Source organism: Leptosomus discolor, chromosome 23 (assembly GCF_034619465.1).
Source record: "Leptosomus discolor isolate bLepDis1 chromosome 23, bLepDis1.hap2, whole genome shotgun sequence".
Lineage (NCBI taxonomy): Eukaryota > Metazoa > Chordata > Aves > Leptosomiformes > Leptosomidae > Leptosomus > Leptosomus discolor.
The window spans coordinates 8,368,268-8,490,629 of record NC_141413.1 but is presented as its reverse complement, the minus strand read 5'-3'; the positions used below and the strand labels follow the sequence as shown (position 1 = coordinate 8,490,629).

General features: G+C 56.0%; 10 protein-coding genes across 16 annotated transcripts; 6 read left to right on the top strand and 4 right to left on the bottom strand.

Moving 5' to 3' along the window:
• Positions 1 to 8,675: 8,675 nt before the first annotated feature.
• NSD3 (nuclear receptor binding SET domain protein 3) lies at positions 8,676 to 41,771 on the top strand. Of its 5 annotated transcripts, none has more exons than XM_009952820.2 (23): positions 8,676 to 9,388; positions 12,801 to 12,869; positions 13,316 to 13,475; positions 13,922 to 14,076; positions 14,904 to 15,407; positions 16,223 to 16,349; positions 20,298 to 20,398; positions 22,812 to 22,857; positions 23,454 to 23,584; positions 24,130 to 24,258; positions 24,940 to 25,066; positions 25,459 to 25,656; positions 26,205 to 26,375; positions 30,604 to 30,753; positions 33,036 to 33,192; positions 33,751 to 33,953; positions 34,413 to 34,525; positions 35,308 to 35,577; positions 37,691 to 37,774; positions 38,178 to 38,319; positions 38,844 to 38,950; positions 39,314 to 39,518; positions 40,998 to 41,771. In XM_009952820.2, the coding sequence occupies exons 1-23, from the start codon at positions 8,705 to 8,707 to the stop codon at positions 41,237 to 41,239; spliced, it is 4,275 nt and encodes a 1,424-aa protein (XP_009951122.2). In that variant the 5' UTR covers positions 8,676 to 8,704; the 3' UTR covers positions 41,240 to 41,771. The 5 variants fall into 5 exon arrangements, with proteins under 5 accessions (XP_009951122.2, XP_009951120.2, XP_009951121.2 ...); XM_009952818.2 differs by having other exon boundaries at positions 37,691 to 37,807; XM_009952819.2 differs by having other exon boundaries at positions 33,751 to 33,968; positions 34,428 to 34,525; positions 37,691 to 37,807.
• Positions 41,772 to 46,905: 5,134 nt separating this feature from the next.
• PLPP5 (phospholipid phosphatase 5) lies at positions 46,906 to 52,644 on the top strand. The gene is made up of 7 exons (XM_086477079.1): positions 46,906 to 46,982; positions 47,178 to 47,286; positions 49,882 to 49,972; positions 50,213 to 50,276; positions 50,805 to 50,929; positions 51,313 to 51,483; positions 51,834 to 52,644. Exons 1-7 carry the CDS (start codon positions 46,906 to 46,908, stop codon positions 52,001 to 52,003), a joined length of 807 nt encoding a protein of 268 aa, XP_086333205.1. The 3' UTR covers positions 52,004 to 52,644.
• A 2,814-nt stretch (positions 52,645 to 55,458) lies between these two features.
• DDHD2 (DDHD domain containing 2) lies at positions 55,459 to 64,975 on the bottom strand. The gene is made up of 16 exons (XM_086477125.1): positions 64,789 to 64,975; positions 63,336 to 63,526; positions 62,401 to 62,490; positions 61,935 to 62,055; positions 60,838 to 60,927; positions 59,497 to 59,632; positions 58,603 to 58,811; positions 58,386 to 58,456; positions 58,112 to 58,231; positions 57,797 to 57,892; positions 57,203 to 57,331; positions 56,943 to 57,098; positions 56,760 to 56,862; positions 56,512 to 56,676; positions 55,858 to 56,020; positions 55,459 to 55,561 (listed from the first exon to the last, which is right to left on the bottom strand). The coding sequence occupies exons 1-16, from the start codon at positions 64,973 to 64,975 to the stop codon at positions 55,471 to 55,473; spliced, it is 2,118 nt and encodes a 705-aa protein (XP_086333251.1). The 3' UTR covers positions 55,459 to 55,470.
• Positions 64,976 to 69,272: 4,297 nt separating this feature from the next.
• On the bottom strand, positions 69,273 to 74,753 carry BAG4 (BAG cochaperone 4). The gene is made up of 4 exons (XM_086477131.1): positions 74,679 to 74,753; positions 72,435 to 72,695; positions 71,851 to 72,093; positions 69,273 to 70,765 (listed from the first exon to the last, which is right to left on the bottom strand). The coding sequence occupies exons 1-4, from the start codon at positions 74,751 to 74,753 to the stop codon at positions 70,286 to 70,288; spliced, it is 1,059 nt and encodes a 352-aa protein (XP_086333257.1). The 3' UTR covers positions 69,273 to 70,285.
• Positions 74,754 to 74,984: 231 nt separating this feature from the next.
• On the top strand, positions 74,985 to 78,003 carry LSM1 (LSM1 homolog, mRNA degradation associated). Its single transcript, XM_086477133.1, has 4 exons — positions 74,985 to 75,030; positions 75,450 to 75,518; positions 76,346 to 76,461; positions 77,611 to 78,003. The coding sequence occupies exons 1-4, from the start codon at positions 74,985 to 74,987 to the stop codon at positions 77,779 to 77,781; spliced, it is 402 nt and encodes a 133-aa protein (XP_086333259.1). The 3' UTR covers positions 77,782 to 78,003.
• Positions 78,004 to 79,604: 1,601 nt separating this feature from the next.
• Positions 79,605 to 87,711, top strand: LOC147413912 (G protein-coupled receptor kinase 5-like). Its single transcript, XM_086477150.1, has 16 exons — positions 79,605 to 79,656; positions 83,835 to 83,930; positions 84,059 to 84,171; positions 84,963 to 85,040; positions 85,252 to 85,352; positions 85,427 to 85,519; positions 85,611 to 85,674; positions 85,753 to 85,893; positions 85,967 to 86,157; positions 86,239 to 86,276; positions 86,430 to 86,519; positions 86,601 to 86,809; positions 86,911 to 87,048; positions 87,137 to 87,274; positions 87,371 to 87,502; positions 87,604 to 87,711. The coding sequence occupies exons 1-16, from the start codon at positions 79,605 to 79,607 to the stop codon at positions 87,709 to 87,711; spliced, it is 1,782 nt and encodes a 593-aa protein (XP_086333276.1).
• Positions 87,712 to 91,231: 3,520 nt separating this feature from the next.
• STAR (steroidogenic acute regulatory protein) lies at positions 91,232 to 93,828 on the top strand. Its single transcript, XM_086477167.1, has 7 exons — positions 91,232 to 91,295; positions 91,834 to 91,947; positions 92,222 to 92,349; positions 92,430 to 92,588; positions 93,175 to 93,359; positions 93,539 to 93,632; positions 93,721 to 93,828. Exons 1-7 carry the CDS (start codon positions 91,232 to 91,234, stop codon positions 93,826 to 93,828), a joined length of 852 nt encoding a protein of 283 aa, XP_086333293.1.
• A 1,205-nt stretch (positions 93,829 to 95,033) lies between these two features.
• ASH2L (ASH2 like, histone lysine methyltransferase complex subunit) lies at positions 95,034 to 103,509 on the bottom strand. 2 transcript variants are annotated; one of them, XM_086477264.1, is made up of 16 exons: positions 103,443 to 103,509; positions 102,531 to 102,676; positions 101,729 to 101,817; positions 101,292 to 101,386; positions 101,064 to 101,159; positions 100,758 to 100,853; positions 100,491 to 100,566; positions 99,920 to 99,937; positions 98,489 to 98,582; positions 97,926 to 98,143; positions 97,532 to 97,699; positions 96,993 to 97,186; positions 96,499 to 96,591; positions 96,057 to 96,155; positions 95,681 to 95,740; positions 95,034 to 95,150 (listed from the first exon to the last, which is right to left on the bottom strand). In XM_086477264.1, the coding sequence occupies exons 3-16, from the start codon at positions 101,799 to 101,801 to the stop codon at positions 95,043 to 95,045; spliced, it is 1,488 nt and encodes a 495-aa protein (XP_086333390.1). In that variant the 5' UTR covers positions 101,802 to 101,817; positions 102,531 to 102,676; positions 103,443 to 103,509; the 3' UTR covers positions 95,034 to 95,042. The 2 variants fall into 2 exon arrangements, with proteins under 2 accessions (XP_086333390.1, XP_086333389.1); XM_086477263.1 differs by lacking the exon at positions 99,920 to 99,937.
• Positions 103,510 to 106,227: 2,718 nt separating this feature from the next.
• Positions 106,228 to 107,631, top strand: NODAL (nodal growth differentiation factor). The gene is made up of 3 exons (XM_086477148.1): positions 106,228 to 106,384; positions 106,586 to 107,382; positions 107,479 to 107,631. Exons 1-3 carry the CDS (start codon positions 106,228 to 106,230, stop codon positions 107,629 to 107,631), a joined length of 1,107 nt encoding a protein of 368 aa, XP_086333274.1.
• A 7,576-nt stretch (positions 107,632 to 115,207) lies between these two features.
• Positions 115,208 to 121,163, bottom strand: EIF4EBP1 (eukaryotic translation initiation factor 4E binding protein 1). 2 transcript variants are annotated; one of them, XM_086477152.1, is made up of 3 exons: positions 121,016 to 121,163; positions 116,954 to 117,124; positions 115,208 to 115,620 (listed from the first exon to the last, which is right to left on the bottom strand). In XM_086477152.1, exons 1-3 carry the CDS (start codon positions 121,161 to 121,163, stop codon positions 115,586 to 115,588), a joined length of 354 nt encoding a protein of 117 aa, XP_086333278.1. In that variant the 3' UTR covers positions 115,208 to 115,585. The 2 variants fall into 2 exon arrangements, with proteins under 2 accessions (XP_086333278.1, XP_086333279.1); XM_086477153.1 differs by having other exon boundaries at positions 115,208 to 115,617.
• Positions 121,164 to 122,362: the final 1,199 nt, after the last annotated feature.

Genomic DNA, 122,362 nt, shown 5'->3' with positions numbered 1-122,362 from the left:
GGAGGCCCGCCGCCGCCGCCGCCGCCGCCCCCGCCGCCGGCCTTTGTCTCCGCTAGGCTGGGTGGAAGCGGCGGGGGCAGTTAGAATGGAACAGACTGAAGGTGAGGGCAGCGGGCGGCCGCGGTGGCGGGGGCGGCCGCGGCGGTGCCGGCCCGCCCGGGCTTAAAGGGGCCGCGGCCGCCATGTTTGCTGCCGGCGCTGCGGCGGCGCGGCCCCCGCGGAGGGAGGCGGCGGTGGTGGGCCCCGGGCCGTCCCGAGCCGACCCCGCGGGCAGGGCGGCCCGCCGCCCCCGTGAGGCCCGGAGCCGGGCCGCAGAGGGCCGGGGCGGGCAGGGCTCCGTGACGCGCAGCGGGAGCCGCTCGCTTGTGTGTCCCCCCCCCCGGCTGGGTTTCGGGCGAGCGGCCGGCCCCGGCGCCTTCTTGTTCTCCGCTCCGACCGGCGGGCGGTTCCGCGGCAGGTAACTGGGGCGAGCGCCTGGGTTTCGGAGGGGGCCGAGCGGGGCCCGGCGGGGAGAGCTGGTCCCGGCGAGCCCCAGAGCTTCTGGTGGGGAGAAACTAGGGGCTGGAGCCTGCACCGTTCTCTTGTGAGACGATGCGAAGCCGCCTTTGTGACCGCACCGCGGACTTGTCAACTGCTGCTCAGATAAAAAGGCTTTCGTTGTGCGCGCTTAAGAACGGTGTCTAAGTGAAGGATTTGTTGTTTCTTGGGTTTTTGCGGTGCTGTTGCATTGTACTCTACTTTGTTCCGTGCCTCACTCTGCTTTCTTTTGACTGTCGATATACTCGGCAATTTTAATACAGGTTTAAGATTTTCAATTTGTGGTTAAAAAAAAAAATCTCAATTATAACATAGTTCTATATATACTAGCTAACCCAAAAGGCAATGTAAAGTAGCCTATAATCATAGTTGAAGAAAAAGTCGTAGCCTGTTTTGAGGGCTGTTTAGGTCTTCCACTGGCTTGTTGTAGAGATGCACAGAGAATGGTGTGGCAGTTAGATTTGTTTGTTTGTTTGTTTTGTAAAAATTTCAACGAACTGCTTGAAAATGTTTTGCTCCAAAAAGTGAATATGTGCTTTATGAAGCTGCAGAGTAAGAGTAGAGGATGCTGATCCACGACTGTGTGTTTTGTTTTAATACAACCGTGTTTTGCATTTTTCAGTTCAGCAAGTTTGCCCGAGTTTGGCGTGAGATGCGTTGCAGTTATTGTACTGGTTTCGATACGTGAAAGCATGTCATGACTCTTACAGTATTTCATATTGCCAGAGTTCTGACTTCTGGTTTTATGTGGATATCAATCCATGACTGTCCCTGAAGAACAAAAGACTTTCCTCCATGTTTCCTATTTGAATCCCAAGGCTCTAAAACCAAATGAGTACTCTAAGCTCATTTTCAAGATAACCCCCCCCCCTTCTTTTTTTTTTTTTTCAGTTTTTAATGTATAGCATTGCCTTGGCTGCTGTCCCGAGTTTCTTTCCATATCACCATGGGAAACTTGTTAAAAGGGGCCTTATCAAAACCATGTTACAGACATGACTCTTTCTCCTGGCATTTGAAGAACCGAAACAAGCCACCTTTTAAAAGGTGTACAGGGGAGCAGTCAACCTTGCCCCGTGCTTTAAAGTTTGTCAGGAGGCCTCTGATTCACCGTCCGTGTCTGCCGGAAGAGACTGCTCAGTCCAGCTGAAGTCAGTAGAAATCCACAGGCTGCAGTTTTTCTGCTAATGAATCTACGTGCTGTTGAAAAACTTGGCATTGTCCTAATGTACGTAAATAAAACTTGCCATGCATGATTTCTTAAGGACATCCAGAACAAAGCGGGGCAAAGCAGACTGCAGATACTGAATGCAGGAATCAATAAGAATAATTATTTTATTTCTTTCTGCAGTTCTTGTAATGTGAACACCCCAGGATGCTGTTACAGCTGGTAAAGGTGGCCCTACGGGTGATTTTTGGCATGACTGTAGAAAAACCGTGGGTACGTTCAGCTCCAGTGAGGAGCCCGGTGCAGGCCTGCGTGCTGAGCTGCAGCGAAAGCCGGGCTGTGCCTTTCACGTGGTTCCAGCGGGGCAGCCTGGAGGCTTTGAGAGGAGGAATGGAAACATGACAGAAGTTGATTGCGTCACTTAAAAACCCAACCAACCTAGCCGGCCCCAGCCAGAGCTGTCTGTCTGTAAAGCACGCACCGCCGTGACCCTCTCGTGAGAGCAGTCGCTGTGTGGATTAGAGGTTTGAGATGACCAGTACCGGTGTGGGTTAGGTGGGGTGGGGGTGTACCTGGAGCGGAGCGGTGCAGAAAGTGGCAGTGAGTGTGCGTGTGGTGGCGCAGGTAACGGAGGGGCGGTAGGATGGGAACAGACCTTTGAACCCCTGACTTGGGTCTCTGTGGACAGGAGCTGGGTTGTCATTTGTGCATAAAGGTGGCCTGGAACTTCTGCTTCCATGGCTGTGGATAGAAAGTCCAGCTCAGGGGGATGAGGCAGCGACACCGTTCACTGGATGCGTAAGACTGACTCAAAGTGTTGCTTTTTCAACTGGGTCAGTGGGCCAGGAGGGCAGCTCCTGTTCTCACAGCAGATCCTTGCCACCTCTGGGAAGCGCCTTGCCTCGAACAAGCGCTAGCCCAGCTGCTGTAGGCAGAGCTGCCCACGTCGTTGTCAGCAGAAGGGTAAAATTAATTCAGAAGGGTTTTGTGGAAACCTGGTTTGAAAGGCGTGCGTGGTGCCCCTTCTGTCAGCAGGTGTGTCACCTCGCCGCTGCGGCCATCGCCAGCCCCAGGTTTGCCGGCGGCTGGGCTGGCCCCAGCAGCGCTCGCCGGCCGGTAGGGGTGGGCAGAAGGTGCACAGACCCCCGGGGTCTCGGTCCTTCGGGGGATGCGCTGTCCTTTCTCCCGGGCTTCTGGCTGCCTCTGGCTGGGCCTGGCCAGTGTCTCCGGGTTCTGTGGCCAGCAGGCTCTGGGGGCAGTCCTGCCTCCGCCTGCTGGGGAGCTTTTACCCTGGGCTGCTGCTCGGTGACGAGCAGTGGTGGCTGCTGCTGACGCTTGGGAAGTCTCTCTTACGTATTGCGTAGTTAGTGTCTTCTCTCGCTTTTTGAGTTCTTCCTGGTTGAGCAGTAACGCGGTGGATAGATGCATGTTTGTGTATTTTATAGCAAAGTCCTACAGTGTTGCTGTATTTTCTGCAAACCTACAAAACTCCCTCTTTGGGAGGAAGAAAAGCTTTCATCTAATGGGATCAACATCGTTCAGAATTGTTTGATAATCTGAGAGGTCAGCTCTTACTTGGTCTACTGCAGCATGAGAGCAATATTGGAGAACTTCCTAAGTATCTTGTTTTCTGAGAGTGAAGTTGCAAAATACTCGTCCTAAAAATGGCTTTGGATAAGTGCAATTGCTGATGGAAAATGTGAACCTGGAGGATTCCTAATCTCTTTGAAACTTTCCTGTGACTGGGCACTTGCTGTTGAAGGTGTAACTGGTTTTTCTTGAGTTATGCTCAGTCAAGCTAAGCAGCTTGGGATAGGAAGTGAAACAAACCTAGTGTTGATGTCAGAAAGAGCCGCGTAAGGGCTCTGCTGGGGTGACCTACCTTCTCTTGTACTGCTTATATTTTTTATTTCGTTTACTTTTTCCTCTGATACTTTGAATTGTGACTTTCCCATGGGCAGCATAAAAATACTTGCTCAGACAGTGTCCGTGTATAGTCTCTGTAAACACTCCTGTTTTCCTGCTCGTCCAGAAGACCCTGCGGCTGTGGGAAGGGACACGTACGGAATGCTGGCTACCAAGTTTGTGAGAACAAACTCTTTTTTTCTGTCAGTAGTTTTGAAGGTGTCATTGATTTCAAGTTGTTTCCCAGCTGCTATAAAGTATCTGTTTCCTATAAACCTTGAAATAATGAAATTGCTTCTTTATCTGTTGGTTGAGTTCCAGTATCATGTCAGTGTGGTATCTGTGGTGGGTCGTATTTGGAAGCTAAACTACAGTTTGCAGGAGGCTGATACTGTAATTTAATGGAGTGACTGCTGTTGTAGTGAAAAGAATTTATTCTGAAATACTTCTCTGCAAGATCAACATGTGTCACTGCGAATCACATTCACTTGTGGTTTTAGGTAGGAACGGTTGGTCTGATCTCTGAGCCTGTTGTTGGTATTTCTGCGACAACGGGGTGTTTGCATTAGAGCTTGGGGGTGACTTTTACAAAGTCATCCTTCCTTGGGTTGAAATGTTGAGATTCCTGTACATTCAGGATTCATCTTCTTGCTTTGTTATTAAGGTCGCTCCAGGGGCTCTCCTTTGGCTGTCACACGGCCCCGGTGCCGCTGCCCTGGGTAGCGACTGAGGAATGAACAACCCGATGCAGAGTGGGGGAAAGGAGGAAGGGTGGGAAGGTCTGGGTGTGTTAACCGTGATGACAGCGGGGACTCGGAAGGAGGAAGCTCTCGATGATGTCAGCTCTGTGGGAGGAGAACAACCTCTTGTGTTTCAGGACTGTTGAGAGCAGCAGCCCAGTGGAGCAATAGCCCTCGCTTCTGCAGCCTGCGCAGGGAGGTGATGCAGCAGGCGTGCGAGGGGTCCCGGAGGGACTGGAGGCTGGCACCGAGGTCTGCTTTACGCCGGTGGGCTCCAGAAAGGAATTATTTAAAAAAAAAAATAAAATCAAACCCGATTTTGCTTTTGCTGGTAGCTCCTAAACACAATGTAAGTGGAGTGTTTTGAAGCTGATTAACCCGCAGCTTTCGTTGTGTAACAAAGCGGAGCGCGCTGGTGACCCGCCCTCTGCAATTAGTGCCCGCGGAAGCGAGCGCGTTGGCAGCGTCAGGAGCTCTCGGAGCTGGGGCTGGCGGCTGTGAAGAGCGGTGCAGCGTGGGCAGACTTTGACCTGGAGGAGATAAGAGCGACCAGACGCTGTCGTGCAGCTTTTGAATTCTGTTCATGCTGCGTCTGGGCCTCATTAACCCACTCTGGTGGGATAGTTGTGCCGAGGCATCAGCAGAGAACTTCTGCATCCGAACACCGGCGAAGCTGCCGTGCCTTGTTGCAGCCCTTCTGAGAGAAATGAGCTGTCCTGGCAAGAGCAGCTGTGGCTGCGTGTGGGGAAGGGCTGCTGCTGGCTGCGTTCATCGAGCATTGCGTCTCGCTGTAGACCCAGACGGACCAGACCGTGGCGAGAAGCCTGTAGTGTTGTCGTGGCTTAGTGCTCTCGCCTTGTGACAGGGAGTCCTTCCTCTTGGGAGCAGGGCTGAGGCTCAGAAGCAGTCTGGTCACTCAGCAGTCTGTGGATCATCAACTTTTGAATCATGTTTATAGGTGGAATTGGAATGGGCGAGTGTGAATGGCGTGATCGAGTACACTGTGGTCGCCCAGATGGGTGCTCGTAACATCCCAGAGAATAAGCAAACCTTGATGTCCCAGTGAAATGCTGCACAAAATAGTTGTTCATATCCCAACTTTTTGAAGTGTGGAAGCTCTGTTAAGGAAAGGCTGAAAGCTGCCAGTGTGATAGAGAAAGGTCTGTTCTTACCTCAAAGAGGTGGGATAGGGTAGTGCTTTCTAGGGCAGAAACCTTTTGCCTTGGCTGTTGTACGATTCAATGCTTCTCAAACTGCAGTGTTGGGCTGTGGATGGTGTGAACAGCGTTCTGGGGTTCTGTGTGCAGCCTCACCTGATGCTGTGGCTCAGTTTCAGAGAAGACTTTTAGGGAAGATTTAAGTGAATTCCACATACCAGCCTGGCAGCCGACCAGAATTTCTGTAACGTTGTCCACGGCAATGTGCCATTGCACTGCTGCTGGGGGAATGAACTGGGTGAGCAAATTGTGTAACCCGTAGGTCACAGCAGGAGGAGAGAGGGTTTTTTTTCTCCCTGATGCAACAGTTGAGGCACCAGTGCTCAGTCTGTGTGACTAAGGATGGTTCTACAGAGGCACAGTTTCAAGGCAGCCTCCTGAATGTAAATGCCCATTGCTGAGGTGAAAACGAGGGTTTGTGGGGGCCCTAAATCTGCCGGTGTTGGCTGGGTGAGGAGGAGTTGTTCTGGTAGCCACGGTGAGGTGGTTTTCCTCTTGCAGCATGAGATACTTGCTTGTTAGAGGAGCTGTCCTGTCTGGTGAAATCAGTAGTCTGCCTTGGTAGCTGACGTTGGAAGTACGGCCAAAGAACCTGCAGCTGGGGAAAAAAGGTCTTTTAAATGAGTTACCGCCTTTCTCTTCCCTCTCATGAGAGAAACGAAAAGCATCAGAATTATTTACCGCATCAGATTAGCATCTTCCAGCAGGACTCAGAACTTATACCTTTTCCGCCCTTATTGAGACTTACCAGCAGGAGAAGATAAAGCATAATTGCTCAGATACCACATGATGTTAGAGAAGTTATTCTCAAAGCACAGAATGCTGAATAGTGTTTGTTTTACAGAGTTTCACTTTCTGCAAGTTCGTTTTTGCTTTTTGTAGTTGTAGTCTGGCCACACCAGAGTTTGGGTCCTGGCGTCATATGCTTAACAGGTCCCTTATTTAACACACTGGTGCTTAGTTCTGCTAAGCTAAAGGGATGGTGTTACTTTCAGAGTATTTGGGTAAAAGAAAGGGATTTAATTACTATTAAAAGAGAGCGGCAACAATAAAAAAACTGGGAAGTCGAGATTAATTGTAAAAATTCTTACACTCTTTCTGCTTTGACTCTGTCCATCCAGCAATGGATGTGCCCAGGTGACTGAAGTGCTGTTGCAGCTTCTCAAGAAAAGTTTGGGGTTTTTTAAGTATTCAGAAGGAAAAAAAAAAATAAATTGAACCTGCTTTTAGTAACACATAAAAGCAAACTAGGGTGCGATTTCTTACTAGTGTGAGAAATCTGGTGTTTGCTCTTCAGTTTGGCAGAGGCAAAGTAACAATTAATTGGTAAGTAGTACAAACAGTCCCGCTTCCTCTTCCTGGAATGGGTGGTGGTTTTGTGTTTTTGACCTTCATGCGCAGTCCTGCGGGCTCCACGTGCCGTCCCTCGCAGGCGCTCTCCCCTCGACAGTGGCATTTTTGTCTTGGTTTTGTGGCCGATGTGCAGAGAGCTGCTGGAGAGAAGGGACGGTTTTACAGCCCTGAGATTTAAAAGTTACTGCAATTAGTGAATTTTGCTGCATAGCGTCGTGCTATTAAGTTGTTTCCCTAAGTCACTTAATTGCAGTGACAAATGTGCCCCTACTCGATTGCACAGGGCAGTAGAGATGAAAAGAAACGTCAATATAATCTGAGTATGAAGTCCACAGAACATCCAGCAAAATTCTGGTCAAGTTCTTGCTTGTTAGGGTTACAACTTCGATTTGTTTTCACGGTCTCGGAGGAGGGAAGTGTTCTTAGCGTTTTGAAAACTATTAGATAAGGTGTTGGGATGCGTTGGGTTGGGAGGGTGCGGGGTTCTGTGCAGATTCTCGCGATGAGAAGTGTCTGTGGGGTGTGTTAATGTCATTCCAAACCCTGACCGAAAGGGCACAATAACCCTCCGTTCTGCCTGCGCAGACACAGAATAAATAATCGCGAGCTGTGTTGACTTTGGAAGGGCTAAATTGACCTTGCGTGGAAGCAAAGTTGTATTTCTTACCTGCAGTTTAGGTCACTGTACGTTTCTTCTTGTTGAACGTGGAGATTGCTTGGGTGAATGCAGAAGCCGTCTCTGAGCCAAGCGTTGAGCTTTGGAAATCGAACTGTGATTTAGTCTGATTTTTTTGGTGTTTTACTATGCAGTGGAAAATTGAAAGTGTGTGTGACAGCTTTCTCAGCTGTAATTAGTTCTGTGAATAACCTCAGGTTTTGGAGATCTTTTGCTGCTGAGGTTACTTTCCCTCAGAACCGTGTAGTGTTTAAGCCCTAAGTGTTTCATATTAAAATAAGGCGGGGGGGAGGTGAGGAGAGAGCAGCCCTCCTCCCCTAGCTGCTGAGAGCCAACGGGTGCAAACCCTGCTCTGCTTTTCTGCTGAGGGGAGAGGTTGGGAAGCCCCGTCTGAGGCTGTCGTACAGTATGAACTGGTTTTCCCGGCAGCTGAGGTGGAATGACCTACTGGCTTTAATTGTGCCATTGTTCAGAAAAGCCCATGGCTCAGGTCTCCTGCTGGCCTGAGGGCTGCTCGTCCGCCTGAGTTTTGGCAAGGAGGTGGGGAGGAAGGGAAGAGGTTTTTCTCTTGCTTGAGTGGCCTTTCTGTGGATTTTATGGCTTGTTCAGTTTGCAGTGGCTATGGTGCAGGAGAACTCGGTATCTTCTGTATGCTTGAGGGTCAAAGCCTGCTGTCTGGCTGCTTTGTGTTCGAATAATGCTTCCTAGCGCCAAACTGGGAGGGCTATAGAGAGCGATTGGAGTTTCAGCACCGTTGTTCTGACTGTGAAACGCTTGGGCTCGTACTTTTTAAGCACCTGTAGGTGCTTGTAACATTTCTTTGAGTGTCTTGGAAAAGAAGAAAGTGGTCGTGTGAAAAAGCTGTTCTACAGAGATCTGTAAATAGCCCTTTTTAAAGATTCAGTAATACCAGTCATCTCTAAATCCCTAAGAGGGTTGCTGCTGAATGGAGAGCGGGAAATTGGTCTTTAGGTTGCGCTTTTTTTTTTTATCCTCAGCAATTTAATTTGCTTAATTATTATCTTTTGATTTACACTGACTTCTTATTTCCCTTCCCCTGCCTGTAGGCCCTATGAGAAAAAGGGAAAGCTAAGGATGCTGGAGCAGAACAATGGATTTCTCTTTCTCTTTCATGCAAGGGATCATGGGAAACACAATTCAGCAACCACCTCAACTCATTGACTCAGCCAACATCCGCCAAGAGGATGCCTTTGATGCCAGCAGTGACATTGCTGAAGATGGTGGACAAACGCCATACGAAACTGCGCTGCAGCAAGGCTTCCAGTACCCCACGCCCACGACGGAGGACCTGCCGCCCCTCACGAATGGCTACCCCCCGGCAATCAACATGTACGAACCTCAAGCCAAATACCAGACGTACAGTCAGTATCCCAATGGTTCGGCCAACGGGTTTGGCACAGTCAGAAACTTTAGTTCCCCGGAGTATTACCAAATGGAGAACTCCAACGCAAGGCCTCACGAAGTTCTGGAAAAACCTTCCCCTCCACAGCCGCCACCTCCACCACCACCTTCCGCGTCACAGACGGTGATTCCAAAGAAGACTGGTTCACCAGAGATCAAATTAAAAATAACCAAAACTATCCAGAACGGCAGGGAATTGTTTGAGTCCTCTCTGTGTGGGGACCTTTTAAATGAAGTACAAGCGAGTGAGTATGCTAAGGCGAAACATGAAGGGAGAAAAGAGAAAAGGAAAAAAAGTAGCAAGCATGACTCTTCCCGATCGGAAGAGCGCAAGTCTCACAAAATTCCCAAATTAGAACCAGAGGAGCAAAATGTAAGTGGAATCATAGCTTCAGCCATCTCTATGCCTGATATTGTTGGTGGAGCATGCGTCTTCGGCGGTGTTTTCCCTTACTGTTAGTTGTAGACGTAAAGTCACGAGGCTTTATTTGCTTGTCAGATACTCAATGTCATGTTGGTAGAAATTGTATTTCTGATTTTCAGTTCCTAAAATGGCCTCTCGAAATAATGCTTGGTTATTCAGTGGAAAGTCAGATTACTTGGAGAATTCAGCGCTGCAGCTTTTAATTATTTTTTGAAAGATGTTCTAAATATTGTGATGATCTACGAAACCCAAGAGCTATGTAGAAGCCAGTAGAAAGGAGTCTTGTAAAGCAGCAGGCAAATCAGAAGTACCAGCTGACTCAGCAGACTTTGGGAAAATTCACTGTTGCTGTTTATTACTGTTTCTGTCAAGTTTTGCAGTACGGTTGTACGTATACAGGGCGGGGTATAAGTGGGGTTTTGACTTAGATTCCACGCAGCAGTGGCAGAAATTACTTGCTACTCTCAGCCGTTCTTTTTTTCTCCAGTTTTATCAGCCACTTTGTTGCTTCTGTTTCCTTTTCTCTTGCTTATTCCTGCCAACTCTGTGATGCTGGTTTCTGTGTTGCCCAGTTGGAGGCGAACGGGCAGCAGAGAGGGGTGGAGAGTGTCAGGAATGGGGAAGCTGCTGTGTCAGGCCGGGACAGAAATTGCTCAGCTCGGGCTGAGCTGGGCTGCTCCAGTGTATAGCTGAGGTTCTTGTGCATTCCTGGGAATCCCCTTGCTGCTTTTGGTGGGTTTGGGAGAAGATCCTGTCCTGCAGGGATCAGGGCTCTGATCCAGTATAGCAGGTGCACGTGCTTGATGTTGTTGTTCTCATTGTTCTTATTTTAAGGGAAGACATGCTGATTTCACATACACAGCCCTTACCAGGAATATTTACAAGTTTTAGAACTGTTCTGTCTCCCTTCTGGGAAGCGGACCTCTTCCAGAGATCGGGTTGGTGATGTACCAAGATCTTGAGCTTCGGCTGTATTTGATTACCGTAGTTGATGCTAATGAAGCTCAGTAAGATCTTAATAGACGTTGTAATCCAGACTCGAAGCGGACTATCCAATTAAAGAGATGAGCCATCCGTGACCGCAGTTGGACATCGTTTCCTTGGGCTCGGAAATGCTGTTTGAAGCCCCTTGCAAGGGGCTGTAGCAGCTGACGTGTCCGGCTGGCGCCTGGTGCCAGGAGGCAGCTGTGAGGGGAGGGCCATGCCCTGAGTGGCGTCTCCCTCACGCTTGCCTTGTCCCCACGTGGAGAGGTAGAAAGAGGGGCCTGTTCTCATGGTCGCTCTCTGCTGCTTGGGTGTTGTTTGTCCGCCTGGCCTGTGTTTGCTGCTGTAATCATACATTGATTCCCCAAGTTTCACTTAAACCCCAGTGAGTTTGGTTCTTTCAGAGCTCAGCTGAAGACACGGTCTTTTATCCAGGCTTTCTGGCCTCTTCTCCAGCCTGCCGTCACTCCCGCATCAGGCCTTACCGTTTTGTCCTCCCTCTTACCAGGGACTCCAGTTCTGCTCTTGACGCTTCAGCTGTGCCTGTCCCTCTGTTTGGCTGGTGTTACTTGGCTATCATGAGAACATAATCTTCATAATTTTCTGTCTTTCCAGCGTGCTGTCTTTCCCAGATTGAACTAAAACCTTGCCTCTCAGATTCCAAGTTCGTAGTCATGTGTGTCATCCAGAATTCACCAGAAGACTTTTGTCCTCCTTGTAGCTTGCATTTTCCTTTCAAAAGGTGTTGTTGCAGTAAAACCTTTCATGTTATCCACCCTTGTTTCAGACAGCAGATTGCTCTGACGTGAAAAGGATTCTGTGCTAGGGGTTTTCGGTATGAATTACCCAGTGCAGTCTTGGTTTCATCCTCCCACCGTGTGGCTTTCCACTACACAATTTCATCTTCATGTACGTTTGTTATGTACGCTTTCGGCATCTTTAGTATTAATGGTATGAGACTTGTAACAGGATGATCTTAACAGGAACAAACAAAACTTCTGGTACAGCTCCAGTTGTTTCACACTCCTGCTCAGCGTGGCTGTTTGCAAGTGGGGTGATCTGCAGTTGTTTCCTCATTCGGACACTGTGATCTCTGTGGAAACCCACTGGCTGTGGAAGCATGTTCGTACTTGAAAGGCTGATTTGAAATGAGTGTTATGAAAACGATGTTGAACTTTAAGCTCTGAATACTTGGTTTAAGAACAAGCCTCACTGCTCGTTAGTGGTGTTCTGCGAGGAGCTGGACGCTTGCAGTCTGTGTGAGCAGCTTGGCTCTCCGGGCAGAGGTGAAGTTTCCCCTGACTCGCTGTAGCAAAAGACAGGCAGGAATCTTTGCTGTGCTCTCTGCTGTACCAGGGAGGAATGATTTCTGCCCAGCAAACACTGATGTGGTCGATCTTAAATGACCGTTTTGTACAGGCCGCTCTAAACGAGACACTGACCTTGATTGTCCTCGATGACGTTTACACGTGTGTTTCCCAGTTTCTCAGAGCTGAAGCATGCAGTATTGACTAACGTGGAGTCTTGGTTTTAAATGGACTGGGTATAACTTGGATTAACAGCATTATTAGTTTTCTTGCTGCATGTGTCTGACTCCTCTTTTGCTGCTCTTTGTCTCCTTTGACTGCTGACTTCTCTGCTGTAGTAAAAGCAAATGTCTGGTCTCTGTCCCGTTAGATAGTTCACGGCCCACCTCTTATCTTCTCAGCTGCTGTGTCATCGCATTCCCTATCACGGCCACTGCACCGGCAGCGTTGGCTTCTGTTCGGTGGTGATCCCTCTTCTGCCAAAACCTCTTCCTGTCCCACTCTGCCAGGATGGACTGCGTGCCTGCCTCAGCCTGGCTTAGAAATGCACCGTAGGCTTGATGGTGTTGACTTTTGATGCTCCAAAGATGTTTATCAACTATGTGCAGTTTAATGTCGACTTTAGTTTTCATATTGTGTATTTAATCTGATTTTTGTAATGTAGTTTTTGCAAATACAGTGAGACTCATCATGTGCTATGGATATCCTTCCTATGTTCTTCTCTGTTTCTTTGAAGTTGTACATTAATTCAGGTGGAAAGTCATTTGGGTTTACTGTCCCTGAGTGTATGTTCCTCTGTCACCTGTTACAGGAGAACACTGTTGTATGTAGGTGTGATGGTAATGTAAATAGTGTAGGGAAAAAAGGTATTTTTTTGATTGTGGTGCTCCTATGTTTTCAGTTGGGCATAAGGAGTTGTCATTCTCATATTTTCTGGGTTTGAGGTTGCCTTTCTCTCTGTGAATTACTTTTTCTGCCTGGTTTCAGTATTAGCTTTTTTGTTTTACTGTCCCCTTACCTTGTTTGTGTTTGTTTTTCCTTTTTTCTCTTCGTTGTTACCCATTTCCTAGAGACCAAATGAGAGGCTTAGCATGCTATCAGAAAGACCAAGAGAAGACACAGTGTTGGAGGAAACCCCGGTTAGTACATACACTAATTAACACTTTTTAAACTTCTAGCGTGTTGCTATTTTCGGGCTAATTATTACATGGATTCTTTGATTTGTCAGATAAATCACTTGGCACTTCTTTGAAACTCTTTATTAATCATTACTGCATCAAAACATCTCTCATTGTACTGACTTACTGCTTTGTTTTATCCCAAAGCCAACATTCTTAACTTATGAAAGAGAAGCTTTTGGGGAGGCGGTTGCTGTTGGTGTCTTGGTTTTGTCAGTGACTATCTGTTGTAAATCCCAGCTGTTTGTAACTCCCTTCTGTCATGTTTCTAAGAGACATTTCTCTTGTGTTAGATTATCAAACCTCAGGGATGCCCGAGAGAAAGAGAACTTCCCTGTGGATAGTGTGTGCACCTCTGAGTGCACTAAATTGTCTTCTGTGGCTTGAAGCTTGCATTTTCTTTGTAGGTCCAGCAGTTCTTGCCTTCTCTTCCGACCCAAGTCACCCATGACATCAAGTTTCAGGTTGGCGATCTGGTTTGGTCCAAGGTGGGAACATACCCGTGGTGGCCTTGCATGGTTTCATGTGATCCACAGCTTGATGTTCATACCAAAATTAATACAAGAGGTAAGGGAGGAAGGTCTTTGCCAGAGTGTATCAGGTGTCTGTAGTTGTTCCTTTCTTAAAAATAGCTTGCCTTTGAACTCCATTTGCGGGATGAACTCTGCTTGTGTGGGTGCTGAACAGGCCTATTCCTGAAAGCTGTGGAACTGGTACCTATTAAATTCCCTCCGCAGATGAGCCTGTGCAAACGAGGCCCGTGCACAGATGCTCTCACTCTTCTCAAGTCAATGAGTTTATGAGAAGATGCTGATAGGTGTGAGAATGTTCAGTGTGGGCGAGGTGTGCTCACCTTCCCACCTTAAACTGTTCTCAACCTCGGCCCGTCTTAGTTCTAAACTCTAGCGAGGTGCTCCCGCCTGCAGGAGCTGAGTGATGTGGAGGAGGAAAACGCAAGCTAAACCCGCCAAGCGATGTTGATAAAACTGCTGACTAGAATTTTTCGTTTTCAGGTGCCCGTGAATACCATGTTCAGTTTTTTAGCAACCAGCCAGAGAGGGCGTGGGTGCACGAGAAGCGGGTTCGGGAGTACAAAGGACACAAACAGTACGAGCAGTTACTGGCCGAGGCTGCTAAGCAAGCCAGCAACCACTCTGAGAAACAGAAGGTACGATGAACAGTGATTGTGTGGTGGGTTCTCTCCAGTGCCTGTGTAAGTGAAACTCTGCTGGGGCAGTTCTCGGGCTCGGGAGTACTTTACCCTGTGAAGTGTCGTTTGTGTTTCGCTGGCAGAAGCGTTTTTCGTGAAGATAAAAATATTTCCATGCTCTTACGACTTCTGTGTGAAAAGGCCAATAGCTGAACCTACTCGGTCGGCTCCTCATGGTCACCCCAGGCATTGGAGATAAGTTTACATCTGTGTTGGAGTGTTAAATAAAACCAGTGCCTGTGTGCTCACTATTAACCTGTTCTTTGGAAAAATACGGTTTTTAAAGGACACTCTTCCAGCCCTTCCTACTAGTGGATGTGTTCTTTTCCATTGTTTTACTGGAAAGGAAGTGTTAGCTGCAGGAATTACTTCCTGTGTAGATGGACTGCTTCAGTCAATGTTTGTACTAATCACAGCATTGATGTGGAAGGAAAAGAATGTTTATAGAAAAATGAGGAGGTTTTTAAAAGTAGATAAATCAGGATTAATTCTGTGTCTCGTAACACAGTTTCGGGCTTCAATACTGCCTGTTCTTGTCTTCAGTGAAGTTGTAGCTCAGGGCAGATGCTTTTGGCTGTGATGGTTGCATGATCCAGCTCAAGTGTCTGCTTGTACTCTTAGCAGGGGATTCACTGTCCACCTTTCAAAAAATACCCTGTAAATGGAAAACAAACTTACATAAAAGTCTTCTGCCTGAGAGATTTCAAGAACCTCAGGATTGCCTTTTAAGTGCTACGTGTGGCAAAATCTTCAGTGTAATTAGCTGCTTGTCTTTGTTCCTTAAGATTCGCAAACCAAGGCCACAAAGGGAGCGTGCTCAGTGGGATATCGGTATTGCCCATGCTGAGAAAGCGTTGAAAATGACTCGGGAAGAAAGGATAGAACAATACACCTTCATTTATATAGACAAAGAGCCAGAGGAGGTTTTGTCAAAGGCCAAAAAGACTGCTGCTTCGAAATCGGAGACCAAGAAGAACCGACGACCGAAGCCGGCGTTGAACACCCAGCCCGAACATGCCAACGCGGCAGCAGCGTCGCCCTCAAATGCTGAGGTGCGAAGGCAAAGCCAACGGAAGCAGTCAAGTGTGGAAGAGGAGGAGCCACCTCCTGTGAAAATCGCGTGGAAGACAGCTGCGGCTAGAAAATCCCTACCAGCTTCAATAACCATGCACAACCTGGATCTTCAGAAGTGTAACATGTCTCCAGTTGTTAAAATTGAACAGGTTTTTGCCCTTCAGAACGCTGCTGGGGACGGAAAACTCATCGACCAGTTTGTTTATTCCACTAAGGTACGTACTTTGTGTAGCGACTCCTCTTTGGTCCGTAAATCATCCCAGGTCTGTCTTACTGTGGAGCTTGGACTTGTGTCCACGAAGCTTTCACCGTGCGTGTTCCTTTCGTTGGGGAGGTTAAATCTAACCGAGGACCGAGGTGACAACAGTCTTTCAGTGCCCTGGACTCTTCATTTCGCTGCGCCCAGAAGTCTCTGGCAGTCACCGTTGTGACTGGCGGTGGAGGAGCTCCCTGCAGATGGTCACGTTTTGGCGCGTAACACATTCAGAATAATAAAGCTGTTTAATTCCAGCTTCCTAGTTGAAATAATCCAGAAATCCTCTGTAAATCGTAAAATCCATGGATTTGTGGGAAACAGATCAGATGACAAAACTTAATAACGTACTGAAGTGTAATAACTGCATTTTGTGTAACAGACCTTTAAAATGAGTTCTGCCTCCTAGCTTCCTTCAGGTGCACAGCAGCTTCTCACAGTCAGTGTAAGGAAAAGGTTTAGGAATATTTCTCTGCCTCCTTCTTCTGCCTCTCTACCTGGAGGGTATTTCTTTCATCCTAAGCAGTATAGAGAAGGTACTGTTTAGAAAAGTCACTGGAATGTTTTTGTTTTTTTTTTTTTCCTTGCGTGTAAGGGGAGATTGAGAGGGATGGAGAGTTCTGCAGGGGAGCAGCCCAGCACTAGATATAATCACGTGTATGTGTTGCCCTGAGGAGCGTTGAATGTTTCTGTTCTGAGATGTAGGAGTAGATCAGCATGCCTGTTAGCAGGAACGCGTATACAAACAGGTTAAGACAATCTTTTCTTGTTTTTAAGGGAGTTGGTAACAAAACAGAAATAAGCGTCAAAGGACAAGAGAAACTTAATTCTTCATCAAATCAGAGAAATGAAAAAGCAGCGGTGCAAAATGTGTCCTCTCCGGAAACAACTTCTGGGTCAACAGGTAGGCAAAATTGCGGAATCCTGGTCTGAACTTTGGCAATCTAGCATTTAAATTCAAGTATCAAAACTGACATTTCCTCATTAGTTAAAAATTATTATTAACACCTTTCTGCTTACATGGTAGTTGTAACAAGCGTGGCTGATAGAACACATGATGAGCCCAGATGCTTGAGAAACGCAGGATGTCTTTGCGACGGGGTTAGCTGGTTTGGCCTCTGAAGTGTTAGTGCCTGCAGCTTCCAGTATCTAAGCCAACCCGTTAGAAGGAGGGATGCCTTGTGGAGAGCAGATGGCCAGTTGTTTTAGAAGGCAACGCAGGGATGTGTGTTAGTAGAGTATTGTGGTGGCTTTTGGCACCAAACGTGAAATACAACAGATGGGATCAAAGGAGGGGCATCTGGAAGTGGCCTGTTCAGTAAGGAACGGCTCCGAATCGGGATGGGTGCTTCCCTGGACTTTGTGGTTGAGTTCCTGCATGACCTTTGTAAACAATAGTGATTTTTTTTTTTTCAAACTGGTTCAACTAACTGCATCAGTAAAATGAGGTAATGCTTGCCTTCTGAGGGCGTTTGGGGGGCCCCATCGTAAAACACAAAGTTTTGAAGCGTCGTGGCTGAGGGAGAAGAACCACTGAAGCAAATAATGGAGCTTGAGACTGAAAAGGGAAAGCCTGGAACAAGCGATTTGAAGTTTAATTTGTAGTACAGCAGTGGAGAAAAAAGAGAAGGATCAATGGGCTGAGTGCTTTCTAGACTTGGAACAGAAAAACACCTTTTTTGTGTGTTTTGATTTTTGAGAAATAGCTAATGGGAATTCTTCCAAAGGGACTGAGCGTTTCTCCACCAGCAGAAATTTGTCTGCACTATGTCCTCTTGTCATCCTCGAGAGGAGACACATACCCTTGGTGAAAGGATGGAGGTTCCTGAAGAGAGACAGTTTTGAGTCATCCTAAACCAAGAGCTTTCCAGGTTCCTCCAGTCCTTACAGTGACTTCTGGTTTTCAGCCACGCATTTTGTACAGCCCATGTAAAATCCCCATTAACTGCTGCATGTTTGTGACTGTGCTTGTGGCCATATCCTTGGTGTAGTCTCAAACATGCTTAGTTTTATATTGGCTATGTAAAAGTAAATTTTAGGTTGCACCTTGATTTTTCTCTCACAGTAGAATGTAAAAATGCTCGTGTTGTGGAAGCACTAAAAGATGGAAGACTTATTACAGGCTAAAAAAATCCCAAGCCCTCTTTTCTTGAGGGGGGGGAAAAATATCTCATAACGTTGCCAAGTGTCGCTTCTGCTTTAACTATCTGTCTCTTTGGTTATTTCTCCCTTTCCAAACATAAAATAAATGAGATTCCAAGTGAATGCTCAGTGGGCATCACACGTGAGATCACTGTCCTCTGCAAACACGCTGCGGTTTCTGAACTTGAGCAGTTTTTGGGTCGGCTTCTTTCTGTGTGCACCCTGTTTGGGGACCTCACGATACAGGCTGAGTACTCCGGATACTCTGGCGCGAGTGGGGTTTCCTCTGCTCTGCTCGACAGTGGTTCTTCTTTCCAGTTTTAGTTGCTGTAGCTGCTTCAGTTTTTTCAAACGGTTGCTACTTGAATTGCCTTGCAGCAGGAGAGGTGATGGCTGTTTTGTTTCTCTCACCTGGGAGCTAAAGGCTTCGCCTTCACAGTGGCTCTTCAGACGTAGGGGGGTGAGAATTCTGAGCCTCTCTTTTTTCATTTTCTTAGGTTTTTTGGATACGTAAAACTCCACCTGATAACACCCTATAGAGTGCATGAGCTTTACTTCAGCATACACTCCAAACAGTCACTTTCAAAGCCATTTCCAAAGTCCAGACAGTTATTGGTCCCCTCTCATGGAACATAACTGCGAAGTCCTTTTTTCAAATTTAAGGTCACCGGAACTTCAGAATACCTTTACGGTAAAGTATTTTCCAGAATGACTCTGGGAGTCCTTACTAATAACCTGCAGTTAGATAAAGAGAATTCCATAATGCCGGGAAAGTAATTCTGTGACTCGAAATCTGGTAATAAGAGAACAGCTATGAGAGTTCATAGTGCCTCTGGTCTCCACATACAGCTGAAACAGGATTAACCTGACCTGGCCTGGCCAGTAGTGAGGTAGATTGCTGGTCCGAAACCTGTCCTGAAACTCTGGATCAAAATATGCCTGAAGATGGGATAGGAGCATTGTGGAGGTGATGCACTGGATCCTTGGAGAGTGGGAAGAGGAAAAAGTGCCCGTTGCGTTGATCGATGCTGCTTTCAGGCGCTGTTAGATGCCCTGGTTCTGGGGTCTCCTCCTCTGGTGCGGGGCTCGCGTCTTATTTCCTTTACCGCCGCGGGGCAGCACAGGGAGAAAATACGATATCGATCAAATGAACCGTTTGGTCGCGCTCGCTCAGCGGTGCTTCAAGCTGCCTCAGAGGGTTTTGGCCGAACACAGAGGTGCCAAGAGATGGCCCCTGGCTTTAGTGTCGAGATCACTGTAGTTGTGTCTCTCGAAGGATGCAGCTCCTTGGAACAGAAAGTCAGACGTGTGTTAACATGAAGGATGTTGAGCTGAGCTATTAATTTTTGAATTATTAATTACTCATTGCTATTGCTAATTAGTTAATATGCTGTAAAACTATTTCCCCAGAAGAAAAACCATTAGGTTTTTTCCCCTCAGAAATACAGTTACTGTAAAACAACTTTTTCAACTGGGAAGTTTAGTTAGTGAGATGCTCCAGAGCCATGAAACCCTGGTAAAAATGCTCATCTGGTTAATCAAGATGAATTTTCTTTTTTTTTTTTTTTTCTGGAGTCCTTTTGAAAGGCTTTCTTTCAGGCTCTGGTTAAAGCCTGCCTGTCCCTCTAGGTGTGTTGTCTCCTGACAAGAAGATGCAGGTTCACAACAGTGTATCTGTCTGGCACAGCCCCCTAGTTCCTGGTCCCAAGAGTTTGCATTTTTGCTTGGAAGAAGACAAAATATTTTACATTTGCGTCTTCTTTAGGTGAAGCACCCAAAACTGAAAAACTGAGAATAATGATTCACAACAGATAATTGTAACTCTTCAAATTCCACTTTTCTGTCAGTACAGCTCTCGGTGTGTGCTTTATTCCAGAGTTGCACGTGGTGTTAAGTGTGGTGTGCATGCTCCGCAACGTGCCCTGTTCGGAGGTGCTGTAGCATAGAAAGGTCTTCTGATTTTGCCAGCCTTGGCTGTCAAAAAAACCGGTAGCTCCTCCTTCATCTCTAGAAGTGTCATAATCACCTTCATTAACCTCAGTTTGGTTTAAATTTTCCAAGACTTGTTTTCCACTTCCATTCATTGTAAGAACACATCCTGATCACCGCTTCTGTTTGTGCTCAGTTTTTCTTCACCTCTTGAAATCGTTAGTCGAGCGTGGAGGTTTCGTACCAAGGGCACGTGCTGCAGTGTGGTTCCTGCCTTGCGACTTTGTGTTAGCCACTGCTGATAAAGGCCATCCGTCCCCCTGCAGAGGGGGACAGAGCCGGTGTTTTGAGTGAAAACTTGGAGGCTGTGTTTTGTGTCTGAGGTTTCTAGCTTGTTTTAGTGCAAGAAGTTGATTGTGGATACCTTCCCATAAACACCAAAGATGGACTGCTTGGTTAAGAAATTAACCAAAGTGAAGACTCTGCTTGAGAGGTGTGTTGTGACAGTCATGTTTGCCCTAAACTGGATTCCGGCTTTTTGTTCCGCTCTGTTACTGGTGTCTTTTTTTCTGAAGTTGATCTCTGTCTATGGAATCAGAACGTGTTGTCTGCAACCACAGCACCAGTTGGCAAATAGCTTGGAACTGAATTTAAAAATAAAACATTCAAAAGAGGAAAAAGACTTGGTTTCGTTACTTTATCTGTTGATTCGGTGTTGAACATCTTGCTGTGCCTCAGAAATACAAGGAATCATGTAATGGAAACCTTTTTCCTCCTTCAGGTTCTGTAGAAAAGAAGCAACAGCGAAGATCGATTCGAACCCGCTCAGAGTCTGAGAAATCCACCGAAGTTGTGCCAAAGAAGAAGATCAAAAAGGAGCAGGTTGGCTTCCTCCATGTAGAGAGTTAAAATATATTGTATTCATAAATGTTGTGGCTTATATTGGTGCCTTTTTATTTTTCTCCATTTTTCCCCATCGGGTTTCGTTTTGGACTATCCTTCATGAAATCCCCTTGTCAATACCATTGCTGTGACTCTGCTACTGGCATCTTCACAGTATCAGTCAGGCTATGGAAAATGGGAACTCAATGATGCAAGACTCCTAATGAACCTGCCATGTTTACCTTGAGATTTCTGTTATGAGCAAAATGATTTTGTTTCAGTAATTTCTCTTTGATGGAATTGCCACCAGGTTCCTTCCTTTTGCTCTTGATTTAGCTGCTGGTTTGTATTGAGGTTTTGTTTTTCAAATGAAGTTAGACTGATTAATCTGACCACTTTTGAAAATGGACTTTAAGAATGATTAACTTAAAGAGGAATAGTCACACTTTCATGTTGGCAGACATCAGCAAAACAGATCTTCTGGGACACACGTTTTTTTCCTTAAGTAGATCTGACATGTACAGGGCATTCCTTTAATCTGGATGTCAGACAGACAAATGTTGTTGCTTTAAAAAAAACTATAAAACATTCTGCGTGGAAATGAGTAGGAAAGTTCAGTGGATGGACATTAATATTAAAAACTGAATACACTTTTTTAACAAGTTTGTCAAAGTTGTTGGTTCTTTTCCTTACATGGGCGTTTTCCCTCCTCAAGGGCCTCTGCTCGAAACCTGAGAATTTTAGATAAAGTGTTTCATAGTTTAGCTTTTACCAGTGAGAATTTTTTAAAAGGGATGGTCAGGCTAAAGATTTATACGGGAAGGGGAAAATTGTTTTTATCTCTTTTATTTTAATTTATTCTTTGCCCTCTACACTTTGTTTTGCACTTCATTCACTTCAGAGATTGGAAGTGGACCCAGTTGCGCTTTTTTTTGTATTTTTCTTTCGATGCCATAGCATTTACATCTGTGTTCAGCAGAAGAATGCTGCAACCCTAGAAAGTTTCTTGCTGAAACTTTAAAGCAACTCAAATGTTGAGCGTAAGATACCTGATGTGGTCCCTTAAGCCTCTTGTCATGAGGTGTCGCAGCCTCCCTGTTTTCAAATGAGTTATTTTATGTTTGTAAGTGTTCCTTAATTTAACAAAGGTGTAAGAACCAACAATATGAACTTCATGGATCCCAGTTAGCTTTGCTTGCTTATATTACCTGGCTAACTAAGACTATGAACGTTAAAGTGCTTTTCTCAGGAAAAGTGTACGACTAAAAGTGGAACACAGATGCACTGTAATGCGCATAACTTTGAATGTATTAAGTTATATTAAAAAAAAAATCTTACTAACTTCTTACAATTATGCAACAATATTTGTTACCCAAAGTCAAGTTTTCTTGCAACTGATTCCCCAATTAGTCTGCAACAACTTGGTATAAAATTATAACTGGAACGAGTACAATTAATGGGAAAAACAAAATGTTAATGCTACTGTTACAGTGACTAGTGGAGAAATAAAAGTGATTGTTTAGATTTTATATTTGTATTACGAAATGTATCCTATAAAAATCCTTCTATTGTATGTTTTTACCTATTGTACAACAAAATAAAATATTTTTTAAAAAAATTATAGAATAATCCTTAAATATTTACTAAATGTGTTTCTACCTGCATATGTAACCGCATTGTAAAGAAATAACTTGTAATTCTTAACCTTAAAACCAGGCTTTTAGGCAACAGCTTTCTTCTGTAATTATATAAAGTCGCAAATTCTCCCGTGTGACGTGGACATTGGCAGCCCAGGTTCGAAGCTTGCCTTCTGCCGTAGGGTCGAGCACTGGAAGCTTTTGCAAGGCTGCGCACGTGTCCGCTGCAGGGCGTGCGGCCGTGGAGTCTCCAGCTGTATAGAGCCCTGCAGCGCTGCGGGCGGAGCCCGGCTCGCCGTCGCCGGGCGCTTGCAGCGCTCTATACAGAGAGGAAGGTGCTCCCGGAGCCCCCGGGCGCCCGCTCGGTGGGAGCGCCTTCAGCGGCGGTGCACGGCGTGTCCCACTGACCCGAGTGCCCTGCCTGCTGGGGGGAGCTGGTGCCGACACCGGTGCGGGGTGTTAGAGGCGTCGGGGTGGCCGCCAGGACGAACCCCGCTCCCGCTGCTGGACACGGATAAAGCTTTCCTGTCATCTTCGTGCCCAGAGGGAGCGATTGGAAAGGACCTTGCTAGCGGTCGTGTGGCTGCCTTCTCTCCGGGCCTGCAGCTAGGCAGCTAGGATTAAATCCAGCGGGACAAGAAGGCTCACACTGAGGAGGGGATGACAGACTGCATCTGAGTTCAGAGATGCTAATCGCTTAAACTTGAATGTTTTCTTTGTAATTCTAGGGAGAAAAATTCCTCTGGTTTTAACTGTGGATTTTCCTATTCAAACAGGTTGAAATGGTTCCCCTGACAGCAGTGAAGACAGGATTGCAGAAAGGTGAGTTACGTACAAAGATAAACTTTATTAAATTTGCTGGCTCGTCACGCTTTGGCACCGGGTTCCGTTCTGTGTGAACTGCAGAGGTCTTGGTGCTTTCTGGTGATGAACGTGGTAGATGCTGATCTTAATTTCTTTTGTGAGGGTTTTCTGGGTTTTTTTTGTTGTTTGTGCATTGCTCGTTGGAAGGGTAGTGTTTGGTAATGTGCTAGAAGAGCGTAAGTCCTTCAGGGCATTTCTTAAAAAACAAAAACCCACAAGACAAAACGAGATTAAGTCTCCGCTTAGCCGTATTTTAAAGATGAATGATGAAGAGTTAATCCCCTAAGGGTTTATCCTCTCTTATAGACAGTTTGGTGGTTTCCTCCACTGTGTCAGCATGTTCAGAAGGTTGTTGAAAGGTCTTCCTAGGATGGTTTTCACTTTAATTAGCTTTTCAGGGAGAATCAAACTAGTATCGGAATTGCAAACTGAAAGTGAAGTCTAGCAAATAAAGTACAGTTTCAGGCTCCCTCTCACCTTTCTTTCTCCTTTATTGATTTTAAGCAAGAAGTTGAGAACATATATTAAAACTAATTTCAGTATGTTATATTAAGGTGCCAGCGAGATTTCAGATTCCTGTAAACCTTTAAAGAAAAGGAGTCGTGCCTCAACTGATGTAGAACTGACTAGCTCAGCTTACAGAGACACGTCGGACTCTGATTCGAGAGGACTCAATGATTTACAGGTAAAGGCATATTGTTTCTCCCAGGGACTTGTTCGTTGCATCTGCCAGCACAAGAAGCTTTTCAGTTGCATATTGCTAAATATGTGGACACTGCATTTTCTACAGATTTAGTGTCTTTTATTGACTAAAAAAACAAGGCCTAGTCTTTTTCTTTCTAATCCCCTCCACTGTATTATAAAAAAGGTACGGTCTTTCCTTTACAAATTTTCCTGCTTCTTTGTCTGGCAAAACATCGGTTCTGCTCTTTGGGAGGCTGCTGGATTCTTTGGGACTGGGGGATGCTGCTGTATCTCAGTGTAAAACTGAGGGGTGTGTGGGAAAAGCAGGATAGATATCCTCATGGGGTTTTGCTTGCACAGGTAGAAGATCTGCCAAGAAGGCAGCACTTCTTGTATCAGTCTGAAGTTCAGCAGCTTTCAAGGAGCTTTGTGTCTCTTGACCTACTGAATGAGCTTTTAATCAGTGGTGACATAAATATTTTTTCACGATGGGGTTGTCCTTTGGAAGTGTTTTGTTTGAGTGCCTTGGATTTCTCCTCTTTGTAGGGTAGTTTTGGAAAGCGTTCAGACAGCCCGTCAGCTGCCGCCGATGCTGATGCTTCTGATGTGCAGTCGGTAGACTCTAGCTTATCCAGGAGAGGAACTGGAACAAATAAAAAAGACACTGTTTGTCAGGTAAATGATGGTACTGTGAGGAATGAATACTAAAGATGTGTTGTCCACTGCTGTTAGTTTGAGCTGACAGACTTCTTAAATTACGCTACTTTGTTTAAACCCTGTCTCATAATCCGACATCTCAGATAAAATAGCAAGGCTCTTAGGAGTTTTTATGCTCTGGAAGTGATTCATTAGACCTCCTGCATGCTAGAAAGCTCAAAAGCTAGAAAGTGATATCTAATCCATACCTGCTAGCGTAAGGAGAAAAAGTAGATGCCGTTTTCTGCTTCGTTCGAAGATTCCAGACAGCCTTTCAGGGTAGAGCAGAGTGAGAATTTTCCAGTATTTTGGAGAGAAAATCCTGGAATCTTCTGGCCAGTTTCCTGGTCAATACTAAGGGAACAAGCTGCTCTTGCTCTTCGGGTGGGTCAGAAAACAAGGAGTCCAGATGGGTCCTGTAGGGCCTCTCCTGTCTCTGTCCAGGCTTGTGCTGTTACGGGAGCAAGATGCACAAAGTGCTGGGTTTGTCTTCAGCCCAGAGGCCTGTCAGGGCTGCCGTGGGGTGTAGGCCAGTTCTGCCTTACCTTGGCTCTGAAGAGATTTCAGCCAGTTTCTGTTCTTCATTAACATCTGGTAGTCGTTTGCATCTGAGTTTGGCGGGTACCCGTTGTTCTCTGACGGGCTGTCTGCTTGTTTAAGATCTGCGAGAGCTCTGGCGAGTCTCTGGTGTCCTGCGAGGGTGAGTGTTGCAGCGTCTTTCACGTGGAGTGTCTCGGCCTGACGTCGGTGCCCGACGAGAAGTTCATCTGCGCCGAGTGTAAGAACGGTGAGTGTGTTCCCGCCTCGGGAAGCGGGGAGGGGTTTCCCGCCTTGCTGAGGAGCCGTGTTCTGGCGAGGGCACGCTGAGATGGTGAGTTTCTAGGTTCGGGGGGGTGGGGTGGGTTCTTCTGTTACTCACTTAACCTCTGAGGCTAGATTCTCATTTTCCACTTAGCAAGTAGTAAACTACTGAGGGTTTTACTCAGAATCAGGGGCTTGTGCGTTGCCAGCAATTCCATCGTGGCTGTGGATGACAGTCACCAGGGTACCTGTTGGAAGGGGAGGAGCCTGTGTTGCTCAAACCAGCGTAACTCTGTTTGCTTCAGAATTTTTTGTAACACCACCTATATCAGAGAGTTGGCCATTACAGTTGGGCTTCCTTCTTCCTTCTTTTACAAGGAGAACACACGTGCTTCTCGTGCAAACTTCCTGGCAAAGACGTGAAGCGCTGCTCCGTCAACACGTGCGGTAAATTCTACCACGAGGCCTGCGTTCGCAAGTTCGCCACCGCTCTGTTCGAGTCGCGAGGGTTTCGTTGCCCGCAGCATTGCTGCACCGCCTGCTCGATGGATAAGGACATTCATAAAGCAAGCAAAGGTGAGAACAGAGCTGGCTCGGGACAGCAGGAGGAGGCTCAAATGTGTCATCACAGTAACAGTGAATGTAACTACCCTCGGGAGCGCAGCGTGCAGCAAGGAGCAAGGGTTTTCTTCTTAATGACGTCGTTAACGTGAATCTGTCATGAGTGGGAGAACAGCGAGCAGCCCGAGACTGCTCTTGAGGTGTGCCTGGATCGTAGAAGCCAAGGCTTAGTAGTGCAAGGCCATGAACGGGTTTCTTAAAAGGCAGTTGGTGGTGGCCTTCAGAACAGTTATCTTCCAAGAGAAGAGGACTCCTTTTAGAAATTAACCGAAATACTTGAACAAGTAGACTCTAGAATGATTTAAACCATGTGTTTTTTCTTAATAGAGTTTGAAAGTTAAGAGTTAACTTTTGTGAAACTTTTTTTTTAAAGCTGTGAATGTTTCTTTCTGACGGAGTACTCTGGCTGGAATAAAACCAGCCTTGCATCTGTCTGTGGTGTCTTCTGCCAGATCCTGGCTCCAGGGTGACATGGTGCATTTTTCTGCATTTGTGTTGAACAGGTCGCATGGTGAGATGTTTCCGATGTCCCATTGCCTATCACTCAGGAGATGGCTGTATTGCTGCGGGAAGCTTGTTTGTGTCATCCCACATTCTCATCTGTAGTAACCATTCCAAAAGGACTCACTCCTCATCAGCTGTAAATGTAGGCTTTTGTTTCGTTTGTGCAAGAGGTGAGCACACTTGTTTTTTCCCCTGTTTTATAGTTCTATGGTCACTTGTGCAGTTTAGTGATAAAAATAATGTATTTCCTAAAGGACTCCTTCCTTAGGGCTCGCTGGGATTTAAATGCTGCCTGTGACTTTTTTTTTTTTATTATTATTATTATTGTTGGTTTTTTTGGTCAACAGTTCTCATGGGACTTCCACTTGCTATTTTAGTCCGTAATATTTGGTACTCAGAGACAGCGCTAGGTGCTCCAAAGGCCTACTTGTTTTGCCAGTAGGAGAAAGTGGATGCCAAGCCTGCAATTCCAGCCATTGCAAGCTGAGAATGGATGCTGTGTTGTCATTCACTGTCTGTTAAGCAGAAGGGGATTCTTTCACCACTCACAAACTTAAAACTGTTTAAATTTTTAAGACTAAAAGGTAGGATTTACTCATGAACTAGAAAAATTAATTTTAATTTATAACTACCATCACATTTGAGAACTTTGACAGAAAAACATTTGCAATACTGTATAAGCAGGCTTCATGCTAGGGTTTTCCATAAGTCTAAGTTCTCTTTTTTTTTTTATTCTTATTTTTTCTTTTTTTTCCCACTTGTTACTTTTTATGGCTCTTAAGTAACTAGTCTTCTGCCAGACAGCAGGTTAAAAAGTTTCAGTGCATCAGTTACTTAGTCTTACAATGCAAAAGTATTATTCCCTCAGATTAATGGAAGAGACATAGTTAGGTGTTTGAATAATAATACGTATCTTGTACAGTTTTTCAGAAGTTTATGTGAGATGTACTCTTTTCGGCAGCTTTGAAAGTCACTAATAAGGAAGTGAAAATAAGATTAATCCTGAAGTTCCTTGTTTTCACTTTGCTCGTTCGGGTGGAGGTTTAGTATGGGAAGGATTGCCTTGAATTTGCAAGAGCAGAGTAGTCATTAAAGAGCTTTGAATAGGAAGGGAAAGATGGTGCCAGAAGGACTTCCTTTCGACCGCTCTCCTGTCTTCCCCTTTCCTCATCTCCAAGCAGTTCAGGAGCCATCACAAAGGATCAAATTTAAAATAAAATACATTAAAAAATCCAGAAGCTCAGAGAGAAGCAGTAAGTTTTAGAAAAGCTCCTCTGACTGTGTAAAAAGGTGTTTAAAACATGGTTTGGTGTTTCTCCTTTTATGGGCTTATTTAAACTGTTTGGGGCCACCCCAGAACACGATGTGTGTGATGTGAATCACATCAGCAGTGCATAACTGTGCACATGCAAATTTGACATTGTATGTGTCTTTGTGCTCTTCTATGTTAAGTTTTTAGGCAGCCTTACGTAGGTTTTGTGTTTAATTTTGGTTGATAGTATGATGACACGTACAAATGCACAGTCTGAACCACAAAATGTGTGATGTGGCATTCTGTTAGCAGATGGATGCAGAATGCCCCAAAGCATAGGTGTGAACTCTGAGAAAAACAAGTGTGTGTCCTTCAGCATTATTAACCTCACCAGTAGTCGTGTCCAAAAGCCCAACCTAAACCCATGGAAAGAAGCTGTTTATTTTCGAGAGCTAGAGTAGAATCATTAAAAGCCGCTTTTAATTGTGGTAGGTAGAGCAGCTGTGTGATATTTTCAGCACTCGGGTTCTGTGTTTTCTATCTCCGTTGTCTGGAGTCGGTCTGGTACCAGGATCAGATACAGGTTTGTGACAGAAGAGTTTTCTGTGCCACTTCCCTGGTGTGAATGTCAGATTAGAAATGTCTCTTGGCAAGGTCCGGCGGTGGCTTTAGTCTGCCCCTGTGAGTAGCAAAGTGAAGAACTCTGTGCAGCAGGATGATGGCTTGTCCTGCTGCTCTGCTGCCACGCGAGGTGGGTCGTGGATCTTGGCCGTTAGAGAGCCGCGCTGAGGCGAGTGTTTCGGTTACGGACACTGCGTCGTGCGAAGACGCGAACGGAAAGCAGCGGCAGGCTTCTGCCGTTGGGCTTGCCCTAAGCGTTCGGTTTTCTGCCGACTGCAAAATCGATAGAAATAGAGATGCTACAGCTCAGCTGGAGTATCAAAATACATTGCATGATACAAACCAGCTAAATCCATGTCTTTGAAGTTGTACTTTAACAAGCCTGTGGCCAGCTACGACAGATGCCTGAAGGTGACTTGAGATGCAAATATCAGGAAGAGCCTGCTGAGACTGTAAATCTGCGGTAGTTTGTTACAGATACGTATGAAGGTGACTCTCCTTGGGAATTTTTTCTCTGAGTTTTGGCTACTTACTCTGTGACACACAGGTGTAAAAGAGAGATCTCCTACTTCTTTTAGGCAGAACCTATTTAAAAGCTTTATGAAAAGGAATACCAGCTATTTGACATCCATCTTACATATATGACACAGGAATCAGAATTTAGGAGTAGAATTCCAAATCTGAATTACAGTAAAGGAGTCTTGCACTGCTGAAGATGCAGACCTGCATTTATTGCTAAAAAATAAATGAAGTGCAGAAGAAAACTTCCATGTTTGGTTTTTTTTTTTTAATTTTCTTTTCGTTTGACATTACTTTAGTAATTCTGTTTGTACCTGAATCTAGATTAATCAGATGAAACTCCAGAAGTCTGTATTTTCTCCTGGCAATATAAGTAACCTCTGAACCCCGGCGGATGGGATTTCCTGTCCCGTATGTTCCCTGGGTCTTAGTTATGACAACGTGAAAAGTTACAACCTGCTACCACTGACTGAATCCTCTGTGTTTTACAGCAACGATGTACTTGTTCTTCTAGAAAATTTTTGTGGGGTTTGTTTCTACTAGGCATAGCTGGAATCGGGAGCCAGTGTGCTTCACCGAAGAAAGATTGTGCGAGGTTTACATTTAGCAAACTCCCCCGGATGGGTTGAATTGAGTCCTGTCTAGTCATATGTGGTGAGCATGAGGGACATAAGGTGAGGACAGCATCTGTGGCAGGAGCACTGAGAGTACCTGCTCAGAAAGAAATGGGGAACTGAATGCTATAGAAATACTTGAGCATCTGTATGTGAGAACGGTTATTTAATTAGTTTTAGTTGATACCAGAAGGAGAGACTTTGTATTTAGATGCAGAGCATTACTGAAGTGAGAACACGTAGATAGGAGACGGTCCGTAAATAACGGTACAAACTTGCTTGTCACGAGGTACTTGAAATACGGTGCATTTTAAGTCTTCTTATCCACTCCCTGAAATGCCCTTCGTTAAGCATGTTACAGTTCACCAGATTGCATGTGTAGGTCACGCTTGTTTTAGGAATCCTCCTGGGGAAATGCTTGCCAGGTAGGCTGATGCCATCCTCCTTACGGCGCTTTTTTAGGCACCCCGTTGTGAAAGCTTCTCTGCAGCACTCAGCTCGGCGTGTGTCCCGCAAGGGGAAGGCTTGGTGGCTGTCTTGGGAGCTCATCTTCCCTGCTTCTTTGGGTCTCAGTTGCTCTGCTCTTCCCGTGCATTACTGACCACATGCTTCTGATCGGGAGCTCCTGGGCTGCCTGGCTCTTTGGAGCAATGAGGAAAAACTCTTCTCAGTGGAGAAAGACAGAGAAATACAAACACATCGTTTGAAATAAAGGCATGTAGGAGAACAGAGTGCTTGACTGCTCCAAAGTAGCTGTGGGAGAGCAGGGTTGCTGGAGCTTTACTTCAAAACAAACGGCATAGGGCAGAACTTCCATCTGTTCTTTCCCCTCTGGTGCCTTGCAGAATCTCTGCCCCCCTTGTTATTTTTTCCAACACAACTCCAAAGGCAAGGCGCTTTCCTAGATAAGATCTTAGAGGCAGATTTGTAGTAAGTGGGGTGGTGAGTTCTTGTCTACAACGTCTGCTTTTTCAGTTTGTAGCCTGAGCTAACAGCACGACCTTGGTGCAGTGACCGTCATCCCCCAGCTCTTCAAATTAGCTTCTTTTTTCATGTGGGAGGGAGGGTGGGTCACACAGATTTGAAATGGCTTGCTTTTCTGTGCTTTTCTGTAAATGCACAAATTAAGGGTAAAAGCACAATTGAAGTTCCACTTAGGAGCAGCTTATTCATCGTAAGTTTTTCCAGTTAAGTTTACTTTAGTCTCTCCAACACATAACCTCTTTCTTAGTGAAGAAACTTTCTGTCAGACTTTTTCTTTTCTTCATTTTATCTTTTTTTCATTCACACATACATGCATTAGAGGTGTTCATTTGGTTTATTTTATTTTCCTCTTTGTGGAATCATGGGTAGTTTCATTGCAACTCATCTCTTTCTGTTTGTTTCGTATAGGGTTGGTAGTGCAGGATCATTCAGACCCCCTGTTCAGTTCATATGCCTATAAGTCCCACTACCTACTGAATGAATCAAATCGTGCTGAGTTGATGAAATTACCTATGATTCCTCCTCCTTCGTCAGCTTCCAAAAAGAAATGTGAGAAAGGTAACCAAAATAGTTTCTTTCTCTTTAATTTATTTTCGCTTTTCCTATTATTTCTCTCTAAATCAAACGAGAAATGTCTGCTTGTCAAGCACCACGTACTGCTTTTCAGTAAACTTCACTCATTGATTATTGTGAGCGTGTGTTCATGTTGTTGGCAATTTTTTTTTTTTTTCATTACAAAAGGGCTTAAAATAATTGCTGTCGCTAAATTCTCCTTGAAAGAGGTTAAATCGTTCTGGCCTCGGCTGCGCCAGCTTCAGGGAGGCTGTTTACGCAGTGATGCGAAGAGGAGGCAAAGAGCTCCATGTCGTGGCAGTGCAGTGCTTCCTAGGAGGAGGAAAGCAGCTTCGGAAATTGATTCCATGTATGGGAGGAGAGGAGGGGTGTTCTGGTGTGGGTCTTCTGGGGGGCTTGTCCAGAGCCCGAGAGAAGCACGGGTTTCCTAGGCCGAACGAGGGCGGGTGCTGTGGCCATCCAGAGGACGTCCGCAGGGGGAACGCGTCCATCAGTCCTTGGGGCTCGCGTCCCGCTGGGGACAGCCGGCGCGCCCTCCCCGCGGCGGGACGGGTGCTCGCTCTCGGCAGCGGGAGGAGCGGCGGGAGCTGCCGGGCTTTGTCCTGCGCAGGGACCTGCCGCTCGGGAGAGAGCGAGCACCTCGTTCCGGGCGGGGGGCGGGCTGCGGCAGCTCGGGACGCTGACGGGGAGATGGCTGTTGTCTCTGTAAAACACTCCGATGTCATCTTTTATTCCCCACAGAAATTTGATTTCCCGACAGCGTTCAGAAACGGTGCCCAATTAACCATTCTGAAGTTAGGTTATTTTGAACGTGGCTAGATTGGTGGCTTCCAGTAGTTCTGTAATTCCTGAAAACAAGAATTATTTTGAGCCCTCTGCTTAGCTTGAGCAATATCTTACTAATGCATCCTGAGAGCAAAGTGGTGGGTTTTTTTCTTGCTTAGCACTGAAAGTTTTGTGTTTGGTTTTGTTTGATTTTTGCATCTCTTGGCATTTTACCATGTTGGATAATGTTTCGGTAATCTACACCGGCTCTGTATTTCCTCTGAAATAACATGTGCAAAAAAAAAGATATTTTAAAAATGAAAATTTTATCATGGGGTTGGGGAGCTCTGGAAAATCCATATGGTTGGATTATACTGGTTTTGGCAGAGGAAATACAGCATTGGTGATGCAACTGATTTGTGTGAGGAATGCTTATTGTGCCATGCAACAATGGATTAATGCAGTGATGTTTTCGAAAGTCTATAGGTGGACAAGATTTTCTGATAAACGTTTGAAAGTCACTATTCACATTCTTTTTGATAATTGTGATTGAAAATGGCTTTAAATCCTCTTGAGTCTCTCCCAGATTTTCCATCTGGGACACAAAAACTTGCTAATTTTTAAAAAATTTATCTATCTGTAAAAATGTGTGTATCTATATTCTATATACTTACATATATAAAATATTACGATATGTGTAACGTAGCAAGGCTTATTGTATGAGCTGCTCTGTTTGCTGTGGGTGGCTTAGAGATGTGCTCTGGCCCTGCTCTCCACAGTTAATACACCTGCCGAAAGGCAAGCCAGCCACGACGGCTTTTGTCCAAATAAGTGTCAACCCCTGCGCTGAGATTCCCTTGGTGCGCCACGGGAGCTTTTGGGATGGGGACAGCTTGTGTGGTGTCTCGTTCTGCCCTCTGTACTGTGCTCACACTGGGACACTTCTTTTTGTGGAGTAAACCCCCTTACTGCAGTTCTTCTGTAACGGCGTTGGTACAGAAAAGCGTTGATCGACCTATAGGCTGCGGGGGGTTTAATGCACACTAACTGATTGCTGGGGGATTCAGTCATAACGATGTTGATTGAAAAAGTGTTTCTTTAAAAAGGGGTTATTTGTCATTGTTTTGGCTGTTGCCAGAGAAATAAACCAGAGTTTTGGCATCACGAAAAAAAGAAAAGCTGGCGGCGCTGCTTTGGGATGCAGCGCTTCCTTTGGGAACGCTGCTTCTGCCACCTTAGCTCGTCTTTCAAAAACCCTCAGCTGCTTTTTCGTATCTCTTTGGTGCGGTTGAGAGCCGCGACTCGCACATTAGATGATGGCACTGGACAGTCTTTTTTAACCAACATTGTTCATTTTGACTTGATCCCTTCCTTTTGCCTTTTTTTTTCTGTGGGGCAAACGAGAGGGTAGAACGGGTGATTTCAAATGAATGTCAGTCGCTGTGCACAGGGGAGAGCAGGTCCTTACTTCTATAAACCAAGCAGGGTTTCTTTGTTTAAAGGTGGAAAACTGTTGTGCTGCGAGTCCTGCCCAGCTTCCTTTCATCCCGAGTGTCTCAACATAGAAATGCCCGAAGGATGCTGGAATTGCAATGACTGCAAAGCTGGCAAGAAGCTACGTTACAAGCAGATCGTTTGGGTCAAGCTTGGAAATTACAGGCAAGTTGGCTGGTTTTGGTTTTTAATGTACTACAGAATTACAGGAAGATAACCCAAAGCAGCTCAGTCCTTGTAAACAAGAACTAGAAATACGATAATTCATCTGCTTTGTGTCAGACATCGATGTCGCCCTTGAGATTAAATTCTCCTGCTTTTTCCGGGCAGTGATGGATACCTGCTTGTGCTTATGTTTGCTCTGTAGAGCGCAATAGCGGTATGGAAAGCGAGGGGCTGTCTTAGAGAACCAAGGTGTCCCAGCCGGTGTTTGCTGTTAGGCGCCCGCAGGAATACAGGCATTTATGGGTGATCTTAGAAGCCCACTCTCGTGCCATGTCTGTTCTTAAAAGGCTTTTCTGAAATTTGGAGCAAGAACTTTCCCTGTGTTTCGCACAGTGCTTTCCAGGTGTTGCCAGAGGGAGCCTCGACTGCGTAAGGAAGGAGCTCATCCCTTCAGGAAAGGAAAACTGCCTTTTATTTCTCAGTGCAGTTAGGCCAACGCAGAAGCTCAGGCTACAGTTCAGGGAACTTAGAGTTGTCTCTTTTTTTCCTGCTTTTCAGGTGGTGGCCAGCAGAGATCTGCAATCCCAGGTCTGTGCCTCTCAACATACAGGGCCTCAAACATGATATCGGGGACTTCCCAGTATTTTTCTTTGGTTCACATGACTACTATTGGGTACACCAGGGCAGAGTTTTCCCTTATGTTGAAGGAGATAAAAGCTTTGCTGAGGGGCAAACTAGTATTAACAAGACCTTCAAGAAAGGTAAAATCAAACAAAGTTTATAGTGGTTTATGACAAAAATTCCACATGTTTGTGTCTCCATCACCACTTAACCTGCATGGGAATATTATGTGACTAGTGTTCTGTGTTCACGTAAAATTGCAAATGTTACGTAGGTCCCTTGACTGCAGCTAAAAATACGTTTCTTTAAGTGCCTGCTCATTGTGTGTTGTTGTGGGCAAGTTCAGTTCTTCCCACAAACGGGGAAATGTTAAGATGGAGCTTGGCCTCTGCTGCACGGGATCGCTGTTCAGTATCTCAGTACCTCCTGAAAAGTACCTGATGCTGGATTCATTATATACTGCAATAACTCATTTTTAGCTTGTGTTTTTGTTTATAGAGTTCTATTCTTAGCTTTAAAAAAATTAAATATGTAAATGTATGTATTTGATTAACAGCGGCTGGTGCTAATTGCTTTCTGTTTGGAACTCCCTTGCACAGCACTTGAAGAAGCAGCAAAGCGCTTCCAGGAGCTGAAAGCACAAAGAGAAAGCAAAGAGGCATTAGAAATTGAAAGGAATTCAAGGAAACCTCCACCTTATAAACACATTAAGGTGAGTTGGCTTCTTTCTTTTCCCATTCTTGTTCTGTGCATGAGTACACTATGTATTTAAACCAGCGTTTGGAACTATTCAAGCTTAAGGAAATTCAAATAAATCTTTTTGCTGTTCTTTTCAAGAATCTTTTGTTCTGTCTTACAGTACCATAAAACATTCTCTTAGCAGAGTGTTTGTGAAAGAGAGTTAACGGTTGAAGACCAGTTTTAACTAAGGTAGAATTTTGGTGGTTGCAGGCTCGTCTCGTGACTTAGCTACGTGCTGGCTGTTGCAACTCGCTGACCTTGGTACCGCTGACCTCAGTTTTAGCAGGAACACCAACTGCTCCTCCTGCTGCTGGCTGCAGCGCCTAACTCGTGCCAGCAATTTTGGACACAGAGGATTTGATGGTGTTCCTTTAATGCTTGTAGTTTTAGTTGGAAGAAATCCCAGTGACGTGCTTGATAAACTGAGTGCTTTGAGTTCCTGAACCAGTAATTTACTGGAGAGAGACTCATGCTGTAGTGTTGGCGCCTCTGGACAGCGTTCGTCCCCAGTTAGGCCAGCAGCAGAGTGGCAACCACCACCTGTAAAAGCGCCTGCGTGCTCTGCTGCTGGATGGCAAGAAGTGTACTTGGGACACGCTGTCCTTCAAAAGGGTCTGGAGGAAAAATAATGACGTAATCATCATTTTCTTGCCTTCTCGTGTCTGTCGGTGATAGGCCCCCAGCAAAGCTGTTAAGTCTGTGTTCTTTGTGCAATGCCTTCATCATTGGTTCTCTTTATCCTTTGTTCCACAGTCCAACAAGGTAATAGGGAAGGTTCAGATTCAGGTAGCTGATCTGTCAGAAATCCCTCGCTGTAACTGCAAGCCATCGGACGAAAACCCCTGCGGCCTGGAGTCGGAGTGTCTGAACAGGATGCTGCAGTACGAGTGCCATCCCCAGGTGTGCCCGGCGGGAGAGCGGTGTCAGAACCAGTGTTTCACCAAAAGACTCTACCCTGATGCTGAAATCATCAAAACCGATCGACGTGGATGGGGTCTCCGGACAAAAAGGAGCATTAAAAAGGTAGAATTACGAAGGACAGAGGTTGCGGTAGCCGTCGGTGTGGTGTCAGTGCGCACGCTGCAGCCCTGCGTACCGCCCGCGTGCATGCAGAGCGGCCAGCGCTTGCAAGGGAATGCTTTGTGTTAAAAAGACACGAAGCTTCTGTGGGTGAAGCAGCAATGGTGAAGTCTGCTTGGCTGTTTAGACAAAAACATCTTAACCTTGATCCTTACAGGAGAAAAGCTGGTTCGGAGTGGTTGTGAGTTTGTGAGTTCTGTTGGTGGAGGGAAGGAGCGTGCGTTTTCTCACTGCCTGCTGGGCCAAAAGGGAGGGCGCGGTCTGGGAAAAGTAGTCTGAATGGTGGTCGCTTTCCCTAAATAAGGCCATTGAAGATGATGAAATCTTAGAGGGCTGGCAAAACAAGTCACCTGTTTTTTCTCTTTTTTTTTTTCCCTTTTCTCCCCCTTGTCCTTACGATAAGCCAGCGAATGGCAATTATGAAATACAAGAGATGCTCCAAGGGTGGGTGGAGTCGGGTTGAACTGTGAGCCCTTTTTCAGGGGTTCTTGTGAAGTCTTTTCCTTTTGCCTCCTCTTTTTGCGCTGTTACACAGCAACGTGCTGACGGTGTTTTCCTGTTAGTGGGTTGCTTGGAGTGGGGGAGCCTGCGGTATCGCTCCTACAGATGTCTGGTAACCAGCCAGCTTTCTCACCCTCCTGGCGTTCAGCTCTTCAGCCTGGATTTGTTTCCGAAGAACTTGCTGGGGCTTATTAGTGAAAGGCTTGAGGTGATCGGGCTGCGTTGGACAACAAACTGTAAAGGTTCTTGGAAGCTCAAGAAGGCAAAGAAGAATAATGAAGATGCAGAGATTTCTGTTGATGGAAACGATGCTGCTGTTGTAACAAAAAGCAGCACGGACTGACGAGCCTCAGGAGATGTTACAGACTTCGGCTTAAATACTGGAGTGCTGGTGTCTTTGAGAGGATCAGTGGGTGCAGTCAGCGAGGAGGGAGAATGGGAATATTCTTCCCTGACTGCCAGGAAGCCATTGGATGTGGATCCCTTTGGTTTTCCTTTATCCTGTGTTGCTGGGGATACCAGTCTGGGATTCAGGTGGGATACGCAGCAGCTGATAGGGAAAACCAGAATCTTACACCTGCGTATCTAAGTCGTCCCGCCGGATTGCAGTCCTTGCTGTACCTCGAGGCAAGCGTGAGGCTGACTGGCCTGGATTTCGCCCCTGCTTTCACGTGCCAGGCAGGGGAATGGATCTGATGGACGGGTGTGTGTCCTGCTCTTACTCGTGCGGGCTTCGTTGTTTCTGGACAAGGAGGGGGCTGAGCATACCTGGAGAGCAGAGGATGCGGTTATGCCCGCGCGCGGCTGGCAGGGCTGGTTAACCTGCTGGTGCCGTGCGTGTGTCAGGCTTTTCCTGAAATGCCCGAGGCTTGCTGGACACTTCACTTTGAGTATTTCAAACAGCCGTTTTTAACAGGGTTTTGAACCGTCAGGAACTGGCCGTCTTGATAAAGTGATGCTCAGTGCTGAGTGTTGACTCCTTGTGTCAGGGTATCGATCACGTCCCGGCTCTGCTGAATTCCCTTAGGTGGAAGCTGGGAGCACGCTGCTGGCCCGGAGGGCTACTTTTAAACGTGGGGTTTAGCAGTTAATTTTTTTTAATTTACAACTTCTGTATAATCTGTGTTTCACTAAGGCTTTGTTACTGCAAATATTCTGAGCGTACTGACTATTCAGAGTCCTAACAAAAGTGACGTATGTAGTGAAACTACTTGCCGCTGCAATAGTTCACGTTTCCTCAGGAGTCTCTGAATATCGCCTCATTGTCCTTTAAAAAATCCTTCAAAGGATTCTAGAGAGCTGACAAATACGGCTCGTGTAGTCAATACGGAAGCGGTGCTTGGCTCTGCTGCCTGTTTGTTTTGAGTGGGCTTATTGCTCGGACAACGAGTACCTGGTGCGCGTGTTCGCATCTTGCCTCCTAAAGTTTAATGCTTTGTGTGACGATTAGAGTCTGTTCTTGTAGGAAGCGCTTTTTTTTCTGCGCGGCTTCCCTTTATCATCGCATGAAGTAGTAAGCATGGATTTCTGCTTTTTGTTTTCCTTCACTTTTCAGGGTGAATTTGTGAATGAATATGTTGGCGAGCTAATTGACGAGGAGGAGTGCAGGCTGCGCATCAAACGTGCACATGAAAACAGCGTGACCAATTTCTATATGTTAACTGTAACAAAGGTAAATATTATATCTTGCTCAGTGTAAACTGTTTATGGGTGCAACCAGGGGGAAATGCTGCGGAAGCATCCTTCCCTGTTTGGGTGTCGGTGGGAGGGTAACATCTGTGTTGCTCTTTAATGGAGAGGGTGAAGAGCTGAAACAGAAAGCCTGTCTCTTGGGCTGTGCGCTCTCTGCCTGTTTCATTTCTGTAAGCACAGATATTCAGACCCTTTTTCATAAAACTAACTCTGCAGGAAAATTTACCACTTTTAACTAATTTTAAATAAGCATTTTTTTTTTGCTGCCTTAGCCGTTGGTAGTCCCTTGCCAGCAGGAAACCTTGTTTTGTTTGTAAGGACTAAACATGCCTTTGTCTTTTTGTTTGAAGGACCGGATAATAGACGCTGGCCCAAAGGGGAATTATTCTCGGTTCATGAACCATAGTTGTAATCCGAACTGTGAAACGCAGAAGTGGACAGTGAATGGTGACATCAGAGTTGGCCTGTTTGCTCTCTGTGATATCCCGGCAGGTAAAACGCTGGCACTATTTTGCGTGTGTACTTCTGTCCTGAGGTGGCCACGTTCCCGACTTGGCCGTGTGACTTGATGCCGGTGACGTTTGTAGGAACTGTGTCATTCATCGGTGCGGGGAGAAATACTTGAGTTCCGGTTCTAGCAGGGATTCATGGTTAGAAACAGCTTTAACAGTAGCTCTGTGCTTCAGGCTGCCGCGCCCAGCGTTAACTCTGCCACGTGAACGCTGACGCAGCATCGATGCTCTCCCCGGTGTTTGTCTGGTACCATCTTTCCGTGTTCAGTGTTTTACCTGCTCTGTCATCTTAGCTGGGCCTGTGGGATAGTGGAGCTGCTACGTACGTCAGACCTAGGCAGCGTTTGCCACTTCTGGAGTTAAGGGAATCAGTGCACCCTTTGAAAACACGTTGCTGCTCGATCTCGCAGACGATGCGGAGATAAATGCTCATGAGATGTCACTGTCACAAGCCTGTCTTTCCTCACTGTCTGTGTGGGTGAATTGTTTTTCTTTCAATTTTAGGAATGGAATTAACATTTAATTATAATTTGGATTGCCTGGGCAATGGTAGGACCGAATGTCATTGTGGAGCAGAAAACTGCAGTGGCTTCCTAGGAGTGCGTCCAAAGGTACATGGCTGAAACCCAAAGCTTCTCTTCCCGAACCCAGAGACCTAGTGAGAGTAGGGCAAAGAGAGGGTTTTGGGTTATTTCACTTTTTATTTACTCTATGTAATACTTTCCACCCTTGAAAGTCTCTGAAGGTTTTACAGTTACCCACTGTAGTGCTGTGGTGTCTGGGACGAAGTTGACCAAATGGTGTTAGTTCAGATACGTGCTGATGGGCATTTCTGGCTTTTATAGCTTAAAAACTTCTGTGAGTGGATTTAATTTAAGCATAGTTCATGCAAAATTTAACCCAAAGTGGGTTAAATTAATTTTAATGCGGGGGGTTTATAAAGTGACTGTATGCTGTGACCTTTGTATTGCTAGACAGCATTTGCAACGGCAAATGAAGAGAAGGTGAAGAATGCAAAATTGAAGCAGAAGAAACGGAAAATAAAAATGGAGCAGAAGCAGATGCATGAAGACAACTGTTTCCAGTGCGGAGATGGGGGAGAACTAGTCATGTGCGACAAAAAGGACTGTCCCAAAGCATACCACCTCCTATGCCTTAACCTGACTCAACCACCTTTTGGTAAGAGCATTCGTGTGGCTTCCTGGTCATCGTTTCCTTCCTGCAGCAAGGCAGTGTCTGAGCTGAAGTGCAGCATTCGTTCGCGTGAAATGCAGCATATTCGCCTTTGCAGTGCCCTCGTTTTTAGGACGACATCAGGTGGCAGTGTTCCTGCGTGAGAGCTGATGGGCAGAGAGGCACTGAGATACTTTCTGCTGTCCTTGTTGCAGCTCTTTCTTGTATCAAATGTCCTTCTCTTACTTTGATTGAAATATAAGCACCGTCTTGATGCCCCAAGGTCACCAAGCGCAAATCAAATGGCAGTTCAAACTACTGACACAGGAAGCATGATGTGTAGGGCTCAATGAATCAGTAAATGTGTTTAAATTATCTACTCTTTCCTGATAGCACATATCTGCTGTTTGCCTTTTTCCATGTTAAGGCATAGCTTTTTGAGGCTAGGGCTCAAGTTGTTCAGCAATACAACATCTTAATCCAGTTGCAGGATTTTGTAAAAGGCCTCACCTCTTTAATCTTCCCAATTCCAAAGGCTTTGGTGAAAATAATTCGAAGTCCAGATTAGCCTATGATTAAATTAACCAAAAGGCTGCCACGAGCGAAGCCGAATCTGTCACGTGCCTTTTGAGGATATTAGAAACGTGGGAGCAGCCTGAGTTAGGTTTTTTGTTGGGCTTTGTTTTTCTTTGATGTTCAGGGGGCGGTTAGCCTGGCCCAGATGGGCTAGTTACAGCTTCGGTGGGGGCTGGGGTCCCGGCCAGGGGCTGCTCTCCCTCTGGGAGGCAGGTCTCTGCACGCTGTGAGTGCGGTGTGCCGGGTCCCTGTGAAGGCGAGTGCTCTCTGTTTCTCAGCAGTCACCCAGCCAAAAGGGAGTTCAGCGGGGCTTGGACATGGCAGTGAAAAGCTTTGGATTTTCCTTCTTTGCTGTGTTCTCCTTTGCAGTCTGAGAGTTCGGCACGTGGTCATGCAAATGCACGTCTGAATGGTTTGGGGCATCCGGGGGTTTTATGCTCAAACATTTTTACACAGCCTGTTCTTCTCTGAGCCATCTCTTCTATATTAAAGTACTGCAGTTGAACCCAAACTCAATTTGGAGATACCTGTCTGAGCGACTACTGTGTCCAGATCAGTAAGAGATGCTCACAAATCAGAAAGATGTACAAACCAACTCGTCAAGACATTTGGTGTCTTGATGCCAAAGGAGGTTGATCTGACTGTTTTACACTCTGGTAATGCATGGAGCAATGTTTTGAGCTGAGTGAGGCCTAAAAAATGCAAAATTACTAAGAACTGTTCCCAGTCAGATTCTTGGAAATGAGAAGCAGAAGTAGCATCTACGGTAGGAGCTGATTTTTCTGAACTTCCTTTGCGTTCATCGGAACAGTGACAGCGTGGAGTGAGGGTTAATGGCCAGCGCTGTCTCCGAAATGCACTAATTTCAGCTCCCTGTCTCTCTCTTCTCCCTTCCCCTCCCATCCTCAGGAAAGTGGGAATGTCCGTGGCATCAGTGCGACGTCTGTAGCAATCCGGCGGTTTCATTCTGTGAGTTCTGCCCTCATTCGTTCTGTGAAGATCATGAGAAGGGAGCGCTGGTGGCATCAGCGTTGGATGGCCGTCTCTGCTGCTCCGCGCATGACCCCAGTTCTCCTGTGGCACCCGAGTACTGGAGCAAGATAAAGTGCAAATTGGAAGCCCAGAATCCTGTAGAAGAAGCAAAGGAGTGATTTTGGTTAAAAACAAACAAGAGAGGGGAGAAGAGGGGCAAACATCGATGAACTTGAAGAGACTGCTACGACACACTCGGTCTTTGTCATCGGAGCCGTCGTGTGTGAACTGGGAACGGGACCATTTAATCTTAGCAAGCAGAAGCAGGCGGTGGTGGTTGTTTTTTATTGTTCGGTCTTTCTTTTACCCTTGAATGTGCTACAGCAGCTCTTACTGTTGGAAACCAGAAACGTCTTGGCCTTCAAAGGAAAACTTAGACCTTTTGACAGTGAGAAGAATATTCTGTTTAAAATATGTTCTTTGAGTGTAGAAAGAAAAGCATAGCAACATATTTATTTATTTAATTTTTAAAGGGTGTTGAAGATCTGGTTTTGATCGATCAACGTGTCTTTAAAAACAAAACAGCAAAGCCAACGTAACTTTAGGTCTAGTTTATGAAAAGAACAAAGCCTCCCCACTCTGTAACGTTGAGATGCCATAAAGACAGTTGTGGGTTTCAGACCAGGTGAGCCTGAAATGCCTCCATTCCAGTACTTTTTTTTAAAGTTTTTAAAGGCATTTTGAGAAGGTAGGTTATGTATCTTGTTAACTTATGAGTATTGTTGTAAAGCTTTTCCTGTGAGAAATCAGGTGTATGACTTCTCGGAAGTGCTTGTAACTCAAGATCTAGCGTTGTTTAAGGAGGGAAGAAATGGTGGTTCCTTGCTCGAGAGCTGTGATCGGTGGTTGCAGGCAGGTGGAAATTCAGAAAGAGCTTAATTGCACGATGGTCACTTCTGTATCCCGCCGGATTTGGAAAACCTTCGTAGTTAGGAGAGCCCCCCGGCCTCGCTCGCGCACTGCAGCACGCTCAGAACTGAAGTCTCAGTCCTGCCGGCGGGAGCTCTGCTGCTGACTTCCTTGGGTGGAGGATTGTCCTGTGCGGGTGTCCGCCACCCGCCGAGGCTGCCCGTGTTCCGTGGCGGTCACGTTGGCGGGATTCTCATCGCCGCCGCCTCAGGCTCCCGTTAGCTTCAGAGAAGATTTGAGCGCTTAAGGAGTCCGACCCACGCGCGTGTTTGTTTTGGTTGAATGTTTAGATTTTTTTGCTGAGAGAGATCTTCTGACTTTAATCTTTGTTGTTAATGGAGTTAAGAAAAATCTCAGCACTTCTTCAGTGAACAGGGTATTTTCTGTCTGGGTAACGGGCCATATTCATAGCAGCCACCTCGAGCCTCATGAGACAGCTCTCTCTCGGGTTTCCTCTGCTAATCTCTAGAGACAGGCTCCTTCAGTGAGGCTTTTGAAGCGGCTCAGGTAGGCTCCTGCTCCAGATTTTCTTTCGGAAACCTCTCCTCCTCCATTCCTAGTGCAAGGAGCCCAGGGGGACTCGTTTCCCCAGGCCGAAGTTAGTCTTTGGTGACCCTCCTCCCCTAGCCCGCAGTCTCACGAAGCACTGTGTGTCTCCCCCCGCTCCAGCGTAGTTAGAGCGCGCTTTTGGCCCGTGTACTGGTATCCGCTGCCTTCGCCCTGGCTTTTTGCGGACGGGTATTGAAAATGATCTGGAATGAACAGAATTAATATCAAGCGTTGCTGGCATTGGCTAAATTAAGCTTTTGAATTAAGAACTTTGTCTCTGGAAAACTGCTTACGTAACCTACGTGGGGACGTCTCCGTTCCAGGGAATAGCGGGCTGAAAAAGTACGCGTGGGGCTTCAGAAGATGTCTTGCCTCTGGCTGGTGTCCTCCTCGTCCTCAAATTTATGTGCGGGGGGAGAATTTTTTGCGTGCAATTGTAAAAATCCGAACTACACTACAGTCTCTTGAAGCGGCTCCTGTGCCATTGACCTGATCTGGCCGGTTCACCTTCCCGACGCCTGCAGGTGCCTTTCCTGCAGACCCGGGGCTGTCTTGGGTGGCCGAACCGTGCAGACACCGGGCGGGTCAGCTCGTGGTACAGAGGGCTGTTGGGATCTGTAAAGCACTTCATCTTGTGGTCCGTACTACGGTGAATGTCTGAAACACTAATCTTGCTTGAAAGCAGTGCTATATTTTGGTATTTTTTACAAAAAAAAAAAAAAAAATTACAAAAAGGATTTTATTTTTCTTAACACTTGTGTGATAAATGTCTCTTTTTAAGCTCTTACTGGGGGTGTTGAACCTTTTCAGAAATTCCGAACATAGCTCTTGCTACAGTGTCCGTAAGGCCCGATGTGTTTACTTTATATTATTTATTAGGCTTGGTAACGTTCAAATGATTCTCTCGTAGGCAGTCGGGGCGTTCTGAACGCTGCAGATACGCTGCCGTGGGAGCGCACCTCCGTGCTCCTTCCCTTCGGGGTCCGCGGGGACTTGCTGACCGGAGGGACCGGCGCGGTAGCACCGGAACGGCCTCGCGAGCGTCCGCCGTGGCAGGGAGCAGAGCAGAGCCACGGGAGGCGTCCCGCTGTGACGTGCCGAACACGTGGGGGTTCACAGAAGGCTTAAAAACTTGTAAAATGCTGTGAATTGAGGCCTGCTGCTACTCCTGTGCCATGCCGCTTGATGTCTTGGTTAACTTTGTTTTCAAACTTCTTACAGGTGCTCCTTTTTTCCACCAAAAAAAAGATTAATAATAGCCAAAAGCTGGGCTTGGACTTAAAAGGGAAAATAGGAGATTGATTTGTGAGCTTGTACAGCTTAGGAACAGAAGGTCCAAACTGGATTTCACGCTATTGGAGATGAGGTGAATCTTTCAAAAAAAACTTGGAACGTTCTGAGATAAGAAAATACTTAATTCAAAGTTATCATGGTAGATGTAGGGGGGGGTTGTTCTGTATGCCAAACAGAAAATGTTAAAATACACGTTTTAACCACGTCTTTGTGAAATGGATAACAATAATGCAATTCCTTTGTAAGGAAAAGATTTAACAGCTGTTTTGGTTAATTGGCATCAGCAGAGGGGGAGTTGGCTGCTGAGTTAAATTTGTGTGGTCTCTAAAATGAGATGAGTAATACTGGTCATCTGGTCGTTTCATGCTGAGGCCTGGAAGAAATCCACAGAACTGCTGGCGATGTCAGTGGAGAACTTAAATGTGCTGTTTACAGCGGTCCATTGTTCCTTCACTGGGACGCACCGTCACACTTTTCCCTTATTTTTGTTTGAAATTTTTGAGATGGCGCCACGCTTCTGGCGAACACCTGAGTCCAGCTCTGTCGCCTGCGCGCTCTCTTAGTGCGGAGCCGGAGCTGCTCTGCGAAGGTAACGGGATTTGGATGTTTACTGCAGCTTTTACTCTACAGTTTGCACCTTAGCACAGCGCAGACGTTCTGCAGACCGTGGCCAAATGGTGCAATGGCTGGTTACTACCATTTTCTAAACACATGGTGCAAGCGTTAGTTCTTGTAGCTTTCAGATCAGTAGTATAGACTCGTCCTGTAAAAGACTGTTGAAGGCATTTGCAGCTCAGGAAGGATGACGTTAAAGGCAATTTTGTGGGCAAATTACCTTCTCTGGTCACCACCACGCTCTTGGAGAATCTGTTAAAATGGAGTAATAGGGCTGGAATGTTTAATTTTGGCCTTTCTTCTAAAAAACTTCTTGTATCTTAATTTCAGGATAGAATGGGAAAGACACAGTTACTAGACGTAATTAACAATGAGCATAAAAATCTGTATATATTGAAACTTTACAGAAATATGTGGGTGGGGTAGGGGAGGAGGGTGGGAGGGGGGATGTCCGACGCTGGTACGAAGTAGTCACTTTAACATTGAAACCTCTGCCTCATTGAATTCAGGGTTTGATGTACTTGAAGCTCTGCGGTTCCTTATACAGCTTTTTTATTTATACATAACTTTTTTTGTATACTACGTTGAAAATGTCTTTGACTTCCCTGAAGTTACTTTCTGCTCCCACTGTACAGTGAATCTATGGCGAAGGGGAGAGTTTTTCGAAGCGGCTGTCTCAGCCTCGTGTCTGTCCAAGTGTGTTGCATGAGCGACGGCAGCCCCGCAGTCACGCTGCCCGTTTGCTGTCGGTTTTCCATCAGCTTTCCCCTACCATTGATCTTTGTGTAGCAAAAACATTTGCACTTACGATACACTCCTACACTTTGGATGTATTCACAATGTTGTTCTGAGGAAAAAAAAAAAAAAAAAAGAAAAAAAAAAAAGGCTGTTTCCTATTATATTCTATTCCTGAGTGCGAAGCTCAGGTCCTTATTACCCCTGTGAGGGGCTGTCTCTGCTCGGGAGAGAGGGGAGTCGTTAAGCTGAACCTCTGTCTGTGCTTTGCATAGAAGACTTCTGTAATTAATGTGAAATCAAAAAGGGAAAACGCGTATGAGTTTGCCAAAGCCATTCACTCGTTCACCGTTTCTCGCGTGGTACCAACGGCCGGGGGCTGGGCACGGGAGGGAGGCGGGCTGCCTTCCCTCGCGCGGTCCCCTCGGGCCGGGGTGGCTGCGGGGATGTCCCCTCCGGAGCGGTTCTCACCGGCGTTTGGGTTACAAACGGGTGGGATGCGAAGGACGTTTCCCGTTCGCCGGTCAGGCTGCGTCTCGTTCCTGGCGTCGCTTTTCCAACCGCCGCTGGCGCAGCCGCGGACAGCGGGGCGATCGCCGGGGGCTCGGCCGGCCGGCGGGAGGGTCTGTTGGGTGTGCGGGGGGACACGGGACCCGTGGGGTTCCACGCGAGTGGTGTTGCACAACACGGATACCTGCAGATTCCGTCTCCATTCCCGCGTGCTCTTTCTCTGTACGGATGACCTTTGTAGAGTCGTTATTTCTGTAGACTTTGTTTATCTGTAACAAACTTTGTAGATTCTGTGAAATGTTCTTTTAACGAGATCACTCGAGTCTTTAATAGCAAAGCATCAATATTCACTGAAGTCGGTATCTTAAGAGTTTTTGGACGCTGACTAGAAGCTCTCGACACTAACGAAGTAGTGTTAATTTCCCTGGGATGTTCCACTGGGGCATTACTGTATTATGACTTGATGTTGCCGCATAGACTTGGAGATATACGATATTTTGGGGGTTTTGTCGTTCGGCCTATGTTCTCTTGCATAGTGTGAAACCTGTAAAGCTTGGTTCCCTGTACATAGCTGCTCACTGTCGACTAGTGCTAGTTGCCGCGACCTGCCTGTAATATTTTAGCTGCTTACTGACTGTGCGTGATGGTAGGAACCTATAATTTTTGTACATTATATTTACTGAGATGTTGCCTTTTTTATTTTACAAATACTTTGGAATTCAGATGTGTTTTTGCTTCCGTGAGGATTAATTTGGAAAGGTTTTTAATGACATTCCACTGATTTGAACTTTTTGCTTGAGGTTGACTTCAATAAATCGTTCTGAATGTTCCAACGACGAAAACGCTTCTCCCTCCCTCTCGGTGCCCGAGCCGGGTCTCCCGCTCCCGCGGCGGCGAAGGGACGGGCCGGGCCGGGCCGGGCCGGGCAGGGCAGGGCCGCTCCGCTTCTCTCCGCCCCGGGGAGGGCGCCGGCGCCATGTTGGCGGGCGGGGGGCGGCGCCATGTTACCGGGGCGGCGCCATGTTGGCGGGCGGGGGGCGGCGCCATGTTACCGGGGCGGCGCCATGTTACCGGGGCGGCGCCATGTTACCGGGGCGGCGCCATGTTGGCGGGCGGGGGGCGGTGCCATGTTACCGGGGCGGCGCCATGTTGGCGGGCGGGGGGCGGCGCGGCCATGCGGCGGGCGGGCGGGCGTGCGGCGGAGCTGGCGGCGGAGGCGGCGGTGCGGGCCCTGCTCCTGGCCGCCTTCGCGTGAGTGCGGGCTGAGGCGGGGGGGAAGCTCCCGGGCCCCGGGGGCGGCAGGCCGGCACCCCCGGAGCGCCGCAGCCCCCTGCGGCGGCGGGAGGCGGGGCTCCCGCTCGGCCGGTGTCTCCGGACGGCGGGTGGCGGGTGCGGGCTGCCCCAAGCCGGGGGGGTTTGGGCTTTGTTTTACTTTCTCCTCTCCAGGATCATGGAGTTTCTGCCGCCGTTCCAGCGTGTGGTGCAGCCCGAAGAGCTGTGGCTGTATAAAAACCCCTACGTGGAGGCGGATCATGTACCCACGGTGCCCATGTTTGTAAGTTGGGCGGTTTCCTGCATTTACTTCGGTTTTTCTCTGATTATAAACTGTCCTTTTGAAGCAAAGCTGCTAGCTGAAAGACTTGGGTTGTGAATACCTGTAGTTGTCAATGAGTGTCACCGAAAGTGCAATATGTTATTGCAAACGACGTGGCGTTTGCAGTCAGATTTGTCATCTTTTTAGGCGTTACCGTCCAGGGTCCTTAAGTTTACAAAAACTCGCGGGGACCTTTCCTTCTTGTTCGTAATCCGTTTCACATCCAGATTACCGGGACCACGGAGGGCAGCATCTCTCTTGCTGTCAGGGAACGTTTTCATAGAATTACTCAAGTTGGAAAAGACCTTTGAGATCATCGAGTCCAACCATCAGCCCTCCTGTATCAAGCACACCCCTAAGCCATGTCTCCAAGCAGCACATCTAAATGGCCTTTAAACGCATGAAGGGATGGTGACTCAACCACCTCCCTGGGCAGCCTGTTCCAATGCCTGGCAACCCCTTCAGTGAACAAATTTCATCGTGATGTCAAGCCTAAACCTACCCTGGTGCAGCTTGAGTCTGTTCCCTCTTGTTCTATCATTAATCACCTGTGAGAAGAGACCAGCACCTACCTTCCTACAATGTCCTCTCAAGTAGTTGTTGAGATCAATAAGTCTCCTCAGCCTCCTTTTCTTAAGGCTAAACAGCCCCAGTTCCCTCAGCTGCTCTTCATAAGACTTATTCTCTAGGCCCTTCACCAGCTTTGTGCCCTTCTCTGCGCTCTCTCCAGCACCTCAGTGTCCTTCTTGTATTGAGGTGCCCAAAACTGCCCACAGTACTCGAGGTGCAGCCTCACCAGTGCCCAGTACAGGGGGACGATCACCTCCCTGCTCCTGCTGGCCACACCATCGCTGGTACAGGCCAGGATGCCGTTGGCTGTTTCGGCCTCCTGGGCACACTGCTGACCCCTGTTCAGACGCTTGTCAGTCAGCACCCCCAGGTCCTTTCCTGCCGGGCAGCTCTCCAGCCGCTGCTCCCCAGCCTGCAGCGCTGCGTGGGGTCGTTGTGGCCCAAGGGCAGGACCCGGCACTCGGCCCTGTTGCAGCTCACCCAGTTGGCCTCAGCCCCTCGATCCAGCCTGTCCAGGTCCCTCTGCAGGGCCTTCCTGCCCTCAAGCAGATCAAGACTCCCACCTATCTTGGTGTCTTCTGCAAGCTTACTGAGGGTGCATTCTGTCCCTTCGTCGAGATCATTGGTCAATACAGGGTTAAACAGGAGCGGGGGCCACAGCACTGACCCCTGCGGAACACCCCTTGTGACCGGCCGCCAGCTGGATTTACCTCCATTGATCACCACTCTGGGCCTGGCCGTCCAGCCAGTGTTTTACCAGCAGAGCGTGGGCTCATCCAAGCCATGAGCAGACAGTTTCTTCATTAGAATCCTGTGGGAAGCGGTGTGGAAAGCTTTACGGAGGTCGAGGTAAACGACATCCACCGCCTTTCCCTCATCCATCAGGCGGGTCATCTTGTCGTTCAAGTTTTGCTTGAAAGCAGTTATTTTCAGCAAAGGGTTACTATAATTTTATTCTGAAAATGTTTTCCCTCGGTCTCTAGGCTCCGTGAAAAGGGTTTAATATAAAACCGTGTTGGGTTTCAGGTAGCTGATAGTCTGTTGAAGGGGTTGTCCCCTCCTCTGAAGCAGGGGTGTTTCGGTGAGATGCTGTGGCTCCTGTGTTGGGCAGGCACCCGCTTCCTTAGCAAATAGCACTTAAGATTTTCCGCGAGAGGTGGGCACTGAAGGGCAAAACCTTGGTGTAACGTTTGCATTTGGCAGTGTAAAGCACGACATATGCCAGACTTCAGGTGGCAGCAGACTCCTTGGGAGCCTGTCGCACACACCGTGGACATCCCGGGGTGGAATCCTGCAGCGGCCGTCGCTGTTGGGATGTTGTGAACGTAACTGGGTTTCTCTGAATCAGCAGCTCCCGTATTTTTTGCTGATGCGCGGCATGGGTGCTGCTGACAAAGAGCTAATCCTTGTGCTTGCAGGGATGGGGAGAGTTGAGGTGCTGTGGCTGACCCTGTGAAGGGACACCCGCAAGCAGGAGAGGAGGGAGCTGCAGGCGGGAGTGACGTGAAGCCAGCCAAAGCAGTGCTTTCGTGCCAGAGGTGCTGTTGGAGAGCCCGAGGTCGTGCTGGGCTTTTCTCAGAGAAGAGAAAGCTCCGCTGCTCTGCTGAGTGGGTGAAGCACGGGAAGGAGCGGGATGCAGAGAGGGGCTCTTCAGTGCGCCGCGTTGTTTGTGCTGCCTGGGGTTTTCCTCACGCTTTGGTAACGCCCAGAGCCCGTGTGCTTTTGTACGTGAGGAGCTGCCGCTGGACGGCCAACGGGAGGAACAGCCGCGCTCGGGGAGCACAGGGTCAGTCAGGGTTTGCTGCGAGTACGGCCGGGGCTGGTTTTGCTCTCTGATGGAAGTGGAGCGTTGGGAGAGGAGAGGTTGCTGCTTGGCTTTGGGGAAGGAAAGCGTGGTCTCCTTGAGCAGTTGCTGTTGTGCTCTGCTGAGAGTGCTTCAGTCTGCTTCGCGGGCAGACACCTAACCGTCTTCTCGCTCTGCGGCAGTTCATCTCGTTTCTGTCTCCCTTGTTGCTCATCGTCCTGGCGAGGGTGTTCATGAATGCCGACCGAGAAGACACGCGGGAAGCCTGCCTAGGTGAGCTGCTCCTTACCCCAGAGAGCTGCACCCCCTCGAGGGGTCTGCCCTGGTGCTGCGGCTGTGAGCCGGGGGTCTTGCAGATGGGTCCTTTGCTCTTGCTGGGGCACAAGCGTCGTGCCGGGGCTATGGCTGGGTGGCTCCAGCTGAAGTTTGAGCGCTGCCTGTGCCTGAAATGTGCCTTGAAGCTGCACATTCAGGTGGGGATGATGCTGATGCGACCTCTCTGCTCTCTCCTAGCTGCCAGCCTTGCTCTCGCCCTGAATGGGGTTTTTACGAACGCCCTGAAGCTCATTGTGGGGAGGTGAGAAACTGGCTCATTCCTGACTGCGGGGAGGGGAGGCCTGTCTGCACAGTGCCAGAGCTACAGTAGTAGGAGCAAGGGCCAGAAGCTGGAGTTGGACACGCTTGGCCTGTAAAGAATGTGCTTTTTTTAGCTGTAAAGACAATTAAATATTAGAACAAACACTGGCGGGGATCTCTGGGCGTCATTTAGATGGGCTTGTTCAGACCTGTGCCGGGGAGGAGGGCTTTGGCACACGTACAGGGAGCGGTGGGATGGTGTTATCTCCCCGGGCTGTGTGGTCACGGTGGCAACCATTTCCCTGTGCCAGCCCATAGCCTGAGAAGTTTGCTCCGCTGTGCAGCCGGGGCACGTCAAGGCCCCGTGCTCAGGTGTGCGTCTCTCGCCGCCTTCCCCGTGCACGAGGGAGGGAGCTGCGTGAGGGGCTGGGGGGTGCTCCGTGGGAGGGCTGGGTGCTCAGAGGTCTCCCGAGTGCTGTGCTGGGGGAGCTGCACGCCCGAGGGCTGTGTGCCTTGTCCTCTGCCCTAGGCCACGGCCAGACTTCTTCTATCGGTGCTTCCCGGACGGACGAGCGAACGCGGAGCTGGTCTGCACAGGCGACCCTGGCGTAGTGACTGAGGGACGCAAAAGCTTCCCCAGCGGGCATGCCTCGTGTAAGTTTTCCACGTCCCTACCCACTGCAGCCGCAGGCATCGGACCGTGGTGAGCAGAAGCCCGTGGGAGGGCAGCTTGGCCTTGCTTTCCTGCGCCCCGCAGCTTTGGCTGCTTTCATTGGCCTGTTGGGAGGCCTCGGCTTTCCCTCTGCAAAGAGTGAGGTGACAAATGTGAGCTGAAGCTGTCTGTAGCTCCTGGGGTGAGGGATGCTTGAAAGTACCAGCTCCTGTGGCTCCTCCATCGCTCACGAGGTTGTGCTTGCGTGGCCGGACAGACGTCCTCTTGCAGCCCTCCCACCGCCGCAGGGGACGGGGTGAAGGTCTGGCCGAGGGCCCACGGCGGAGCCCAGAGCCGTTTCTGAAGCGACGCGTTTCTCTTTCAGTCGCCTTCGCTGGACTCGCCTTCTCCGCCTTCTACATAGCTGGGAAGCTGCGCTGCTTCACTCCCGGCCGGGGAGGCAGGGCTGTGCGGCTCTGTGCCTTCCTCCTCCCGCTCTTCCTCGCCACCCTCATCGCCGTGTCCCGCACCTGCGACTACAAGCACCACTGGCAAGGTGGGCTGGAGTCTGCTTGGGGGCCTGGGCGGGGGACACAGCCGGGTGCCCTGAGTGGGGGCACTCTGAGTGCGAGGCGGGTCTGCGGTGCCGCAGAGGTGTTCAGAGCCCACGATGGAGACTTAGGTTTTTTGATTACCCCTCCAGCGGTCATTTATTTGCTGCCTGCAAGGTGGTGATGCCTTTCCCTTTGTTTTTTAGGTGTATGCTAAACCTCGTTTTGTAGCCAAGGGTCAAGCTGCTGATCCAGCTCAGCCCTGAGCAGGCGGAAGGGCTGCCGTGCTGGAGAGTTCAGTCATGAGGCTCGGGAGGGTAAAGGGAAGTGAACTCTCCTCTGGTCTTGCCCACAGATGTGTTGGTTGGCTCAGCGATCGGCTTCGTGCTCGCGTACCTCTGCTACAGGCAGTATTACCCTCCTCTGACGGACTCCATGTGCCACAAACCGTTTCCGTACAAATCCAGACAACTGCCAGCGCACCAAGAGAAGCCCGCAGCTTCCAGCTTTCGCCTAGATGTGTAGCGACGGGCTCTGTCCTGCCGGCACCGCTCCTGCCGCTTCAGTGCTGTGGGGAGGTCGGTCACAGGCTGCCAGAAGTGGCTCAAATGAGGGTGAACGTGAAACCCAAGCAGGCGTTCTCTGCCACGCTGGTAAGTTGTCCTGCGCAGGGGCCCGTGTTGCTTCGTTAACTGAATTCTGTGGGTGTCCCTGCCTGCGGGCCCGCTGCGAAGCCAGCGAGGCGTTCGGCCTGCCAGCCTGCGGGAGGACAGCCCGGTTGCGAAAGGTGCTGAAGCCAGAACTGGAAGAATGTGTCCACCTGCCATGCCCCGTCCGGTGGGTGTTCTTGTGCCCAGCCCAGAAGGCACCGTCAGTCGTTTCCCTCCAGTCCAGCCGAGCTGTCCCGTCCCTTTTCATGGGCAGCGTCTGTCGAAACGAAGTGCAGACCCTCTCCTGGCGCCGGGTTTAAGTCCGGCTTTCCAGTTGCAGCTGAGCTAATTTGGAGTAACGAGCACGAGGTTGCAGTCTTTAACGACGGATTAAGGGGGGAGAGGGAAGATGAAGCTAACATGATTGTCACTTGTATTATTGTGCTAGCCCTGATTTTTTCTAATTTGCCAAATAAAGGAGTTAAATTTTTTTAATGAACCGTGGTACTAAAACCTGCTTCAGGGACTGGGTTTGTTGTTGTGTAAACCATTCCCTTTGGTGTGTCCGCAGGGGTTTCTAGGTGGGTCTTTATTTTGTATCTCTTTCCTTGCAGCTTTAATACAGTTGTAAAGAGATGACAGTCAGCAGAAAATGAAATCGTGTCTGAAAGCATCCCTTCAGAGGTGCTTGTTTCCCTACGCCATGGTTTTTCTCAGACAATGGAAGGGTAGAGTGCTGCTGAGAAATCCCAGGCACAGCTGTATGGCAGGACTGTTGTAAGTAGTTACTTGTCCCTGGTCTCTGTAGATGTGTGTATTCTTGATCACGTGTACGTACAGGCAAACAGCAGAGGTGAGGCTGTAGCAGAGCAAGGCACGTGTGCCTCTGCCAAGCAGTAATGGAAACACCACCCCGTCAGCTTCAGTTCGGGCCACGTAAGCCCTCTAGGACCCTGCAACTTCAGCAGAAGTTGCAGAAATATCTTTACTTTCCCCTAAAATTATGCACACGTGACTTCTTCAACCCTCTCCCCTCCCTCTCCCCCCAGATATGCACACACCACAGTCATCTACTTCTTTATTTTGGCTTTTACTGGAAAAGACATTAAATAACATTTAAAATGTATTTAACTTTTTTTTTTTTTTTTACAAAGTGCATAACTTAAAAAGCTGATCATGAGAGTGTCCCGTGTTAAGACTGTTCCTTTTCCTACTCTCGTAGGAGACGCGTTAGCAATCAGTAGTTCAGGGGCCGACTGAGCAGCATGGCTGTTTCTGCAGTCAGGTAAAAGAACAGCTTCTGTTCCTTTGGGATGGGAGGAGGGATGTAGGCTGCAAACAAAACCTTCCAAATAGTGCAAATAACGTAGTACAACTGAGGACAAACAAACAGGCTGTGGAAAAAAGGCTCCTTACCCCATGCGGGGCAAAAGTCAGCGGGAGGGAAAGTGGTTTGGCTCTTCCAAAGCAACGACCTTGCACCTCGCTGAAGCGTTGGCCTCTGCCTTGCCTGGAGGCTCCAGCCTCAGCCCAGCCAGTGAGTCAGCCTGGGTGGGTGGGTCGCAAGGGAGGGATCCCCGGAGGCTCCCTGGCCCGTACCCTTGGAGCGCAGCTCGCACGCCGCGAGCAGCTGCAGACTGAGCTGCCTGCAGAGCTGGTGCCAGTTCTTCAGCGGGGTCACTGGGACACAGTGTCCAGACCCCGCGGCTCTGGGCTGCGACTTCGCTGGCTGCATCTTGGGTATTTAAAACCGAAACCAGTGACGAGCCTGGCTGGCGCAAGATCCCTGTAGCCACCCTGAGAGCCAGGCTGCAGCAGGACGGTGGCGTTGCTCCGTGCCCCTGGAGAGCGTGGGAGGGCCGTCCCTCCAGGCCTCCAACGTGCCTGGGTGCTGCCGAGGAGCAGCCACTTTCCCCCGGTCTGGCTGTGGTTTCATCTGGAGGTGACGTTTTCCTCCTGTACAGTTACACCTGGCCACTAGCTTGGTCCTACGCAAGGTGCAGGCAGCGCCTCGGGGAGGCCCTTGGTTTGCTGGCCGCCGTGGGCCGGGTGAGGATGCTGAGAAGTGACTACCAACACATTAGAGCAGGCAGGAGGGCCGGGGTCAGGTGCGCACGAACATGCCACTCTCACGAGCTGTTTCATGGGGCAGCCCTGCCTGGCACGGCCCGTGGGTGCGCAAACCGTGCAGCAGCAAGTCAAGGGGATGAGAACGGCTGGTAGAGACGTTCCTGCTGGCTTAACCGCAGACGCCTGTGCCCTGGGCTTCACCTCCCAAAGACCGCAGTCCTCGCGCCTGCTGCTCTGGGTTACGGCGGGGAGCAGTCAGCAATCTCCTTCGCTCGACAAGGCTGCTATAGCTCTCTCCGCACTGCGTGTTTAAGGCTTTTATTCCTAAAGGTCACAAGCTGTGAGTTTCCTCGCTAAGCCAGGAGCAGAGTCAGGCCCTCGATGCTGGTTCCTAGCCCAGGCAGCTAGTCTGCGTCGGTGCTAGAGGGGCTACTGCGATAACTTGCAGGGTGGAGGGTTAAAAGTACGTGTTCCCACAGGGAGTCACAGGGCAAGTGCTGTGTGTGTCTGCGCGGAAGTGTTTTCCCTTGGTATTTCCCCCCCCCCCACGCCTACCCAAAATGGAGGAAAATCATCCTTATCTCCAGGTAGCAGCAAGTACTTGGGAAGCAGCATGCAGGGGACAGCAGCGGAGGAGAGAGGAAGGCAGAGAAGAAATCTGGACTTTCCTGGTGAGTACTCGGTTGAATTGGATCTAAGGAAGCAAAAGGAGAACAGAGGAATAGCCGCGCTAGGGCAGACCAAAATCCACCCCGCCCGGCCTCCCGTATCCGGCAATTACCAGCGTAGGGCTTTGCGGGCAGGAAAACGCCAGGATGCGCCTTACCCTGGTCTGCCCTCGGCCGGTGATTAGCAGCGGAGGGTGAAAGCACCCCCGCCAGAACCGCAGGGGCCACGCTCTGGTTTGCCACCCGTCTATGAGAAACCTTTAGCCCGGGAGGTTTGGAGTATGGGCCGCGCCTCCGGTCGTCCCTTGGGGGACGGAACGGAGGGTAACGGGCGCAGTCGCTGCTGCCCTTGTCGTCAGCAGCAGCGGTTCGTTAGCTCTCCTCGTGTCCAGTAGTGCTTGTGTGCAGGGTAAGAGGAAAGAAGCCAAATGTGCTGACAGGCCAAAGAAAAAACCTGACACAAACTCCTGCCTTAGACACAGCGCTGTAAATAAGGAAAGTTATTCCCTGAAATGAACCAGGTGTCCTCTGAGGTGTCCTAGGAAATTCGGAAGGAGTGCAAGCAAGGTGACTTACATGAAGTGGCCACAACAGCACAGGTTGGTTACTGGCTTCCTGGCAAAGGTTGATCCAGTGTAATGCCTTGTGTCTGGTAGATCTCTTTCAGAACCAGCAGAACCGTGTCTTCTGACTCCCTGGAGGAGGAGGACATGCGAATTAGAGGGGGACACTTCCCTCCACTCTGTGGGGACATCTGTGATGGTTACGGGGTAGATGCAGCACCCTGCAAACACAGGCAGTACCAGGCAAGGAGACCTACGCCAGTCTCCTTCCTCTGGCCCTGCCCCCGCTCTGTGTCTGCGTTACAGGCAGGAGCACATCGTGTTTACTTGGTTAAGGCTCTTCTTACTATATTGGCTTTACAAATCCTGGCATTCTGCTTGCATCAGACATGAATTTGAAGCTTTGATGGTTATATGCAAAATCTTACCAATAGCAGAGATGCCCTTGTAGTGCAAATAAATACTCGTTAAAGCTCTCTATTGGCTTCTCCTGCAGCACGTAGTCGATGCGATTCCCTCCATTCAGCCTCCCCACGTTAATGAGGGAGGCCTCTTCCTTCACTGCCACAGGAGTCTCGTCTGGCTTTGTGTCTGAAGGAATGAAGAGCAATGTGGTTCAGCCACGGGACACCAGCAGCCATGAAAGTACAACAGCATCACCGTGCCCTCCCTTCACCCCACTGTGGGCTCCTGCAGAGGAGAGGCAGCTTAAGTGCTCGGTCTTTCCCCCCCCGAGGGCTCGGTCCTGGAACTCAGTATTGCCAGACACAGCTAGAGGAGGGCGACAGGCTTGGCAGGCCTACGAAGTGATGTGGTGGGCTGAGACCCGCGGGAGGCCGTTACTGACGAGGCAGGTTGCCTCTTCTCCCCCTTCATCAGGCAGTAACGGGGAAGGCCACAGCATTCGGAGAGCCAAGGGCACCCGCAGCTCAAAGGCAATCCCTTTGCTGAGCACAGACGAGGGCAGCAGCGCCGGGGTTTGACACCAGGAAGGGCGCCTCGCCGGCGGGGCTGCAGGGAGCCCCAGCACGCTGCTCTGTGGGCAGGTCACGACGCTGCAGCCCCAGCTCCCCACCACCGACCTGGCTGCTTCTCCACGCCAGCCTCTGTCTCCGTTTCGGCGTCGGTGCTCGCCGCCTCCACAGCTGGCAGCGGGGCTCGAGTGAAGGACTGCCAGGCGACCCGCAGCGACCCCAGCAAGTTGTTCTTCAGGTCCACACTCATGCGAGTCAGCCCTTCCTTCAGCTCTGGAAGGCAGGAGGGCTCGGTGACAGGCTGGGGGCTGCAGCACTGCCCAGGGCAGGGGGAGAGGGGCTGCCTTGTCCCTTACCGAGGTGCATTCTCTTCCTGCCCTTGTGGTGAGGCAGCAGCATGGGCTCAAACTCCAGATCTGGGACGATCATGGGCTCAATCCTGTACGCCACCGGATCAAACTGCATGGAGGAGGGGAACAGTGAACCAGGGCTCGTGCTCCACGCGTCTCACACAGGAAGGCTCTGGCTTTTATACCTACGGGGTGGAAGATGTTGAAGAAGCCTTTGCAGGTGGGCAGGCTGTAGTTTGGGTTGATCCGCTTCACTCCTCGCACCGTGAGAAACATCCCGATGGGAGACCCAAAAGCAAAGAAGATGGTGGGCTTGTAGTTTAGCTGAGGATAGTTTGCCGAGACCTAGGAGAGAGGGAGATTCGCATTTGTTTCGTGAGACAAACCGCGCTGGTGTTACGAGCGCATCGTCGTTGCGGTTAAGGCGCGGTGCCGAGCTCGGTAGGTACCTGTCCTAAGCCAACGTCCCGGTATTGGCAATTCCTGCCATCGTCTGTGCTGTCCGGGTCCTGCTGCGACGGGGACTCAGGCTCGGCTCCGCGTTCCCCGCTGTGCCCGGGAGCTGCTGCGCCCTGGTCCTGCAGCAACACAACCAGGAAACCCGCCGCTGATGCGGCTCCTGCGGCGAGCCCACGCCACGGCCCGGCCCACCCACCCAGGAGCAAGTACACGGGGGAGCGACCTGCCCGGCATCCCGTCTCCTCCCAAACCAGGGCAGTCTTGGCAGCACCATCCTTCCCCTGCCAACCACCTCTGGCTGGCATCACCAACTTCAGGCTCTACCGCTGTTAACGAGTCCTCCCGCTCCATGATCAACCTCAAGGCCAGGGGATAAAGTGACCCCGCAGCAGGGTCACACCAGTGTAGCGTGCGGGAGCAGCAGGCAGCTGCCAAACACGAGCCCGTGAGAGCCGCCTGGGCAGGACAGCCAGGAACAAGGAGCTCAGGGTGCTCAGGGACTGATCCTAAGTGGTGAAGGCTGGTCCTTGTCTGAGAGCGACGGGATGTGACCTGGATGAACACCAGCCGTGCAGAAGACAAACCTGCATCTCCCTCTTGGAGCTGATGTAATGGAGTATCTTCATTCTCGGTCCTAAGGGAATCCCCATTTCTTTAAGGTTTTCCTCTGTGCACAAGAACTGGAAAATAAGCAACCCAGATATTAGTACAGGAGCAGAGAGGTGTGTGCGTGGTGATGTGTTTCTGTTCTCTGTAATTCTGTTCCCGCTGCGCTCCTCAGAGACATTTCACGTGCGAGTGACCTGGTTACCAGGTACCAGGAAGATGTGCCCAGGGTGCAAGGGCTGGGAAGAAAAGTAAAGAAACACAAGAGACAGCAAAACAGGAGAGCTCCTTACCAGTGCTTGCCTGTCCATTTTCTCCTTCTCAAAAACATCACAATATTCAGACAGCTCCAGCTTCTTCAGGATGTCTTTTATTTCCTCAATACCCCTGTTCCTTGAGGTTGTCCTGGACCCCTGTGAATAGAGCCGTCGGGGATCACGCTGTTTTCTCCTGTGCAGTTTGGAGCCTCTCCCCCTTCCCCAAGCAGGTGCAGAAGCAGGAGGTCAGTGTGACACTGCACCGGCACAGCGAGCGCCGTGGGATGCCCCAGGGGTGGAGAGCACGTACCTCTTCGCTGTGCTCACCCTCCTCGGGAGCAGCCTTCTGGTTCGTCAGGAGATCAAACAAAATGAGCGACCCTAGAAACCAGGCGCAGGCAGACAGAGCGTCAGCAGCTCGTCGCGGAAAAGCCCCGAGCCATCTCCTTTCTGGGACAGGAGACCAGTGCCCTCCCTGCTCCCAGGGCACGGGGACGCTGACGGGACCCGCGGGTGGAACCCCTTACCCAAGCTGTGCCCCGCAATGGAGACCCCCCCTTTGAAGAGGGGGTTCCTCTGCAGGAAGAGCTGGTAGAGGCGGTTCATTTCGGACGCCACCGTGTCCACGATGGTCTGGCAATAGGTGGAGCTGTTGTAGAAGAAAACGTCCAGGATGGTGTCGTTGATGAAGTGACGCAGGCGGTTGATGCTGGGCAAAGTGATTCGCTCCAGGTCGCTGTGGGGGGAAAAGAAGAGAGAGGGAATTGCATTTAGAGGTGCCGAGGAGAGAGGGAATTGCAGTCAGAGGTGCCGAGGAGAGAGGGAGTTGCAGTCAGAGGTGCCAGCGAACGCCGCCACGTTGCTAGAGCAGAATGTCTGTTCAGCGAGGGATCGCCGCCCTCTCGAAGGACACGTGGTGTAAATCCAGACCCTCGGCTCATGCTGAGACCAAGGGCAGAGCACACCCCGTGCTCTTGCGCTCCAGGCAGGAGCAAGGAGCCTGGCTTTGCTTCCCCAGGAGCCCAACCCGCTCTCCTCCCCTCCTAGGGCACTGCAGAGCAGCGCTTGAGTGCAGAAGCAGGGCACTCGGTTTCCAGAGGCCTTTCACAAGGTGTGGATGTCCACGGTCCCTCCTGCTACTAGCCAGGGAAAGGCAGAGGCCTCCCCTCTCCGGCTGGGTGCTGATCAGAGCAGGCACCTGCTGTGCGCTGCAAAAAGACGGTGAGGACGGGGTCTGGCACGGAGGTGCTCTATGGGACCCCGTCTGCCCAGCCTGCTCACAGCCCTAAACACTCACAGCTTTCCCTTTGCCCGCAGCAGCCACCAGAAGAAGCAGAGCTGACGCGGAAGGAGGGCAGCTCTGCGCTCTGCCATTCCCATGGACACCAGCACCAGAGGAGATGGCTGCCTGGGACACTTACACGTCCACCCCGGTGGAGTGGAGGGAGCTGTGCCAGTTCACAGGCAGGAACTCCACCCGGCCGATCTGCTGCTGCTCCTGGGCCTTCTTGAAGTGCGCCTGCAGCATGCTCAGGGAGACGTTCCTGAAGTCGTTCACTGGAAAAGAGCATGAACTCTTACCGAGATCCACTGGGCTACAGGGCAAGCCTGCTGCATCAACAACGCTTAATAAGATAAAAGGAAAGATCATTACCAGGGGAAATCCCACCAGGGTCTTTAATCTGCTGCTGCTACCCTAAGACCTTGAATCTTTAACTAGAAGATCAGGGGAAGGCTCCATACACGTGTGTGTACTGGATTTCACTGTCCCATCTGTAACGAGCCTCCTTTCCACATGGGCAGGGCGTTTAACTCAGCAGTCAGGATAAGAAAGGTACTTTTAGGAATTTAAAAAATAATAAATCTGTTGCAAAGATGCATGTGTTAGAAAGGGAATCCTAAGGGAGGAGATGGACTTTAAATTACTCAGTTCCGAGGGAGAAAGGCTGATTTCCTTCATTTCAAATGGTCAGCAGCCCTGAAAATAGTTTCATCAGATAAACATACAGAACAGACTGCACTAAAGCAGAGGTGTATTTTATAGGAACTAAAGACAGTCTGCTGTGAAAAATCTCAGCTCCCTTGATTTCTACAAGTTAGGTCATGTCGGGCATCCAGGCAGTTTCAGTGATCACCTCTCCTACAGAACTGAAGCGCTCTGAACAAATAACGAACAGGTCGGACCAGAGTTACTTGGTTTAGTACCCTGTCTCCCATACGGAACAACAGTGGATGCTCAGAGGAGTGTGTAAGACCAGCGATACTTCTCGCACGCTCTCCTAACCTCCTGGCATTTGCAGCTTGGGGATTTCTTCAGCCAGAAGCAGCATCACCGTTCTTGGTCCAAAATGACTCCAGAGGCTGCTGGATGGGGTGTTGCCTGTTTGACTTCACCCAGTGAGATTGACCCGTAGCAATAGACCGAGCAGGTTACTAATTAGTTTAGCAGGTTTACATGGTTACTGGGAAAATCTGTACCCAATTTGGGAAACTCACTATTTTGAGCAGCAGCAGCAGAACACAGTGATGGGAAGCGGTTGCCCGAACCTTTGCAATGGTGGGATTTAATGGGTCAGCGAGCGTTGCTGCCATTCACGCTCCCCACTGCCGTCGGCAAATGCGACCGCGCGCCTCGCCAACGTGCGTCGGGGTGGTCTGAGCGCTCCCTGGCAGCCTTTCGCTTGGTCCGTGCGGGCGAGGGTTTGCTGGCTCCGCTCAAAGCAGCGTATGGGAAGAGCACCCGGGCCGGGCGCCACACCTACCGCACTGGACGATGCTCCTGAAGCGAATGTCGCACGCTGGGCCGATCCCGTGCACCACGAACACCAGGTGATCGATTTGCAGCGGCTCTCCTGAGGAGGAAAGAAGAGTTCAGAGGGCAGGCCCCGCGGGAGAGACACTTGATGGGGAACTGACCCACTGAAGCCACGTGCTCTGCGGGAGGGCGGAGGCTCCCAGCCTCACCTCAGCCCAGGTGAAAAACCTTGAGTTAGTGCCTGGGTTTTGTGCCTAAAGGGCAGTGGGATCTCATGGTTCTGAGCTGTTTGTCCTGCCAAATCCAGCTGCGCGCCCTGGGATGGATCCGGATCAGCCGGACAGTGGAGGAAGACGAGGCGGCTCATCCCCTCCTCTGTCACCATCCTCACGTCAGCGGGAGTGGATGGTCCTGGCAGTTGACACCCACACGGCTGTGGGGCACGTAGGAGGACTCGCTCCAGCTGCCCTGTGCCCAGCCCGCTCTGCTGAGCCACCCGGCCCCCGCGTAGCTGCGCCTCTCAGGTAGGCGCCAGGAGGAGTTACGTCTTGTCCTCTGCTTCCCACGCGCCTTAGTTTGCATACAGCTTTCCTGAAGGCATGCACGCATGGAAAATGAAGGGGTTAGACAGGAGTGACTGCCTGTCCTCACCGCGGGGACAGGTCCCGAGGCCTGACCAGGAGCTTGGGGACAGCTGGGAGCGAGCAGAGCTGACGCACAGCTTCGGAGACGGGGAGAGCACGTGCACCAGACAGTCGCTGGCAAGTGACAAACCCCCGTGTCCCCACCACGGAAAGAAACTCCTCCTTTATGAACATACACGCCAGGACCTCGGGGGTAATTTCAGGCACTGCAGTGCCTTCGACAGCTCCGGTCTCGAGCTGGTTCTCCCCATGTGTCTGCCTCCTCTGTGCCTTCGCTTGCACTGCAGGCTCTCTGGTGCTAGGAAGGTTTCTGAAAACCATTCAGTCCCTTTCAGCACAAGATTTTTAGACGTGTCCCTCGTTTAAAAGGATCATGGAGGCTTCTGGTTTTTTGAGAAAACGGGTCGGAAACAGACTCTGTCACTTTGGATGGGCAGAAAGGAGGGAGAAGCGAGCTCACCATTGGGGATCTCGGCAGCGATGTTTTCTACTCCTCTCTTCACAGTTCGAGGTCGACCTTGTTCCGTAGGAGTTGAGCCCCAGTCATCGGAGGTGGCAACCGGATGGTAGTGCACCATCAGCTTGTAAACAAGAAGAGCCTGTCATTAAGCTGCGCTGCACACCGTGGTTAAGCAGAGGGGAGATTTCGCTGCGACAGCTGGGGGGTGATACGGGGTGGCACCAGGCTGTGCTGTTTGACGGTGCTGGGTGTTCAAAAGAAACGTTAAGGTGCGAAGCAGACTCCCTGCTGGCATTGCCCTCTGCTCTGGCGCAGTAGGCGAGGGGAATGCTGTTTGGGCAAAAGTGGTTTCCCAGCAGACGGGGTTAAAAGAAACAGCATAAAGCCAGAGCATAAAGACAGGCCCTCAAGAGAACTGCAGGGCTGTCTTTGCTGGCCGACACAAAGATCACCAGGCCCTCCTCACCTTTGGGTTGTGCAAGATAATGATTTCTCTGCTAGGGGACTCCAGTTTCTTCTTCCACTCATCCAAGGTCACAGCATTCTTATAAGCTTCCTGGGGAAAAGAACACCCTCTGTGAGTCAGCTGAAGGCATTCCCATGAATATTCCACCACTTGGGACACTCCCCACCCATTTTACAGTATCTCTTATCAGCACACTTGGCGAAAGAGGCAGAGAAGCCGGCCAGGTCAAGCTGGAGGAGCAACAGGGTCAGCTGAGCATCACCTGCTAGAGGGTTTCCAAGAAGCCCCCACTTCAACAGCAGCAGCAGACTTCCCCATCAATTTAGAATTGCATTTTTTGGAACATCAGAATACAGATTGTTGTAAAGATACCTGGGTTTATACCGATATCTATGCATCTCCACATTTAGGACTTTCCAAAGAAAAGTCTCTGGCCGTTACAGTACAGACCACTGAAGTCTCTAACGCTACATCACGTTCAGCGGGTTCTTGCATTCACAACTCCCTTGGCTTTGGTGAAACTATGAGCCTAGCTCTCACAAGGAGAGTCAAAATGAAGTCAGAGCAGACAAGGTCAGGAAAAACCAGCACGGCTGCTAGAGCGAGGCTGCGCGCGAGGCCAGAGCCGCGCGGCACGCCGAGAGCACCCGGGCGCTTAAGCACGCAGCAGAGGGATGCTGACACGGCTGGACGAGGGCAGGAGAAGGGGAGGCCTCCCGCTACGGCAGGCTGGGAGGGAGACAGGGGCCGTGTTTACAGTTGTGTTAATCAGCTGCAAAAACGCCGCGCCAAAGCCTCTTTCGAGTTCACGTCCTCAGGCTGACCGCGGTGCTGGCTGCCCCGCACGGAGTTTGGGACATCAGGGCCAGTGTCTAACAGTGAGAAGCCGAGATGCTTCTCGGCAAGATGGATGCCACCAGGAAAGGTGTGTTTACCTCCAGTTCTTCGCTGAAGGTCTCCGAGTAGGGAATATACTTGTTGTCCTTGTCTCCCTTGTAAAACCAGGTGCAGCGACGCACTTCAGACACCTCCTCCTCCCAGTACACTGCGACGCGCTGCCTCTTCTTCAGGTGCACGTCGTACCTCCCCCCCGACGTTGGGACAACCACATCTTCTTTGTCTCGCCCTGCAGGAACCAAGGCCCAAAATTCATCATCAGAAGACCAGAAAGGCACGCTGCCAGAAGGCTGTGTACCACACCAGAACAGAGGGATGAGACTGGAGCATCTTCCGTGGGCAGCACACGCGAGCGTGTGTGAGCAACGGCAGTAGACACCGATGTTCCCCACACCCGAGCGCAGAGAACAGCATCAGCGGGCTGCCTAGGAGAGGTGCCCCAAGCCAAACTTCCCCCAGAGGCAGAAGGTAAGATGAAGGCATTAAGCTACAACTGTCTTCCTCCCTAGTTCAGGCACAGGCTCACATGGACTCTTCCTGGCCTGCTTAAATGGCAAAACACGAATTTGTGGCCCTGGGGCGTGCGATGCTTAACAGCGGGGGTGCGGGTCTCCAGGCCTCTAAGCCGTTCCCCTCTAAAACGGAGAACAGATCCCAACATGGACTTCAAATTCTGTTAATTCTGCTGCCTTTTGGGTCTGCCCCCTGGGCAGGCGGCTGGCAGAGCGCCCCGTGCCAGGCTGTGCTCGGCTCGGCTGGGGCGCTGGGGACGGGCACGGCCTCTGATCCGAGGCTGCTCGGGAGAGGGAAGATGGGAGCAGCCCTTGGGCAGCGGCAGCAGCAGTGCTGCAAGCGCAGCCCCGGCAGCGGGGTGCGCGGAGGGGTGGCATTCGGCAGCACCGGGGCCTCGTCGCAAGCGGTGCCACACAGGGCAGACCCCGCTGCCGGGGCAGCACCCCCCAGGAGCTGGCAGAGCCACGAGGGGAACCTCCCCAGCGGAATTTCTGCCATCCTGACGGCCTCTCCCGAGCGCCTCGCAGTACCATGATCTATAATTTAGAGCCTCTATCAAATGAATGAGGTCAGACCATCTGACGCATCCGAACAGTTTGGTTATTCGTGCGTTTACAGCTCTCGGAGTAGGCACATTGCCAAAAAAAAAAGTCCCAATTCAAAATTCCCGAGGGAAAATGTTGCATCCCAGGCGGCAGCCATGGATGTGCCCAGGGAATTTCCCCCCGCCACCACCCCCCCCCCCCCCCCCCCCCCTTACCCGGCCAGCGCTCCCCTGAGCACACACCTGATGCTCTCCCCCCGCCCTGACCAGGCCAGCCCCTCACAGCGGTTTTAAAAGCAGGGACGAGGTATTTAACATCAAAGGGCAGTTTAAAAACAGGGATGAGAGGGGGCCGAAGGCGAGCGGTGCCGTGAGATCCGCCGGCCCGGGGCGGCGGCCGGAGCAGCCCTGCCCCGAGCGGGTCCTGGCCCCACCTGAGCCGTGCGCCTCCTCCAGCCTCTCCGAGTCCTGGCTGCTGAAGGGGGTCCAGCGCTCCCGCGAGTCCGTCACCTTGCAGTAAAACCAGTGCGGGACCACCGCTTCGTACCGGCTGGCGGCGTCCGGCTCCGCAGGCTCCGAGGGGGCCGGGGCGGGCCGGGGGGGCTGCTGCGGGGCGGACATGCTGCTGCTGCCGCGGGAGCGCCGGCGGGTGCGGTTGAGGACCCTCAGAAACGCTTCTTCCCCCGCAAACGGAGAGCGCTCCCCCCCCCCCCGCAAATCCCCCGTCTCCCGCCGCGGGTGCGCAGCGGCGCCGGGGGTCGCGGCGGGACGGACGCAGCGGGCGGACCCCGCCGCCCGTCGCGCACACGCGTGTCGGTGGGTGCGGATCCCCCCCCCCCCCCCGGCCCCGGCGGCTCCTCCGGCGGCGGCGCGGCCCGGCCCGGCCCGGCCGCAGCGAAGGCCCCGCTCCCGGCCCCGGCGACCGCCCAGCCCGGGGCGGCGCTCCCCGGTCGGCCCGGCCCCGCCGCGGCTGCCGTCACGGCCGGGGGCGGGGCCCTGCCTTCAACCCCTGCCTGCTGCCCCTGCCTGCAGCCCCTGCCTGCAGCCCCTGCCTGCAAACCCTGCCTGCTGCCCCTGCCTGCAACCCCTGCCTTCAACCCCTGCCTTCAGCCCCTGCCTTCAGCCCCTGCCTTCAGCCCCTGCCTTCAGCCCCTGCCTTCAACCCCTGCCTGCTGCCCCTGCCTGCAGCCCCTGCCTGCAAACCCTGCCTGCAGCCCCTGCCTTCAGCCCCTGCCTGCAAACCCTGCCTGCTGCCCCTGCCTGCAGCCCCTGCCTGCAAACCCTGCCTGCAGCCCCTGCCTTCAGCCCCTGCCTGCAAACCCTGCCTGCTGCCCCTGCCTGCAACCCCTGCCTTCAAACCCTGCCTGCTGCCCCTGCCTGCAACCCCTGCCTTCAACCCCTGCCTTCAAACCCTGCCTTCAACCCCTGCCTTCAAACCCTGCCTTCAACCCCTGCCTGCAAACCCTGCCTGCTGCCCCTGCCTGCAACCCCTGCCTTCAAACCCTGCCTTCAACCCCTGCCTGCTGCCCCTGCCTGCAACCCCTGCCTGCAGCCCCTGCCCGCTGCCCCTGCCTTCAACCCCTGCCTGCAGCTCTTGCCCACAGCCCCTGCCCACAGCCCCTACCTGCAGCCCTGCCCGCTGCCCCCGGTGCACAAAGACCCTGCCTGCAACCCCTGCCCACAGCCCCTGCCTGCAGCCCCTGCCTGCAACCCCTGCCCGCAAACCCCAGCGCATGAAGCCCCTGCCTGCAACCCCTGCCTACAGCTCTTGCCTGTAACTCCTGCCTGCAAGCCCTGACCGCAGCCCCTGCCCACAGCCACGGCTCTCGGGAGGGTCGCGCCGCCCCCGCAGCTGGCAGCAGCCTGGGTGGATCCACGCCCAAACGCCATCGCAGGCAGGCGATGCCAGCGCTAATTAGGACTCGCCGGCCCAAGTTCTGACCTCAGGCAGGTTATTACGCCCTGAGCCGGATGCGGGCGGGCAGGGGTGCGTGGTGTTGGCACGGCACGGCCGGGAAGCGCGTGCTTTCGTGCCAGTTGCCTCCCACGTGCGGGGTGGACAAACACTTGAGCACAGGGCATGCTGCAGCAGAAACCACGGGGTTCTGATTTAACGTTTGTTTCTCAATCCTTCCGTGCCCCTTTCGCCTTAGTGCAGATTGAGAAATCCTCTTCTGACGGTGGGTGCTGCTCACAGAAGCGGCAGGCAACCCCGGAATGAGAGTTTGGTTTCTGTAGAGATGAGCCTTGTGATAAACAGAGACAGGCTTTCTAATTGGGGGTTTTGTGATGTGGGTGGATGCTGTAAGATAACACAGCTGCTGAGAATCGTCATCCCAGTGCTCCCCTCTGCAGCGGCGGTCACTGGTTAGGAAGACCGAAGGGCCAGAAGCGCCACAATCCTGGTTTGCATCTGTAGGCAAACGGCTGCAAACCTGGTCCGTGCAGCCTTGCCTGCGCAGGGCCCACGCCAGCCCGGCGCTGGTGCAGCCCCTGCCCGCACCTCTGCTGCAGCGCCTTTCTCCCCTCAGATCGCCACCCGAGCCGTGACCCACTTCGGTCCCGCTGCAGAGGAGACGGGAGGCGGCGGGGACGGATGCGGTTACCTCAGCAGGAGATCTCTGCGGGCTGCGGTGTGGAAGGTATGCCCTGCTCCCTGCTCTCAGCTCAGCTCGGCTTTGGGGGAAAACACCTAAAACCCACCAGCGGCCTGAGGGACGCAGAAACGTCAGCCACAGCCACGTCTTCCCACAGAGCTGTTCCAATAACCAGCCCCGCTGCAACGATAACCTGCCATTTCAGCCCACTTCTTCGTGTTCTTTCATGTGCTTTTAACTAGAGGTTTACATAACCCTCTGCCAAGTCCTTCCCACACGCAGGGACTTAAAGCCCGGAAGAGGAAATATTGTAAAGGAACACGTTACCTCGATAGGTTCAGCACCAAAACACCAAAGAAGAAACCCACCTCCCTCCTTCCTCCCAGGTTTCGTCTGGCTCGTATGCCACACACAGACTTTCAGTTTTTCTTACCACCAGATAAGGTATCGTTCTTACCACGTCTCCACAGCCAGAAACCTTTGTCCCAGTCCACAGAGCACTGGTGATACGGCAGCGGAGTGTACAGTTTTTTTCTCCTCTTCTAGCTGACTGCATTGCAGTGCTACTGAGTTTGCAAGGTACCAGGCTTGCTCCACTCCCCTCCTTGCACAGCCAGCACCTCCTTACCTCCTCCCTGGCAACTGACAGGGGAGGGAAATGCGGATTGGAGCAAACAGGATGCAACAAACAATGCAGTTTTGTGCCTGATGCAATTCTTGCTACTGAAGCAAATACAGAAAATAAAGATTCAGCCAGCTCCATGGATTCCAGACTAACTGAAGCTGCTGCTGGCTGCTCCTTTTCACGTACCTGTAAGCAGTGACTTGCTGCACTTCTGCTGATACCCCATGACCTCAAAGAAGTAGCAGGGCTGACACAGCAGTGCCCTGTCTGTCCATTGCCACTTTATTCAAGTGACAGGAGCAGAAAGGGCTGTGAGAGCCCATCGGTGGCGGGGAGGGAGACCTGCCCTAGGGTGAGGTCGCTGTGCTCATGTCGCAGCCCTCGGGGCTGTGTGCAGGGCTAACGCTGGGCTGCAGTTCTGCCCGTTATGAAGGGCTTGATTCGGCAAAGCACGGGGAGACCCTGCCTGCACCGCCAGCTGGCCCTCACAGCTGCAGCAGCTCCCCACGCTGTAGAAGCAGCTCTGCCGCCCGGATCCTTCAGTTCTTGACTCCTCTAGAAAGTGACGGGTTAGGTCTCTTGGGGTCCTTGCATTCCTTCTTTACCTTTTCAGCTCCTTCACAGCCTTTGAGAGACAAACCTTGCGAGAAACGCCGAAGGATCAGAAGAATAGGACTCGGTGAATCTGGAACGAGTCTGCTAGCAATGCTATAGCACAAGGCCTCAGCTTTCTGCCCCCACCCCAAGCATTCCTTCGGAGTGGTTGATAGGTTTTGTTGCCCGTATTCCCTTTCAAAAACCCTAAACAAAGTTATTGCTGTATCAGGCTAATTCAGTGAACCCACAGCGGTCTCTCAGGAAAGATTCCAGGACGTTAGAGGCAGCATTTAACCAGACTTTCAACCATAAGATAAAACGAAATGGGTAGAGACACCACAGTGCTGCTCTTCATTCCTCTGGGTTTAAAGAGCCAGCGGTAGCAGGGATGGTTTCCACACAAAAAGCAACCAGCCCGAAGCACGGATTAATTCCTGGTGGCGCTGCCGACGCCGCTGCCTTTATCAGAGCAAGAAAGGTGGCGTTGACTGGGGCTGGGCCCTCGCTTTGTGTGCGCGCCGCTCCGTTTGTGGTGATCTGCTGTACTCCCAGGACAGCCCCGATCCTCGGGAGTCCTGCTGTGTCCGAGGCACGGGGAGCTTGGCCTGGCTGCCCTCTGTCTGCCCAGAGGACGAAACAAAGCAGCAACCAAGCATTTCCCCACGCCAGCACAGTCAGCGCTCTCCCGGCTCCCCTCGGGCCCGGCCGCTGCCGCAGGTCACGGGCACCTCCAGCGAGCTGCGACGGCCGGTCCCGTGCACGCAGCCCGCCTGGGAACCGTGTGGGCACAGGACATCGGCTGGCCGCCAGCCCGCCCGGGGCACTCCTAGCCTCGGGCGCGCCAAGACCCCTTCCAAAACACGGCCGCTGGCTCTAGAGCCAGGGCCGACGGCTCCTGGAGCACCCGCGCTGCTTGGGAGGCGATGGGGGCCGCTGCGCCCCCGCACCCGCCGAACCAGCGTTCCCAGAGGCCCCTGGCTGCCTTCACCCCGGAGCTCGGCCGCTGAGACAGCCCGGCTGGCGTCCGGGTTACAGGCAGGTCTGAGTTACACAGCCCTGCCCACACCTTCTTTTTAAAGAAAAGAGACTTTGAGACGTCTTAATTACAAAATAACATTTAAAAGTTGTCAGGATTTATTGTCTTGTCTCACACAGTAATGACTCACATAACGTGTTGTAACCAGAAGGTGAACTGTAGGCTGAGCCGTTCCCTTCCCCTCTGTCCTGCGCAGGGCCACCAGTGCGGCCTCTGCAGTGGAATACAGAACTTGCAGTAGGTGGAAGGACACTACAGTTAAAAAGTGGATTTTTACCCATTTCCAAGCATCCTGCCGTTTCGGGTTGCTCTGCTCTGACATCGCTCCTCTGCGTGTACCTCTCCTTTTCGGTGGCAGAACCGAGATTCCCAGGCTGTGTTCCCGTGCCCATGGGGGACACCACGGAGTGGCTCTTCACGACAGAGGAGGAGCAGCACGATGTGACATCTGCTTGCATTGACGGGCTGCCAGCGTGGTCCCTTCCTGCAGCACTTCAGTGTCGCTGCTTGAGTGCACTAAACCAAACAAAACCCCACGATGACACACGAGTTTTTACGGCGAGGAAGCTGAAGCTGAAAATACAGGCAGCGACTGCCAAGCCCGGAGTCTCGGTTTGTGGCTGCGTGTTGCAGTGCCGTTGTGACCACGTCTGACAAGTGTTCTGGCTGTCCAAAGAGCTGCTGTGGCTGCAGGAGGCACCTGCAGATTGGGCCTGGTTTGGGGAACTTTGTACAGTCGTTTTCTTCCTGCTGCTGAAGAGGGTGCGGACCCCCAGAGACCTCTACAGCCTAAGTACCTCGGGTGGTTCTGCTTTTCCAAAGCCTGGAACAAACAAACAATTCCCTTTGCTGCTTCAAACCTCTTTTAATTGGTCCATTGCCAAGTTATTTGTTGGGGCTGGGCTTCTGGGTTGGGGTTTTTTTGGTGGTTTTGTTTCGTTTTGTTTTTTTTTTTTTCACTCAGGGCTTATTGCTATTCCGTTATCAATAGTGCGTAGCAGAAAGAGCTGAGATTTAACAGAACTAAAACTCTTTGGAACCTCAACAACAAGCTGTGTGTTGTGGCTGATGTGCTTTCACAATCCCTTTCTCTCCAGTTTTTCCAGTATGGCCTGAATTCTGTGGACGGACTCTTTCCTGGCCTGCCGAACACTGTCCTGGCCACCAGTCTCGATGGAATCCAGCTCCAACAGCAGCTTGGTCAACATCTCCTCCAGAAGCCGGTAGGATTTATCTGTCTTTTTCCCTACGAATTCATCCACCTCTTGCTCCAGCTGTTCAGCCTCCCCCAGAACGTGGAGGATTCTCTGAATCTCTGGCTGGATGGCTGCAGAATTTGTTGGAGGCTGGTCCCCGGGTTTAAAGGCAGCCTCCCGGTTCCCAGCCAACAGCTTCCGAGGCGCGCTGTCGTACATCTGGGGCTGTGCGCTGTACTGCACCTTGGGGTTGGAGGGGGGTGGCTTGTGGTCACTCACAGTCCCAGGGTGCTGGTGATTGACGTCGGAGTAGTAGTTGTGTGGGTTTGCGCTTCGCTCAGCTTTGTCGTAAGCAGTATCCTACAGTCAGGGGGAGGAAAAAACCCTTTTAAGTGCATTTCCCTTAAAGCCTGGGTTTTAATCTCTCGTCTTCCACTCAAAAGGCAGGCAGGGCTGAGGGGACCGGGCAGCAGGTGACACTGTGACTGCTTTGAGGTGTGCATGCCCGGGAAGACAGGGCAGACCAGGTTAGGCACGACGTTATCAGGGATCTGGGCGGCATTTTCTAGACGGTCACATCGTCGTAACACATCACTGGCACCCCGTGTCCTGCCAAGTGGGCTGGTTTCTGCGAGAAGTCCCAAAGAGGGACACGGTACCTACGCTCGGGTCCCTGGCCGTTAAAGAGCGGATCCCCGGCAGGAGGCACGTGTCTAGAGGAAACGGCGGGAGCCACCCAACACACTGCCATGAACAGGGGAGATGCCAAATAGGTTCCGGCATGGTCCCCTTTGGACAGACCTGAGAAGATGCTTCTCTGCAGGCAGCACGCTTCCGAGCTGTCCCCGAGTAAAAGCAGCCCCCATCCCCACATCCCCCCCATCAGGGCTGCTGCTGCTGCACGTGCCAGCGCTGCTGCCTGGGGACCAAACCTCTGGAGAGAGAAAGCTGAGATGAAGAGACCCCCCCCCAAAATACATCCTTTCCTTCTAGTTTTTTGCTGAAAACATTCCTCAGTCAAGGATGACTGTGCCCAAAAGAAGCACTTGCAGAGGAACACTGGAGTCTGCTGTGCCAGGCTGCCAACTGACCCGAGGTTTGTCCCCTGCTCTGTGGGGGGATTTCTGACAGCGTTCGCTGCGTGAGAGAAAAGAGCTGGACAGGCGAGACGAGGTCTGACCCGTGCTGAGACCTGCCCTGGGACATCTGGTACCTCCAGGACCTTTCTGGAATTACAGCCGTGGATTTTGGCCTTCTGTCTGCAAACAGGAGATGTTGCTGGCAGTACTCTGGATACCTGCTGCCTTGTCTCTACCTAAACTGCGCTCGGAGAAAGGGGCATTCCCGGGAGACAGAGGCCGCCTTTGCGGGAAGCCGTATGACCTGGCGGGCTGACCGCAGCCGGGCCCCGGCACGGGCACACGCCGCAGAAGCATTGACTGTACCTTTGAGTCCCACGCGGGAGGGTGGGAAGGAGCAACGCTGCCGGTCCAGGGGGGATGCGATTCGGACACAAACGGGTTCCCATGCGCCGAGGCTGCGGGCCAGGCGTAGCGCGGCTGCACCCCATAGACGGTGGGGGCAGCCCAGGTGTCCTCCGGGGGTCTGGGCTGCGGCGGGGGGCCCTGTGCCGTGACGCCTGGATTGCTGTCTCCGTACGGATACTGCGGGATGGGCATTCCCGGGGTCTGCAAGAAGAGAGGGGAGCAGGCGTTACCCCTGGAGTCACTCCAATCACCGCTCTCCCTCCAGACGGCCGTGGGAAAAGCCGCAGTCTCAGGCTGGCTGCCCGATTCCCGCTTTCCTGGCCCACAAGTTCGGAGTCTCTGGAGAAGGGGGTGATCACCAGTTTTTACAAGCACTAAAGCAGGCAGGGCAAGCTGCTCAAGGCTCAAGAGCCATCAGGATCCAGCGGAGGAGGCACCGTGGGCTTTCCCTCTGCTGCAGCCCCATAAAACAACTTCTCGTGCCCAGCAGCTGCACCCACGCCGGGGCTGGACATCGCTGTGGCCGGTGCCCGGCCTCTTACCTGCGGTGGGGAGTAGCCAGGAACCTGCTGCCTCCGGAGAGAGGACCCTTCGGCGGGGCAGTCCGGCGGGGTGTAGCTCCAGGGGGGAGCAGGCGACGGGGGCCGGTACATGCCCGTGGACTCTGCAGGGTAGGGGGTCCGCGGGGGCCCGGAGCAGTAGTACCCCCGTGTCTGCGGCAGGCCGGCGTAGTGCGGGGCAGTGCCGGGAGCCGGAGGGTACGGGGGGCTGTAGGCTCCGTTTGCGTAGGGCGAATCCATTGCCTGGGGAGGAGGGAAGAAGAGGAAAGGCGATGGGCCACGGACATGGGGCAGACGGGCTCCAGTCCGGCCCAGCAGCAGCCTGGGGAAGGAGAACTGGCCCTTCCTGCAGCGTCTGACTGGGGGCTCCTTCGCCCCCAGGCTGATTTGCCCCAGTTTTAGGTTCTCCCGCTCTAACGTGGCTTTCCGTTGGCCACTGTCAATAAACGCCAGCCCGCCTCCCGTTGTGGTCCCGCTGCCCTCGCAGCACATGCGACGGGAGACAAGCCATGGCGGGGGCGTTACAGGGGGGGAGACTGGTCTGGAGGGCGGGAGGGGATCCGCGAAGCTTAACCACGCTCCTCTCAGCGAAGGCTCAGGAACAGGCGTGCAGTTCCTCACAGCAAGAGCTCCAAGGAGGTTCAACCACATCAATGTGGTGGTGGATGCAAAACACTCGAGGAAAATTCCTTTCTTCTTTCACTGTGCAACCAGAAATGATGCAAGTGGACGAGATCTACCAGTTCTGGGGCCCGAGGAGCAGGGTGTTCAGAGCACCGAGCCGCAGGTCGGGCTGCGGCCGTGGGAGCAGTCGGGTTTGAGAACTTGTCACGTGGAAGGTCTGTACCTCCAGCACACGTGTGAGAACTTACCTGAATCGTTCACGTTATCAATGTACATTGACCACGAGCTTCCGTCTAACCACAGAGGAGACAATCAAGCGTCAGGGTTTCAGGAGCTCGGGGGTGACTCCCCGTAGCTTTGGGCAAAGTGGTTTTTTGCCCGTGAGCTGTTTCATGGAGGAGAGATTGTATCACTTATGTGCTGGGATTTATGAAAGAGCCGGATCAAACCTACACGTCCCATAGGATTAAAACAAACCCCAGTTACGCCTGGACAGCAGACAACCCCTTTGGAAAGAGTAAAGCCTTTCTCTTCACGCAGTATTGGCACAATGGGCCCGAAAAAAAGCTATTGCTGCACTAAACCCAACAAATAATAGATCTGGGAAGAGCAAGTCACGGGACCGGGGCACAGCGGGACTGGGGACGCTTTTTTCGCCCCTCTGCCCCTGAGCTGCCGCCCTGGCGCGGCCGGCCCCTTCCTCCCGGTGGGGTCTGTCTGCCAGTGCCACCGCTGGCACCTTCGGCCTGCTGTGCCCTGGAAGAGGGGACGTGGCGGGGCCGGATCCTCCACCCCGCACTTGCCCCGGGGAAGAGGCAGTTGTGTCTGTCGGTGAAGGGCCGGTTTAGCTGGGACTGGGACCGGGACCAGTCCTGGCCGGCGATGCCCAGCTCTCGGCAGCGAAGCCATCAGGGACGGCGCATTCCCCCGGTGATCCCTCCATTAAAATACGCGCCCTAGAAATGTCACCTTGAACTGGATACGAAGGTAAAACTTGGCCGCGTTCCGTGTTTCCATCCAGCTGCAAACCCCTGCCCAAACCTCCGCGGGCCGGCGGAGCAGCTTTTGAGTGAAAACGGCTCCTTTTGGAAACCGCGCGGCGGGAGCGGCAATAAACGAGTCCGCGGGACCCCGGGAGGTACGAGACGGGCTTCGGGATCCCGACGGCGCGTCACGGCGCGGTGCCATTCCCCCGCGCCTCGGGTCGGGTGTGTTTTAGGGGCTCAGGTGAACGGCCGCGCAGCGCTGCCCGGTACAGCCGGGCTCCGTCCTCCCGCCGCTGCCCGTTACCGGCGGGCGGAACCGTCCCGGCCAAGTCTGTAAGGCGGGAAGCTCAGCTGCCCGTTACCGGGGGGCAGAGGCCACGCCGGCAGCGCTGCCCGGCCCTGCCCGCCCTCCGCCCCGGCGGGCAGCCCGCAACGAGGCGGCGCCCGCCCGGCAACGGGGCTCTGCCCCGGACGGAGACCGCGGCTGCCCCCACCCCGGCCCCGGCCGCCCCGGGGACGGGCAGCGGGCGGGCTCCGGCCCCCGTAGCTCGGCTCAACGGCCGGGATCGGGGCGGCCACGTTCCCCCCGCCGGTCCCCCGCCGCCCCCGCCGTTACCTGCGCAGCCGGCGGGCGGGGGGACCCGGGGGACCACAGCGGGCCCGGCTCGGCGGCGCGATCGCGGGGCTCCATGGCCGCCGCCCCGCCCTGTCCCGCCACCAATGGCCGCCACCCGCCCCGCAGCCAATCGGCGAGCAGGCCCCGCCGCCGGCGGCCAATCAGCGGCCGCCCCGCTCGCACGGCCGGCGCGGCTTAAAAGGGCAGGGCCACGGTGGGTCCCGCCCGGCAGCGGGGCGGTTCCGGGGCGGCGGCGGCGGCACCGGCGCATGGCGGCGCTTCCGCTGGGGGCGGCGCGGCGGCACCATGAACTACATGCCCGGCACGGCCAGCCTCATCCAGGACATCGACAGTGAGTGCTCCGCGGCGCCGCGCCCTCCCCGCAGCGGGCCCCCCCTTCCCCGAGGGCACCGTCCCCACGGCGGGGGGCCGGACTCCCCGCTTTCCCCACGGACCTTCCTCCCGTGGGGCGGCCGGACCTCCCGTTCTCCGTGGGTGCTGCTCCCTGTGGGGCGGCCGCACCTCCCGCCCTCCGTGGGTGCTGCAGGACCTCCCGTTCTCCGTGGGTGCTGCCCCCCGTGGGGCGGCCGGACCCCCTCATTCCCCGTGGGTGCTGCTTCCCCCCCGTGGGCACCGGTCCCATTCGCGCCGCTGGGTGGTGAACAGCGCAGCGCTGGTTTCCCCACGCTGTATGGTGGGGGGGTGATGCCCACGCGTGGCCGTGGCTCACTCACGCACCCACTCACACCCCCCTCCCTCTCCCTCCCGCAGAGAAGCACCTGGTCCTGCTGCGGGACGGCCGGACGCTCATCGGGTACCTGCGCAGCATCGACCAGTTCGGTACGTCTGCACCGGGGCTGCCGGGGGGCTCAGGCCGGGCTTTGGACGTGCTCCGGTGCCAGCCGTGTGCGGGGGCTGGCGGGGACGAGGAGAGCCCTGGGGTGCCCGTTCGCATGAGCTGGGCGATGCTCCCTTCCAAACGGTGGCTTAACGGTAAAGAGGGAGTTTGGGTTTGACGGGAGTTCCCTGTTTTGGGGTCCCCCCTCGGTGCAGCCACTGCCCTGCCTGTGGTGACGGCCCCGCTGCCCGTCGGCCTGAGCAGGAGCCACCGTGAGTTGTAACGGGGACCGGTTCAGTTGTGCGCGCAGTGCCGTGATGGCAGGTCGCGGTTTTGGAGCGCGTCTGTGGTGGTGAAATGCCCGCGTGTGCCCCCGGGCTCGGTGCTGCACAGAGACCTCTCCCAGAAACGGGTGCTTCCCCTCCTCCCGACGGCGCCCAGCACTGGTGCGCTGGCATTCCTTTTTGGGCAGAAATAGCCCGAGACACGTGCGGGTGATGTTGGTGCTCACGACCTCGGTCCTTGCCCAGAGCCTGGAGCACCAACAACGCGTTTGTCTTCTCTGCTGTCGTCGGCACGTGGTGCTCGGCTGGGCTCGGGCTCTGGGCTCGCTGTCCCGCCCGCGCAGGCTGCGGGAGCTGCCCCGTCTGTCCCTGCAGCCGCTGCGGTTCAGCCGGGGAGACGGTCGGTGCCTTCGGTGATCCGGCTCGGGACCCGCCGAGAGGCGTGGAAGCACCCGGGTTTTCTGCCTTGCCGGGATGAGATGTTCTTGACAGCTGGAAAACACGGTGAAACACGGATTGTTTTTCCTCTCTCTTGATCGCTGCAGCAAACTTGGTGTTGCACCAGACTGTGGAGCGCATCCACGTGGGCAAGAAGTATGGGGACATCCCTCGAGGCATCTTTGTTGTGAGAGGCGAGAACGTCGTTCTGCTGGGGGAAATAGTAAGTAAGGGGCTCCCGCTGCCAGCCCAGGGCAGCAGCTCCGCTGCGGTCTGGGACTGAGCGGGTGGTGTTTGCGGTGACGGGGCTCCAAGCAGCGCTGCCAAGGTGGACACCAGTGCTGGGTGTCCGTCTGTCTGTCTGCTGCAAGGTACAGTCACCGTCCTGCCACAGGGGCTGAACTTTGAGCCCCCTCCCAGAGCCAGTTCAGGCTGAACCGTCATGAAAATGCCCCCGAGTGTCAGGGCAGGGGCAGAGGTGTCGTCCCGCAGCTGCAGCTCCTCTGGGGCGACGCAGGCTGGCGAGCAGAGGGGGCTATGGGGGAGCCCTGGCCTGTGTGTGGCATTGCTGGGGGCTGTCATTAGCGGCTGCCCGTGGGGCTGTCACCTCCCTGCTGGCTCGGCACCAGGGGACACTGGGACAGGCTCGGGAGGAGTCGAGCGCCGCCTTGCTCGCTGTTCACTTTGACCCTTTGGGCAGAGCTTGGCCTGGCTGCGCCCTGGGAGCCCCTTCCCATGGGTGGCTGTGCTGGGGGTCCCCAGCTGTCCCGGGGGTCCCACATCCCCACCCATCGCGGTGCCTCCAGCACCTCTTTTTGCATTGCCCCCACCTTTTGGTGGGCTTTGCGCCAGGGGCCTCCAGGGCTCGCCTGGAGGAGACTGTCACCCGTGACTGTGACCCAGGGAGCACCCGAGCGCTCACAGCGCCGAATCCCCGGGCTGCCCTCGAGCAGGCGAGCCCAGAGCTCGGGAGGTGGCCCCGCCACGGCTCGGCTGCTCGCCTGGGAGCCGTCCCGCTCCAGGGACTTCGGCAGGAGCGGCAGAGCACGTCGTCCGTGGCGCAGCTCTGCGGGAGCCCAGAGCTTGGCCCAGCCCCTGCGGGAAGCGCTCGGACGCCACCGAAGCCCGGGCACACGAGAGGGGGGTGTTGGTGTCCCCAGGATGTGGGTGCAGATCCACCGCAGACCTTCGCTGTCCCTGCTGGCTTTCGGCCCCTCGAGACCGGCGCTGCCCCGGCCGGCGACCTGCGCTCGGCAGAGGCGACGTCGGCCCGTGGGCAGGGCTGTGCCCGGAGCCCCCCGTGGGCAGAGCTGCGTGTCTCAGCCGTGGCGGCCGGTGCCTCGCGGTGCTAAAGGAGCCATTTCTCCCGCAGGACCTGGAGAAGGAGAGCGACACGCCTCTGCAGCAGGTCTCCATCGAGGAGATCCTGGAGGAGCAGCGGGTGGAGCAGCAGGCCAAGCAGGAGTCGGAGAAGCTGAAAGTGCAGGCGCTGAAGGAGCGGGGCCTCTCGGTCCCGCGGGCGGACACCCTGGACGAGTACTAGATGGGCCCCCCCTCGGACCTCTCCTCCGCGGCAGAGCCGGGGGTGCTGCGTGACCTGCCCGTGCGTGGGCAGATCCCTTTGGAAAGGCGGTTTTTATGTTCGGATTGTGTTTTCTGTGGCGCAGATAACGGTAAAAAAAAAAGAGAACAAAACCAAACAAGCCTTTGGTTTCTCCTCGCAGAGAAGGAGGAGAGAAGGCGTTCGGCTGCCCTTCGAGGTGGCCAGGTGTGCTGGGGAGCGCGAGCACCCAGCGAGGAGGCAAATCGCTCGGTCCTTGGCGTTTGTTTGCTTTTTCCCTCCTCACATGACTCTGGGTGAGGGTTTTCCTTGACGTGTAAATAAATCATTGATCTCCACAACGATGGTTTTGCCTGTGTTCAGGACCTGACACTTGCCCCTCTCTCGGGACGGCCACCCTCGTGCCAGGTGCTGTGCAGGGGGGAAACGGGACCCTCGGTCCTGCTGTGGGGCGGGTTCCCTCCGAGGAAAGGCTTCAGGATGTGGCGAGATCCCTCCCTGTGGGATGGAGAGCGGGACCTGGCTCCCCCCAGCCAGGCTGCGGCTGCTCCCCTGCAGCTGAGCCCACTAATTACCTGCTGACGAAGAGCGGCCGCAGCTGGGCTGGCCCTGGGGCCCCGGCAGCGTCTCCTCGGCACTTTGGCGGAGCCGGCAGGGCTGCAGCAGGTAGGAGAGTCCTTCGCGTCGATCTTCTCCCGGTGCTGTTCCGTGGTGGCATTGGGTGGGAGCGGCAGCGGTTGGGTTTGGGTTGGCTTTGGGCCGCTGCCAGGCGGTGGGAGCCAGCGAACCTCGGCGGGATCCCCCTGCGAAACCTCCTTCTGCTCTTTTCCCCACAAAGCGGGGGAAGTGCCTGTGCTGGGGGGGCAGAGGGGGTCCCCGTGAGTGGGTTTGCTCCTCCAAAGTGCCTCGTTTCTTCGCGGGGCGAGCCCCACTCTGCTGGCCGGTGCGTGCGCCCGGTACAAACGGGTCTGGCTCCTGGGAAGCGAACGGCCACCCCGGGGGGGCCTGTGCCCCCTCCCCGGCGGGGCGGCTCGGGAATGCCGTTCCCTGTGGTGGAGGCTTCTCGCTTTGGGGGAGAAAATGCGTCTTCCCTGTCGTGTTTACTCGTGTGGGCTCGAGCGGGAGGTTGGTGGTGGAAAAGGCGCAAACAAGGAAATGCAGTTTCGTGCTTTAACAGGAGAGGGAAAAAAAAAAAAAAAGCTTTATGGAGACGGTGGCGGCTCCTGCAGCGGGAAAATCTCCGCCGGGAGGAAACGGCTTTTTCGGTTTCGCTGTTGCTTTGCGGGGGGAGCGGGGCGGCGGCGGCTGGAGCGGGGGCTGGGGGGAGTCCCTGGGCTCGGCCCCGCGGCGCGGGTGGGACGGGGCTCCCCTCGCTGCGGGGGGGGCGGCGGCGGCGGAGGAGGAGGAGGAAGGCTGCTGGGCTGCAGCCTGCTGCTGGGGGGCCCCGGGGGGGGGGGGGGGGGGTGCAAGCAGCCGGTGCCGCCCGACCCCCAAACCCGGGGCTGGGGAGGGGGAGAAGGGGGAGCCCCAAAGCGGGGTGGGCGCTCCCGTGCGGCGGGGCGCGGCGCTGCCCCTTACATAAGCCCGTGACGCCAGGGGGCGGCCCGTGACGTCACGGCGGTGACGCACACACCCCCCCCCTCCACCCCCCACCCCCACCCACCCCCCCCGGAGGCGGCCGGTTGCGGCGGGAGGTGCCCGGACCGCCCCGCGCCGCCGGGCCGGGGCAGCGCCGCGCCGGGCATGGTGTGCGGGCGGGGGGGCTGCTCCGCCGCCCGCTGCCCCCCGACCCCCCGCGCCGCGCCATGGAGCTGGAGAACATCGTGGCCAACACCGTCCTGCTGAAGGCCCGCGAAGGTACCGCGTCCCCTGCCCCGTCCCGTTCCCACGCTGCATCCCGGCTGCCCTCCCTGCAGCCCCCTCCCACGGGCACCCCGGGACCCCTCCGTCCGGGGCGGTGGGTGGCCGGGTGGGCTCATCCCGGTTGGCATCGCCGAGCCCTCGGGAGGGAATTGCTGCCCCGGTGCTGTGGGACCCCTCCGTCCGTCCCTCCCACCCACCCGCAGACCCAGGGACGCGGCAGAGCGTTCGGAAAGCGATTTCGGTGCCGTTTCCCCAAGCGCTGCCTGTGCCGAGACACCCCGGGCTCAGGACATGGGTTGGCCGAGAGCCTCCGTCCATCTGTCTGTCTGTCCGTCCGTCCATGCCAGCCAGACATGTCTGGCGTGAACGGGGCTCGCACGAGCAAAACTTTGCTGGTGCCAGGACGGGTCGGTGCAGGCCTGAGCGAAACGGGCGCTGCCAGGAAAAACACGGCCTTGCTGGTGCGCCGGCCTGGTACCGGCAGTGCTGGTGGGGCTGGCGCCGCCATCCTGGTTTGAGCCCTGCTGGCAGCTGGGGCGAGGCCTGGGGGGCAAAAGGCCGTGGGCATCCGCACCCCCCCCAAAAGCGGGGCTTGGCACGGGCTCCCGGGGGAGCGTTGGCGCCTTTGTTTGCTTTTGGTTTCCTTTGGAAAGCCGGCGCCTTTGTCACTAAACCTTTGTGACTGAAAAGCAAACGGCCCCAAGAGCCACCGGCGCTGGCGCAGCCCTGCCGGCGAGGTGGGGACGGGGCGGCTCGGAGGTGATCCCATTTTCTTTTGGTTTTTGGAAATCCCTGTCTCCTAAAGGTTTCCTCACCCCTGTCACGGTCACTTCCAGCAGCGCTGGAGACATGGCAGGGATGGCTCGTGTGCAGGGGCTGGAGAGGTGCTGGTGCCCTCGCTGGAGAGGGAGAGGTTTGGTGTTGGGAGCTTGGAGTGGCCGGGCAGGCGTTCGCACCGATGCTCCCTCTCGGGGCTGGACCCAGCTCCTGTCCCATGGGATGCACGGCGGCCACCCACGTGAGCCAGAGCCTCGTCCGAGCTGGAGAAGGGGGTTTTGGCCTCAGGGGCGAGGAGGGCTCTGCCACCACGGGCGCCAAACGGGTTAATGTCGGCGTGCGACGGCTGAGAGGTGCCGGAAGCCGGGAAGTGAAGCGGGACGAGGGCTGGGTCCCGGCTGGGCGGCCGCTTCCCTCTCCGGCAGCGTGGGGAGGACGGGAGCCACCTCAGCAGAAAGCTGAGACCCTGCTGGCTATGGCTGGGGGGTCCCCACACTTGGGGGTCATGGGCTGTCTTCGTGCTGGGAGGCGCGGGGGGCTCGGCCAGGTCCAGCCCCGGCACCTGGTGCAGCCATTGCCGCCGCCTCTGATTGCACTTGGCCAAATTTCTCCATCTTTTGGGGCATGCTGGGGGCGCTTGGCCTGGGCACGTGGCCCTGCACCCCCAGTGCTTTTGGCTACCGCAGGCAATGTCAGAGCCAGCTCGGACATGGCGTGGGTGGGTGCCCGCACTGGGCTGGGCTGCAGGCTCGGGGTCTCTGTTTGAGGGGCTCCCCGAGCTGCTCCCGCCCACTGCGCCCCTCGAAAGGGCCTTGCTCTGCTGCAGGACCCTTGCTTTGGCCTCGTGGCCCTTCCTGCTGCGCACCTGGGGGCTTTACCCCCCAAAATGTGTCCTGGGGGGCTGCTCGGACGCAGGGGTCTCTGGCCGGCCGGATTCCCTGGGCTTTGTGGCCAGCCCCGTGCTGGAGGCTTCGAGGGAGAGCCGATGTCCTCGAGGGCTGCCGGAGGGAGCTCAAGGAGCCAAAAGGGCTCGTTGGCCGGCGGAAGCGCCCGGGATAAAAGCCCAGGAGCGTGTGGGCACAGAGGAGATAGCAGGCGGTGAGTAAGGTTTTATGGCTCGTCGGGGCGGGGGCAGCCGGGTCCGCACCTTGCCGGGCATCGGTGCCATCTCGCTGCACGCCGGCTGGTGGGGGGGGGGCCTGGGGGGACACGCTGCTGCGTGCCGTGGGGCTGTGTCGGTGTGACACCCCTCCTGGCGTGTGCCGTGCCGCTGGGTACGTGGGCTCTTTTCCACTAGGGAACGGTTTTATTTTGCTTCCCGCAGCTTTTCTGGTTGCCTTGGTCAGCTCGGCAGCGTCCTCGGTCTCCCGGTGTGGGTCGCTGGCGGGGAGCAGGGCCGAGGCGAGCGCCGGTGCCTCGTTTTGTCCCTCCTGCTGCGTCCCGCTGCCTGGCTCTCGTTTGTACAGGCAGGGAGCAGGCAGCGGTGGGATGCCCCACCATGGCTGCTGGCTGCTCCCCTCACGTCCTCTGTCCCGGCTGCCCTGACCCTGTGGGATGCTGCGGGAGGGGGCTGGACGCCTCCGGGGTGCCCAGGTGCTGGCTGAGCACTCGCTGGGGCTCCCGCCTGCCCGGGGGTGTGTGCCGGCTCGGCACAAGGATCGTGTATGTGGTTTTTACCTCTATTTAATCTGAGGTCTTTGGGTCTCACACAGGCTCTAGCACCGTGTCCTGGTGGGACCCACGTCTTGGCTTCCCTTGCTGCGGCGACTGGCTGGGGATGGGGAGGTGGTGGTGGCTGGGGAGGGAACGGGCTGGGCTTTGCTTTGCCTGAGCACACCAGGGTGGGGGAGCAGGTCCTGCTCCAAGCCCCCGTGCCCTGGGGCCTCGGTGGGAGCTGGGTGGCGCTGCCGCGGGTGGGTTTCGGCGCAGTTTCACCCAGGGGTGCGCTGGGGATGGGACGTGCACTGGGGATGTGGTGCACTTCCCCGCTCGCCCTGGCTGCGCCGTGCCTGGACGCTGCAGGGGGGACTGGACCGGGGCAGGAGGATGCTGCAGGAGCCTGTGTGGAGGCCAAAACACTTCAGACTTGAAGCTCCCTGTGCGCTCAGCTCCCTCCCCTTCCCACTCAGCCCTCAGCCTTTCCCCAGCTGCACTGTCCCAGCCCACAGCGAGCCCTGGCCAAGAGCACATCCCTGGGGCTCGACGTGGGGAGACGCGTTGGGGCGCGGGTGATGGGTGTTAATTTATTTCTATTGTCGTAGCAAACCAGTTGAAATTCGGAAGGAGTGCCGTAAAGCGGTGCGGGGTGCCGGGGCTGCAGAGTCTGTGGGAGAGGCAGGGAGGGAATGGTGTGGGCAGAGTTCCGCCGAGCCCGGCCACGAAGCTGCGGCCTCTGAGCACCCCTGTGAGGTCGGGGCTGCCTGGGCTGCCCGTGCCGGGTGGCTCCTGGGGCGGGCAGGGGGTCCTTGCCTGCGCATCACCCCTTCACCAGCCACCCGGGGGGCTCCAGCCTGGGCACTGCGGGGCAAGGAGGGGAGCGGCTGCTCCTCTTCCTCGGGCACCGAGTGCTCGGGACCCTGCGCCACGGGGGTCAGGGCGAGCAGGGTGCCCTGCGACCCGCGCCCTCTCGCCGCCAAGGCTGTTCCTGCCGGAGGAAGCGACCCGATGACAGCGGGAAGCTCTGCCCGGCCGAAACGCCAGCCCCGCCGGAGCTCAGCACCACGGCGTCCCGCGGGCTCACCTCGGCGTCACCCGGGCCGGCGGCGGGCGGTGCTGGCTGGCCACCAGCTCGGCGCCGCGCTGATGTCGGGTCCCTGCAGGGATGACTTCACGCGCCAAGCATCCGCCCGCTCGCTGGCTGCTGCTGCTGCGGGGCCATCCCGCTGCCCCCTCCTCGTCCCTGGGGAGACCGAGGCCGGGCTGCTGCAGCCCCCCGTGCAGGACGAGCGGCTCGGTGGGGTGATGAGGAAACCAGATGTTTACGGGAGGGAGCGATGCGGGGCTGTGGCATTGTTCGGGGAGGAAGCCTGCACCCGCCGGGCTCGGCCTCCCCTGGCACCGGGCGATGGCGAGGGGGATCCCATTCCTGCCCTGGAGTGGGGCTGGGAGCTGTGACCGGGTGGGGATCCCCTCGGCTGGTTGGGGCGAGGGTCCTCTCGGGAGTCAGAGCCCTCCCCAGGGCTTGAGGGTGTGTTTTCCCACGTGGCTTTAGACTTGCCCCAAGTCCTGGTGCTGGGTACGTGTGTGAGCGATGGCTTTTGGGGACCAGCAGCGGTGGGATGGGGCGGCTCTGCAGGACTGGGCAGAGGCTCTGCCACCCCGTTCCCCCCGGGCCGGGGCAGCGATGCCCGTCCTGCCAGCGTGACCTCTTCCCCCTCTCCCCCCCCCGGCTGCAGGAGGTGGCAGCAAGCGGAAAGGCCGGAGCAAGAAGTGGAGGGAGATCCTCCGGTTCCCGCACATCAGCCAGTGCGAGGAGCTGCGGAAAGGCCTGGGTGAGCTGGGGAGGGCGTCGGGAACCGGCGGAACCGGCTCACGGGTGCCGGCACGGCACCGGGTCGCGGCCACGCTGGGGACACGCGTGCTCGGCGTGGCACGTGGCACATCCCGCCTTCCCTCGCAGAGCGGGACTACGGCAGCCTGTGCCAGAAGCAGCCCGTCGGCCGGCTGCTGTTCCGGCAGTTCTGCGAGACGCGGCCGGAGCTCCTGCGCTGCATCCGCTTCCTGGACGCCGTGGTGAGGGACCCCGCGCGATGCCACCGCCCCGGCTCTGCCCGGGGACGGGGATGTGCAGGGGCCTTTTGCCCGGGATGGGGCTGGTCGGGGTTTTTGCCGAGTCCCACGGCGGGTTTGCGGCACGAGCCGCGGGGCCCGGGGGGCTGCAGGGGAGGCAGAGACCACCCCACCCCATCCCAGCGCGGTGTGGGTTCGTCCCGGGGTCGTGCCGGACGAGGGGGCTCTCCCTCCCAGCAAGCTCCAAACGCAGCTGGAGGATCCATCCCCGCCTGCTGCGGGGTTTGCCCGGGTGCCAGGAGGTTTTGGGTGCTGGCGAACGGGAAACGTTCCCGTGTTTCCTATCGCCGCACGGCCTGTGTCAGCCGTGGGTGCCCACCCTGCAGGGGGGCCGGGGGGAGCAGCCAGGGCCTCTTGGGCATGCAGAGACCCGGCAGCTCATGGGAAACTTGTGCCTGTAGAACAGCCCCAGGTTGTGCCGGCTCCCAGAGCTCTTGCGGGGCATTTTTGTCCTCCTTTCTGAATAACTAGAGCTGCCCGGGCTGCAGCGGGCCTGGGTCTGGCAGCCCCCTCCCCTGACTGCTGCGGGGAGCAGTGTGGGAGACCCCCGAGGGCTGCCAGCATCACCGCGAGCCCCCAGTGCAGGCAGCTGCCCGTGCCGCGGGTGCAGGCAGCTCCCTCGCCCCACGGCTGGGGCAGACGTGCCTTGTCTGGGGAGACCGGGGTGGGGGCACGGGGCAGCGCCATGCCCGGTGCCACGGTCTGCAGCACCCTGCTCTCCCCGGGCACCCCAGGCAGACTACGAGCTCTCCCCGGATGAGAAGCGAAAGGAGATGGGGGAGGAGATCATCCGCAGGTTCCTCAAGCAGGAGGTGAGTCCCGGGGGGCTTCCCCCCAGCCAGGCAGCCGGAGCAGGATGGGATGGGAGCAAGAGGGGCGCGGGGGGTCCCTTTCTGGCCACAGAGCCACGTCGCTGCTCCCCGGGCATCCCGGTGGCACCCATCGCCCAGCTGGGATGGCGGGTGGGCTGCGGGAGCGATGCACCGGGGCTGTGGGTGCGCATCCCTCCGCTCCCCTCGGCAGTCCCCAGATTTCCTGCCCGAGGTCGGCCAGCCCCACGCCAGCCGGTGCCTGCAGGACCTGCAGAAGAGCCCCTGCAAGGACCTCTTCGGCAGCTGCCTGCGGTGAGTGCCCCCCCTGGGGACGGGCGTCCGGGGGGGGCTGCGGGTGACGCTGACCGTCCCCTCTCCCCCCACAGCCCCCTGCACGAGTACCTGAGCGGGGAGCCCTTCGCCGACTACCGGGACAGCATGTATTTCGACCGGTTCCTGCAGTGGAAGTACCTGGAGAGGTGAGCGGGGGGTCTGGGGGGGGTGTCCAAGGGGTCTTGCGGGGGGTCTGGGGGGCAGCGGGGCTGACGTGCCCAGGGCTGTGCGTTTCAGGCAGTCGGTCACCAAGGACACGTTTCGGCAGTACCGGATCCTGGGCAAGGGCGGTTTTGGAGAGGTACGGACACGGCGGGAAGAGGAGGGGGTGATGGGGGGCTGGTGGGGCCTCACCCTGCTGCCCCCCCCTCCTCCCCAGGTGTGCGCCTGCCAGGTGCGGGCCACGGGGAAGATGTACGCCTGCAAGAAGCTGGAGAAGAAGCGGATCAAGAAGCGGAAAGGGGAGGCGATGGCCCTGAACGAGAAGCAGATCCTGGAGAAGGTCAACAGCCGGTTCGTGGTGCGTGTCGTGCCCTCCTGGGGGGCAGGGGGGGGGTCTGGGGCCGGCGCTGAGGGCCGGGGTGGTCGCGCAGGTGAGCCTGGCGTACGCCTACGAGACGAAGGACGCGCTCTGCCTGGTGCTGACCATCATGAACGGCGGCGACCTCAAGTTCCACATCTACAACATGGGCAACCCCGGCTTCGAGGAGGAGCGCGTGGTCTTCTACGCGGCGGAGATCTGCTGCGGGCTCCAGCACCTGCACCAGGAGGGCATCGTCTACCGGTGAGCGCGGCGCGGGCAGGGGGCCGGCGGGGCGGCTGGGCACGGCCGCTCTGTGCTGAGCCCGTCCGTCTGTCCCTGCAGGGACCTGAAGCCGGAGAACATCCTGCTGGATGATGATGGTGAGGAGGGAGCTGCTGGGTCTGGGTGCTCTTGGCTTTGGGGATGGGTCTCCGTGTGCCTCCTGGGGGGGTCTCTGTGTTGTGGCGAGGACGTGCAGGGATGCGGGGTGGCCCTTCCCTGGGGTGCTGCCCTCGGTCCCCTCCCCGCCCCAGGCCACATCAGGATCTCTGACCTGGGGCTGGCTATCAAGATCCCCGAGGGCGAGACCATCCGTGGCCGCGTGGGCACCGTCGGCTACATGGGTGAGCGTGGGGGCTGGCCCGGGGGTCCCCGTGCCGTCGGCGTGCCTGGCCCCCTGACGGGTTTGGGGCCGTGCCTCGCAGCCCCAGAGGTGATCAACAACGAGCGCTACGCCTTCAGCCCCGACTGGTGGGGCCTGGGCTGCCTGGTGTACGAGATGATCGAGGGGCAGTCGCCCTTCCGCGCCCGCAAGGAGCGGGTGAAGCGGGAGGAGGTGGAGAAGCGGGTGCAGGAGGAGCAGGAGCCGTACTCGGACAAGTTCAGCGAGGAGGCTCAGGCCGTCTGCAAGATGGTGAGCTGGGGACCCAGGACCTGCTGGTCCCCACGGGGGCTGGAGCCGGCTCCATCCCCCACCCCCCCCCCCCCGCCGTGACCACCCGTCCCCCTCCCCAGCTCCTGGCCAAGGACCCCAAGCAGCGGCTGGGCTGCGGGGCCGACGGGGCGGCCGAGGTGAAGCGCCACCCCTTCTTCAGGACCATCAACTTCAAGCGCCTGGAGGCCGGCATCATGACGCCCCCCTTCGTGCCGGACGTAAGGGGCAGGGCGGGGGTGGGCACCCCCCGTGGGCACCCGCTGTGGCACCCCGCTCCCCCCACCGACGGCGCTCTGGCTCCCGCAGCCCCGGGCGGTTTATTGCAAGGACGTGCTGGACATCGAGCAGTTCTCGACGGTGAAGGGCGTCAACTTGGACCAAACCGACAACGATTTCTACGCCAAATTTGCCACCGGCAGCGTCTCCATCCCCTGGCAGAACGAGGTACTGGGGGTGCGGGGCGCCGGGGGGGGGTCCCACCCTGCTTGTGGCGCTGCCAGGGCTGCCTGTGCCTGCCCCCCGGTGACCTGACCCCCCCAGATGATCGAGACCGAGTGCTTCAAGGACCTCAACGTGTTCGGACCCAGCGGGACCCGCTCCCCCGACCTGGACTGGAGGCAGCTGCCCGAGCCCCCCAAGCGCAGCCTTCTGCAGAGGCTCTTCCGACGCCACGTAAGAGATGGGGGGGTGTATTTTGGTGGGGGGGTTGCCCTGGCGTCTCCCCAGGACCCCCCTGGCTCACTGCCTGCCATCTGTCTGTCTGTCCCTCGCAGCCAGCCGACTACACCATCGGCACCACCATCCACCCCCCCAACCCGGCCGCCACGAACTCGCACCCTCCCGCGGCCAACCCCGCCTGCCGAACCCCGGCACCGTCCTGACCCCTCTCGCCGTCCCGGGGGAGCCACCGGGCCCGGGCAGCCCCCGGCCCCCGCTGTGCCCTCTCAGGGTTATCTCGGACCAGGGCCGGGGTCTCTGGGGGTGCTGGTGCAGATGGGTGTGGGCTGATGAGGGGCGATGGGGCAGGGTCTGCGCAACCCCAACCCTGGCAGCCCCCCCGGCCCCTTTCCCCCAGCCTCGCGGCACATCCAGCCTGTTCCTGGGGGCTCCCGCTGCGGGACCCCCCCCGGCCACTGCCAGGGGAAGGGGCCAGGGCAGGGACCTATTTTTGCTGCATTTGAGCCCGTTATCTTATCGCCGGCTCGGTGCGCGACCTCTGCGGGCGCGGGGGGGCTGCGGGTTTATCTGCGCTCTCCCAGTAGAAACACAGGCAGCCTTGGAGGGGGGGGATGACACCCCTGCCCCCCCCCCACCCCCCAGCCGTGCTGCAGCAGGAGGGATGGGGTCACCCTGACAAAGCCCCCCGTCGGGGCAAACACAGTCTCCCCCCTCCTGCTCCGGCCACCACAACGTGAAACGGGCTCAGAGGAGGGAATTTTCTCAAATGTGGCTGGGATGGGGGTGGGCGTGGGGTGGGGGCTCCTTCCCTTCTCATGGGACACCTCGGGGTGCCCCAGCCTTGCCTTGGGGCTGGTGGGGTGCGCAAGGGCACAGCACCCATGGGTGTGCGAGGGGCAGCGCCCGCCGGCTGGGGGGGGTGCCGTGCTGTGGGTGCTACAGGTGCCTGGGACCCCCCCCCCGTGCCTTTGGGCCCCGGTGAGTCTCTGCCTCCGGCGCCTCTGGATTACCTTCGGTCCGGGTTTGTACGTTTGTCAGGAGTTGTAAATATTTGTACGTGGAGCGCCTGGATGTACGTTTTTAAGCTAAAAGCTGCGAACGGAGCCGCGTGGTGACTTTGCGCGGGGATGTCGGGGGTTTTCACGGGGGGTGGGAGCCCAGTGGGGGCTTTCTCAGCTGTTTTACGTCCCCCAGCATGTTCTCTCCCCTCCTGCCCCCACGGCCCGTGGGTGGGAGGGTGCGGGGTGCCCATCCCGCAGCGGGGCTGTGCCGTCTCCCCAGGCACCCCCTTTGCTGGCATGCAGGACGCAGCCATGCGCTCCCCTTGCCCCCAGCACCCCCAGTGCAGCACGGCCCGGCTCGGCATCCCCAGCCGAGGGTCCGGGTGGGTCCAGGCAGGTCCGAGCTGTGGCCGGGGCCTCATCCTGCCCCGGGCAGGCGAGCGGTGCTGGAGCACGCGTGGGCTCAGCCGGCCAGACCAGCCGCGCTCCCTCCTGCCCCGACGGAGAGGCGCCTTCCCGGTGCCCAAGGTGGGTGCTGGGACCCGAATCGCGTCCCCACGCGGTGCTGCTGCTCCCCGGCACCGGTGCCGGCACCGGTGCTGCCGGGGGGGCTGCCGTCCCTTCCCCTCGCAGGCTCGGCGGATGCAGCCCAGCGGCACGGCGGCAGCGTGGGACCCCCGAGGGACATCTGGAGGAGATGCTGGGGTCGCAGCAGGAGCCGGTGAGGGTCCGGGGGGTGTCCCAACTAACCAGACCCTCCTGAGGGTCCTGGGTGCCTTTTCGGCACGGCTTCCCGGCAGGCTACGGGTCTCCGTGTGCCGCTCCGGGGACTGGCCGCCTGGAGCGTTTGCCTTGCGTGCCATGGCACAGCGTGGCTGTCCCCGGGTCCCCTTCCGAGGGGCTCAGAGGGGCTTGCACCCCTCCAGCCCCCTTCAGCCCCCCCAGCCCGGAGCCGGAGGGGCGGCTCTGCCCGGGCTGTTTTGGTTCTTCTCGCAAACAACGGCGTGTCCTTGTGCCGAGGCCTTGTGCCTGCGAGCGGCTGCTCCCTCGGGGACAACAGCGGTCCTGGCTGGTTCGCAGCCGGGGGGTCTCCCTGCCGCCCTGGCCACCGGTGCTGGCACGGCAGGGGGGCTGCGGGGGGCTGGGGGTGATGCACCGTGCCGAAGGGTCTCGCCCGCTCTCCCCTTGGCACCACAGACCTGTCGGAGGGATTTCAAACCCTCCTGATGGTTCCTCCTGCCATGTGCAGGCGTGCGGGGACCGGGGGGAATGAAGCCCAGCGTGGGGGAGGGCTGCAGCAGGGACCCGGGAATCACTCCTGCATGGGCCTGCAGCACCAGTCAGCAAGGATTTCCCAGTAAACATTCATGAAGGGGATGGTGCAGCTTCTGGCTTCCTCCTGGTCCCGCCAGCACCTCCACGTAACTGCGCCAAGCCGACGTGAAGGTGAGGCGTCTCCTCTTGGGCGTGATGGAGAACAGCGATGGAGAGGAGCCGTCTCGGAGCAGCAGGACCGTTCCCAGGCGGCAGGTAGGACCCAAATCGTCTCTCAGGGGTCTCGGTGGGCAGGCGGGGGGGAGCGAGGGGCTCCCCGGGGCTGGGCTGCTGGCGCAGCGAGCGGCTGACCTCCCCCTTGGCCAAGTTGTTGCAACAGCGGGGAGGAAGGTCAGGTTCCCCGCAGGAGGGTGCAGGGGCTGACGTCAAAGGAAGCAGCTGGTGATTCACGGGTTCTTGGGAGCGCTGCTCTCCGGGGCCGTAACTCATCCCAGAAATGTCATTTCATCCTTGAGCGTTATCGCTGCTTCGCTGGTGCCCACCGCTCCCAGCCCCGGGCTCAGCAGCTTAATGCACTTGATATTCAGCTTTATAGAGGCTGAAAGACAGGCTGGGGTAGCGCGGGGCTCTGTGGGGCAAAAGGGAGGGCTGTGCGCCGTCCCGACCGCTCGTGTCCGTGCCCTGTGCACGAGGCATCCCCGGTGCTGCCCTGCACCGCCATCCCTGGTGCCCGCCGGTCCCCACGCGCCTTGGTGGGTGCCAGCGATGCCGGGAGGTCCCGCTCGGCGGGGTTTGGTCTCGTGCACTGGGGCTGGAACGTGCCGCTGCAGCGCGGGCTCTGCGGTGGGGTCTGGTCCCCGGCGGGGGGGACGGGCTGTGCCCCGGTTGTTCGGAGGCTGGGCTGGGCCTGGCTCCGGTTGTTCCAGCGTGGTTGTGCTGTGAGATGGTGGTGCCCATCGTCACCCATCGTAAGCTGTTGTTCTCCACTGTTGTCCCCTGGTGCCCTTGTTACCCCGTTATCTGGGGCTGATGAGCCGTGCGGGGGCAGCCGTGCCGCGGGCCCCGGGTTTGTCCCTGGCGCAGGGGTCGCCCGCAAAGCGCCGTACGGGCTGGGCAGGGAGGCTGTGCCTCCGTCCCCTGCCCCCGCCCTGCGGCGGGAGCTGCCTGTGCCCCCCCGGGCTCCGTCGTGCCGCAGGAGCACGCGTCCGCCCGCGCGTGTGCGTCGACGCGCCGGCGGTGGCCCGTGGCCCCCGGCAGATGCGCAAGGAGCCGGGTCCGGCCTTGGCCCCCGCGGCCCTGCCGTAAGTGATGGCTCTTATCTCCGCGCTGACAAGCCAGCATCCTTCAGCGGGCGTACTTAAGGCCGAGCGCCCGCAGGGCCGGGGCAGAGGAGCGCTCGCCCCAGAGACACCCGCCCGCAGCCCACGGCTCCGTCTGCGCCGGGGAGATGCTGCCCGCCACGTTCAAGCTCTGCGCCGCCATCTCCTACCAGCACCTGCGCAACACGACCGGTGAGGGGCCGGGGGGCCGGGACGCGGGGCCGGGGGAGCCCCTCTCCATGGGCTGCCTGCGGCGGGCAGCGCCGGCAGGGCTCGCGGGGCGGAGGCGCCAGGGACGCTCCCCTCGCCCCGTGCCGCTTTCTGGGTTTCGTGTTTTACTGCCTCCGCAACCGCTTCTGCTGTTGCCGGGGTGCGAGGGGGGCGGCTGCGTGCGGGTGCTGCACGCGGAGGGTAGCCGTAGGTAACCCCCCCGCCGGCTGCGAGGATTGCGTGTGCTCGTGCTCCCTTTCCACGGCCTTTCTGGGCATCCGTGTGATTGCTCCTCGGCGTTTTTTACGACTGTCGTCTGCTGCGTGGCTCAGACCTGGAGCGAAGCCCGGGTTGGTTTGGGACAGCTCCTCTCCCAGGGCAGCGCGGTGGCAGCCAGTGGCTCTCCGTGCCTGGAGGGCTTCAGCGAAGGCAGCGGCTTTTTCGATGTTGTATGTTTAAACTGGAAAAAACCAAACAGCCAGCGGTGCCTGGTGCTGAGTGATGCGCTCTCTGCTCTCAGGTCTCAGAAGACAAGCCGCTGTGGCCATCGGCCAGGAGCTGAGCAAGCTCGCCTGCCGCAGCACCGGACCCAGCACCTGGATTAACCAGGTTCGCAGAAGAAGCTCCTTGCTCAGTAAGTGACCAGCAGACGGGGGCCTGCCCCTCTCTGCCGGGTGGTGACCATCACGGGCCAGGGCTCGGGAGGGCGGTTGGAGGAAAACTGGCTCGTGGGGAGCCCGTGCTCTGGCTAAACAAAGGCGCAGGCAGGGGGAAGTGAGTTTGGTTCCTCAGCCCCTGGGCACGGAGAAGCGTATCCCATGTAGATGAAGCCGATCTGGCGTTAGGATGTGTCAGCCAGCTGCGCCGTGCTCTTACGCTCACTCCTGCTGTTGTCTGACCCCGGGCAGGCTCAAGGCTGGAGGAGAAGCCCTTCAGCGAGATGGAAATGTCTTACATCAAGCAAGGAGAGGAAGCCCTCCAGAAATCGCTCAGCATCCTCGGGGACCAGGACGGCTGGAAGACAGAGACGGTGGTGGTAGGTGCTCCGCTTTGCGGCAGCCGGACGGGGCCCTCCTGTAAGTACGTGTGCCGTTAACCCTGCCTTCCCCGCCCCAGGGGAACGGAGACAAAGTGCTGAGCAAGGTGCTGCCGGACGTGGGCAAGGTGTTCCGGCTGGAGGTGGTGGTGGACCAGCCCCTGGACGCGGTGTACGGCGAGCTGGTGGACAACATGGAGCAGATGGGGGACTGGAATCCCAGCGTCAAAGAAGTCAAGGTAGGAAGCGCGCGTCGGACCCGTCCCAGCCAGGGCCTCACGCGCACGTGCTGCTCCCAGTGGCGCTGGAAGGGCTGAGGAATCGCTTCGCCCATCACAGCAGGGGCACAGGGGGTTTCTCCACCCGTTCTTTGGGCTGCATCTCCCCTGCTTCCTGCTGCAGACGTAGCGCTTGTTCTGCAGTACCTGCATTGCTGCTGCGGCAGAAGCGAGGCTGGAGGAGCTCGTCTGTGACCTCTTCTGTAGGAAACGCTCTCTGCCCCAAGGCAGCGTGCCAGTTCTGGTGTTAAATTTATGCTGTCGCTGGAGGAGAAACAGCACAGCACCCCAGCACCCAGGGAAGAGCCTTTTGCTGTGCCACAGCTTGTCTGGAATAAGCGTAGCGTTACGAGAAATACCTTCCCTTTTCAAGCACTGAAAACCACCATTCTGCATCCCGGCATGAAGCAGATATTTGCCATTTTTCTCACTCTAATCACTGAGTTTTTGTGCGAGCACGTATCTGAACACACCGTAATCAAAGTCAGCTTTTGGCGACGTTTGCAGTAAGTGCTTCAAATTGACGTGTTAATTCTCAACTGCCCAGATTCTCCAGAAGATTGGCAAGGACACAGTGATCACCCACGAGAAGGCGGCCGCTACCCCCGGTAACATCGTGGGTCCCCGGGACTTTGTGAGCGTCCGGTGCTCCAAGAGACGCGGCTCCACCTGCGTCCTGGCCGGCATGTCCACCCAGCACGGCGCGATGCCCGAGCAGGAAGGGTTCATCAGGTAACCTTCGCGTCCCCTGGCAGGGGCTGCGGCGAAAGCTGCTCTCGGGGCGGGCTCAGCCACGAGCTGCCTCAGGAGCAGGAACCGCCGGGGAACCCCTCGCTCACCGAGCGCCTCGGCGGTTCCCGAGGCCGAGCCAGGCGTCGCTGTCTGACCTGGGCGCTCCTCTCCCCTCCCAGAGCCGAGAACGGACCCACGTGCATGGTCCTGCGCCCGCTGCCCGGCCGTCCTGCGCAGACCCGGCTGACCTGGCTCCTCAGCATTGACCTGAAGGTCAGCCCCGCCGCCCTCGCGCCCACGGGAGCAGCAGGAGGCGCGTTGGGGACAGGTTGGGCTCACGGGCTGTGCCTCTCCTCCCCAGGGCTGGCTGCCGAAGACCATCATCAACCAGGTGCTGTCCCAGACGCAGGTCGACTTCGCCAACCACCTCCGGGAGCGCCTGGCCCGCGCCGTGGCCGTGAGCTGCTGACCACGAGCCGCTGAGCCGCGTGGTGCTGCTTTGGCCAGGGGTGAAGCAGGGAATCTTGTAAGGGGGTAAGGCGGGCACAATCCACCTGCAGCCTCGGCTAATTAGCCAAGGCCTTTAACAGTAGGTGCCGCTAATTCATACATCATTTAAATAAACAAAGCTTTATTTACTGAAACTAATGAGGGAGGGTGCAGGGGCCCAACACGCAGGACCAAAAATCCGAGCCAAGTCCTGCCTTTGCTCCACCGAGCATGTGCTGGCCCAGTCAGGCCCCTCCCTAACTAATTTGTTTCAATAAATAAATAAAGCTTTAATTAGTGGTGTCTACTATAGGAGGCCTTGGCTAATTAGTTATTAGGGAGGTCCTAGACACCTGATGGGGAAGGCAGGAGGACCAGCGCCTGCTCAGGACTCAACCTCAAATTTTACTCCCCTCCTTCCCCCAAAACACAAATGCAGCAGCACTTACCTCCAGATTTTATTCCCTTCTCCCCCCGGTGAGGCTGCTCTAATTTATTTTTCCTGCACAGACACACACAAGTGTCAAATTATTTATTCGTTCAAGCTCTGCCGTGACGATCGCCGGCAGGAGGCCCTGCGGTGAGCAGGAGGAGCTCTCCCGAGTGTAGATACGGGGAGCTCAGATCTCATTCGTAACAAGTCACAGGACAGAGAGAAAAAAAAAAAAAAGAGTTAAAGCCTTTATTTTTAAACTGGTTTCCAGTTTGTGGGGGGGAAATAATAATACAGTTTGGACAGAAGCCCAAGTTTCAGTCTGACATGCAGTAGTCTTGTGCCAGCACACCGCTGCCGGCTGGAAGCTGCCGTTTACCGTGAGCAGCAGGGTCGGCGCTGCTGCTGCGAGCGTCCGGACGCAGGCAGGGCCCACCCCGGCCTGCTGGCGCCCAGCGGGCAACTGTCACCACCCGGGTGCAGCACGGGAGGAGTCGCCTCCACCCACCCCTGGCCGCTTCAGCGAGCGACGCTGCGCCGGGGACTGACGGCTCCAGGCGACGCCCCCAACCAGCACAGAGCTGCACGCAGACCCCGGCGCGGCGGCAGAGCGCGGCTCTGCAGCAGGGGACAACTATACACAACACCTGCCGGCGAGAGCTGCGGTGGTGCCGCTTGTCGCTCCGCGTGACGCGTGTTCCTCTGCAATAAAACCACTTGACGGGGTACCCGCCGCATCCTGGTCGCGCCGCCGCCGCCACTTAGGGCTCCCAGGGTGGGCTGCGTCTGCCATCAACTTCTGTCTCGACGTGGTACAGCACATCCGCCAGCGTGTGCTCCACCACAGCCCCCCAGCCCATGTCACTCATCTGCAGAGGGAACGACAGACAGGGAGCTGGAGGCCCGAGGGACGCCTCAGGAGGGGGACGCCTCAGGAGGAGGACGCCTCAGGAGGAGGACGCCTCAGGAGGAGGACGCCTCAGGAGGAGGACGCCTAGCCCCGCTGTACAGCGGCAGCCCAGGAGTGTTCCCCTCCTGAAAACACTAGAGGGGGCGGGCAGGGATGCCTGAGTGGTTCCTTAACCAGGAACGCAGCCCTCGTAGGGGCGAGAGAGGCCAACAGAAGGACAGGGCTTTATCATCTGCAAGAGAACAGACAGCGTCTGCTCCTTCGGCAGAACTCAGCTCAGTTTCGTGGTAGGGTACCTGTCCTTCCCTGGGTTTAAACACAGGCCTTTTGGCTGCACTACCAGAGTACAAAGACTGAAGAGGACAGACACAGGCTTGCTATAAATCAACTCCCACCCCCACAACAAAACCTCAGCCACCCTTTGTTTAAATACTGTGGGGCAACTGCAAAGTGTGTGGCGGGGGGTAGAAAGCGTCAGCTCTTACTTACTGGGCGGTAGGTGATATCGCGAGGTGGATACTTGAAATAGGGCCCAAAGTTTATAGAAACCTGTAGAAGACACGTTTGTCATTAGATCTAAACAGGCGAATTGCTTTAGTCTTCAGTCCTCATCCCCCCCTAGCCCGAGCCCACCTCCACCCCGCGCAAGACCACATGAACAAACCCCCTCGGCACGGAAGGCGAGTGTTCCTTCGGCCGTCTGGTACCCTGCCACCACACCCAGGAACAGCAGCATTGCTCCGGAGTCCCTGCACTAAAATAACTCCTGTCTTTCCTCTTCACTTGCCCGACACGCTCCCGGAGTGCCCGCATTACTAAAACCGTGACAGACTTGGGAATTGTCTTTCCAAGATGCGTTACTTACCGTGCAGCCTTTGTACAAAGAAATGGCAGGAAAATAAACTCCTTCAAAGATGTCTTTAAAGGCAATTCCTTGGCTGGCACCATTCTTGAAGAATATGATCTAAAAAGGAAAAGGAAGAGGGTTTTCCCCCCTCAGTGCCCACTTTCGCGCCCTTACGTGGGACCCACAACCCGAGAGGCAGCTGAACCCACGCTCCCCTTCACCCGGTGCCAGCCAACGACCTGTGACAGCACAGGCTGCAGCTGGTTTGCTAAGGTCACGGTTAGGGCTGCTTTAATAAAAGCATTCTTGGGTTTTCATGAAGAACTAAAGCTCAGCCTCCCTTTGCCTCGTTAATGCAAGCATTTAACACACCCCCCCACCCCCCCACCCCCCTGCCCCAAGCCAGCCGCAGCAGGCGCCCCACTCTTCCTGAACTGCCCCCCCCCCCCCCCCCCCCGACCTGGCTTCCAGGCGCTTGCTTTAGGCTCTTCTCCGCTTTGTCCACAAAGTCCTTCTCTTCGAAGTACAAGTAGCTTTTGAATTTGATCAAAGCCTGAAAGACCAGAAAACCACCACTTCAGCAGTCGGCCAGACAACCCCCTCCCTTTAGCGGCGCATCGGAGCCGGGCAGACCCGCAGGAGCCCTGCGCCGGGCCAGAGCACCCCTGGAGTGCGACGCCACATCTCAGAGGCGGCGGGGGGGGGGGGGAGAGAAGCTGAACCGAGAGGGGGGGCAGCCTCCTTCAGCAGCCCGGGCGGAGTCTTCCCCTGCAGAACCTCGGGGTGGTTCTGGGCGTTTTGTGTTCTCAAGATCAACGCTTTGGACCATGAGCCACCGTGGCACCCAGAGGCGGGACAGACGGGGTGCAAAGGGGGTGAAAGTGAGCCCAGAGCCAGCTTTACCACTCGCCCACTTGGCCAACACGCAGTCCAACAGCGAACACCACACCTCACCTTGTCTTTGTACGTGTCGGGCAGCGATTTGGCAGTCTCGGTGTCTTCTGGAAGGCTGATGTAAAACCCCAGGACATCGCCCTGTCCGTAGCCAGACGAGTAGTGTTTCCCTATCGACTGGTGAAACTTGGTTCCCTTTTTGCTGCGCCAGGAGTAACTGAACTTGTCGTATCCCAGCGGCGCCTGGAGGTTCCCTGCAGAAACCACCGTCTCCATGAACACACGGAGCAGCACAAGCACCTCCGCGCGTCCCGCTTCCCGTTTGGGAGCGCTAATTACAGCCCGTTAACAAACACAACTGCCAATTAGTACGAATGCGTCCGCTACAGCGTTAAGCAAGGCCAAGCGTGCAACGGCACAAAGGATCCACCCGTACTGCAGTGCTGCACAGGGCAGATCACCTGCAGAAAGAGCCTCCCCTTAACAGAAGCAGGGAAGAAGCAGACAAGCTGAACAGGACTTTTCCTCCTTGAGTCTAAATTACCGGGGAAAGAAACGTTGGAATCCACCGCTAAGAAATATTTGGTACCGTTATTTACCTAATGGCTGTGACCAGCCTAATCTGGCGGCTGTGTCCGGAGGCATCTCATCCATGGATATTTCAAAGTACCAGGCTCCTTTCCGCACCCCGTGCGAGGCTCGCACCATCGAGTAGCCCTTCTCGCCGATCACGGTCAGCCTGTCGTCGGAAATCTTCAGCTGAGGAGCTGCGGGGGATGAGGGGAGACACGAGCGGTTCGTCTGTGCCCCCTCGCGCGCGGCGATGCCCGAAGGCGAGCGAAGGGAGCGCGGTGGATGGGACCCCCCGCCCCCCTCGGGGCACTCACGGCCATAACGCCGCAACCGGTGCCACGAGGCTGCAGCAGGCGGCCCCTCCTAAGGGGGGGCTGCGCTCCTAAGGGGGGGGGCTGCCCCTCCCAGCCAGCGCCGTACCTCGGTCGTGCAGCGCCAGGAGGACGCGCTCGTACAGGCAGGCTCTGTAGAGGTCCCCAGGAATGGGCTTTCCTGCCCAGCAGTCCAGCTCCAGCTTCTCCGGGTCAGGGGCGTGGGGGTCGGGCTCAGCCAGGATGTAACGGTACCCGTCCTTGTTAAAGGGGTGTTCCAGGGGGTAGCCGTGGGGCGGCAAGCGCTGAGCGGAGAACAGCGGGTCACTGAAACGCAAAAGCGACCGGTCGGCACCTCACGGCGGCGGCGCTCCGGCGCCAAGGCAGCCGCCCAGAGCGGCGCCCGCAGCGCCCGGGGCCCGCGCACCGCTGCGTCCCCAGCGCCTGGGCGGAAGGAGCGTGGGCTCCCCTGCGGGCGAGCGCCAGCTCGTCCGGTCCAGATCATTTCTAGCCGCCCCGCAGGGCTACGTGTGACTCCCCGCAGATCTGCCGAGGGCAGGCCTGTTACCTGGGCGGGAGGCAGCCCGAGGCACCGCCACGGCAGCCGCCCCCCGGCCCAGCCTACGCCCTCGCCAGAGGGGCTCGCCGCTGGGCCGCCGCATCCCCTCTCACCTTCGGGTTTTCTTGGCGGTTCCCGTGGTGCCCCCGTCCTGCTGCTTGCGCTTCGCTCCCCGTCCCTTCCCGCTGCCTCCTGCCGCCATGCCCCCTGCACAGGGAAACCAGGGCCCGTGAAGCGGCTGGTGACCAGAGCCAGCCCGTGGGCACGGAGCCTCCACGCGCAGGAAGGGGCAGCAGCCGCCCCATTAAAACCAGCTCCGAGCTCAGGCGCCTTCTTCCAGTTACACGTGACACAAATTTCACTGCAGTGAGCAAAGCAAAACCCAGAACTTTTATGCAGCTTCTCGTCAGCTTTTGAAATGCCCGAATTTGGCGTGGAAGCTGAGTGAGATTTATCAACAGCGTGAGCTCAGCTCAGGCTTTTTCAAGGTGAGAATCAAGAATCTTTTCTGTCATCAAAAGACCCACAGACAGCAGCGCTGGGATCCCCTTCAAAAGCGTCATTGCTTGCTGGAGATCCCAGTCACACTCCGAATCTCTTTCTGCACAAGCAGCAGAAAACCCCGCAGCACACGCTCCCCGATTTTTGGCCAACTCGTCACCCCAGTGACACACTGTGCTGGAGGAACACTCACACCCATAAGCAATAAGCACCTCACGTTACATTTCCATCTGTAAAAAGGAAAAAAATCCACCTGAGGAAAACTGAGAAGCAGGAGAGGTGTTTCTCTTCAGCGTTACCCAGTCAGTGCTACGGTCGAACAACGCGTCGTGCCGTATCGCAGCCCCCAGTTTCTGCTCGTCAACCAAATCACGCCAGATGTGACCAAACCAACGTAACGTTTCGGTACGTGACGTCACACGTGCGTTCTGTCATCGCACGGGCTCGAAAGCGCTCACTGCCGCTGCACAAGGCAGAGCACAGACCTTCAGGCACTGGAGACAAACACCTTCGCAAACCACACGCTGAGTCGTAACTGAAAACACAGCCAGCCTGCAGACGATCAGCGTTCCCCTCGCGGCGTAAGGGCTTCAAACCACGGAAGGAACACCATATTCTGCACAAACCTGACGGGACCTCAGCTGCACTCGCTAGTTTTAGCGCAGATAAACATCAGGTTCTCCAGTTTGGCATCACTTATTTGCCTAAACAATCACAGTATCGCACAGCTCGAGATTCAGGCCACTTATTCAGGCATTAAGATTTGAAACTGCAACAATATCGGGTCAAACCGTACAAGGTAAAAATAAACACGAGTGAAAATAAAACTTTAAACCAGTCAAGTGGGGCAGAATATGATAATGAAAAGCTTCTAACAGCTAAAGATTAAAAAGTGAAATTCTTGTTTTGTATTAAAATGTTACTGCAATCACATCAGGGCACGCTTTTGATTTTTAATTGACTTTAGCTTCTAAGGTAATAGAGCAAAAAAGCTTTACAAACAATAATACTTAAGTTTTAGAAGCTGAAAGGTAAATATTCACCTCCCAAAGAGGCTCCACCTGTAAGAACAGAAGCGGCACCACACATTTGTCAATCTTCCAGCAATTAGAGAAGAAACAACCAGCGCATGAAATGGAGACAACGCAGCCCTCGGTGCCTATAACCCCGATTTAAACACCCAGACACCTCCTGCTGGGCACTGCCCGAGCACGTCCGATGCAGACCAGCGCAGCCTGCGCGGGCCGGCCAACGCGAGCGGCCGTTACAAGGAGCAACACAGACTTTCCCCAACTGCTTCCACACCTCAGGAAATCGGAATAACCCAAGTAGGTACATGAAAACCACTACGGAAAACTGACCAGCTCGGCGTTCTTGCAAGCACCTCGATTCGGCTGGCTGCCACGGAGGAACAGGCTGACCCTTCACAAGAAGGTAAAACCAACCCACACAGAAAGGCACGGCGGGACCGGCTGAGCGTGTTTTGCCCACACCAAGCACACCCACAGCTCACACAACACCTCCGCCGAGGTAACTGCACAGACACCCCGCTACAGGGCGGGGAAAACACAGCCCAGCCCCAAAAATCCAAAACCACCTGACGAAGGAACTTGCCATTTAAGCTTCCGCTCGTGGATACGGCGTTGTTCTGCTTCTGGTTATCGTACGCAGGCCCGATGTTGGCAAGATCCTGAAAGAGACAACAAACCCGGTGTACAGGCTCGGCCCCACCCACCGCTCAGCGCCTGAGCACGGCACCCCCAGGCGCAGCCCCCCACCACGGCTGAGCTTTGCCCACCTGACCCAGCCCAAGCCACCAGCAGGAAGAGCCCCCGCCCCTCCTCCCGACGCCCCCCTCGCCTTCCAGCTCCAGGGACATACTTGGTCTAGAAGTCCAAACTTGGGGTAATCTTCTTCCGGGTCTTTGCTCCCCGGGTCCGGGTGCTCCTTCACCAAGAACACGTCTCTCTCTTTGCACTGCAACAGAGACGGAGTTTAAGTCACGCGGCGTCGGGCGCATTAACGAGCGTTTGAACCACGGCCTTGACTGGTAACGCGCAGCGATCGACCACGCAGGGTGCCTTGGAGTCTGCACCGCTTAGCCCCACGCCCAGCCCTCGGCACACACGAGCGTCAGACAACGCCCCGCTCCAGAACACCCTCCCGGGTTCCGCTCTGAACACGCACCATCGTCTTCACAATGTTATTAGGCCAAGTCATTTTCCCGGGTCTCTGCCGTGTCGTCATACACTCCCAGTATTTATCAATAAATGGGATAATATCCTGTAAAAAAAACCAAAATAACGTCGAGTCCTAACAGCACGGGGCTGAAGGCCTCGCTGCCGGTGTCTGGACTCGCTCTCCACCGAGCTCACCGCCTACGTAAACCCGTGACGATCTCCGCGACAGCCGTACCTTGTCTTTCGAGAACATGGTTTTTGGGTGCTCATCTTGCGTCCTCGACTGCCACGTTAGGTTGGCCAGAGCACTAAGGCACATTTCCTTGAGATCTTAAAGACAAAACCAGACCGGAGCCGGAGTTACGCTTCACGGGGAGGATCAAACACACGCTCGACCACCAGCCACACCGCGTCCACGCTGTCCTGGGTAACGGCGGAGCCCTCACGAGCTCTCTCCTAGCCCAGCAGCCCTCCCCACCCAGAACATTCTCACCACCTCCACGAGTCAACAGCAAAACATTTTTAGAAAAAGCCGCTCAGGCTTGTTGCCGGTTTGGAATTTTTTGGGTCATTTTTGAAAAGCCCCAGCAGAACCCCCCCTCCCCCGCTGACAAAACGCCACCTCTAGGATGACCCTGCACAGAATTCCAACCAGCGTCCTTTTATACCTACTTGCTTGTTTCCGTAAGAAATAGGTGTTCCCGCTGTGATGGCAAACATTGCAGTGGAAACTGTAGTTGGTCATGAAGGGCAGACAGGACCTGGAACAGAGCCGGCTGACGGTGAGCGCGGGTGCAGCCCGACCTGCTGCCTCAGGGCAAGATGGTAATTATTGCAGGTTAACAAACCAGTTGTTCTCTCTCTCTCTCTCTCCCCCAAACCACAAACATCCTACCGGTTCAAGGATATTTTCATTGAATTAGGTTTATCACTGGCATCGAGAAAAGCCACAAAGCTCCTGAGAAAAATGCAAGCAGCTAAAGGTCACCTTCTTTGGTTTAGATCAGTCCTGAAATTCCTGCAGCAAAGAGACAACAGCCCAGAAGCTCTAGACAAGGAGCTCCATCTGAGTCAGTCAGCTTTGACTGGAGCCTAGAATACTTCTTAGGGACAAAATACAGCCGGAAAAGTTAAGTTTTTAGTAACTCTAAGGCCAGCCCCACGCAGAAAGCAGGCGGATTCACGCCTCACAGGAAGATTTATCCTCCATTCGGGCCAATTGCAAGCGGCTGCTGAAGCCCGCTCTGCTCCCCAGCCGCTCGTAGGGGCCTCCAAGGCACCGGGCCCAGCGGCGGCTCTGGACTAAGATTCCTCCTGAGGCTGCAGAGTCCGACCACAAACCCCTCCGGCCGTGCTGGGCACAGCTTTGATTTACACAACACGCCAGCCTCCACGCGCCCAAGGACAGAGTCCCGGTCCCTTGGGCCTTCCTACACCAAATATTCCCAGTTTCGCCAACCACCCTTTCACGCACGTGGTGTCGATGCCGAAGGTGTCTGCTGTGAACCACTTGGTACAGATCCCACACTGCAGCTCGATCTCGCCGAGCTGCCGCCCGTTCTCTTCATCCACGGAGCCCGCCTGAGCATCCAAGGCCTCGGAGTTGTCCCCAGCAGCTTCCTACAACCAGAGCGGATCAGCAAACTTGGGCTGGCTTAAAGAGTGACCGAACCAGCCAGGAAAGAAGGTTTGTGCAGTAACCTGCCAAGACAGCAGCATTCAGAAGGAACAAACCTTGTTTCCCCTAACGCACAGCCGTGCTGTGAGCGAGCTGGAACTACTTTGTAAAGCCGGTCAGTTAGAACGAGCCAGATGGGCGGGGATCTCATTTCCAAAATAATTCTCCACAGAACTAAAACTGGAGCTAGCAGGATGGAAAGCCCTTCTCTTCTGAACCACAGAAATGTGCTCAGATTTTGGTTTTCTGAACAACTACCTTCTCACCTGCTACGTCTTTGTCTCAGTAATCCTGGAAAACTGAGGATGCTTATTTGTTCTAACACTCCCGGCACTGCCAGACACCTATTTATTGAACAGCAACATTTTATCTTCTGAAAACGGTATTCTAGCCTTGCGCTTTTTCTACACCACGTACAACTCGTGGCTATCTTACGCCTTTGCATCTCCCCTGCCGCCTGGGCAAAGCCACCAGACCGCTACCAGGCTCCCGAGCTCTTGCACCCCCACCACGAGGGCAGCTCGGCCGCAGGGACAAGCGAACTGAGGCGTCTGGTGGCACGGGCGGCCAGGCAGCACCCTCACCCAGAGCCTGCACGTTCCGCTCTGGGGGCTCTCGCATGCTCTGCCTGTGCCAGCTCCGCACCACTCCCCCCACACCGTGGACTGGGACTCCCCCAGCGAGCCCCGGCTGCCCGCAGCCACCTACCAGGGGGTCCTTCCCGCTGGCAGACTCGGTCTCCAGAGCTGTGGCGACATCGACCAGGGCGGCATCACCCCTGTGGGAGCAGAAATGAGTTCCCGAGGGGCCCCCACCTCGGCCCTGGCATCACCGTGGCAGGACATAGCTTGGCCCCGGCGTGAACTGGGGCGGACTGGGGCAGCCTGGCTCCGGGGCCTGGCGTGGACTGGGCAGCACGGGCCGGGAACCCTGAGCATCCCCGGTGCCGCTGGGGCAGAAACACCGCCCGGAACCCCACGGCTTCCCGGGGAAAGAGGCAGGGACCCCTCCCCCCTTAACCCTCACGGTTTGCAGGGCTGCGGGTGCGGGGAGCGGGGTCTTGGGCCTGCGCCGGCGGGCCGGGCCCGCGGGCGGGGAAGGGCCTACCCGGTCTCGGCGTCGGTAGCGCCCGGCTCGGGCGGGGCCGGAGGCTCCGGGGCGGGCGGCTCCGGGGGGGGCTCCGCACCCTCGGGCGCTGCAGCAACAATCGGGGCCGCAGCCGCCGCCGGGGCCGCCGCCGCCGCCATCTTCCCCCGCCGCCCCGCTCTCGCGAGAGCGCGCCCGCGCGTCGCTCTCGCGAGACTTCCCGCTTCAAAGGGCAACGGCTCCCGGTGGGCCCCACCGCGGGGACGGAGGGCGGGCGGGCGGCGGAGCGGCGCCACCTGCCGGTGGGAACGACACGGCGCGGCGAGCCGTGGCGTCACCCTGCTCTGGCGTGTCGTCACCTTGCCCTGCCGTGACGTCACCCAGCCAAAGCGAGCTAGAGGCAGGGCTGCCCTTGGGGGTGGCAAGTCGTCCCCGGCGGGAGCAAGCCCCAGGCCCCCGGTGCCCAGTGGGGTGGGGGGTCGCAGCCAGCAGCACCCGGGGGCCCCTCTCCGACACCGGCCCCACACCGGGGGGTCCCGTGTGAAGATTTAGCACCTTTCCCCCTCCCCGGAACGGAGGAGCATCTCCTCGCCGGCCGCCACTCTGCGAAATCCCCTCGCTGGGAGGGCCGGGGGAGGCAGGGGACCCCCCGCTCGGCCCCTCACACCTCCGGGCCCAGCTGTGCCGGTGGTGACGCCCGGCCATGTGTCCCCACGGCCTGGCTCTGCGGCATTAAAGGCTCATGGCAGAAGGGCTCCCCCATAGCAGCCCTCTGCCTGCCCCAGCAGCTCCCCGGCCCCCCCGGGGCTGGTCCCTGGGCAAAGCCCACCCAAGGTGGGCGCCGTCCCCCGCCACACCCAGCGGTACGAGCCCCGTTGTCCCGTCCTGCACCCGGTGCCTGCAGCAGGGAGGGGCGGGGGGTGCTCAGCACCCTCTGCCCTGGTCCTGCTCTGAGCGGTGCTGGGAGAAGGGGAAACCAAGTGGGGGCAGAGCCCTTGCCTGGATGGGGCTGCGGGAGTGTCAGGGACCCCCGGGGACCCCAGGTCCTGGTGTCTTCTCCAAGAAGCAGGACAGGATTGCCGGGAGGGGGGGGGGGGGGGGGGGGGGGTGTGCTGGGGCCACCCATCCCCAGGGTTCCCAGGTGCCGGTCAGTGCAGGGCGGTGGGGACAGCGAGGGGGTGCCTGTCACCCCTCGTCACGGCAGGGCCGGAGGGAGCTGGTAGTGGGGACGAGCCCGGGAGGGACGCATGGAGAGAGGGACGGGGAGAAAGAGATGGGGAGATGGAGAGAGGGAGAGGTGGGGGGATGCGGGAGGGACGGATAGGGCTGGAGGCAGTGAGGGAAGGATGGGGAGAAGGAGGGAGGGAGGGAGGGAGGGAGGGACGGGGGAGATGGAAATGAGGAGGGATGGCGGGGGGCAGATGGGGGCAGTGGGGGGGGCATGGAGATAGGGACGGAGGGAGGGCGGGCAGGAGGGGGCTGCCGGGGCCGCCCGGGGCGGCGCTCGGGGCCGCTGTACAAATAGGGCGGCCGCGGGTGGCCCCTGCAGCCATGCGGGTCCCGCCGCGCTCCGCGCCCGCGCTGGCGCTCTGCGCCCTCGCCCTGCTCCGCCTGGGCTGCGCCCCGACCCGCGCCCCCCCCCGCGCCCCCCCCCCGCGCCCCGCCGCGCTGCCCCCCGCTGATGCTGCAGCTGCTCCGCGCCCCCCCCGCCCCGCTCCGCGCCGCCGCCGCCGCCGCCCTCAGCCTCTCCCCGCACGGTGAGTGAGTGGGGCCGCGACCCCCGGCAGCCCTGTCCGCGGGACCCGCACCGACCCCCGAGCATCCCTGTCCTGGGACCCGCACCGACCCCCGAGCATCCCTGTCCCCGGGACCCGCACCGTCCCCCGAGCATCCCTGTCCTGGGACCCGCACTGACCCCCAAGCATCCCTGTCCTGGGACCCGCACCGACCCCCGAGCATCCCTTTCCCCGGGACCCGCACCGACCCCCGAGCATCCCTGTCCTGGGACCCCCACTGACCCCCGAGCATCCCTGTCCCCGGGACCCGCACCGTCCCCCGAGCATCCCTTTCCCCGGGACCCGCACCGTCCCCCGAGCATCCCTGTCCTGGGACCCGCACCGTCCCCTGAGCATCCGTCTCCCTGGGACCCGCGCTGTCACTGGACATCCTTGTCCCCGGGACCGGCACTGTCCCCCGAGCATCCCTGTCCTGGGACCCACACCGTCCCAGGGACCCGCGCCGTTCCATGAGCATCCCTGTCCTAGGACTGCACTGCCCCCGGGACCAGCACTGTCCCCGGGACCCTCATCATGCCCGAGCATCCCTGTTCTGGGACCGCACTGTCCTCAGGACTGGTGCCATCCCCTGATCATCCCTGTCCTGGGACCCACACGTCCCCGGGACCAGCATGGTCCACAGACATCCCTGTCCCCGGGACCTGCACCGTCCCACGAGCATCCCTGTCCCCGGGACCCTCCTCATGTCCGCGACCCTCATCATCCTCAAGCATCCTTGTCCTGGGACCATCATTTTCCTCGGGACCACCACCGTCCCCGGACATCCCTGTGCTGGGACCTGCACTGTCCCCAGGACCGGCACCGTCCGGTGCTCTCACTGGCCCTTGGGGCTCAGGGTGGACCTGGCTGCTTCCCCCTGACCCTCAGCAAGGGGCCGTGCCCCAGCAGCACGCGAGGGCACCGTCCCCTCCTGCGCTGGCACTGCCTGGCAGAGCCGGCGGCCCCCTCACCGTCCCCCTTGGGTTTCAGGCTCCCTGCAGAACGGCTCCCGCTGGGCGCTCTCCTTCGACATGTCCTCCCTCTCCAGCAGCCAGGAGGTGAGTCTGGCTGAGCTCCGCATCCACCTGCCTGGCCTCTCCCCAGCTCACGGCATCACCCTCGACATCTACCACAGCCAGCGGCGGAGGTGCCAGGGCGGCGGGACCTGCCCCCACCAGCTGCTCCTGGGCACGGTGGCCGGCAGCCCCTCTTCCACCCAGGCCTCCTGGAAAGTCTTTGAGGTCACCAGCCTGCTCCGGTCCTGGCTGCACCAAGCCGTGGCCCCCGGGCACCGTGATCCCACGGGAATGGAGTGGTGGGAGGCGAGCGGGTCGGCCGCCCCGGCCACCACCGCGATGCGCTCGCCCACCTGGAGTGACAGTGGCCCCGGGGAGCCAACCCTGCCCCAGGACGTGACGGACAGAGTCCTGCTGCTCGTCTTCTCCAAGGACAAGTCTCCAGCAGACCACAGCCTCATCAGGACAGCGGAGACCTCCAAGCACGTCATGCGTGACAGCGGCTCCCAGGGCGCGGGGACCCGCCGGCATCGCAGGAACAGGAAGGAGAAGCAAAGGATCAAAGCGAGCGATGCTGCCGCTGCTGCTGCCGTCCCGGGGGAGGAGGGCAGGTCCTTGTGCAGGAGGGTGGACATGATGGTGGATTTTGAGCAGACCGGCTGGGGCAGCTGGATCGTCCACCCCAAGAAGTACAACGCCTACCGGTGCGAAGGGCAGTGTCCATCGCCCGTGGACGAGACCTTCAAGCCCACCAACCACGCGTACATACAGGTAAGGGGGGGTTGCTGCCTCCGCTCCCCCCACACACCCCAGCCCCGCTGGCCCATGGCAGGGGTGATGCTTTGCCCTTCCTGTGTCTCCCCACAGAGTCTGCTGCAGCTCTACAAGCCCAACCAGGTGCCCTGCCCCGCCTGCTCCCCGGTCAGGATGAGTCCCCTCTCCATGCTCTACTACGAGAAGGGCGAAATCGTCGTCCGCCACCACGAGGACATGATCATCGAGGAGTGCGGCTGCAACTGAGGCCAGCTCACCTCCTGCCGGGAAGGGGCACATCTCTGCCCAAAAATTGTCCCTAAGGACTGGCTGCCCAGCCCACAGACCAAGGCGTCTCTGAAGCCCACGTGCCCGTGGGTCAGCAAAGCTCTGGCTGTGCCAGGGGAGGAGTGGGGTGCCCGGGCGGTGGCAGTTCTGCAGCACTCATGGCCACGGTGCGTGGATGGATCCAGACTCCGTGCGGGAAAGGCCGTCAGACACCTCCCTGCGGCGCTGGTGGCAGCGCCGGGGCGGCGGGTGCCCGACGGTTGCATTTATCCAGGCGCTGCGGCGCTGGCAGCCGGCGTGTGCCAGGGCAGCCGAGGCCTGGTGCTGCTCCGCAGAGGCAGGAGTCGGGGCGCAGGGCTCCCCGCCGCGACACACTGCCCACGGCGACACTCCTTTTGCCCACGGCAGGGATCGCCGGTAGCCGCAGGCTCTCGGTGGGGCACTGCAGCACCGGTGTCCGGCCACGCTGAGCGTCTGCACCGTTGGGATTTCCAATCTCCACTGGGGTTTAGGCATTTCTCTTAAGACTTCCATTATGTTTCTACTAAAACTCTATCAGATTTCTGTTACAATTAAGCCAGGTTGATGTGTTAAGCCCAATGTCTACAGCCCCCAGCCGGCAGCATCGCTGGGGCAGCAGCAGGCAGGGGTTCATCACAGCCCGCTCCTGCCCTGAGCTGTGGGGCTGAGCACGGCCCCGGGAGGGACGGACCCAGGAGGAACAGGCTGGCAGCAGGCAGGGAGCAGCGACCGCCACCATAAACGCTCCTCGCCCAGGACCACGCAGGGAGTGACGCCGAAGGTGGGCCTGGGGCTCCCGCATCCCTCTCCAAAGCCCCATCTGTTCACCAGGAGCCAGAGGGGGTTTGCACAAGCAAACGAGGTGCCCCCGGCAATAAGGCAGCCCCGTGGTCGCTCTCGGTGGGCCTGAGCCCGCCCCAGCCCTCCTACCTGCCCTGAACACCTCAGCTCACACACTGCTTTCCTCTGTAAAACATTTGCTCAGACCTTTTCCACCACTTGCTGGATGGGGCGGTAGCGAAAGGGTCGTGGTTGTATAATTCATCAATAAATTATCTATACTAAAAATGCCTGGTGGCTTCTGCTGATTTCCACAGCCCATTTTTGCCATTGAATGGTCTGACAGGGCGCGATTCCCCCCACGCCTCTGTGCATCTGCTGCACCCGGAGGTTCTCTCTGCCCCGGGATCGTCTCTGGCTGCAGCATGCTCCCCCACCGCCCGTCACAGTAACACCCAGAGTGGGTGGGCCGCTGCTGTAACTTGCTAGAGCAAGGGGGTCCCCTCGAACGGCGCAAAAGATGCTCAACAGCCCCATGAACAGGAAAGTTCACGTGAGATAACGAAGCAGCAGCGGTTCCTGCCCTGGTGGGCAAGCGGGAAGCACCTGCAGGCGCAGCAGAGGGGGGCTACGGGGATTTCCCACCTGTATTTACCCCTCGGAGATAAGGAAAGGGCCACGTTCTCTCACAGCAATGAATTTTAAGGCACGCGCAGCGCTGGTGCAGGCGGCTCTCCTTTGGGTCACCCACCCGAAGGGGTGATGGGGCTGGGAGCCGGGCGGGAGACCTCCAGCCCACGGCGATGCCCGGGGTCTTGGGTGCCCCTGGGGGTGACCGTGCCCCCCTCCTGCCCGCCAGCCCTGGGAGGGACGCTCCGGCCGGGGCAGCGAGGGTCAGTCCCCGGGTTTGGCCGAGGTCACCCCACTGCAGCCCTGACCGTGGGTCTGGGGTCCCCCGGGCTCACAGGTGCCGGGACACGGCACACGCGTGGGGACCCACAGCCGGTCCCCAGCTACCCGCCGCGGAGGGGACGAGCAGGGCCACGGGCGATAGGGCTGGCAGTGGGTGGCCCAGGGGGCTGTGCAGGGTGGCGGCCATCCCCATCCCCATCCCTCCCCTCCTGGGACCAGCAGCCCCGACTCCACATCCCCGGCCCAGCCTGATTATCCCCAATCCACATCCCAGCCGGCGGATAAACAAAGCGTGTCTGGGTCCCCCCAGCAGACCCTCCCCTGGGCCGCTTACATATTCCGACAGCGTTTCACACTGGGACCATCCCGTCATTAGAGGGTCATTTGCAGGAGCTGTCAAGGGTGGGCAGGGAGGCGTGGGGCTAACCCCTGGCAGGAGGCAGACACACACACAGAGAAATCTGGAGATCTTGGTGAAATAAAATTAAATCTTTTTCTTTCTTTCTTTGCCTCTTCCTCTGCACGTTTGCTACTCCCTCTCAAAAACGGTTGTCCCACCAGCAGTGAAGCCAGGTTTCACTCTCCCATGCTCACCAGCTCCTGCCCCCCAGGGCTCCCCCCCCCCCCGCCTCCCCCCCAGCCTTGCTGGAAGCTCTATCTTTGGGATCTCTGCCCCTCCATCAAGCCCGTTTGAAATCCAGCAGCGGGTTCAAAAGTTGTCGTGGGGCAGGGGGAGGCAGGCAGCCGTTCCCTGGGAAGAGCGGGGTGGAAAAATAGAGGCTGAGATTCCAGGGCTGAAGGAAAACATCAAAGCATGGATGGTGACAATAAAGCTGCGCCGCCGTGCTGAGGCGAGGCATCTGCTGGCGAGCCCGGCTTCGCAAAGCTTGAGCAGGGCGAGCGGAGACCTAATCTCTGAGCAGAGCGGGCTCTGCTGCCCCAATCCACATCAGCTGCGGGACAGAGGGAGCCCAGACACGCAGGACAATAAAGTGGGGGCACAGCTCCAGCCTCGCCATGGGACAATATAGCGGGGGGGACAGCTGCTTGCCATGGGGTCCGGCCCGGCGCGGGCTGCCCTCCCACCAGCATCGCCAGGCCCGGCACACGGCGCCTTTCCAGCAACCAGCAGGACCCTTCAGCACCCCAGGGCCAGGGGCTGCTGGGGCAGGGGCACTGCGGGGGCGGTGGGGCAGCGGGAATGGGACACGGAGGCTTTCGCCCTGCTCCCGCTGTGCGGCCAGGCCCGGCTCTTGCGCTCAGAGGTGCCCTCGTCAGCCCCCCCTGGGCAGAAGGGACCAGTTTTTGCACCCGTTTCCCAGTGGGAGTTTTGCTGCAGAGCAGAAACCCTGCTGCGAGTGCTGGGGCAGCGGAGCATCTCGTTGCCCTCCCGGAGGTGCCGGGGAGCTGCCAGGGTCTCTGTTTTTGGAAGGGCTGGCTTGGCTTTAGCGTCCTTACACATTGGCATGGGAGGGATGGAAGCTTTCCCGATGTAGGGAAGGTTTTCCAGCAGGGAAAGCACCCGGGGTTTTCACGGGAGTGCTGCCTGCCGCTGCTGCAAGACTTGGATGCGAGCAGCGACTGCTCGGGGAGCACTGGAGCATGGGGCAGCTCCAGCCTGGCTGGGATGAGGATGGGGAGCCGCAACCCCGCCTGCCTCCCAGCTTCCCTCCCCATGCAGGGGGCCAGAGCCTCGCAGCCTGCGCCGTTCCCCCCGAACGAAGAGCAGCATTTGGTGCCAGCGATGGCGGCAAGACGCAGCCACCACCTGCAACCGCTGCCCGCACCGGGAGGAGGAACGGCACACGGTCGGGGAGGGAAGACAGGCACGGTTTGCTTTGGATGCACGAGGAAAGGGCGAGGGAGAACGAACAGACCCCAGGACTTCTCAAAGGCCCCCGGGGGAACGGTCGTACAAATGGTGGATCGAGGCGTGAGCTGGGTCGTGGTGAGTATCGTCGGTCGCGTGACCGGGATGCTGGGCGAGCCGCTCTGCCCCGCTCGAGACAAAAAGGGGCAGGGACAGAAAATGCGATGACAAAGCCAACACTTGTCCCTCGGACCTCCCCGGAGCATCCCAGTTGTGCGAGGCGGCCACCCACGGCTGCCCCCCTGCTCCCGTCGTGCGTGCAAGGGCAGCCACGCAGCGCAGCTGCGTGGCTGCCCTTGCACGCACGACGGGAGCAGGGGGGCAGCCGTGCTCGCCTGGGGGTGCAGCCCCTGTCAGAAGCAGCCGGGTGAGGAACAAACCCTCCTCGAGCAGGGATCTGCTCCTGGAAAGGCTGAGGCAAGCTTGGAGCGCTGGAAACACGAATCGCGTGGGAGACGGAGCCAAAAACCCCTCGTCTGAAGGACGCAGCGCCGGCTGGGGGTGCGAGGGAGGGAGGCGAACGGTGAAGAACCAGATGCCGAGACCGCGCTGTCGCACGCCACGGGTGGAGGAGAAGTTCCAGGCGTGGGCTCGGGACAAAGGGCACCAGAGCAGAACGCACGCCGAGCGCCGTGTCCCAAGCGCTTCACACGTTTGTTGCATAAAATCGTCAGATTTAAAATGTTAGAGCTGTGTGCGTGTGTTTTGGGATCTGTGAGCACAGAAACCTCACCAGGTGATTGCGGTTTAGAAACTAGAGAAACTTGAAACCTGTTATGCACCAGTGATGCTGTTTGAAAACCCCTTACGCCTCTTATTCTGGTTTGAATATCAAGAATTCTAATTAGTAGATGTTAGTAAGCATGACTAGTGATAATTTTAGGTAGATCAGCCTCAAATAGAATAAATGATCAAATATAAAATAAAATCTGTATTGCTTATGCTGCTAGCACGCCTCTGTAAAATTCCAGGCCTAAGGTATTCAGTAACCAACGATCTGTCAGTGGGTAGAAACAAGGACAGTCTGTTGCAGTCCAAGATGTCTGCAAGACAGGATTTATGATGGTACCCGCTGTGTATCATCTTTGAATCAGGACCAAAGCAGGTAAGAGCCAAAAGCCTGCGAGCCAAGGACATGCTCCCTGACCAAACATGGTCGATTCGAGGAGTGGTCGGGACCTCTGACTCACAGACCACCTACCCAAATTACACCCCCTACTCAAAAGAGAACAGTAGAAGACTACGACAGAGGCTGCGCGCTAACTTGCATCAGAAGCGAGGAAAGAAGAACCAATCATCGAGAGGATGAAATTAAATATGCATAGTATAAACTAGATATGTATGAATTTAATGTATAAATATCTGTTGATTGCAATGTGCCGGTGGACATCTTGGGGAAGGATCCCATGTCCCTGCTGCGTGTTGTTAATACGGGACGTCTCTGCTGATCTCACTGTGTGTAGAGGAGTTTTTCTTACCCACTGCAGATTTGCAACACGTTCACGGCTTCGGTAGCGACTGGCTCTGCCCCCACCGACCACACTGATGTGCCCGTGGCCCCAGGGCCCCGCACCGGGAAGCCAGCGGGAGCCCTGACCCTCCCGGACCCCCCTCTCGCACCTGGTGGGTGCTTCGCAGGGTGCTCTCCCTCGCTCCGAATTATCGGCTATGAATTGCTCTCGGAGGCACCTGGCGCTTTGATGCTCCCCCCAGATCTACATAAGCACGCAGATACCGATGCAAAGCTGCAGCGGGCACGGACACGGACAAAATACTTAACACTTGCAGCACTTGCTACCCTCCGGCTCGGGGTGGGAGGGAACAGGCTGTAGAAGCAGGACTTGCCGGGCTGGCACTCGCTCCAAAAAAGCCAGGAACCGCTTTTACACCCACGTAAAAACCCGACACCACGAGGGTCCCGCTCACGTCCGAAACCCCCAGCAAAAAAAAAAAAACAACCCCAAACCCCAGCAAGGCTGAAATCAGCTTGTTTCTCCCCAGAAAGCTGCCTGGACGTGCAGCCCTTCGCTCAGGATGGCACCGCCGCGGGGGCACCGGGACGGCTCTGCTGCCGCCGGGGTCAGCCAGGGTCACCGGCCCCGTGTCCCCCATCGAAACCTCACCCCCGGGTGACGCAGCGGGACGCTGCCCGGGGCAGGCAGCGGGTGCCAGATCTCGCGGCTGCTTTGCCAACAGCCGCCCTTGGCCCCTGCCCGCCGTCCGGCACCAGCCGTGGCTGCGGAGGTCCGAGCCACGCGGGCGGCAGGGCCTGGGGAGCCGCAGAGACGCCCCTGCCACTGCCAGTGCCTTAACGGCAGATAAAGCAGGAGGTAGAGCTGCGGAAGGGTATCTCAGGAGAGCAAGAGGGGTAAACCCCAATCCTGTTTATAGAGGTTCTTTTCCAGCAAAACCTCTTCCCAAGGTTCCGTCACCACAACTCTCCCGGTTGCGAAGCCGCGCTCCAGCAACAGTTACAAACGTTTTGGCCGGGGCAGGGCAGGGCAACGCCCCAGCACCCAGCGCACGGACTGGGTTGCTGCAAACACCCCACGCGTCCGTCGCTGCTTTTTCACTCCTCCCCGAAGTCGCTGGCTTCGGGCAAACGAACAGCAACCCAGTAAGTTTTCTTAAAACCGAAATCCTCCGCTGCCTCCCGCAGAATCGGGAGCTGGAGGCCGCCGACGCGCGGTGGTGAGCAGAGCAGGAGGGCTCCGAGGGCACGCGGACCCGACCCCGCCGCACGGTGCTCTCGGCAACCCAAGCACCTGGTGCCGTTTCTAGCCCAACAGCCGCGGAAGCCGAGCCAGCCTCAGCTGCAGGCCACGGCGCATATTCCACGGCGATAGCAGCTCCTCTCTAAGCGCCCATCGTACCGAGCCCAGCGACTGGTACCGGGTTGCAAGACTGATAAAGTGACACCCGAGGGCAATAAATTTGAATCTGTTCCCATTAAGGTTTCAGAGAGACACTTACTCTTATCTTAAAGAAATGCAAGTTTATCTGCAGCAATTGCTTTGTCTCCTTTGCTTCTGTTACTCATTATTAAAGCCTTGCCCATCATAATGTCACAATTGAGCTTAATTAGCAGATATTTAAATGCTATCTACCAAGGCCGATTTGAGCAGACACTCATTGTCTTCTAGGAATTCTGAGGTTCAGGCCATTCTCCTTTGAGGTGCCTCAGCCCCCACCAGCCCTCCCTCCACAGCAGTCACGCAGCAGCGTTAGAGACTGCTCCGTAACGCACGGCTGTTAAACTGCACCGAGGCTAGAGGCGCAGATACATGCTCTGGGGGCCCAAGATTGTCACTCCCACAGTGAAATTACTTTCTCAGATGGAAATCCTCCTCTCAAAACCAGACAGGCTTATTTCTAACTTCCCAGGTAAACCCTCTCTTTTCCAAAGGGCTTAATCGCTGCCCACCAAGTCACAAAAAGGAGAAACAAGCGTAAAGCAGCACGAACGTTTCAGCATGGATCAAAACCCCAGCAGAAAACACAGCCGAGCACTGACTTGCGTGCTGGAAGAGCTCCACTGTTCTGGGAAGCGGGAATGACAGCGGAGAAGCCGGAGGGTCAGGGCTTTCCCCGGCAGCTCGGGGTCAGGGACCCTCTCTGCTGTGCTCAGCTACAGGCGGCTCCTGCCAAATCCACTGCAGCTGCTGCCCCCCGTAGCCCGACCCTGCCCCTCAGCAGGGAGGGCAGAGCAGCGCGGGGACGCCTGCACCAGCTGGAACACAGAGCAGGCAGCTCCTGCTGCCCGTCGCTGGAAGGCGACTCAGAGCACACTGAAACTCCCAGCAGGGACCAGGTGTGGGACGCACACCGATGTCGTGCCAAGAGGCCTTGGTCTGTCAGGGGAAACCCAGCAGCACGGGGTGTGCCTGGGGGCTGCGCACAGGACCCCCCGATCGACCCCCCTGCACCGGGCCAGCAGTCCCTTGCAGGAACAGACAGAGGACAGAAGCCGAATTTATTGCATTCGTCTCCATACCAGGAGACTCAAAATGTTTTTTATTTCTCCCTTATATTGCATTTCTGTAACTTTTACGGTATTAAAATGATTAACAAAAGCATAAAACTGGAACCAAAAACAATCATTGAGAGTGTCTCCTCCGGCACTCCAAGGCCCATCATCAGCAGGGGCTGCGCTTGGGTACGAGCGCCCCCCGAGCGGCTGAGACTCGGTCCCTGGCACAGGACGCGCGCTGGTCTCGGACGAGATCAAACTGCCTTGCCCAGGTAGCAGGAAGGCACTCAAGGCATGGGCTGCTTTTAAGCCTGGCTGGTGGGAATCCTCAAGACAAGGTCCTGGTTCTTCGCGGGATGAGCACTCTCGGGGCAGGTGCTCTAGATGTCCATGTCGAACTGCTCTTCCTCGCCTGCTGAGGGGCACAGAACACACGAATGAGTCCAAGTTTTCCATTAAATACCAAGTACCTCATTGAACGAACAAGTCAGCTGTGCAGTTCAGACCTAACATCTGCATTCGGGCACCAACCTTGACACAAAAACCATCCTGTCCGAGCGAAACGCAAGCTCTGTCTGTAGCGGGGACCTTCCACGCAGGCAGGCAAGAGCAGAGGCAGAGAAGACGCCCCTTACAGAATTTATTTCTACCCCTGGATTTCCTTGTGAAAGGGAATGTAGAGAACAACGTTGATGACAATCACTGGCAGGAACTCGTGTTACCAGAGGCACCAGCACGTCTCACCAGGGATCCCCCCCAGCGCCGCTACCACAGCTCGCAGGATGAAGGACGCCCACGTGAGCGGCGAGGAGCTATTCCCGAGGACAGGGGCTTCTTTGGGAGAGCCACAGCCGAGCTGGCACCCGGCGTGCAGCCCGCGTTCCAGCTCGCCAGAGAAGCCACTAAAGGTCACCACAGCGCGTCACAGCCAGCATTACGCAATACCGGCTCTGCAAGGATTTCGCTTGGGACGAGCGCGGGAGCCAAGCAATGAGCATCCAGGTCTTTATTTTTAGAGAGAAGATAAATAATCGTACTTGGTAGTTTCAGGTTGCTTCAAGGAGTAACCTCACAGCTTTGAGAAAAGGCGTTCAAGAGCGACACTTGCTCACGCTGCTGCTACCGGGCCTTCAGGGAAGCGTCCGTGTGCGCCCAGCGGGCAGAGACCCCCTCTCCCCGCCCCCCTCGCTGCGCACCCACGGCTCCCGCTGCGCCCGGAGGGGACAGCACCGGGCGCTGGACCATCGAGAGGCACGAAGCAGTATCGCACCCCGGCTCCCTGCGCTGAGCTCGCTCGTACACCAGAGCCTCGGCGCCAGAAAAGGCAGCAGAATTTCCAGCTCGGGCTGACGCTGACCCCAAACCCTCACCTGAGCTTTGGCCAAACGGCAAAGCAGCTGCCAGAGGGCCCAGGGTACGGAGAGGCGGCAGCAGCTGCTCCCGGCCTCGCTCCGCAGGAGACCGAGCCAGCAGCAGCTTCTCAAATGCTACAATAACGAGCATTAAGCCTCCCAACAAATTACACTTGACTAACTGATTAAAACCCCCCCACACTACTGGGGACCACAGCAGAACCTCATACCATGAGAGCCTGGCTGCCCCGTAACACCAAGGCCACTTTGGTTGTGCAAGAAGTCACAGAGCATTGACCACAGCTGACAGGGGTCTCCTGGCTCTGTTCCACGCGTCCCCCCCCAGTGTTCCCAGGACCCCGCAGCGCTCCTCACTGGTTCTTTCCAGGCACCCACCTGCGCTCACTTTCTCGTCACAGTTTTGGACGTGGTTGTTCTCAATCTTCAGCTCCTCCACATTTGGGCTGGTAACACCTGGAATGTCCGGAAGGTCAGAAGGTGGCGTTTTGGCAACCGGAGAATTGCGGCACTCCATCAAAAACTTACGATCATAAATTATCCTGGTACCTGGGGAGGACAAGAACACCGTCAGATCTCGGCTGGGCCGCCTTCGCAGCCGCCGTGGGAAGCAGCAGCAGCAGCGCCACAGCGAAAGCAACCCCTGTTATTCCGGGGGCTGTCACTGCTGCCTGTGGGAGGCTGCCCAGACCGCAGACCGCTCGCCCTCCGGGGAAGAAGCCAGCACATCCCAGCGAGCCTGGCGGGAGAGCGCTCGGATTTCTAGGAACACTGCTGGCCTGAACAGCCCGTTCCCTGTAAAGGAACTGCACTGGAAAAAGCTCAACACACACACAGGAAAGGGACCCCTCCAAACAGACCGCAGCCTTAACCCAGAAAGTACTGGAAAACCATTTTCTTTTCGCAAGAAGAGCCTGCAAACCCCCTCTCCGGATCAGGCCCTTGCTGCTCTGCTCCTGTGGCAGCAAGAGGGAGAGAGGCAGCTGCTGCTCACGTACTCCCCGCAGAGCACTAACTAGAAGTACACACGTGCAGGCCAACACGCGCCCATGAACATCTGTCCCAGAACATGACACTCCCTTCACCCCGAAGCCCGGCTATCAAACACCGTAACTGGGCACGGGCTTTCAGGGGAGTTTGCCAACGAGCCCCCAGAACACTGCGGGATTCTGAACCAGACCCGAGGGGAGATGGAGCCCAGCACAGAGCTGCTGGCTGGGCGGGAGCAGGCAGGCGGCTGGTCTGTGAGCGAGGTGATAAATGCCTGGGAGGGTCACGGAGGCGAGGACGGGGCTTCCTAGAACTGCAGGCCGTGTACCCGGGGTCGGGAGCACCGGGCAGGCGGCCAAGAGCTTCCACGGCAGGTTCACGTTCCTCTGACAGCCACGTGCCCGGAGCCGAGGGAAGCCAACACCCCGCGGCAGCCGAGCGAGCGGGACAGCCGAGCGGGACAGCCGCTCGCCCAGGCCCGGCCCCAGGCAGCCCCTTCCCGAGGCCACAGCAGCTCCTCGGGGAGCACGTCCCCAGCAGGAAAGGCTGCGCCCCACGGGGAACCGCTCTGCTCCCCGAAAGCCCCGGTCAGACCCCAGCTTCCACACCTGGGGAGTCGGCTGAGACACTTTGACGCCCCTGGGGCTCGGAGGCAACGGGCCCCCAGAGTGTCCCCGCAGGGCCGTGCACAGGAGGGAAAGCAGCCAAGCCAGACCCGAGCAAAGGCGGGGATGAAAGAGCTGCCCTCAATGCCCGGTGGCTGGGAAGCAGCGCTCCCCCGCCCTCCCCCGGGCAGCACCTTGGCTGTCAGGCGCACGGCACCACCTTTCCCCAAACCTTCCGTCACCCAGCAGCGCTCCCGGGCGTTCCTGGCTCTGGCACCGAGCCCTTTTTCAATCGCTCACCTCCCCGGGGCTGCCTATGGCCACGGGGGGTGACTTCAGAGATCATAGCCCCCCGTTCTTCTCCGAAACTAGTCGGTGGTTTCACACAACAAACTGGATTTGCTTCTTCCTTCTGGTTCTTCAGATTTAACCTACTGCTCTGCAGGAACTCTCAGACTTTTTTCAGTGGGCTACATACATTGAGCACTTCCCAGGATTATTTGTTTGTACAGCAGCTGGGGCTCACATGCAGAGGAGCAATGCCAAGCATCCTGCCCGGATCAGCGGGTAGCTGGGTTAGCAGGAGGCGGACGAAGAGAGCACGGCCCAGGAAGCAGAGGCTCTCCGAGCCCAAGCTGCCCCGACCTCGGCACTCCTCAGTGCACTAACCCGGGCAGTTTGGTGTGAAACGCACCGGCAGCGTTCCCGTGAGAGCTCTTCCAGACCGTACGGGACAAGGAACTCTTTGCAATAGCGACCACGAAAGCAGACTGACAACCCAAGGCTAACACCACCCCGAGTCCTTCGGGGATTTTAAGTTAATTCCTCCTTTTAGCACCCAAATCCAACCCCTGAAGGTGAACAGCCAGCAGCCACAGCACAAGCTGTCCCCAAACAGGCTGGGGACAGACGCAAGTACCACGCAGTCACGAGAGCCCTGTGGCCCCTGCCAGGTGCCCACACCCGAACAATAAACATGATTTGTGTTACTCCTCCACGCTCTAGACACTCATTAACTCTCCAGAGACAAGCAGCGATGATAATCCCGCAAGGCTCATTACTCTGCACTGTTAATTGTTCATTTCTGTTCTGTCATTCAGAGCACACGAACGCAGCTGAGGAAGTCACTCTCATTCTCCCGCCCTCCACAGCACAATTACTGCAAGTGCCATTTAAGTGCTCCAGCTATTTGCCGCTTTCAAAGCGAGAACACGTGGCAAAAATACCACAAGAACTTCAGTTCCCCAACCAAGCTCTTCTGCACAAACACAAAAAAACAAGTGAGTCAGCAACGCCGACTTCCCCCTTTCTCTCTGAAATTTAACCCCCAAAACGTCGCGTTGTAATGAGACCAGGAGGTCTGAGGGACAAACAAAACATCATCCACCGCCTCCCATTTCGTTTGTTCCTCTGGCTGAACTTCAAGTACGGTTTCACCATTCCTGCTGCTCACATCGAGCTTTTCTGCAGCAGCACAGTGGGAAAATTCTTAAAGGCACGGAAAAAATGACCTCAAACCACCGAGCAGCAGGGGCGCAGGCAGCTGCCGCAGCTGGCAGTAACACCGCTGATCTGGTGCCCGGTGTCACCCTCTGGAAGAGCCGCCACTTGCCTGGAAAGCCAAACGGCTCAAAATAAACAGACGCTCGAGCGATGCGGACGCAAAACCTTCCAGAGGGACGAGCCCTTTCGGGAGCTTTGCACATCGTGTCCCCGCTGTCGCCTGAGGGGACAGGGGACACGAGGCGCAGCCAAGAGACCTGCTGAGCTGACAGGCTGCGGACTCGCAGCCCCCCTCAGCTGCCCCCGCTCCGGGCGGGCACTGCGCACACCCACCTCCCCCAACCAAGCCTGTGCACCTGAAGATCACGTCCCCAAAAGGTACCACAGTGCAGCTACCGGGACTCGCAGCAAAGCGAGGGGGACCCAACCCCCCATCTTTGTGCAGCGGTGGAGCACTGCGCTGCCAGGAGTCAGAGCTACTGGGGACGAGGGGGGAAAAAAAAAAAAAAGCCCCAAGGTTTACTTACTGCCAGAAGAAACAGCAAATATTAGAGATAAAAATTAATAAGTAACCCACGTTGGAGGATGGGTTTGCTGCCCGCGAGGAGCACAAGCAGCAGCCCTGGTCTCCAGCCCAGCCACCCCGGCGGAGGCTGTTTCGCTGCAGCAGCGGCTCCAGCACACCCTCGGGGAGGTGGAAGCCCCCCCCGACCCCCTTGTTTTCCCTCATAGCACAGCAGTGGCCAAGCCCCCAGGGAAAAGCCTGGCCCTGCTAAGCCAGACCCTGGCCCGGGGAAGGGGGGGCCCACCCCAGCCAACCCATGGGGCTCCCAGGTGACCCCCACAAGAGCCCCCTGTGCCAAGTGACAACCCCCATGCAGCTCCTGCTGCCCAAACGGGGGTCCCTCCCTACACACCGTCTGCGGAACGAAAGCCTCCCCCCCCCCCCCCCCCCCCGTACAGCCCCCATTCAAAGCAAGAGACCCCCTCCCAAAACCCCTAGTCAAAGGGGGAGCTTACCCCCCCCATAACCCCAGCTGATTAAGAGCCCCCATACAGCCCCGGGGGAAGTAAGGGCTCCCCCCCCCCCCCCCCCGCACGTCCCCTTGGTCAAAGCGAGAGCCCCCCCGCCGGCACAGGAGCCCCCCAGCTCCCCACACCGGCCTCCCCCGTTACCCCGCGCTGCGGTAACAGCCCCCCCCCGAACAAGGGCCGGTCCGGTTCGGTTCCCACCGCAAAACCGGGGCCACCCCCCGCACCCGAAGGGCTCCCCAACGGGCATATCCACGCCCCCCCCCCCCCCCCCCCCCCGGGAGAGGTCCTGCCCCGGCCCGCCGCTCACCGCCCGGCGTGGTCCCGAAGACGGTGCCCCCCGGCGTGGTGCTGTAGTCGCCGGGTGGCAACGGGGCGCCGTCGGGCAGGGCGAGGCATTTGCCAGGGCCCGGGATGTCGCGATTCGGCGTTTGCCCCTGGCAGCAGCGGCCCGACATGGCGCCGGGAGCGGGCGCTGCTGCTGCCGCCCTGCCCGCCCTGCCCGCCGCTTCCGCCCCCGGCCACGCCCCTTCCGCCGCGGGGCGCGACGGGAAACGGCGCGAAGGGCGGGGCAGGCGGGCGGGGACGAGGGTGGGGTTTGGGCCGATCGGGGCGGTGCCTATGCGGGGGGCGGTGCCTATGCGGGGGGCGGTGCCTATGCGGGGGCGGGGCCTATGCGGGGGCGGGGCCCACCCGGGCGCCCGGCGGGTCCCTGTGCCCCCCGGTTCCCCCCGCCCGGGGCACCCAGCGCCTGTGCTCCCCGGTCCTGGGGGGCGCCTTGCACCCTGCCCCCCCCCCCCCCGCCCGTGCCGTGCCCCCAGTGACCCCACAGGGTCCGCAGGGCGATGCTGACAACGCTGCCTCCTCCCGACGGGGGGTCCCGGCCCTCCTGTTCCCCCCCTCCCCGGGGTTCTTGTACCCCCCCCCCCCCCGCTTAGAGACCCCCGCCCGCCCTCCGCGGGGGGGTGCAGGTGGGGTGGCCGCTGTGGGAGGTCCCGGGTGGTCCCCGTGTGAAGCCTGCGGGGACAGATGTCTGCCCGCCTGGGTGGCAGACCCCCATCCCAAATGGCTCTGCCACCTCCGGGGGTGGGCAGGGAGCAAACGCGGGGGGCGGTCCGGGGGGGGGGGGGCACACAGCGCCTGCACACGTGTCCGGCACCCCCCACCGGCACCCCGGGGGGGCTGGGACGCCCCCTGAGCAGAGCTGCTCCGGTTGGGCTGCCCGGGCCTCAGGGCAGTGAAAAAAAAATAGCTTTTCTTCTTAAAAGTTTGTAAATTAAACATTTCAAGAGAAGCTGGAGTGCGGAGGGGGGGTGCAGCACGGTTGGGCGGACTCGCTATGCAGGACCCCCAGGCGGGGCAGGGGGCAGAGCTGGGGTGCCCAGGGACAAAGCCCTGGCACAAAGCCTCTCCGAGCATCCTTGGGCAGGGCAGAGCCCGCTCCCCCCCAGCAGGACCACCCTGCTCACAAGTGTGATGAGTGCCAGGGGCTCAGCCCTGCCTGCCGGACAGAGGGAGAGGGGGTCCCTGATCTTGTCCAAAGGGTGGCATGGCTGGGAAGGGGGCAGACCCCCACCAATGCCTCTGCTACCCCAGCCCGGTGCCTTCCACACCGGGCAGCCGATGCCGACCCTGCAGCGTTTATAAGCTGAGGGCC

Excerpts from the sequence above, each read along its gene's own strand:
- NSD3 (XM_009952817.2), top strand. The coding sequence starts at position 8,705 with ATGGATTTCTCTTTCTCTTTCATGCAAGGGATCATGGGAAACACAATT. Across the intron at positions 33,954-34,412 it reads TAACAAGACCTTCAAGAAAG|CACTTGAAGAAGCAGCAAAG; the intron begins GTAAAATCAAAC and ends TCCCTTGCACAG. Across the intron at positions 35,578-37,690 it reads CAAAAAGGAGCATTAAAAAG|GGTGAATTTGTGAATGAATA; the intron begins GTAGAATTACGA and ends TTCACTTTTCAG.
- PLPP5 (XM_086477079.1), top strand. The coding sequence starts at position 46,906 with ATGCGGCGGGCGGGCGGGCGTGCGGCGGAGCTGGCGGCGGAGGCGGCG. Across the intron at positions 50,277-50,804 it reads CTGAAGCTCATTGTGGGGAG|GCCACGGCCAGACTTCTTCT; the intron begins GTGAGAAACTGG and ends CCTCTGCCCTAG. Across the intron at positions 51,484-51,833 it reads CTACAAGCACCACTGGCAAG|ATGTGTTGGTTGGCTCAGCG; the intron begins GTGGGCTGGAGT and ends TCTTGCCCACAG.
- DDHD2 (XM_086477125.1), bottom strand. The coding sequence starts at position 64,975 with ATGTCCGCCCCGCAGCAGCCCCCCCGGCCCGCCCCGGCCCCCTCGGAG. Across the intron at positions 58,812-59,496 it reads CACTCCACCGGGGTGGACGT|CGACCTGGAGCGAATCACTT; the intron begins GTAAGTGTCCCA and ends TTCCCCCCACAG. Across the intron at positions 57,332-57,796 it reads GCTCCAAGAGGGAGATGCAG|GACCAGGGCGCAGCAGCTCC; the intron begins GTTTGTCTTCTG and ends GTGTTGCTGCAG.
- BAG4 (XM_086477131.1), bottom strand. The coding sequence starts at position 74,753 with ATGGAGCCCCGCGATCGCGCCGCCGAGCCGGGCCCGCTGTGGTCCCCC. Across the intron at positions 72,696-74,678 it reads CCCGCCCGCCGGCTGCGCAG|GCAATGGATTCGCCCTACGC; the intron begins GTAACGGCGGGG and ends CCTCCTCCCCAG. Across the intron at positions 72,094-72,434 it reads CTGGCTACTCCCCACCGCAG|ACCCCGGGAATGCCCATCCC; the intron begins GTAAGAGGCCGG and ends CTCTTCTTGCAG.
- LSM1 (XM_086477133.1), top strand. The coding sequence starts at position 74,985 with ATGAACTACATGCCCGGCACGGCCAGCCTCATCCAGGACATCGACA. Across the intron at positions 75,031-75,449 it reads CCTCATCCAGGACATCGACA|AGAAGCACCTGGTCCTGCTG; the intron begins GTGAGTGCTCCG and ends TCCCTCCCGCAG. Across the intron at positions 75,519-76,345 it reads GCGCAGCATCGACCAGTTCG|CAAACTTGGTGTTGCACCAG; the intron begins GTACGTCTGCAC and ends TGATCGCTGCAG.
- LOC147413912 (XM_086477150.1), top strand. The coding sequence starts at position 79,605 with ATGGAGCTGGAGAACATCGTGGCCAACACCGTCCTGCTGAAGGCCCGC. Across the intron at positions 87,049-87,136 it reads CGCCCCCCTTCGTGCCGGAC|CCCCGGGCGGTTTATTGCAA; the intron begins GTAAGGGGCAGG and ends TGGCTCCCGCAG. Across the intron at positions 87,503-87,603 it reads AGAGGCTCTTCCGACGCCAC|CCAGCCGACTACACCATCGG; the intron begins GTAAGAGATGGG and ends TGTCCCTCGCAG.
- STAR (XM_086477167.1), top strand. The coding sequence starts at position 91,232 with ATGCTGCCCGCCACGTTCAAGCTCTGCGCCGCCATCTCCTACCAGCAC. Across the intron at positions 91,948-92,221 it reads CAGAAGAAGCTCCTTGCTCA|GCTCAAGGCTGGAGGAGAAG; the intron begins GTAAGTGACCAG and ends GACCCCGGGCAG. Across the intron at positions 92,589-93,174 it reads CCAGCGTCAAAGAAGTCAAG|ATTCTCCAGAAGATTGGCAA; the intron begins GTAGGAAGCGCG and ends TCAACTGCCCAG.
- ASH2L (XM_086477264.1), bottom strand. The coding sequence starts at position 101,801 with ATGACCAACTACAGTTTCCACTGCAATGTTTGCCATCACAGCGGGAAC. Across the intron at positions 100,854-101,063 it reads ATAACATTGTGAAGACGATG|TGCAAAGAGAGAGACGTGTT; the intron begins GTGCGTGTTCAG and ends TCTCTGTTGCAG. Across the intron at positions 97,700-97,925 it reads CCTGGCGCTGCACGACCGAG|CTCCTCAGCTGAAGATTTCC; the intron begins GTACGGCGCTGG and ends CATCCCCCGCAG.
- NODAL (XM_086477148.1), top strand. The coding sequence starts at position 106,228 with ATGGTCCACAGACATCCCTGTCCCCGGGACCTGCACCGTCCCACGAGC. Across the intron at positions 106,385-106,585 it reads CACCGTCCCCGGACATCCCT|GCTCCCTGCAGAACGGCTCC; the intron begins GTGCTGGGACCT and ends CTTGGGTTTCAG. Across the intron at positions 107,383-107,478 it reads CCAACCACGCGTACATACAG|AGTCTGCTGCAGCTCTACAA; the intron begins GTAAGGGGGGGT and ends GTCTCCCCACAG.
- EIF4EBP1 (XM_086477152.1), bottom strand. The coding sequence starts at position 121,163 with ATGTCGGGCCGCTGCTGCCAGGGGCAAACGCCGAATCGCGACATCCCG. Across the intron at positions 117,125-121,015 it reads CTTCGGGACCACGCCGGGCG|GTACCAGGATAATTTATGAT; the intron begins GTGAGCGGCGGG and ends TGTCCTCCCCAG. Across the intron at positions 115,621-116,953 it reads TGACGAGAAAGTGAGCGCAG|CAGGCGAGGAAGAGCAGTTC; the intron begins GTGGGTGCCTGG and ends TGTGCCCCTCAG.